This window comes from Taudactylus pleione, unplaced genomic scaffold (genome assembly GCF_031769625.1).
Source record: "Taudactylus pleione unplaced genomic scaffold, aTauple2 ptg000306l, whole genome shotgun sequence".
Lineage (NCBI taxonomy): Eukaryota > Metazoa > Chordata > Amphibia > Anura > Myobatrachidae > Taudactylus > Taudactylus pleione.
In genome coordinates this window covers 8,463-152,641 of record NW_028284707.1, presented here as the reverse complement: position 1 = coordinate 152,641, position 144,179 = coordinate 8,463, and the positions used below count along the sequence as shown (strand labels likewise).

At 45.6% G+C, this 144,179-nt stretch overlaps 1 protein-coding gene across 1 annotated transcript; it reads right to left on the bottom strand.

Moving 5' to 3' along the window:
• Nucleotides 1–47,859: 47,859 nt before the first annotated feature.
• On the bottom strand, nucleotides 47,860–119,996 carry LOC148511429 (syndetin-like). The gene is made up of 12 exons (XM_088442185.1): nucleotides 119,974–119,996; nucleotides 110,435–110,605; nucleotides 108,616–108,734; nucleotides 98,590–98,696; nucleotides 89,631–89,752; nucleotides 88,219–88,299; nucleotides 77,483–77,631; nucleotides 65,699–65,795; nucleotides 55,837–55,995; nucleotides 54,517–54,638; nucleotides 49,632–49,821; nucleotides 47,860–48,147 (listed from the first exon to the last, which is right to left on the bottom strand). The coding sequence occupies exons 2-12, from the start codon at nucleotides 110,567–110,569 to the stop codon at nucleotides 48,028–48,030; spliced, it is 1,401 nt and encodes a 466-aa protein (XP_088298311.1). The 5' UTR covers nucleotides 110,570–110,605; nucleotides 119,974–119,996; the 3' UTR covers nucleotides 47,860–48,027.
• Between the last annotated feature and the right edge of the window lie 24,183 nt (nucleotides 119,997–144,179).

The window sequence follows — 144,179 nt, the reverse complement described above, 5'->3', positions numbered from 1 at the left end:
TATAACAGGAAAAAAATGGAACAAAATGAGACAACAGTGAGAAAGAAAAATTCCCAATGAAAACGATATATAAATACAGTATATATAAAATTGGAAAATAAAGCAATCTTGTTTCAGAGAATAACTTGCTGTGCTTGATGAATATATTTCTTTTATTGAGAATATTGTATGGTATTTAGCCCAAGCCAACAAGTGAATGCTGGACATGAATGCATTGATTTTATTCTAAAGGCTTTAGATGAAAGCAGAAATGGAAAGTTGCCAAAGGCCAAAATAATTACTTACCAGGTCGTCAACATTTCTTTCTGAAAACTAAAAGGAGAAGCCGGTTCTGTTTTATCTGAAAGAGATTTTCGTTGTTGTTTTAAATGCTTACATGCACGATTCTGTGTATTAATGATACATCAATTGCTTAAATTGTCCGGAACATTCACAAAAAGATTTGTAGCTCAGCAATTTTCTTAATGGACTGATAGACAAAACATTACCATACGTAAAGTATGATGGTATACTATTGATCGGTCTTTCCAATTAAATACGTATCTAAAATGAGAAAGTGTGATGGAGCACTGTATTTCCTCTCCTTTTCATTGCAAACAGCATAAGACACTAATCATAATAGTTACTCAATGACAAAACAAACTCTTATTTATTTATTATTTAATTGCAGCTATTTTATCAACGACCTTCAATTCTTGTATATGCATATTTTGAGCTTTTCTGTTACCTAGGATCAGGGCCGGCAACAGAAATCTTGGGGCCCGGTACACTTATACCTCTGTGCACCCAGACCCCACCCGACCAAGCAACTTTTTCTCTGTCAAATACATTTATCCCCAAAAGACAATAAAGATATATACATATACTGTATAATCTATCAGCCACCAATATAAAACATTGTTACCTAGGAGACTGCAAGCCTGTTGTACGGGAGCCCATTTTGAATAATGGGTATATACTGTAAGAACTGGGAGTTAAATGCTTTCTAGTTATACAGCACAAGAAAGGTTATATATTTTTCATCAGTGCTGCTTACAGTGACATGATTATTGATCAATGACCATTGTACGTGTACCATCACAGCAGAAACACAGAGGACCGGAAATCCATACAAAGCCCTGTATATGTGATATATGACCTTCAGTATAGTGGCCAGAACAATATACCTGCTGAGTGAGGGGAGAGATCACACAGTAGAGGGGGTGCTTAAGGAGTGGGAGGGAGAGGGAGAGGGGGAGAGAGAGAGAGACTCTTGTACCTTGTTGAAGCTTGCCGGAGGTTCTGTAAGCAAATCAGACCTTCTGCTCTTCTTAGGTGGACCTCGGCTGCTCAGAGGAAGGTGGAAAAGGACCCAGCGGCAATGTAATGATGACATTACAACGCCATTAATATGCAACTGGACCATGTGATATGACAGGTGACCAGGAAGGGAGGACAGTGCCGGTCACCTCCCCCATCAGTTTATAAATTTCAATTAAACAACGCACACACAGTTTTCCCCTCAGAACTTCGGGGCCCTCTGAGCCTCGGGCCTGGGTCAAGTGTACCCTTAGTCCCCCCCCTGTCGCCGGGCCTGCCTAGGATATTGCAAGCCAGTCACTTACTCAGAGGTCTGGTAGCGTTACAGAATGAAGTAAGACAAGCAGCCATACAAGAGGTGCGATAAATATTCTATCGTGCTGGACAGATTTCATGAAGTTATTTCAGGTCTTTGGGCAGGATGTACTAAGCATTGCATCTACAGCCATGGCCAAAAGTTTGGAGAATGAAGAAGTAGTATTGGTTTTCACTAAGTTTGCGGCTTCAGTGTTTTTAGACCTTTTTGTCAGATGTTACTATGGTATACTGAAGTAAAATTACAAGCATTTCATAAGCATCAAAGGCTTTTATTGACAATTACATTAAGTTTATGCAAAGAGTCAATATTTGCAGTGTTGACCCTTCTTTTTCAAGACCTCTGCAATTCGCCCTGGCATGCGGTCAATCAACTTCTGGGCCACATTCTGACTGATGGCCGCCCATTCTTGCCTAATCAATGCTTGGAGTTTGTCAGAATTTGTGGGTTTTTGTTTGTCCACCTGCCTCTTGAGGATTGACCACAAGTTCTCAATGGGATTAAGGTCTGGGGAGTTTCCTGGCCATGGACCCAAATTTGCAATGTTTTATTCCCCGATGCCACTTAGTTATCACTTTTGCCTTATGGCAAGGTGCTCCATCATGCTGGAAAAGGCATTGTCTGTCACCAAACTGTTCTTGGATGGTTGGGAGAAGTTGCTCTTGGAGGATGTTTTGGTACCATTCCTTATTCATGGCTGTGTTCTTAGGCAAAATTATGTATGAGCCCACTCCCTTGGCTGAGAAGCATCCCCGCACATGAATGGTCTCAGGATGTTTTACTGTTTGCATTACACAGGACGGATGGTAGCGCTCACCTTTCCTTCTCTGGACAAGTATTTTTCCAGATGCCCCAAACAATCTGAAGGGGGATTCATCAGAGTAACTTAACCCCAGTCCTCAGCAGTCCAATCCCTCTACCATTTGCAGAATATCAGTCTGTCCCTGATGTTTTTCCTGGAGAGAAGTGGCTTCTTTGCTGCCCTTTTTGACACCAGGCCATCCTCCAAAAGTCTTCGCCTCACTGTGCATGAAGATGCACTCACACCTGCCTGCTGCCATTCCTAAGCAAGCTCTGCACTGGTGGTGCCCTGATCCCGCAGCTGAATCAACTTTAGGAGATGGTCCTGGTGCTTGCTGGACGTTCTGGGCGCCCTGAAGCCTTCTTCACAACTATTGAACCTCTCTCCTTGAAGTTCTTGATGATCCGATAAATGATTGATTTAGATGCAATCTTACTAGCAGCAATATCCCTGCATGTGAAGCCCTTTTTTGCAAAGCAATGAGGACTGCACGTGTTTCCTTGCAGGTAACCATGGATAACAGAGGAAGAACAATGATTTCAAGCTCCACCCTCCTTTTAAAGCTTACAGCCTGTTATTCTAACTTAGGGCCTGATTCAGAGCCGGACGCTATTTGCGCTCGCTCGTTTAGAAAAAGGGGCCGGCTATTTAAATTGAGCGCTCGCTCTTTGCGGTCTGTTGACACCTCTATGTCTGAGCAAGCGAACGAAATATGCGCTCGCTATTTTGTAAAGACGCCTCCTGGCCGCTCGCATCCTACGTTAATCTCCGCTATTTATTTGATTAATCGAGTACATCAAAAGGCATCTGAACTGCTCGCAGTGCTTGTGGTTGGATTTTCCTACCGCAATCATGCGACCAGTTCAGGCTAAGAAACAACCAAGTGACGTGGTCGATGACGCTGCTTTGTTAATTATGCACACCCTTAAAACGCCCGTTTTGACCTTTTGGCACGCCTGCGTTCGGATCTCCACTCCCCGTTTTCAAGCACCTTCCCCTGTTACCACCCACAAACGCCTCATTCTGTCACTCAAAATAGCAGGCATTCGCTATTTTGCGAGCACACAATTTCCGACCGCAATGACTGGTTCGCGCATGCGTATTACAACCCATACGCATGCGCAGTTGTGCGAACATCGCTCGGAGCGAACGAGCGGCCGCTTACGAGCTGCTCTGAATCAGGCCCTTAATCAGCATGACAGAGTGATCTCCAGCCTTGTCCTCATCAACACTCTCACCAGTGTTAACGAGAGAATCACTGACATGATGTCAGCTGATCCTTTTGAGGCAGGGCTGAAATGCAGTGTAAATGTTTTTCTTGGGATTAAGGGCCTGATTCAGACCCACTGGCATGCGCGAGACCCGGATAGCGACGGGCAAGCCTTAGCTATGGATCTCGCTATAAAGGGGGCGTGTTGTCGATGGTGAGTGACAGCACGTCCCCTTTGGTGGACGTGCCGTGGCCGTGGCTGCCCAAATGGAGGCATTCCCATGGGAACGCCTACCGTCTGGGTCCGGCCCCACTGACATCACAAGTGATGTCAGTGGGAGTGCTCTCGGCTCTGATAGAGCCGAAAGCACTCCAGGGCTAGCGGTAACGAGACCCTACCACAAGGGTCTCGTCGCAAGCCCGATGGTCGCGATGGTCTTGACCATCGCGACCATCTTCCTGGCCGCTCGCTATAGCTGTGGGTGGTCACACACAGCTATACGAGCGGCCAGGAGACCGCTCTAAAAATTCAGAAGGACGGCCCTGATTCAGAGCGAGCGCTCTGTCAGAGCGTCCGGCTCTGAATCAGGGCCTAAGTTCATTGTCATGGCAAAGAATTGCCATTCATCTGTTTGATCACTTTTCATGACATTATGGAGTATATGCAAATTGCCATCATAAAACCTGAAGCAGCAGACTTTGTGAAAACCAATACTTGTGTCATTCTCAAAACTATTGGCCATGGCTGTACAATGCTGCAACTGAGGTTTTCTGAGTTTTGACCGCATATATATACAGACTGAGGGCCTGACTCAGAGCCGCTCGTAAGCAGCCGCTCGTTCGCTCTGAGCGATGTTCGCACAACTGTGCATGCGTACGGGTCGTAATGCGCATGCACAAAACAGGCATTGAGGTTGGAAATCGTGCGCTCGCAAAACAGCGAGGGGCTGCTAATTTGATTGACAGAATGTACCATTTGTGGGTAGTAACAGGGGAAGGTGCTTGAAAATGGGGGAGTGGGGATCCGAACGCAGGCGTGCCTAACAGTAAAAAGGGCGTTTAATGGGAGTGCATAATTAGTAAAGAAGCGTCATCGACTACGTCACTTGGTTGTCTTTTAGCCTGAACTGCTCGCAGTGATTGCGGTAAGAAAATCCTACCACAACCACTGCGAGCAGTTCTGATGCCTTTTGATGTTCCAGATTAATCTAATAAATACCGGAGATGACGTGTGTTGTGAACGGCAAAGGGGCGTCTTTACAAAATAGCGAGCGCATTTTGCGTTCGCTCGCTCAGACTTACCGCAAAGAGCGAGCGCTCATTTTAAATAGCCGGCCCCTCTTTTGGAACGACCGTCCGCAAATAGCGTCCGGGTCTGAATCAGGCCCTGAACCCATGGGCCTGATTTTGAGTCGCACCAAATGCTCATGGCCAAGTAGTTGAGCAATTTTCTGCTACTGTGTGATAAACCCTTATAAACTCTTACACGGTGTGTGTGCACAGAGGCATAGAGACACACGCAGTATCACAAATGTATTGGAAATGTGCTGGGTGTTACTGAGCTGTGACTGGGAGGTGGTTTTTCTGACATACGGATGGTCCGTCTTATGGGCATGTTATGGAGCGTTGTGGGTGTGTCGCCGAAGTGGTCGCCCAGATTGGAGACCATGCCTCTGATGGGTGTCCCAGTCCTTGCACAGTCAGGCGCACGCCTGTACACCATGGGAAGGGCTGATGCTAGCATTAATATACAGTCGCAGATGTGATAACACAGCAAACGACACTAAAGCGGTCGCAGCAGCGTTCAACTCAGAATCAGCCTCCATATCTTTGGGGTACCTAACACATAATACTGTATTATAATGTCTATACTCCTGTATACAACATTTATAAAAAGTCTCACAATCTATAAACAGTAAATTCCATCAATACATGAATACAGTAATCATGGGCACATTGATAGTATATCACAGGAATCTCTACACATCACCACTAGAGTAATGTAAGGGGTCATTGAGTATTAGAGACCCCCAACACATGACATGATCACTTTACATGGAGAGTGGCAGGACATGCTTAGACTTCAGTTCGCTTAGTTTTAAAGTCTACCACAGCATTTTTCAACCACTGTGCCGTGGCACACTAGTGTGCCTCTAGCGTTTGTCAAGTCTGCCGCGGCGGTCAACTCAGAGCACTTGTACTGTAGTGTGTTTTATTCCTGTGGGGGCCAATGTAGTGTGTTTTATTGCTGAGGAGGTCAATGTAGTGTGTTTTATTCCTGTGGAGACCAATGTAGTGTGTTTTATTCCTGTGGAGGCCAATGTAGTGTGTTTTATTCCTGTGGAGGTCAATGTAGTGTGTTTTATTCCTGTGGAGGCCAATGTAGTGTGTTTTATTCCTGTGGAGGCCAATGTAGTGTGTTTTATTCCTGTGGAGGTCAATGTAGTGTGTTTTATTCCTGTGGAGGCCAATGTAGTGTTTTTTGTTCCTGTGGAGGCCAATGTAATGTGCTTTATTCCTGAGGTGACCAATTTAGTGTGTTTTATTCCTGAGGAGGCCAATTTAGTGTTTTATTCCTGAGGAGGCCAATGTAGTGTGTTTTATTCCTGAGGAGGCCAATGTAGTGTGTTTTATTCCTGTGGAGGCCAATGGGTGTGTTTTGTTCCAGTGGAGGCCAATATGTGTGTATAATTTTTATGTGGGAGCCAATGTTTATATTTTTTCATTATTCACGCACACCGCATTGCCTTGGCAATTTCAAAATCTTGTGTAGTGTGCCTCAAGTTGAAAAGGTTGAAAATCACTGGTCTACCATGTTCTGCCCTGTTATTAACTCTGAGCTAGTGTGTGCAGGAGAGCCATTCGCCACATTTTCCCAACTTACCCCCACCTCACTGCCATCATCGCCCCATTTTCTCTTTTGCCTCAATCTTACTCTGCAGCTCAGAGCCACTGGCAGCCGCAACATGTAGATGAATTTTCTTAATAAGGGAAGGAGAGAAGTAATGATGAATTACTCCATGTTATGTCTAAGATACTGTAGAATGCATCGGCTGAGTTGCAAAGGGGAAGCAGTCAGGAACCCGATGGATGGAATCCCAACTGTCGGCTTCCCAACTGTCTAATCCCAACAAGGGGTTAAATGACAGGTGTCGATATCCCGACGCCTGTCATTTTACCTACGCCGGGAGCCCGGCACACGGCTTACTGATTCAAGGTAAGCTTGGCGTCGGGCGCAGACAGCCGCGGGGGGGGAGGGTTAGGTGTAGGGTTCCCGGGGGTGACTTAGGGTTAGGCACCCCCCTGGGAGGTTGGGTTTAGGCTCGGGGAAGGGAGGATTAGGGTTAGGCACCCCCCCTGGGGATTTAGGTTTTTAAGCGGTGGGGAAGGGGGGTTTAGGTTTAGGCATTTAGAGGGGGGATTAGTGTTAGTCACTTGGGGGGAGGTTAGGGTTATGCACTCCTAAGGGAGGGTTAGGGGGTAGAATTAGGTTAGTAAATACCTTTGATGATCGGGATTTCCTCCTCTGCCAGATGCCGATGTCGGGATTAGAACCGCCGAGCATGTGGCCGGCGGTAAATCTTATGTATGCTGTTGCAAAGTTACTCTAGATATTGTATTGGTAAGGGAAATCAGCAATTTTATTAGTAGTAGTAGTAGTAGTAGTAGTATTAGTAGTATTATTAGTGGTAGTAGTAGTAGTATTATTAGTAGTAGTAGTAGTATTAGCAGTACTAGTAGTAGTAATAGTAGTATTATTAGTAGCAGTAATATTATTAGTAGTAGTATTAGCAGTAGTATTATTATTATTAGTAGTAGTAGTAGTAGTATTATTATTAGCAATAGTAGTAGTATTAGTAGCAGTAGTATTATTATTAGTAGTATTAGCAGTAGTATTATTATTAGTAGTATTAGTAGCAATAGTAGTAGTATTAGTAGTAGTATTAGTAGTATTATTAGTAGTAGTAGTATTATTAGCAGTAGTAGTAGTATTATTATAATTAGTAGTAGTAGTATTATTATTAGTAGTAGTAGTATTAGTATTATTAGCAATAGTAGTATTAGTAGTAGTAGTATTATTAGTAGTAGTATTATTATTAGTAGTAGTATTATTATTATTATTAAAATTAGTAGTAGTAGTAGTAGTAGTAGTAGTAGTAGTAGTATTAGTAGTAGTAGTAGTAGTAGTAGTAGTAGTAGTAGTAGTAGTAGTATTATTATTATTAGTAGTAGTAGTAGTAGTAGTATTATAAAAACTTACCTTTTCATTATAAAATATGCAAATTATTCTTAACTTTTTACTGTCTTCTGATCAAAAATGAGATATAAATGAAAGGTCTTTTGTAAACATAGCTACTTAATTTCCTGGCTGAACACAAAGCCGATCATCCACAGCTATCAGCCGACAAGTATGAATTTACATTGAAGAGATGACTGTCTGAGCTCTCATACCCCCCCCTTGTCTGCTGTAATCTCTACAACAGAAGGTGGCAGGAAGGCAGGCAGCTAATGCTGGGTACACACTGGCAGATATATTGGCCGATCAATAGATCGGCCAATATATCTTGTTCCCCGTCGGCCAGTGTGTACCAGCAAATGTCTGTGAACGACGTCGTTCACAGCCATATCGTGACGGCTGTGCTGCCCAGCCGATGCCCAATATATCTGCAGATATATTGGGCCATCGTGCTGTGTGTACGGGCGATCAGCCGACCGCCCATACACTTGCACCAAAAGCCGCAGAGAAGGGAGCCGCGAAACGCCCCCGGCCAGCGGGACCCCAGGCCAAAAGACAGATGATGGTTGTTCAGTTTGTATGAACAACCATCATCTGCAGATATATCTGTTAGGTGTGTACCCAGCATAAGATTGTTTTTTTTTTTTTTAATTTGTTTTAATTCTGGGCCCAGTTCAGAGATGGACGCTAGTGTGACTCAGATGCTTGCGCAGACCATCGATAATCGCTCAACTGAGTAAACATTGCCATTGTGCCCATCTCTGAACCGGATCCTCGGCTGAAACAAGGTTGCAGAATTTTTTAAACCAATTAAAACCTAAAGCTGCTAAGAAGATGATCATTTTTGCGAACAAAAATAGAGCAGACTTTTTTTTTCTTTTTGTTTGTTTTGTTTCTTGCAAATGACCTTATCCATTAAATCATATGCATTCAAAACGTATGGACATTTCCTTTCATCGATACTGTTTTTGTTTGCAAGACTCTGTAAGATTTATTCCTATTGTGCAGATCTTGTGCTGCAGTTTAGGACGCATTCTGTAAATAATTGAATGTACTCCTTAATTGCACGCCATGGCTTATTTTAGCGAGTAGCACAAATTTAATGGCAGCATAGTGCCGGCATATTCAGGCAAACTCCAGTGTAACAGTCATTTATTTTCCCATCTAAATGAAGAGCGCACCCACTGGAGAATGTTACATGCTGAATTGCTCTTCACCGGTATCTGTCCTCATGTAGCAGAACATGTACCGCTTTGATAGCAAGCCCACTGACATAATCATGTTAGACCTTGATGTATTATTTTATATAAAGTCATATTTTAAAGATTATTCCTGCTGGGAGCACAATCTTGTTTAACAGAGCAATTTGTTTTTTTACTGCAGACAATATTGCTTTAGGAAATATTTGAGTTCTATAGATATAGCCGGTACTGCCAAAGTGTACCTGTCATTGTCTCGCTGCCGAAATAATAAGTTGCTCCAAGTAGAATGTTATCAAGGAAATACATTGGGAGAAAGAATAGAATGATAGAAAAATAGAAAGCAGTTTTATATTCAGTTCAAGGATAGCTTACAAATTGGGCCAGCGAGATATCGGGCGGGCCTCGGGCGCTGGGGGAGCATGGCCACTGGACGCAGCGTTACTATGCCTCATCCTAGGGAATATTCCTTTGATACTACCCCTGACGTGGTGGCTTTGCCTGCTGGTGGGGTGGCTGTCGATATGTTAACCCTGCCGGAATGCCGAGCACCGGCATCCCGTACCCAACCCTGTCAAAATGAATCAAGATAACTACTATGTATTACTAGTATTGTTCATAATGGAATCTACTAATAATTAAACGCCTGTCTCTTTTTTCTTTTAATTATTATACATTTGCAGGGCCGATGCAAGATTTCCAGGTGCCCTAGGAAAAGCCCCTGTGCCCCCAAATACTCCTCACAGCTCCTCACATACACACTAGACTTTTTATAATATTATAAGATTTATTAACAACATAAATTCTAACAATAATAAAAGTATAATAATAATAGCAATAACATTAATACTCGCCCCCTTGCCATTCCTGCACACCCACTACAGTCCCAGCACCCTAATCATACATACACACTCCAAAGACAGACGTGTGGCTGCGAATAGACGCTCATGCTCGGAATAACGCCCTTAGGGTCTGACCTAGAGATGCCGCGCTATTGCACCTATTGCCGCAGCGTTTATGCTAATGCTGCAGCCAGTGTGCTCTCTGTACAGAGACGTAGGACGCACCATCGCACATTGCACCTGCCCTACGGAGGCACCGATTATTCGTCTGAATATGGCCGTCGCTGTCAGTGCAACTGTGGCGAAAGACGCGGTCGCTCACGGTGTAACGCCCGCATCTGATTAGCCGCTCCCTTTTACCACCCATGAAATGCCCACTGAAATCACCTCTCTGCATCCAAATTCGATCGGCGTCTTACGGCGGTAACCATGGGGATGTATGTGCAGACACTGCGCCCGCCTCTGAATCATGCCCTCCATGTTTAAAAATAATAATAACAATAAAACATGCACCACAATAAGCCCAGAGAAGGAATACTGTATATAAATGAATATACCCTGCTCTTATTATTAGGTCTGTCATTGTGGTATCACTGCAGAATAAAACACTCATACATGACAATGAAATATACATTGCTACAAATCATTTACTAAGTCATAGTAAATATTGGAAGCACTAATGATATGTGGACACCGATGTAACCAGTAGGATTACTGCTGGTAGTTGTTTTGTGGAGCTGATTCAGATCCGCTCACTAGGATGCGATCGCTCGTAGCTGGCCGATATTTGCAATCTGCACATGCGTATGCATCACAATGCGCGTGCACGACCCACCGCGAAAGATCGGGAAGCGCCCGCTCGCCCAGCATAGACAGTGCAGTTGAATGAGTGACAGGAGAGGCCGTTTGTGGGTGGTAATAGGGGCAGGCCACTGGAAAGGGAGTGGAGGTATAAACGCAGGCGTGCCTGAGCGACTCAACGCCGTGCATAATTAACAGGCAGCGTCATAGTTAGGGATGAGCGGGTTCGGTTCCCTGAGAACCGAACCCACCCGAACTTCGGGGATCCGGGGCGATCCGAGCCCAAGCTCGGATCTCCCTGTCTGCCCCGGATCCCTCTCCCGAGGCAAAACCTCGAGATCTGCTGTCGGATCTCGAGGTTTTGCCTCGAGCGGCCATTTAAAAAAAAATGCCTTTGCCTTTAATGGGCAAAGTGCTGATTGGCTGACAGAGCCGTCTGTCACGGCTCTCAGCCAATCAGCATTATGGTGCTCATTTGCATGTAGCACGGACTCGTGAGATCCGTGCTACATGCATCTGTGTGATTGACAGTGACACAGAGCACAGATGGGTCAGTGAGACCCGTCTGTGCTGCTGTGTATTTCAATGACACAGATGCACGCACGGACCAGGAGATCCGTGCTACTTGCATCTGTGTCATTGACACAGAGCACTAACGGGTCCGTGAGACCCGTCTGTGCTGCTGTGGTAAATAAAAAAAAAAAAACCTGTGTAAAAAGAGAAAAAAATGGCGTCCTCCCCCCCAAAAAAAGAGCAACCAGCCCCGGGCATTAGTGACCCTGTGCTGGGTGTGCTTAAATACAGGGGACAAACGACATAGGGGTCCCCTGTACTTAAACACAACCAGCACCGGGCTAGTCAGAACCAGAGCTGGTTGCCAAAATACGGGGGACAAACGACGTAGGGGTCCCCCGTATTCTGCGCAACCAGCTCTGGGCTCTGATCCGGTCCTGGTTCTGGAAATACAGGGGAAAAAAATGAGTAGGGTTCCCCTGTATGTTCCAGAACCAGCACTGGACTTTTTCTAGCGGGGGGCTGATGCCACAGCCAGGGGAGCCCTTTCACCGGGCCCCCCAGCCGCAGCATCAGCCCTGACCGCTAGTCAGCCCAGGCCGGGGATCCCTGGAGAGCTGGGGACCCCCCCAATAAAGGGGTCACCCTCTCCAGGGCACCCCAGGCCCAGGCTGATAGCCCGGGGCTATCCCCGCCACCCCTGGTGGCGGTGGGTGGCGGGTTGATTGTGTGGTGTGGTGTAAATAAAGAATATCAAACATTGTCTTTACAAGTAGAACTGCAAGTCCCAGCAAGCCTGCCCCGCATGCTGGTACTTGGAGAACCACAAGTACCAGCATGCAGGGCATTAAGGGCCCACTAGTACCTGTAGTTCACCTGTAAAAAAATGTTTAAAAAAAACACAGGACACACACACCGTGACAGTATAAGTTTATTAAACATACATACACACACACACACACACACACATGTACACATACTCACCTATGTAACCCTGTAGCATCGGTCCACTTGTCCGGTAAAGTATCCATAGGGGACCTGTGAAAAAAAACATACTCACCATCTCCTATGCGAGGTTCTGTCCTCTTCGTTCCAAAGTAGGCATCCCTGGACTTGGCAAAAAAAAAAAAACGAAAACGCGATCCACGAACTTAGTACCGTTCTATAGAACGGTACTTCCCGAATGAGAGCTTAGCGGCGGGGTATCACCATGGAAACCCCGCTGCTAAGCGTTCATTGGCTGAGAGAGGCCATCTCCCGTCTCTCTCAGCCAATGAACGGCTCCCTCCATTGTAGTCAATGCTGGGAGCCGCAAGGTTATTAAAGTTTACCCTGCGGTTCCCACCATTGACTACAATGGAGGGAGCCGTTCATTGGCTGAGAGACGGGAGATGACCTCTCTCAGCCAATGAACGCTTAGCAGCGGGGTTTCCATGGTGATACCCCGCCGCTAAGCTCTCATTCGGGAAGTACCGTTCTATAGAACGGTACTAAGTTCGTGGATCGCGTTTTCGTTTTTTTTTTTTGCCAAGTCCGGGGATGCCTACTTTGGAACGAAGAGGACAGAACCTCGCATAGGAGATGGTGAGTATGTTTTTTTTCACAGGTCCCCTAGGGATACTTTACCGGACAAGTGGACCGATGCTACAGGTTACATAGGTGAGTATGTGTACATGTGTGTGTGTGTATGTATGTTTAATAAACTTATACTGTCACGGTGTGTGTGTCCTGTGTTTTTTTAAACATTTTTTTTACAGGTGAACTACAGGTACTAGTGGGCCCTTAATGCCCTGCATGCTGGTACTTGTGGTTCTCCAAGTACCAGCATGCGGGGCAGGCTAGCTGGGACTTGCAGTTCTACTTGTAAAGACAATGTTTGATATTCTTTATTTACACCACACCACACAATCAACCCGCCACCCACCGCCACCAGGGGTGGCGGGGATAGCCCCGGGCTATCAGCCTGGGCCTGGGGTGCCCTGGAGAGGGTGACCCCTTTATTGGGGGGGTCCCCAGCTCTCCAGGGATCCCCGGCCTGGGCTGACTAGCGGTCAGGGTTGATGCTGCGGCTGGGGGGCCCGGTGAAAGGGCTCCCCTGGCTGTGGCATCAGCCCCCCGCTAGAAAAAGTCCAGTGCTGGTTCTGGAACATACAGGGGAACCCTACTCATTTTTTGTCCCCTATATTTCCAGAACCAGGACCGGATCAGAGCCCAGAGCTGGTTGCGCAGAATACAGGGGACCCCTACGTCGTTTGTCCCCCGTATTTTGGCAACCAGCGCTGGTTCTGACTAGCCCGGTGCTGGTTGTGCTTAAGTACAGGGGACCCCTACGTCGTTTGTCCCCTGTATTTAAGCACACCCAGCACTGGGTTACTAATGCCCGGGGCTGGTTGCTCTTTTTTGGGGGGGTGCACGCCATTTTTTTCTTTTTTTACACAGGTTTTTTTTTTTTTTTTTACCACAGCAGCACAGACGGGTCTCACGGACCTGTCATTGCTCTGTGCCAATCACACAGATGCATGTAGCACGGATCTCCCGGGTTCGTGCTACATGCAAATGGGCACCATAACGCTGATTGGCTTCCTGTCTGCCACTGCAGTGCCACTCCTAGATGGGCCACGTGTTTGTGCCGCCCCCTTGTGTCGCTTAGCATAGTCATCCAGCTTCCTCGGTACAACCTTTTGGCCTAAAAACAATATTGTGAGGTGTGAGGTGTTCAGAATAGAGTGGAAATGAGTGGAAATTAATGTTATTGGGGTTATTAATAGCGTAGGAACAAAAAAAGGCCCATTTATGTGATTTTAGCGGGTTTTTTTTATTTTTTAAGAAAAAATCCAGATCCAAAACACAAAACCCAGAACCCAAAACACGGAAGGGTGGTTTTGGCAAAACCAATCCAGATCCAAAACACGAAGAAAGATCCAGATCCAAAACCAAAACACAAAACACGAAAAGTGTCCGGTGCACACCCCTAGTCATAGTACACGTCGCCTGGTTGTATTTCACTCTGTAGTGATCGTAGTGCTTGCAGCAGGGTATGGTCAACCTCAAGCGCTGCGATCGCATCCGATGGTGCTCGATGTTCCAATGTTTTCATGTACTAGCAGGAGATGACGTGCGCAAGTGGACGTCTTATGAATGGCTGGTGGGCGTCTGCATACACTAAGTGATCACATGCCAAGACATAGTGGGTATGTTAATGCCTAGCCATACGATTGCCTGCCTTGCTGGGGGTGTTCTGGATTTGCATACACTGGGAGCAATAGAATGCATTTAGCAAGCGGGTCTGAATGAGCTCCTGTGACCCTTGTCCCACATTCATCTGCTGATGTACTGTAGGCTGTACCGATGGTTCTGTTATTAGAACACGGCTATCTTGTTTTAATATGTTGTTCAAATCTTTGCACAGCATTTAGTGACAGGCGCAGATCGTTTTTTGGGGGCAAAATGTCAATAGGGTGGTTCACTATACACCATGGCCTTGGTATATTTCAGTAAGGTAAATATCCCAATTAATATGTATTATTCATGATTGAGGCAATACTGCCCCCTATTGCTAATAAAAGTAGGGTACTAATGTAGACACCTGCCCTAATTTCAAGGGGATAGAAGGAATATTCATGAGACACATGTTAGCCCTTGTGACTAGAAGGCTGGAGACGATATGGATGAATAGTGTCCATGTCCACGTTCTTTAATCTGGGTGTCGTATTAAGACAAAGGGGGTTCACCAGGGATCATTGAAGTTGATGCATTTCTTATAAACCTTAAGTATATCTTTTATATATCTTCTGAGTATGTAAACCTTATCTGCATATACCTATATACAGTAACAATGTATAACAGATATATATGGTATATATTGTTTATCAATAAACTGTTGTTCCTTTATATAATCTTATAGACCTGATTCTGTGTGTCTTTACTTTATTTACGTCCCATTTTCAACGACAGAAGGTACAGTAGTAAGGAATCTATATTAGAACCTCTATACACTCCTTCCTATACCTTCTAATATCCTGCCTATACCTTCTAAGGATGACGCTAATTTGCGTACGCAGTCATACAGTAAATAAAGACTTCAGACCTGGAATCTGAGGTTCCAAAGCACAAGTATTATTCAAGTAAAAGTACAGACAGTTACATGCTATTGATCCAGACACAATTAGGCGCAAAGGAATTATACAGACCCAAGTACAGTATACATACGCAGTGCTTCCGGACCAGATGTTAGGCATCAGCAAGAAACCCCTTCGTAAATCAGCATTCAGCAAGAAGACCCAGTGTTGGAGCACACATATTTATACCCCCCAGGAATAGACAAAACAATAGAGAAGTTTGTTGCTGATGCCATTGGTTCCCAAAGGGGATACATCTGTTACAGAGCATTTAACTGGCTGATTCAAATAGACACAACCCAACCTCCAACAACTGAGGGTCTCTGGTTTCCCGCCTCATGTAACATCCTAACAGTTGTTCATATTATATACATTTTGTTGCTTGAAGTCTCTGCGGTCCATAAGTTGAGAATGCATGATGCGATCTCCACACCGATGATACCGGAATACTGTGGAAAGAGTGTGCATCAGTACAAAACCAAACACGGCTTACTTAGCATGTATAAAACCTTAGTTACCAAATACTCTTTATTTCACAGCATTTATACTAAATGAACAAACTTAAATCTTATCCCTTAAAGCTTATGGATCCTTGTATGTGGATATGTAATGTGTGAGTATGCAGGGTTTGATATAAAGACGCTAGTTAACTTGGAGCAGATGCGTGCACATAAAGCTAATGAACAGCGTTTTCATATAGGATCTTATGCATTCGCTAATATGCGATTAGTTACCAGCGCAATTGTGCGTATTAATGTGTGTATGAGAAATGGTGCACTTACATCTCATTTAAACTAAGTGAACACCTAGCAGTATGAAATGCTGATCCTTATAGTTCCACACGCCCCCCTCTCTCAGCAGCCCCCACCCTTCCCAAGCTCAAAATTAAAGTCCTTTGTTCTCACAGACTCTTGTGTAAAATGCAAATAAGCACAGCTACAAGACCCAAAACCTAAGATAACACTCTTGGCTTTGAAGGTATTTTTATTGCAGGAAGCTAATGTTAGGTGTGTATTTCGAGCAGGGCCACCTGGAGTGAGAGCAGACATTGTATCCAGGAAGCTTGTCTACACAGACTAGTTGTCACATGGCCATTTGCTCTGTTCAGCTAATGCAAATAATATACACTTTATCCAGAGCACCCAAACTACGTAAAGTCATGAAATGGACTTTTGGTGAATCGCCGTAACTTATGGCGATGGTCACAGATGCATGTACTAAAGAGTGAGTTTATCTAAAATGGCGCTTAGGCGGTCATTCGCAAAATGGCATCTTGCGGCCAGTCGCAAGTTGGTGTCGCTGCGATTCAATTTTAAACTGATCTTGTCTCAGCCAATAATCCAGCTTCGACAGTAGGGACTAGAGATGTGCATTTCAATTTTCCTGAAATATGAACACACCTGAGTTTAGGGGTTCTGAGTCGAATCGAGTACCAGTCCCCACTTTCGAGTTCTGAGTCCCAGCTCGGGTCGGCTGTCAGTTCGGAACTCAGATTTAAAAACCGAACTCGGATTTCGGATTGCATGCAAACAGATCCAAATTACATGGTTTTAGTTATTTGTATTGATATCGGTTTTTAAGGAATCCAAAATCGAATCCAAACCAAAACACAAGAGGGTGGTTTTGCCAAAACCAAAATACGATGATGAATTAGAACCAAAACATGGGGGTCCACGCACATCTCTAGCAGGAACCCAGTTAATGTAGGTTTTATTTAATATTTAGTAATACTAAATAATTCAAAATATGATCTAGTATAGCTATACAGGCAAATATGCAGCACAGGGGATACAGAACATAAAATCTCATTCGTTACTACAGTAATTAGAGGTTTAATGCAATAAATATTTCATCTTCTACCTGCGCATTACCTACTGATGGCTGCTGAGAAAGTGGATAAAAGATTTTTACCACAATCCTAAATAGTAACCTTGTAAATGCAGAAATACCACTAATAACCGGCGCTCAACGAGGTAACATCAACACAGAATACCATTGAATATCTGAAAATTACACCAAATAGTGCATAGTTCAATCAAATGGTGGAAAATCCCCAGTATACTCCAAGTGAGAAAGGTAATAATAATGTTTCTTACTCATAAATTCTCTCACAAAGTTCTACAAGTGCCAAAGGGCAGGCATGCTGAGACCTGTAGTCCCACTGTAAAAAACAATATTACACTATGATTATTATTACTATTACCCCTGCACCTACCGCCCAGGGGTGCAGGGAAGAGTCCCGGTCTGTAGCCCCCCCCCCCCCCGTATTTTTAATACCAGGACCGGCTCGCAGAGCCTAGTGCTGGTTCATTAAATACAGGGGACCTCAATGCATTTTGTCCCCCATATTTTTGAACCAGGACTGGCTCACAGAGCACAAGGCTGGTTATACTTTTGAGGGGGGACCTTATGTCTTTTTTTTTTTCTGTTTTTTACACTTTTCTTTAAACAATACACACATACAGTCTGCTCGTATCTCACTGATATATTCAGGCTACATGTTTGGGAGTGTTTGGCTTCGGGAAACATAGGGAATAAAATACGATCACGTACACCATCGCAAAACACGATTCAGCAAAACACGATTCTTGGTAAATTTGAGTGTTTCAGTTGTCAAAAGTCTCACGTGTATCAGTGATCCTGTGTAGTTTAAACTCCATCAATTTCAGACCAGACACGATTCTTAGCAAATTTGCCCCTTACCAGTGCTATTTTTGAAGAAAATAGGTTCTGGTACCCTTGGGGGAGCAGAGATGGGTGGAGCTACAGTGGGGGTGGGGCATCAAGTGGTGCGTAACCAATTAAAAAAAAATTGTCACATTTTGGGCTGTGGGGGTGAGTGTTATTATAACATGTCAAGCTATCATATAAGTGTATATAAATATGCAAATACATTTTAGTCTATCACCATGGATCAAATATTTAAAAGGAATTTATATACACCTTATACACAGTCTGTAGGTAATTTTATAGAATATTTTCTATAATTTTGTGGCTCAAGCAAAGTTTGTGTACAGAAATGAAATTAATTTATGTTTCATATACACCTTATACACACAGCCTGAAGGTAATTATATACAATATTTTTAATAATTTGTGCCTTAGACAAAGTTTGTGTACATTGAACCATCAAAAATCAAAGGTTTCATTATCTCAGTCATGCAAAATTATTCCGTATTTCGGAATATTTGGATATGGGAGACTCAACCTGTATATAACATACTTGAAACAAAATTTAAGTCTGTAAGAGTATGTAACAATTCTATACAAGTTTTAATAAAAAACATGCACAATTTGTATAAAATATTCACACATGCCAGGATACTTGTCCTGTATTATATAATGCAGATTACCTCCCTGATGTTATAGTCCCCTGGGATCAATGCTGTTCACCAGTTATTATTGCGGCCCACAGGGAAGATAAATCTATATGGTACATAAATGAAGATTTTCCTTTCCGCTTTCTCTACCAGTCGCTGTAACCAGGAGCGCAGTGTGAGCTGCAGGGGGTAATGGTGTATTGTCTGGGGCAAGGGGGGATTTTGTGCCCAAAACTCAGATGTTGTCCCTGTGATCTGCTCCGGATATAAGGCAGGCTAAACAGACACAGCCAGACCAATACTCCCCGCTCATCCGGGCCACCACCAGGAGCATAGTGCATGCTGCAGGGAGTCCTGTCTTACTGTCCAGGCACAGACGGTGTGAGCTCTCTAGTCTGATGGTGTGAGAGAGGGCTAGATGATGTAATATCCCCTTAGGTGGCTCTCAATGTGCGGCAGTTTGGTGGGGTAGATTGGGTCCGAATGGGGGTAAGCAGACCACTGAATATGTCAGTCAGTGCCATATTTGAAATGCCGCGGCTCTGCTGTCTCTTCATGCTCGTCACTGCTGGATGGATTCCGGTGACAGGTAGAGATGGACATCGATGGTCGATGTTTGCCGACCATCAATGTTTTTCTTTCGATGTTAGTGTTTTTACCATTCGATGGCAGCATTCCGATGTTTGCTGCCATCAAATGGTAACCATTCAATGGTGTTTAGATGGTGGCTTATTTTCTTTAAAAACTAAAAGCTCTGCCTCCCTGGCTGCTGTGTGCCGTGTCTCTGTCTCTGATAACCTTCCTGGATCATGCTGATGGGATCGTTGGAGGCTGTCTGGTTAGTTACCATCGCATCGAAAGACTCAATGGTGGAAGCACTGCCATCATATGATGGTGGGCTTCCGATGTCCATCCTTAGTGACAGGTGGGTTCCGCCGTTCCTGATGGTGTCATTTTTCAAAAAAGCTTTAGGAAAGGCATTCCGGTCTGTTCCGCCTGAAAAATAGCCCTGCCCCTTACAGTAAGAAACCCCCTCCGATGCTGGTAGGGAAACAATTTTTACTCAATTCGCAAGTGATGTACCCTTGGTTTGAAAAGTGTTTTAGAGAACTATTTGTCCTTGTATTGAACTCAGATTTCTAACTTCTCATTATAAATAAACTCTTCCTTCATATCTATTAATGTGGGTGCCTGCTCTGAATCCTCTGGAGTAGTATGTTCTGCTACAGTAAGGTGCCCCAAATGTTGCCTCAAATTCAAGATGTGGTCTAAGAACTGAGGGCCTGATTCAGAGCCGCTCGTAAGCGGCCGCTCGTTAGCTCCGAGCGATGTTCGCACATCTGCTCATGCATATGGGTTTTAGTACGCATGCGCGAACCAGTCAGTGCGGCCGAAAATCGTGTGCTTGCAAAATAGCGAATGCCTGCTAATTTGAGTGACAGGATGAGGAGTTTGTGGGTGGTAACAGGGGAAGGTGCTTGAAAACGGGGAGTGGTGATCCGAACGCAGGCGTGCCAAAAGGTCAAAACGGGCGTTTTAAGGGTGTGCATAATTAACAAAGCAGCATCATCGGCCACGTCACTTGGTTGTTTCTTAGCCTGAACTGTTTGCATGATTGCGGTAGGAAAATCCAACCACAAGCATTGCGAGCAGTTCAGACGCCTTTCGATGTACTCGATTAATCTAATAAATAGCGGAGATGACGTATGATGCGAGCGGCCAGGGGGCGTCTTTACAAAATAGCGAGCGCATGTTTTGTTCGCTCGTTCAGACATAGAGGCGTCAACAGACCGCAAAGAGCGAACGGTCAATTTAAATAGCCAGCCCCTTTTTCTGAACGAGCGAGCGCAAATAGCGTCCGGCTCTGAATCAGGCCCAGAGTTATACAATGACAATATATATTAAAGCCTGGAGTGAGAGATAAAGTACCAACCAATCAGCTCCTGACTGTCATGTTACAGGCTGTTTGAAAAGTGAGTTAGGAACTGATTGGTTGGCACTTTATCTCTCTCCACTGTATCTCTGTCCAAGCTTTGATAAATATCTCCTATACCATATTTGCATCACACGCCCATGTTAATCTTTGCAACCGTCCTGTGAGTTTATTTGCAGCGGCAGAATGGCAATGTGCTCGGCTTTCTCTCAGATAGCGTTCCAAGGTACTTTACCATCTCACTTTACCCCAGTTTTATCCAATTTGTGTGTAAGTAGCACAGATATTACCAGAGCCCAGACATACAGTATAAATCCTGCATTTATCTACATTCAGTGTAATCTGCTATTGTATGAACCAAATTGCCATCTTGTCTAAATCTTTCCGCAGTAAAGGACTCTGCAGTAATAACCCCCCATATAATAACCCCCCATAGCTCAGTGTCACCAGCAAATGGCGACAGCTCACTTTCTCAGCATTCTACAAGGTCATTAATAAAACAATTGAAAATGACACAACCCAATGCTGATCTCTGCAGTACATGGTGCATAGTAACCACACAATTTCTTCTCTCCTTCAGTCAGTTCTCTATCCAAGCACAATACATACTTTTATTTCCTAGACCTAGTCGTCATCTTATGTGCCAGACCGCTATGCAGAACAGATTAAATGCTTTTGCAACGCGCCTCCTCATTAAATATAATTATATACTGTATGTTAGGTATGGAACCATGACGACATTATGGGGCTGATTCTCAGTCACACGTAAAGCTGAGGGAGCCTGATTTACTACCTTATGCTAATGTGAGGTTCCATAATGCTAATCCGGGGTTTTGCGTGTCTGTAAGCGGGAAGCCGCGCAGCCCATTATTCTACGCCATCCACAGAAACCACCATCATTAGTATTGGTACCTGTACCGGCCCATTGCTAGGTGCAAGAGATCCGTCAGAATGAGGCTTCCGTGACTCAGAATCGCACAGAGCTTTCATACATGCCCACGACGCTCCCATGACAGTCCCACAAGTCGCGGCGGTTATGTGCGATCACATTGTCACTAGCCAAATCCCACACCGAAGCCCATGACCTAGGCTCAGCCATCTTTAAGAAACTCTCACTTGACCCCGACTTACTCTCTTGTTGCCGCTCTATCTCTCTTATCCCATTTGCCTCCAAGCTCCATGAGAGAATTGTCTCATCCATCTCACATCGTTCCTTTCCACCCATTCACTTCTCAACCCTCTTCAATCTGGTTTCTGTCCCCTCCACTTCACTGAGACTGCCCTCACCAAAGTCACCAATTACTTTCTCACGGTCAAATCCAAGAGTCACTACTCTCTCCTCCTTGATCTAACACCAATGTCACTGTTGACTACCCTCTACTCCTCCAGACCCTCCAATCCATTGACCCCCAAGATTCTATCCTATCAAGGTTCAACTCCTACATCTCCAACCATTCCTTTTTCATCTCTACCTGTCTCCACCTCACCCTCACTTCCTCTAGCTGTAGGCGTCCCCCAAGGATCTGTTCTATGGCCTCTTCTCTTCTCCCTCTATACTGTACCTGCTCCTTTGGAAATCTCATCAGCCTACAATACCATCTATATGCTGATAGCACATAAATCTTCCTCTCCTCCACTGACCTCTCTCTCTCTCTTCTCTCACACGATTAATCCTGCCCTGTCTGCCATCTCCAGCTCTTCCTGTCCGCTGTCTCACTGTTATACTTGTCTCTGCTCTCTCCTTTACTCACCACATTAAGGCCATCTCTCAATCTTGCCATTTCCAGCACCAGAATCGACCTTGCCTTAACTTAGAAGCTACTAATACTCTTATTCATGCTCTCATAATTTCCCCCTTACAGTAGATTACTGGAACCTCCTCCTCTCTGGTCTCCCTCTCTCTTGCCTCTCCCAACCTAAGGGGCATATCCAATTACCCGTGTGACTTCTCCCACGAGTAATTGAGGCTTGAAAGTCCAGGGGCGCGGGGTTAAACTATTCAATAAAATAGCTTTTTCCCAGCGCCGTTAAATCGGCTCTCGCGCGGGAACACACTGTTTCCACGAGAAATGCAGAAAGTGTTATTGCCTCTCGCGCGAGGCTGATTAGGATGGCTTCACGCAGATTTTTACCTCATACCTACATGAGGTGTGAGGTAAAGCCTGACAGCGGGAACTTGCGCGCGGGGTCTCGGGGACACCCGCGCATGCAATCCCCGCTAATTGAATTCCGACTAGCGCGATTATTAGCCACGGGGTAAACCCTGCGGCTAATTGGATATGTCCCTTAATCTGATTAAAAAACACATAAGGGCAGATGGAAGGGGTGCAAATACGAAACAGAAGGAGTCTCAGCCTTCAAGTGTACAATATATACACAAATAATGAGGAAAGGGGGAGGAGGCGTGAACTGCACACCCTAATGTTTTTAATCAGCACATGTTCCTACATTGCTGTCTACATATTAGAATGGGCACTATTAGAGGTAAGTCCTGGATACATTGACATTGGCCCTCATTCAGAGCCGTACGCTCTGAGCAGAGCGCACGCTCTGAATGAGGGCCGGGCTCCATGAAAATGGAGCGTCCTCCTGGACGCTCGTATAGCTGTGGGTCACCACCCACAGGCTATACGAGCGTGCATTGTGATGGCCGCGATGGTCGTGACCATCGCGACCATCGAAATTGCGAGCCGGAGCCTGCGGTTGAGGTTTTCAACCGCAAGCTCCGGAGTGATTTTGGCTCTATCAGAGCCAAAATCACTCCCACTGACATCACTAGTGATGTTAGTGGGCCGGCTTTTGACGGGAGGCGTTCCCGTGGGAACGCCCCCGCCAGGGAGGCACGCCCCCGGCACGCCCACCAAAGGGGGCGTGCTGTCAATCAACATTGACAGCACGCCCCCTTTGATCGGACACAACGAGCGAAGGACTTTCCTTCGCTCGTCGCGTCTGGCGCATGCGCACGACGGAGCTCCCTCCGTCGTGCGCATGCTCAGTCCATAACAACGACCCACTTGCGAGCGGACAGCCGCTCGCGAGTGGGTCTGAATCAGGCCCATAATGTGTTAGTATTAGGGATGTTAGGGACCCATCTGATGGGGTTCACCTTGATGTGGTAAATGGCCAAACATGTTTTAAGAACATCACTTATACTTCATGTTAATTTTAGAGTTATCAGGATAATTTTGACTATCATTGTTCTTAGTACTAAGAGTGTGCACCTGTATTCTTTGTTCCCTACATTGTACTACAAGTCTCAGCATGGTAGCATGGTATAATGTTTAAAACCCAGGTCCATTGCTGATGTCAGGACGACTTCTGGGGGATCTCGCGCAGTTGCTCTAACCCTCCCTCTAGTGCATATCCCTTCCCTCCCCCTAGTGCCTGACCCTAACCTTCCCTCCCCCTAGTGCCTGACCCTAACCTTCCCTCCCCCTAGTGCCTAACCCCAACCTCCCCCACTACTGCCTAACCCTCCCTCTCCCTAGTGCCTAACCTTCCCTCCCCCTAGTGCCTAACCTTCTTCCCCTAGTGCCTAATCCTAATCTCCCCCCTAGTGCCTAACCCTATCCTTCCCTCCCCCTAGTGCCTAACCCTAAACTTCCCTCCCGCAGCCTAACCCTAACCTTCCCCCTAGTGCCTAACCCTAACCTTCCCTTACCCTAGTTCCTGACCCTACCCTTCCCCCTAGTGCCTAACCCCTTCTCCCCCCTATTGCCTAACCCTAATCTTCCCTCCCCCTAGTGCCTAACCCTAACTTCCCCCAGTACTGCCTAACCCTCCTTCTCCCTAGTGCCTAACCTTCCCTCCCCCTAGTGCCTGACGCTAACCTTCTTCCCCTAGTACCTAATCCTAACCTCCCCCCTAATGCCTAACCCTAACTTTCCCTCCCCCTAGTAACTAACCCTAACCTCCCCCCTAGTGCCTAACCCTAACCTTCTCTTCCCCTAGTGCCTGACCCTAACCTTCCCCCTAGTAACGAACCCTAACCTTTCCCCCTAGTGCCTAACTCTAACCTTCCCTCTCCCTAATGCCTGACCCTAATCTGCCCCCCTAGTGCCTAACCCCCCCCACTACTGCCTAACCCTCCTTCTCCCTAGTGCCTAACCTTCTTCCCCTAGTACCTAATCCTATCCTTCCCACCCCCTAGTGCCTAACCCAAACCTTCGCTCCTGCAGCCTAACCCTAAACTTCCCTCTCACCAGGGGCCTGACCATAACCTTCCCCCTAGTGCCTAACCCAAACCTCCCCCCATAGTGCCTAAACCTAACCTCCCCCTAATGCCTGAGCCTATCCTTCCCCCTAGTGCCTAACCCTACCGTACCCTTCCCCATAGTGCCTAAACCTGACCCTCCCCCCTAGTGCCTAACCTTAATATTCCCTCCCCCTAGTGCCTAACCCCAACCCTTCCCTTCCCCTAGTGCCTAATCTTACCTCCCGCAGCTTAACCCTAACATTCCCTTCCCCTAGTGCCTGACCAGAACCTTCCATCCCCCTAGTGTCTAACCCTAACATTACCTCCCTGCCCTAGTGCCAAACCCTAACATTCCCTCTCCCTAGTGCCTAACCCTAACCTTCCCTCCCCTAGTGCCAAACCCTAACATTCCCTCTCCCTAGTGCCTAACCCTAACCTTCCCTCTCGCAGACATAGACCCTTTAAAGTGGAGAGATAAGGTACCACCCAATCAGCTCCTGTCATTTTTCAAACACAGCATGTAAATTAACAGTCAAGAGCTGATTGGTTAGCACTTTATCTTGCTCCACTTTCTCTCTCTACAAGCTTTGATAAATCTCCCGCTGTAACTGTACAATATTCCTCTTGTTTTCCTGCTCCCGGCTGAACGCACTTGATTGCATCAGGTAAACTGAGATTTATATACTTTTCTTTCTTCTTTGTTTTAGAGTGATTTTGTTTATATTTATTTTACAATTATTATTATTAGCCTTTATTTACAAGGCACCAAAAATGTACACAGCACTGTACAGCGCAAAGATACAAAACCAGGAAAACAGAGTAACAATAACAAATACATACAGTAGAAAAAAATTGGCTGAGAGAGTGGGCCTAGGGGTAGGGAAGAAACATTAGGAGGGAGGGCCCTGCTCACAAGAGATTTAGGGGCCTACTCATCATTACTTAATTTTGACAAAAGCAGGTGAAAAAGCACATTTTCACCTGCAATTGTTAAATTTAAGTATTCGGGCCATTCATTAAGAAGTGAAGCAGGAGATATCACAGATATATCCTACTTACCTTCTGTTTTCGGAATGGCCCGCTGTACCCATACACTAGTATCACAGATATCTCCTACTTACCTTCTGTTTTCGGAATGGCCCGCTGTCCCCATACACTAGTATCACAGATATCTCCTACTTACCTTCTGTTTTCGGAATGGCCCGCTGTCCCCATACACTAGTATCACAGATATCTCCTACTTACCTTCTGTTTTCGGAATGGCCCGCTGTCCCCATACACTAGTATCACAGATATCTCCTACTTACCTTCTGTTTTCGGAATGGCCCGCTGTCCCCATACACTAGTATCACAGATATCTCCTACTTATTTTCCTCTCCCGGAATGGCCCACTGTCCCCATACACTAGTATCACAGATATCTCCTACTTACCTTCCTCTCCCGGAATGGCCCGCTGTCCCCATACACTAGTATCACAGATATCTCCTACTTACCTTCCTCTCCCGGAATGGCCCGCTGTCCCCATACACTAGTATCACAGATATCTCCTACTTACCTTCCTCTCCCGGAATGGCCCGCTGTCCCCATACACTAGTATCACAGATATTTCCTACTTACCTTCTGTTTTCGGAATGGCCGCTGTCCCCATACACTAGTATCACAGATATCTCCTACTTACCTTCTGTTTTCGGAATGGCCCGCTGTCCCCATACACTAGTATCACAGATATCTCCTACTTACCTTCCTCTCCCGGAATGGCCCGCTGTCCCCATACACTAGTATCACAGATATCTCCTACTTACCTTGTTTTCGGAATGGCCGCTGTCCCCATACACTAGTATCATAGATATCTCCTACTTACCTTCTGTTTTCGGAATGGCCCGCTGTCCCCATACACTAGTATCACAGATATCTCCTACTTACCTTCTGTTTTCGGAATGGCCCGCTGTCCCCATACACTAGTATCACAGATATCTCCTTCTTACCTTCTGTTTTCGGAATGGCCCGCTGTCCCCATACACTAGTATCACAGATATCTCCTACTTACCTTCTGTTTTCGGAATTGGCGCTGTCCCCATACACTAGTATCACAGATATCTCCTACTTACCTTCTGTTTTCGGAATGGCCGCTGTCCCCATACACTAGTATCACAGATATCTCCTACTTACCTTCCTCTCCCGGAATGGCCCGCTGTACCCATACACTAGTATCACAGATATTTCCTACTTACCTTCTGTTTTCGGAATGGCCGCTGTCCCCATACACTAGTATCACAGATATCTCCTACTTACCTTCCTCTCCCGGAATGGCCCACTGTCCCCATACACTAGTATCACAGATATCTCCTACTTACCTTCTGTTTTCGGAATGGCCCACTGTCCCCATACACTAGTATCACAGATATCTCCTTCTTACCTTCTGTTTTCGGAATGGCCCGCTGTCCCCATACACTAGTATCACAGATATCTCCTACTTACACTAGTATCACAGATATCTCCTACTTACCTTCTGTTTTCGGAATGGCCCGCTGTCCCCATACACTAGTATCACAGATATCTCCTTCTTACCTTCTGTTTTCGGAATGGCCCGCTGTCCCCATACACTAGTATCACAGATATCTCCTACTTACACTAGTATCACAGATATCTCCTACTTACCTTCCTCTCCCGGAATGGCCCGCTGTCCCCATACACTAGTATCACAGATATCTCCTACTTACCTTCCTCTCCCGGAATGGCCCGCTGTCCCCATACACTAGTATCACAGATATCTCCTACTTACCTTCCTCTCCCGGAATGGCCCGATGTCCCCATACACTAGTATCACAGATATTTCCTACTTACCTTCTGTTTTCGGAATGGCCGCTGTCCCCATACACTAGTATCACAGATATCTCCTACTTACCTTCTGTTTTCGGAATGGCCCGCTGTCCCCATACACTAGTATCATAGATATCTCCTACTTACCTTCCTCTCCCGGAATGGCCCGCTGTCCCCATACACTAGTATCACAGATATCTCCTACTTACCTTGTTTTCGGAATGGCCGCTGTCCCCATACACTAGTATCATAGATATCTCCTACTTACCTTCTGTTTTCGGAATGGCCCGCTGTCCCCATACACTAGTATCACAGATATCTCCTACTTACCTTCTGTTTTCGGAATGGCCCGCTGTCCCCATACACTAGTATCACAGATATCTCCTTCTTACCTTCTGTTTTCGGAATGGCCCGCTGTCCCCATACACTAGTATCACAGATATCTCCTACTTACCTTCTGTTTTCGGAATTGGCGCTGTCCCCATACACTAGTATCACAGATATCTCCTACTTACCTTCTGTTTTCGGAATGGCCGCTGTCCCCATACACTAGTATCACAGATATCTCCTACTTACCTTCCTCTCCCGGAATGGCCCGCTGTACCCATACACTAGTATCACAGATATTTCCTACTTACCTTCTGTTTTCGGAATGGCCGCTGTCCCCATACACTAGTATCACAGATATCTCCTACTTACCTTCCTCTCCCGGAATGGCCCACTGTCCCCATACACTAGTATCACAGATATCTCCTACTTACCTTCTGTTTTCGGAATGGCCCGCTGTCCCCATACACTAGTATCACAGATATCTCCTTCTTACCTTCTGTTTTCGGAATGGCCCGCTGTCCCCATACACTAGTATCACAGATATCTCCTACTTACACTAGTATCACAGATATCTCCTACTTACCTTCTGTTTTCGGAATGGCCCGCTGTCCCCATACACTAGTATCACAGATATCTCCTTCTTACCATCTGTTTTCGGAATGGCCCGATGTCCCCATACACTAGTATCACAGATATCTCCTACTTACACTAGTATCACAGATATCTCCTACTTACCTTCCTCTCCCGGAATGGCCCGCTGTCCCCATACACTAGTATCACAGATATCTCTTACTTACCTTTTGTTTTCGGAATGGCCGCTGTCCCCATGCACTAGTATGCTCGCTCGTTCAGAAAAATGGGCCGGATATTTAAATTGAGCGCTCGCTCTTTGCGGTCTGTTGATGCCTCTATGTCTGAGCGAGCGTATGGAACATGCGCTCGCTATTTTGTAAAGATGCCCCCTGGCCGCTCGCATCCTACATCATCTCCGCTATTTATTTGATTAATCGAGTACATCGAAAGGCGTCTGAACTGCTCGCAGTGCTTGTGGTTGTATTTTCCTACCGCAATCATGCGAACAGTTCAGGCTAAGAAACAACCAAGTGACGTGGTCGATGACGCTGCTTTGTTAATTATGCACACCCTTAAAACGCCCGTTTTGACCATTAGGCACGCCTGCGTTCGGATCTCCACTCCCCGTTTTCAAGCACCTTCCCCTGTTACCACCCACAAACGCCTCATTCTGTAACTCAAATTAGCAGGCACTCGCAATTTTGCGAACACACGTTTTCCAACCGCAATGACTGGTTGGCGCATGCGCATTACGAGTTACGACCCATACGCATGCGCAGATGTGCGAACATCGCTCGGAGCGAACGAGCGGCCGCTTACGTGCGGCTCTGAATCAGGCCCTCTGTGTGATATCAGAGATTTATACTTGGTGAGATCTGAGGTTCCACAAATCCTTCTCACCTACTTCCAGCACAATTTGTTTTCCAGCAGTTGTTTTCCAAAGGGAGCAGCTTTATTATTACATTATTACGAATGCTTTGAGCGCTCGGATGGGGTGTTCTATAGCGATTGCTGCGGCTTCTTTCTTCCTCGTCGTCTGCATTTGTATATCTCGTGCTCCGGCATCATATGTAAAATAACTGTACAGAGGGAAGAACACAAATATGGGCACTATTCATAGATGGTTGGTAATACAGTTGCAGCCGCTCTCGCAACAGTGGTTGCGGGAATATGCAAATGCTAATCTCATTCTTCCCTTAGTGCGGAACGGTGCAATGGAGTGTGCAAACAGTCAGATGCCCACTTTCAGGCTACAAGGTCTGTGCATTTGCTGTGGAGATTGTAAACACATCAACATCGATGTTGCACCGCCAGCATGTGCAAAACGCCAGGAAAATAGCAGCGGCCATTTTCCAAGCGTTTCGCGCAGGGCTGCGGCACGCGACGCAGGATTTTGGAGTGGTAAGTATTAGAACATATGGGTGCAGGGTGTGCGGTGTGGGCCCCCATGGACCCATTATAGATACACCCCTGGCTCACACACACTTACCTTCCCAGTGTACCAGTGATGGCAACAAGTGTTCTGCTGTTGTAGGCGGTGACGAGTCTCGCTGGGACTCCCTGGCCAGGGTCCTTTTCTAGGAGTGTATTGATACTGCTGCTGCTGGTTGTGATGGCAGGTAACCAATTGGCAAGCTTAGCCCATAGTTACGGTCTTGGGTAGCTGTAACTGAGGGCCTGATTCAGACCCGGTCACAAGCACTGAGCGCTCGCAACCGGGTCGATGGTGGCCCAGAGCGCACACCTCCGTCTGGACAGCCACCCCCCCCGGCCCGCCCACCAAAGGGGGGCGTGCTGTCACTCAACATCGACAGCACGCCCCCTTTGGTGCGAGATCCGGAGCGACAGATGCCCATCGTTATCCGGGTCTCGCACAAAGGGGGGGTGCTGTTGATGTTGAGTGACAGCACTCCCCCTTTGGTGGGCGGGCCGGGGGGGTGGCTGCCCAGACAGAGGTGTTCCCATGAGAACGCCTACCGTTTAGGGGAGGCCCCACTGACATCACAGGTGATGTCAGTGGGAGAGCTTTCGGATCTGTTTGAGCCGAAAGCTCTCTGGGGCTTGCGGCCACGAGGCCCTACCACAAGTATCTCGTCGCAAGCCCGCAACCCACAGCAATGCGAGCGGCCGGGAGGCCGCTCCATAAAAAAAAAAAGACGCCCTGATTCAGAGCGAGCGCTCTGTCAGAGCGTCCGGCTCTGAATCAGGCCGAATCCCCTCCAAAGAAATCCCATCCCTATGTGGTATGTGCAGCATGTGGGGGGCAGTGCTGAGTACCGAGCCTCCCAGCGGCACACATGGCAGTCTGGAGCAGGATTGATGGCAGCAGTAATCAGTGCAGTTGTGTTTTTGGCTCAGTCCAAGCCTTTCTCAAGGAAAACATTGTTTTTTAACTAATCACAGATTTGTCACAAGATGGTAAATCTACTTCAGTTAACCCGTAGCTATGATGTCCCATTCACAGCAATAAATGACTCTACCTGTAAAACAGCACTGTTAGGGATTACTGTACTTACAGCCGGGAAATGCTAGAAATATGAGATTGTAGATGCTGAAGACTAAGCTTGATATATTACAGGAAAAAAAGCCATAACCTCTTTGCATTCTTGTTTATAAGAAAACTTCATCACGGCGTCAATATTTACTTCTGTTTCGCTTGTAAATGTGATGCACGATTTCTAGTTTGAAAGAAATCCATAACATGGTCTATCACATTAATCACGTTATAGTTGTGTGGAGAGAAATTAATGTATTAATTTATCAAACTTGTTTGGCTGGTGTTTGTGCATTTGCTTAGATGTTTAATAAATATTATCATTAACATAACTCTCGACGGTTAAACATGGCCGCAGTTACTCCCTGAACCTTGGCACTTAGTTTTCACACTGTCATTTATGGTCTGTGGATTTGATAAATCTGGATTATTTTCCTGCTGTGTGTGTGGATGGCACCTAAGAAGACGCCAAGATGTGCGGTTTCTGCTGGAATAGTGTGCTTTAAAAATAAAATTTATGTAAACCTCAGAAAATCATAAAACTAATGAAATGTTTGGCCATCTGCCATTATTTGTGTACATAGGGGTGTTTAGTATCAGCCTGCAAGTGCGTCAGAAGACAATGCATCAAAAGAAACTATATAAAACTGAGGAACTGTCAATAACGCCTCTCAAAAATGGGCACTCGCCCCCCCCTTCATATGTATTTCAATACTCTTCAAACTTTAACTTTGCTGTGGCACTTCTCCATAGAACCTATGGGTGCACCGGCTCCAAAAATGTGCACACTCCGGCCTGTAATTATGCACAGAAGCAGGGGGATTACTGTGGCTAATCCTCCATTAGCATAGTAAATCCTCGCTCCAACAGCTTTTCTCATTGGCTGGAGAGTGCACTCCAACAACTCCTCCCATTGGCTGGTGCAAATTGCCCCTTCACAAACCCACATTTTGTTCCACAAACCTATGATCTACAGTACTTGCTCAAATCAAGATTTTCAAAACTAATTTGTTCTGTCCCTTGCGTGTTTGGTGTTTCATCAATAACCTCCAGAGTGTCCACCCAAGACGGAATAAATCATAAAACATTACCAGGGCCTTAGCTAGGGTAGTGCAGCCGGTGCCATCGCACAGGGCACCACAGGTCAGGGGGCGCTGTTTGAGCCTGTCAAATTTTGGTTTATTATTATTCTCGCTTGTAGCTTCCTCTTATTTCATCCCCAGCATCTCCTGGCCTCTCCTATCTCTTCCCTGGCCCTTCCCCATGAAGCCATGGGCCATTTTTGGGTGCATTATGTCCCTTTGAAAAATGAGGGGGGCACCAATGCTCTTTCTGGCACAGGGCACCAAAAAGTCTAGTTACGGCTCTGAACATTACATACTGTAAACACACAATCTAAAGAGAAATAGACTGAACAGTTAGATGGCACTGTAATGCAATAACATTAAAATACACAATTATACAGCAGAATACAGCTGATTCCAAACCACCCAATATCAGACCCAGTATACAGCATGAATAGCGCTGGGACAATGACTGTTATATTTGTTATGCTGGGTGGTGTGGCTGTGGTAGGACTGGAAACACTTCAGGCAAATTCCACCAGGGAACAATACATCATGGGCGAATGTGAATATTTAATTGAAGGTCTGAAAATGTCACTATCGGTTAACATTAAAAATAGGCAAAATAATATCCCCCTCCAATTTGGCCATTAAATTTTGCAAGCTTGTGCAATTTGGCCTCAATTATTCCCAGTCCTACCCCAGTCGCACCACACAGCAGAATGAAACGATCTCCTAGATTTACTTTTGTTACGCCCCATATAGTGAAGGGACATTATCAGATAAGGTGCAGTCCCAGCCCCTTGTTGGGATCTAGAGGTGCCCTGGTTGACACTACATTGATAAATAATAAGTTTACCCAACCCGGTGCTAGAGAGAGACATGAGTTGTCTGTAGTGTAAGGGTTTGTGTATGGCTCTCACAATAGGAGTTCTAAGACACCGAATAGATGTTTGTAACGATGTTGTGCCTGGAGGCAAGGTGGTCTCCACACCAGCTGTGGTATTGCAAGCCAACTCTTCATCTACTTCAGCCTCTAGATTTCGGGTGTTTAATTGCACCATTACTTGTGGGTTCAGCTGGTTGCTAATACCTTGCGCTAAATGCCATCTTGGCTATACTGTACCAAGCATCATTTAAACATGGGATTACCGATGTCATCTATCTGTTTAGATGTATTTTCATCATAATAGATAGGAAAACAGGAAATAGATTTCACCGTAGTTTGAAGAGTTACATCTTTATACAAAAAGTAAATTAATTTTAAAATTAATCAGATCAAGTTTTACTTTGTCGTAGATTATTATGGTGCATTTACTGGGATTCATTTTCTACGGCATGCTTGCTGGGCGTAATTGGCTGTCCACCAGTTGACAGAAAGCCCATAATCTATACTCCAGTCTTTGATCTGTTCCTAGCTCATAGCAACGCGGGGCCCCCCCAGTGCTCAGTAATTACTCACATATGTCTGTCCCAGATACGTTATCACTCATAAATGGAGCAACTGGTAACAGAGGAAACCAATTCTATCACTCAAAGTAATTGGCTGATATAATCAGAGAGATGAACTGCAGGAATTACGACCAGTGATGGCTTTCTACCAGCAGAAAAAAAAATTACTCAGGGTCGTAATGGAAAAGCAATTGCAAGATGCTGGATACATTACCCGACATTGCCGATTACTGACAAAATGCAGAATCATAGTGGTCATCGAAAATGCAAGATAAAAACCCAAGTAAGTTCTACGGTACACTGGAGACCCACTAGGTAACGGTCACAGCTAAGTGAAAATGAAATCAAATTAATACAATAAGAGAGCTACAATACTTCGAACCGTGTTCTGTGCGTGTTCAAAGGGTATGACGGCAGATCTTGTGCCCTCCTTGTAATGCAAGAAGGATGAGGAAATGGGTTTTAAGATTAAGGTTAGCAACAGATTTTTTTTGTTTCTTTACAATGTCACCCAGAAGATTATAGACTTATCTACTGTACATCCAGCAAATCATGGGGTCACTTGTGTGAGCTGGGCCCCTTTTTTGGGGGGAGATTTTTCTTGAATTGGCCTTGCTGATTATTATTAAGACAGGCAAAAAAAACCCCCTAAACCTAGATTTTTGATGAGATGATTACAGTATATCAGCAGGTTCTTACTATTAAATGTCAAATTAATTTAAAAGCTGTATATATGAAGCTTTAATTACATATTTCAAATGAGTTTACGGATACTGTAGTTTGCTGGTTTTAAACACCTGAAAACATGTGACCAGCACATTTTCCTGTCTACGGTAATACGGATGTTGGGATAATTTGGTTGCTGTGATATATTGCTCCATTGGATTTGATGGATAATTTCATCTCTGAAAAGCTTAAACCACCTGTTATAAGACAGTACGTCGGTGTACTGAGACCAGTCCCCAGTGCTAGACATTCCATTTTCAGTACAATAGAGGGCACAAATTCTACATCCATCTGCTTATAAATCATTAACAGGACCGTCAGCTGAAAAGCACTGGGGCTCCTCACAACCCCAGTAGGCCATGGAGGCGGTTATTATTTATTAGGATAGGGACTCTTTTTGTGGTTCCAATATAATGGGCAAGCGTCCCTAAGACTCCTGCCACTATAGAAAAGGTATAAAATGCAAAAACAATGGGCCTGATTCAGACCCACTCGCGAGCGGCTGTCCGCTCGCAAGTGGGTCGATGTTATGCACTGAGCATGCGCACGACGGAGGGAGCTCCGTCGTGCGCATGCGCCAGACGCGACGAGCGAAGGAAAGTCCTTCGCTCGTTGTGTCCGATCAAAGGGGGCGTGCTGTCAATGTTGATTGACAGCACGCCCCCTTTGGTGGGCGTGCCTCCCTGACGGGGGCGTTCCCACGGGAAAGCCTCCCGTCAGAAGCCGGCCCACTGACATCACTAGTGATGTCAGTGGGAGTGATTTTGGCTCTGATAGAGCCAAAATCACTCCGGAGCTTGCGGTTGAAAACCTCAACCGCAGGCTCCGGCTCGCAAATTCGATGGTCGCGATGGTCTCGACCATCGCGGCCATCAAAAAGCACGCTCGTATAGCCTGTGGGTGGTGACCCACAGCTATACGAGCGTCCAGGAGGACGCTCCATGAAAATGGAGCCCGGCCCTCATTCAGAGCGTGCGCTCTGCTCAGAGCGTACGGCTCTGAATGAGGGCCAATGTCTACAAATTAAATATAAATCAATAGGTTTCCTCAAAACCTCATCTAGCACTTTATTGGATATAAAATATTATTTTCTCCTGTCTTAATAAATCACAGCCCAAATAGGATTGAGGAGGTGGATGAGCTCATTATACCGGGACACCAAACCTCTTCCAGGGGTCCCAATGTTAAAGCTTAACCGACAATCCAGAAGGGGTTCACAGTGTCGCATAGTGAATGCTGAAATGTCGGGAGGAGCCCAAGAACTTTATGGGTTGTTAGCTTTTGGGAGTGGGGGCAGTGGCGTAACAATGCCCCCTGCAGACCCTGATGGCTTGGGGGCACCAGTGGGCCGTAGCTACCTAACTGCAACTGTGAACGTTGGCCTCTGAAGTGATCAGAGGCCAGCGTTCCCAGTGATGCAGTGCGCGGGTGACGTCATGACACCCGCGTTGTGAGGAGCCTGCACGACCGCGCCTCCTGTATCAAGTTAGATCCAGTCAGCAAGGCAGCACGGACAGCGGCCGCGTGAAGTCAGCGATGCCCAGCGTGGACAGGTAAGTACTGGGGTCAGGTAAGTACTGGTGGGCACTACTTTAAGGGGCACAATAGGGGGCACTTAAGGGCCACATCTACAGGGGCACTGCATAAGGGGCCACAATTACAGGAGCACTGCATATAGGCTCAACTACAGGGGGCCCTGCATAAGGGGCACAACTACAGGGGCACTGCATATGGGCACAACTACAGGGGGGCCTGAATAAGGGGCACAGCTACAGGGGTACTGCATATGGGCACAATTAAAGGGTGCCCTGCATAAGGGCACTACTACATGGGGGATTGCATAAGGGGCACTACTACAGGGGGCATTGCATAATGGGCAAAACTACAGGGGGCATTGCATAAGGGGCACCATTACAGGGGGCATTGCATAAGGGGCACTACTACAGGAAGCACTGCATAAGGGACACAACTACAGGGGCACTAACTTGATACAAGCAGTTTACAGCTATGTTCCCAATAATCTGATTCTACACGGACATAAAAACTGTACCATGTCTTGAGCTGAGGTGATAGACTGGCAGGATCGGAGGGTTGGTGAGATAGATCTTTCAGGGTGGGTTGTAATGGGCATTACTGTGTGGCATAATGTGCTATTAGGGGTATTTGTGTAGCATAATGTGTTATAAAGGGCATTATTGTGTGGCATAATGTGTAAGGGGCATTACGGTGTGGCATAATGTGTTATAGGGGCATTATGGTGTGGTATAATTTGTAATAAGGGCATTACTGTGTGGCATAATCATTTTAGAAGAGGCATTACGGTGTGGCGTAATGTGCTGTAAGGGGCATTAATGTGTGGCATGTGTTATAAGGGGCATTATTGTGGATTAATATGTAAGGGGCATTACGGTGTGGCATAATGTGTTGTAAGGGGCATTAAGGTGTGGCATGTGTTATAAGAGGTGCACACAAAAAAACGGCATCTTTGGGGTGGCAGAAACTTTTTTTTTTTTTTTTTAGCGGGGGGGGGGGCTCTACTTTTCCCCATAGAGGCAACAACCTGCACCCGGAGACTGGTTTTGATAGACAAGGGAAACCTCACACTTGTGCTATCCTTGTTTTGTTGTAGACTAGCCAGAGCTGCCTAGTAATATGTCTGGTTGAGTATTTGGAGGTGTGTGTAGTACGCTATTTCTGTTTTCACAGAGCCCGTGCACGTGGAAGTGTTCTTGTTTTACAATTTATTTAATGGACTTTAAAACAAACATGGACTGGGCTGCCCGGTTCTCCAGTAGCTTTTATTTATCCGCTGGCTGTCTGGTAAATGGGGACTAATTCATGAATGAAATAGCTAGTGATAAAAAGCTGAAATGTGGAGGGAAAGAAAGGTTTGCAGACACGAGAGTCAAAAGCACCTTAAGAATGAAAGTAAGAATAAGGGATGGTGACCAAAATGTAGAATTTTCCATACAATAGACAGAGGGTGTACACAGCACCAGCAACATTACAATGTCTTCACGGACAGAAGATAAAGTACCATTGTTATCCAAGACGTCTGCTGCAGGTAATGCGCAGTCACAATGAGTAAACACTTTACAGGTAATTGTAATTCTGACCTTTCTCCTCTAATGTAGCTCATCCAACATACAGTGAAAATAACAAAAGGGCAGGAAACAGAATATATTTTGATTTATGCAACAAAATCCAGTTTATTTGTGGTTATTTCAGACAGGACTCATCAATTAAAAAAAAAACAAAACACTAGGTACTCCATCATGCTGGAAAAGGCATTGTTCGTCACCAAACTGTTCTTGAATGGTTGGAGAAGTTGCTCTTGGGAGGATGTTTTGGTACCATTCTTTATTCATGGCTGTGTTCTTAGGCAAAATTGTGAGTGAGCCCACTCCCTTGGCTGAGAATCAACCCCACACATGAATGGTCTCAGTATGCTTTACTGTTGGCATGACACAGGACTGATGGTAGCACTCACCTTTCCTTCTCCGGACAAGCGTTTTTCCAGATGCCCCAAACAATCTGAACGCGGATTCATCAAAGAAAATAACTTTCAATCCCTGTACTTTTTACAGAATATCAGTCTGTCCCTGATGGTTTTCCTGGAGAAGTGGCTCTTTTCCTGCCCTTGTTGACACCACACCATCCTCCAAAAGTCTTCGGCTGACCTGCCTGCTGCCATTCCTGAGCAAGCTCTGCACTGGTGGTGCCCCGATACCGCAGCTGAATCAACTTTAGGAGATGGTCCTGGTGCTTGCTGTATGTTCTTGGGCGCCCTGAAGCCTTCTTCACAACTATTGAACCTCTCTCCTTGAAGTTTTTGATGATCCGATAAATGGTTGATTTAGGTGCAATCTTACTAGCAGTAATATCCTTGCCTGTGAAGCCCTTTTTGTACAAAGCAATGATGACTGCACGCGTTTCCTTGCAGGTATCCATGGTTAATAGAGGAAGAACAATAATTTCAAGCTCCACCCTCCTTTTAAAGCTTCCAGTCTGTTATTCTAACTCAATCAGCATGACAGAGTGATCTCCAGCATTGTTTTTGTTAACACTCAAACCTGTGTTAACGAGAATCACTGACATGATGTCAGCTGGTCCTTTTGTGGCAGGGCTGAAATGCAGTGGAAATGTTTTTGGGATTAAGTTCATTGTCATGGCAAAGAGGGACTTTGCAATTATTTGCAATTCATCTGAACACTCATCATGACATTCTGCAGTATATGCAAATTGCCACAGAAAAAGTGAAGCAGCAGACTTTGCGAAAACCAATACATGTGTCATTCTCAAAACTTCTGGCCATGGCTATATATATATATATATATATATATACATACACACACACACACACACACACACACACACACACACAGAATATCTATATAATAAGTGAGAGAGCAAGTCTGTCTATCTGTCCGACTGTTTGTCCTTTATGCACAGTCAGAGATTTGGACCTAGCTCCATCAAATTTGGCATGATGGTGTAGCTTGACCAGTATTAGGTTTTTGCCTAGAGCCACATACTGGCACACAATTCCTAAAAATGGGGACAGTCAAATTACTGAGCAAACTTGAAGACTATGAGCAAACTCGATGACTCATGCAAGTTCATATTAACTCCAGAGCCTCTGTGTTTGCATGCAGGGGCGTAGCTTGAACTTTGTGGGCTACATAGCAAGATCTTAAAAGGCCCCCCCCATAGGTAAAAAAAACACATTTGCCCCCACACAGAGGTCATTCAGGTTATGCCACACAGTAGTACTCCTTATACACATTATGCCACGCAGTAGTAGTGCCCCTTACACATTATACCACACATTAATGCCCTTTACAGATTATGGCACATAGTAATAGTGTCCCATATAACACATTATTCCACACAATAGTGGTGCCCCTTACACATTATGCCCCTCCAGCAATTCACCTCCCAGTGTCCCTCCCTCCAGCAGCCTCTCGCCTCCCCCAATGTGCCATTAGCAGCCAGCAGATGTGGATTTGAGGCCGGGCCGCCAGCTAATTACAGCTGGCATACCGGCAGGTAGTGGTAGAAATGGACAGGCAGCGCCGGCGCAATTTGAAACTGGTGCCAGTCGCAAGCCAATCAGAAAGAATCAGGAGTCACCACTGCTGCTGATTGGCTGCCGGTCTGCGAGCTCTGATTGCCTCGCCACAACTGCCTGCCAGTGCACCAGCTGTAATCAGCTGGCGGGCAGGCACCAAATCAACATTGCTGACACCCGGGCCCCATCAATGGCCCTGACTGGACCGGCCCACCTTGTGTGTGTGACTTGGTGCAGGGGGAGCGGAGGCCCACAGAGGCAGCTCAGGCACCGTAGCAGCCGCACCCCTTGCACCCACAGTAGTTATGTCACTGTTTCCATGCAGGTTAGCAAACAGATGGATCCTTTTCAGGATCAATGGAACAGGGTTATAGATGCGGATAATGTAAACAAATAAAGGCTGCAGGTGTACTTTAGGGTCCAGTCTTCAACCCGGGCAATGCCAGGCATCCCAGCTAGTATATATACACACACAATACTGTGCAAAAGTTTTAGGCAGGTGTGGAAAAAATACTGCAAAGTAAGAATGCTTTCAAAAATAGAAGTATAAATAGTTTATTTTTATCAATCAACAAATTGTAAAGTGAATGAACAGAAGAGAATTGTAAATCAAATCAATATATGGTGTAACCACCCTTTGCCTTCTAAACAGCATCAACTCTTCTAGGTACACTTGCACAAATTCAGGGATTTTGTAGGATTATAGTCAGGTGTATGATTAACCAGTCATGCCAAGCAGGTGATAATGATCATCAATTTCATATGTAGGCTGAAACAGCTGTGTAGGAGGCTTAAAACTTGGTGAGCAACAGCCAAACTCTTCTACAAAGGTGAGGTTGTGGAAGACAGTTTCATGTCACAGGCCATATACCATGGCAAGACTGAGCACAGCAACAAGACACAAGGTAGATATACTGCATCAGCAAGGAATCCAAAGGCAAAGATTTCAAAGCAGACTGGGGTTTCAAGATGTGCTGTTCAAGCTCTTTTGAAGAAGCACAAAGAAATGGGCAACATTGAGGACTGTAGATGTAGTGGTCGGCCAATGAAACTTAGTGCATCATATGAAAGACACATCATGCTTATTTATCTTCGAAATCGGAAGATGTCCAGCAGTGCCATCAGCTCAGAAACCAGTGGGCCCCAGGTACACCTATTTACTGTTGCAGAAGTCTTGCCAGAAGTGGTCTTTATGAAAGAATTGCAGCCAAAAGGCCATACCTTCGTTGTGGAAACAAGGCCAAGCGACTCAACTATGCACGAAAATATACAGTAGGAACTGGGGTGCAGATAAATGGCAGCAGGTGCTCTGGACTGATGAGTCAAAATTTAAATATTTGGCTGTAACAGAAGACACCAAAGGGCTGGAGAGCGGTACAATAATGAGTGTCTGCAGGCAATAGTGAAGCATGGTGGAGGTTCCTTGCAAGTTTGCGGCTGCATTTCAACAAATGGAGTTGAGGATTTGGTCAGAATTAATGGTGTCCTGAATGCTGAGAAATAGAGGGAGGTATTTATCCATCATGCAATACCATCAGGGAGGTGTCTGATTGGCTCCAAATTTATTCTGCAGCAGGACAAAGGGTCTCATTCAGACCCGCTCGCAAGCGGGTCGATGTTTGGCTGTGCGCACACGCAGCGGCCACACTGCGCGTGCGCAAGCCCCGGAGCGAGAAATTCTCTCGCTCCGGGGCTCACTACAAAAGGGACGGCTGTTGATGTTGATCGACAGCTCGCCCCGTTTTGTAGGCGTGGCGGGGGGTGGTTTCACAAATGGAGGCGTTCCCAAGCAAACGCCTGCCATTTGTGGGCAGCCCCACTGACATCACCAGTGATGTTAGTGGGAGAGCTTCCGGCTCTATTAGAGCCGGAAGCTCTCTGGGGCTTGCGGAAGCCGAGACCCTACCTCAAGGGTCTCGTCGCAAGCCCCGATGGTCGCGATGGTCTTGACCATTGCGACCATCATCCTGGTCGCTTGTTAAGGCTAGCGAGCGGCCAGGAGGCCGGATCATTTTTTAGATGCAGCCTCCCTCATTCAGAGCGAGCGCTCGCATTTTGCGAGTGGCTCTGAATGAGGTCCAAAGAACCCAAACATACAGCCAATGTCATTCAGAACTGTCTTCAGCGTAAAGAAGAACAAGGAGTCATGGAAGTGATGATATGGCCCCCACAGAGCCCTGATCTCATGATCTCAACATCATCGAGTCTGTCTGGTATTACATGAAGAGACGGGAGGATTTGAGCAAGCCTCCATCCATAGAAGATCTGTGTCCCTCGGTCCAGATGGAGCAGATTATGCGATTCCGGAGGGAGCAGATGATACGATTCGTGAGGGTCCATGACTAGTACAGTACATTGTAGTTTCCAGGGGAGGGACCCTGCTTAGTACAGTACAAGGTGGTGTCCACAGGGAAGCGGACTGCTTAGTACAGTACATTGTAGTGTCCAAGGCAGGGGTGGCCAACCAGTCAAAGAGCCCAAAAATATCTATAGGTATGTCAAAGAGCCAAGATCATGCGCACGCCGAAGGCCAAACATGCAAAAAGAGGTGTGGCCTTGTGCCAGCTAGGCCACGCCCATGGTATGATGTTTGTAGGTGTATGCAAAAACGCATGCACACAATCACCGTGGAGGTAACTACTAAAGGGAAAGAAAAAGCCAGAACAATATAAAAAAAAAACTAAAAAAAACCAGATCCACATAAAATACACTGAAATAAGCCAGATCCACATAAAATACGCTGAAAAAGCCACATCCACATAAAATACATTGAAAAAAACAAAACAGAATCACATAATACAATCCAGTCCCTCCATGTGTCACTCCAGCAGCCCATCATGTGTAACAACAGCAGTCCCTCCATGTGTCACTAGCAACCCCTCATGTGTCACTTCAGCAGGCCCTCATATGTCACTCCAAGCCCTCATTTGTCACTCCAGTAGACCCTGATGTGTCACAACAGCAGACCCTCATGTGCCACTCAAGCCCCCCCCCTCTCTCCCCGGGCCGCTCCAGTTCGGCCACCTTCCACCACACTCCCTCCCACTCCACGGGCCCTTCCAGCCCCCCACATGTCACAAATAAAATAAGAAACCCTCACAGCTCTTACCTTGTTGTGGACTGTCTGTGTCACATAGGTAGGCTCTGGCGTCTGCGACTGCGTCCTCCTCGTGGCTACAGGTTCAATCACAAGTTGAGCTCTGCCTCCTGTTTGCTACATAACGTCACCACTTGCCCTTACATGCCTCCAGAGCAGAGCAGACTGCTTCAACAAAGGATGAGCTTCCCTCTGAACAGCTGCGTGCCCATCAGAGGAGCAGTCGGTGTCTGTCAGGGCAACCGGCAGGGGAGCCGCATCACCACAATGGAAGAGCCACATGTGGCTCAATGAGCCACAGGTTGGCCACGCTGGTCCAAGGGATGGGGACTGCTTAGTACAATACGTAGTGGTGTCCAGGGGAGGGGGACTGCTTAGTACAGTACATGATGGTATCCAGGGGAGGGGAACTGCTTAGTATAGTACATGGTGGTGTCCAGGGGAGGGGACTGCTTAGTACAGTACATGATGGTGTCCAGGGAAGAGACCATGCTTAGTACACTATGTGGTGGTGTCCAGGGGAGGGATCCTGCTTAGTACAGTACATGGTGGTGTCCAGGGGAGAGGACTGCTTAGTAAAGTACATGGTGGTGTCCAGGGGATTGAGACTGCTTAGTACAGTACATGGTTTATCCAGGGGAGGGGACTGCTTAGTACAGTACATGGTGGTGTCCAGGGAAGTGACCATGCTTAGTACACTATGTGGTGGTGTCCAGGGGCGGGATGGGATCCTGCTTAGTACAGTACACGGTTGTGTCCAGGGGAGAGGACTGCTTAAATTACATGGTGGTGTCCAGGGGATTGAGACTGCTTAGTACAGTACATTGTGTATCCAGGGGAGGGGACTGCTTAGTACAGTACATGGTGGTGTCCAGGGAAGAGACCATGCTTAGTACACTATGTGATGGTGTCCAGGGGAGGGATGGGATCCTGCTTACTACAGTACACGGTGGTGTCCAGGGGAGAGGACTGCTTAGTACAGTGCATGGTGGTGTCCAGGGGATGAAGACTGCTTAGTACAGTACATGGTGGTGTCCAGGGGAGGGGAACTGATAAGATGAAAAAAAAAACCTCTTCTGTGTACAAAAGTGAGCTTGGTGAAATTCAATATGGAAGTGGAAATCCTCTTTGGTAGGAGATAATAGTCAGAGTTCTCATGATATGGTGATGAAGCAGTGGGAGACAAGCTTACATGCGTTGGCGAAGTTGGGCTACTGTGTGAATACTTATGTTTTGTTATTTTATCAATCACATTCAGAATTGTATAGGTCACAATAAGCATAGTCAATACTACTAACATCTGGTTTGGGATGTTGCACGTAAAGTTCCCTTTTTTAATAATTAGTATTGTAGTTTATTATTAATGGCAGCATAGTTTACTTTTGGAAGTGTCACCTATTATTTGTAGTGTAGTTTATCTTGTTTATTGATGAACATGCTGAAATAGCCACAAATGGCTCAAGGAATAACCATAACCTTGTTGGCTTTTGTCTGCTGAGACGTGTTACACTTTTGCCCTTCATACATTGCAGTGACCTTTCACATTTAATTACTGGAAGTGTCAGGGCCGTAACTAGGGGTGTGGGAAAGGTGCCACACACTGTCCGGGGCCCTGGGGGTGGCACAATCACTGCCCCACGCCATCTGTATTTGTCTTGCAGGGTGCTGGGAACAGCAACCTGTACAGGTGCCCGGAGCGTTCCAAAGGATATACCGGGCGGTGCTGTACCTCCTGGTGACAACAGCCCCGCCCTGACGTGTTTGGGGGGCAGGGCCAGCACAGGGAGCAATATCAGCCTGTACCGGCACTGAGGAGTGTGTCCCTGTCAGTGAGCTTGTGTGGTAAAATCATAAATTACAGTATAGCAAAAGCCAGAAGATGACCCTAAAAGATGTAATCTCTCTATGCCACATGCTGAGTCTTATTTACCAATATCGCTTTAAGCAGTGCAGTAACCCTTGGCAACCAATCAGCTTTTTTTTAAACTATGTAGTACAAGGTTTATTTGCCATGTATACTGCATGGTAACCTCAGGAGCCATAGCCGGTGACGATCCCTACAGCCACGGCTCCCACCACCTCGTAGTATTTACACACAGACTTTAGCTTCATCATTAGTGTTTTATTCCACAGCCTTCTTTTCAATCAACAGTTTAAATTAGATTTGACAGCTTCATTTCATTTGAAAGCGAGGTAACACAAAGGCAGCCATTGTACATACCAGAAGCAGAGCATGAGGTGATGAAGGACAAAGAAAGAATCATCAGACAAGTCAAAACAATGGTGACACATTTATATAATATATTCCAAACTATGCAGTCTCCTATATGATTAATATGGAAGCCAGCCACCCTCAGAACACTGAACATGATATACAGATTACTGAGCACACAGCGGTACAGACAGACCATAGGGGAGCCATTGTACAGAACACGCAGTGCTCCCATTCCAACCAGTTTCTGACATTGGGCAATTTTTATAGGAGATCATTTGTACAAGAAGCCACCAGGGAGTTCTGTGACCATATGAGAGCAGAAGAAAAGAAATTTAATGTTCCTTTCTGATATCTGTAATAGTTCCCAGCTGTGAGCACCTTGTTCCTAACAAGACACAAGTTTTACTACAGATCACTGCAGTGATGTCATCACAATATGTGACAGTCTTGTGGTCGGAATCATCGTTATTAGGAAATCCCACTGTGCGTCAGTATAACAAGCCATTCACCATGGATAAGTATTCAGTCATAGGAACCTATTGATCCCTAATCATTTTATATTGTCTGTATTCACTTTTTGCCTTAATTTGGCAAAAACCAATTATGTTTAATCATAAAAAATAATGGAGGTGTGTTACAGGTCAAAGGTTGAGATAACCGTAACGGCATTATTCATCATGTAGTCACATATACGCACTGCCAATATTGCAGGTTACTGTCTGATTGCTGCAGGAAGATCCAGTGCTCACACTTGCTGCTCTGAATCGTAGGGAAAGGGATTACAGAGGGAACGCTATGACAGTAGACCCGCCACTGACCCATCACTGTCACATTATTACTGTACCCTCAGCAAAATGAACAGGACTATCCAGCACACAGGGCCTGATATATCAAGTGACGCTTTTTAAAAATGGTTGATTTTCAGCAATTTTCTCCTTGGCTGGTTATGAAATGGCAATTTTATTAAAAAGGTAAAACACACCAAGGTTTTGGCTTTAATAAAATTGCTGTTTTAAACACCAGCTGGGAAAAACATCTACAGTATATCACAAACCCACCAATTAAACAGGTCAGCATCATGTAGCTTCCACGGACTTAGAATGACTTTGTATTCAGATCTACAGTGTCTGTACCAGTGACTAACGCTGCATACACACGTAAAGGTTTTCTGTCCAATCATCCAACTAGTTCACAGGTTCTCAAACTCGGTCCTCAGGACCCCAAACAGTGCATGTTTTCCATGTCTCCATACTGAATCAAGTGAAATAATTAGCTCCACCTGTGGACCTTTTAAAACATGTCAGTGAGTAATGATTACACCTGTGCACCTGCTGGATGACCTGCAAAACTTGACCTATGTGGGGTCCTGAGGACTGAGTTTGAGAACCACTGAACTAGTTGATTGGTTGGAATGAAAATCTGGTAATGGATGGGAGTAAATGATGATCAGCAATTTGCTCCTAAATGCCAGAAAACAGATGAAAATGGTTGTTAGACAAGTTCGAACAAATTGTTTAGATCAAACATTTAACAAACAACAGTTTATGTTCCATTTTCTGGCGTTTGATAGTAAATTGCTGATTGTCATTTGCTTTCATTCCTTACCAGATTTTCATTCCAACTAAACAATTAATAGGATGGTTGGACAGAAAACCTTTACGTGTGTATGCACCTTAAGGTGTATTTTTGTAGATTTTGCAGCTGCATTTAAAGCAGGGGTGGGGAACCTTTTTTCTGTTGAGGACCATTTTGATATATAGAACATTATTAGCGGGCCTGGTGCAGGCCACGCCCCCTTCGTGTGACATCACACGGGGTGGGGCCACAATCGCCAGTGATTACAGCAATGCTGTAATGGCAGCAGTGTGACTGTCTGAAGCATCCTAAGACCGCTCCAGGCGGCACTGGTGCATAGATTCTGGCGGCAGTGTGCGATTCTAGGCACCCTGCTAGCCATATGAGGCTATCAGAAAAAAGCTCAGAAGGCCAGACCAAATGATTCCGAGAGCTTACACGGCCCCCGGAAAGGAGGTTCCCCAACCCTGATTTAAAGGGGCAATATTTGTTTTTGACCGTGCATTGTTTATTTAAAAAAAAAAAAAAAAATGTTGCTTGAACCCCCTAAATCTTCCCAGGCGACGTATCCTGCTGTATTACATACTGTATAAAGATCTGCAACACACTCTATAGAGCTGCAGGCACATTATCAGACAAGTAATGGCAACACTAATCGCCCATCAGCACAGTGAGTGTTCCAATGTGGCTAAACGTGGTACAGAGACAGTACACGCAACTGTACAGTGCAGGGGCAGTTACCCCAATAGTTAAATGTATTGTACATATCTATAAAATAACCCATCACAGCAATCCTAAGGTTTCTATTGATGTTAGTATCCATTAACTACTAGATGATTAACCTGGCTCCTAATGCTACTTCACCGAAGCCGGTCTGCAAAGTATGGAGAAAATAGGGCCACTAATAAGCCTCAGAGGGCCACACTTAGCCATTATCGGCTCGCCTTGTCTTAAGGTGATGTTCTTCTACTGCAGCATTCTGGATGTTTGTGGACACTGAAATCTCGCACAGTATGTAAATTATTCTGTTCTTATGTGGTTACAGTCTGCAATACTCCCTTCGACGTCTCTATCTTGGACGTTGTCTGATTTCGTATTTGAAAAAATTGCTCATGTAATTGGAGGCTTACAAGGGATGCCCATTTCATGTTGTACTCCTGTCTCCTCCTATCAGATTGGGGGGTTCCCTCTCCTGTGGCCCCTAATGCTCACACGTTACAACTCCCCTGTCAGCAGACTTGCTAGGAAGCGGTACCTGGGGCTTATATGGAAACCCCATCCACCGTATCGAACAGTGACCTGCACTTTACTGGATGGTCATAGCGATGCAACCAATCGGGTGCAGCCTTTTATAATAGATCATCTCAATACCAAGCTTGGGCAGTGTCAGCACTTATTTCAAGGGACGTTAGGGAAACTTGGATATTGCGGATGGTAGGGTCCCTGGAAGGGGGAACATACCATTTTGACAGGTGAAAAACTGTTTAATATTACTTCCCAGCTTTACACATCTAATACGAACATATCAAAAAGTTTCCACATTGAAAACAGGAACTTAATGAAAGAAAATACTAATATAGATATATATATATATATAGATATATATATAGATATATATATATATATATATATATAGATATATATATATATATATATATATATTATTTTATTTTTTTTAACAATGAGGTGCAACTCTTTATCCAGATGGGAGGGAACATTTATGCCCGTTACCACTAATTTATTTAGTTGTTCAATCAGTGCATCAACAACCCCTGTAGATTGTACTTATATCAGGCTAGCGAAGACATGAGCGTGTCCTGGTGAATTATCTTTTAGTGCGGTCCAGGTCATCAATAGCTGCCAGTAGCTTCTGTCTGGCCTTCTTATTTATGTGAGACCCCAGACAAACGTTCACCAGATTTGATAATTGCTTGGTTGAGTATTCCTAGGACAGAGAAAAACAGACACACGATAAGACCAAATGAAACTCTGAACTGGGGAAGTTGTAAAATAATGAATTTGGTTTACTCCATAGCTGTGGGTCATCGTTCAGCCGGAACCCAGATTACTGCACATCTAACTTAGCCGTGTTCAAGCTTTCATCAATGATGTGCTCAAAATGACTGTGTGTTATGTTATTTTGGGATGTAGTCACTTCAGATGCCGGCGCTTAGAATACCGGCACCAGAAACCCGACACCTGTCAGAATACTGGTGCCGACATTCGACTGCCGACATCTCGAAGGTAAGTAGTGGGGGGGACAGGGAGGGTTAGGCACTAGGGGGAAGGGTAGGGTTAGACACTAGACAGGGAGGGTTAGGGGTTAGGCATTAGGGGGAAGGTTAGGGTTAGACACTAGACAGGGAGGGTTAGACACTAGACAGGGAGGGTTAGGGGTTAGGCACTAGGTGGGAAGTTAGGGTTAGACACTAGGCAGGGAGGGTTAGGCATTAGGGGGAAGGTTAGGGTTAGACACTAGACAGGGAGGGTTAGGGGTTAGGCACTAGGTGGGAAGTTAGGGTTAGACACTAGGCAGGGAGGGTTAGGCATTAGGGGGAAGGTTAGGGTTAGACACTAGACAGGGAGGGTTAGGGGTTAGGCACTAGGGGGAAGGTTAGGGTTAGACACTAGACAGGGAGGGTTAGGCACTAGGGGGAAGGTTAGGGTTAGACACTAGACAGGGAGGGTTAGGGGTTAGGCACTAGGGGGGAAGTTAGGGTTAGACACTAGGCAGGGGGGGTTAGGCACTAGAGGGAAGGTTAGGGTTAGACACTAGGCAGGGGGGGTTAGGCACTAGAGGGAAGGTTAGGGTTAGACACTAGGCAGGGAGGGTTAGGCACTAGGGGGGAGGTTAGGGTTAGACACTAGGCAGGGAGGGTTAGGTACTAGGGGGGAGGTTAGGTTCAGGGTGCGGGGAAGGTTAGGAGAAGGGTCGGTGTCAGTATCCTAACCCTGTCGGGATGCCGGTGTAAGGATTTTGACCGCTGGCATCCCGTAACCAGCCTGTTATTTTAATGCCCGAGCCATAGGATGACAAGGTGACTAAGACCACGCCAAGAAAGTGACAACAGTAGTCCCATCACTGAATCCTCAACACCCGCTTTTAGGAGGGGGTGACAAGCTCTTAATGTGGGGTCTGCAGTGTTTGGGTAAATATGATGTTTCAGGGGTGTTACAGGTGAAGTGCAATGCAGGGGCCATTACACGACAATCTTACTGTGGCACGGCTGGAGGTGCGGTGGATGAGGAAAGAGACAGATGACCAGTCTCACTGTTTATCTAATGGACACATCTTGTAGAAGAGGAGGTTACATGTGGTGCATGGGTTGTCTGTGCCCATGACATTTAGGCTGCTACTACACGTTTCCAAACCATAGCTATACACCCAGAACAAGACTGTCATTCCGGATCCTATGAGGACGAACTCACCCTGTGCTCCTTGATCCAGCGTTCCATGTCATTCTCTGTCAGGTAGTAGGCCTTGATGTACGTCTCCACAAATTCCTTGTCGGGAATCGGCCGGATGTCAGTCAGCTTCTCCAGCTTCATGAGAAACTGCTGGAAGTCCAGCTGCATCAGCGCCCGGCCCTCGTTGCTGCACTTCTTTACATTGGCGTAACTAAACGAGATGAAGGAACAATAATGTGCTGAAAAGCATAAAACCAAACGCAACCCACTGCGCGAAAGCGACCGGATAACTGGTCTGCGTGTGAGAAATGAGACCTTCAGTACTGCCCAGCGTCTCCGGGTCTATCAGTACGCTGTGTAGAGTGTGTTATACCACACTTGGACAGGCTGAGGCTCTACGGCAACTTTGGGATCTTAGTTACCCCGCCACTCACAAAGGCATTCTGGGACTACTAGTTCCACACGTGTCTATCGCTCAGCTACCATGAATTTTTTTCTACCCAAAACAGGATACACATTTAGCTCCACAAAGTCTAAATGAAAATATAATGATTTTATTTTCTTGTACATCAGTTTACCAGCGATCCTGATTGTACCTTAGGAAGTCATCACAATATTCCAGAGGTTCTTTTTACCTATTGAGAACAGAATCTTTAGACATTACTCCCTCATAGATTTACAGAACTATCAGTCATTAATATATTCACTCATAGGCGTTTAGAGCTTGTAACGAACACCTCGCTTTTAACAGAGTATTAGATGCGTGTTCTTAAGGCCTCTATATAGTATAGTGCACTACGTGCGTGTTATCTTATAGAACTCCATTATATTATACCGACTGCTGGTCATAGTGGACGCTGCAAGTAGCTATGAAATTGACGTGAGGTGAACACTTGTCAGAGAGTGAGTGTGCGGCCACACTGGCTATTAACCAACCAGCCCTGTTCCAGCCACGTAACACCCATTCTCTACTCCCTTCACTGGCCGCCTGTAAAATTGAGAATCTGTTTCAAGATGGGCTTACTCACTTTCATAGCTCTACATAACCAGGGCCCAAGGTACCTGACCAGCTTCTGATCCCTTACTGCCCCACTTGCTTACTGCGATCTGTAGATGAAGGACTATTAGCAGTACCTAGAATCTCCCTGAATTCATCTGGGGGGTCATGCTTTTAGCTTTGAGTCTCAATCCCTATTGAACTCGCTTCCTCGCACAGTTCTTGAGACCCCCACTCTAGAGTCCTTCAAAAACAGACTGAAGACCTATCGGTTTATTCACGCGTTTCACTAATGTCCCTTCACTAATGTCTCTCTGTGCTATTAAGCTTATGTTTTATTTTGTGTTTTAAGTGCACATGTAAAGCACTTTGAGTTCTATTAGGATAAAAGAGTTACATAAATAACATCATAATTATTATTAAGCTTTAAGAACGCACAACTGAACACATACCATTAGAGTTTGGGAATGAGCCCTTAGCCTCAGACACCTGTAGCAGGTGGGCTGTGTTACGGAGACTGTGCGGGTCAGTGTACTTAATGTAATCTGCTGACACCCGACTAATCTCTGATATAGGATTCCCTCCCTTCCATGTATTGGTATAATACATGACATCTGTTTAGTTTAAAGTTAACAATATGCCCTAAAAAAAGGACTTATGAAGCGAAATATAAAAAAGACTAATATAAAAATACAGAGTGATGAGAAAACAAAGAATTTGTAAAGAGGTAAAGTCTGTTTCTTCACAAATTATTTGTTTTCTCATCACTCTGTATTTCTATATTATTAGTCTTTTTTTATATTTTGCTTCATAAGGTCCTTTTTTAGGGCATATTGTTAATGATGTGCAAGCAATGAATATACAGTAAGTGAGCAATAAATAGCACTAATATTGATATTTAAAAAGCCTGAATAATTTGAAAGCATATTTAATAAAGGTTAAAGTATTTTAATCCTTTAGGAGGGACTGAGTGCACCCGTACTAAAATTGATTCCTTTCTTTTTGTATATAAAAGCGTATTATCAGTAGGTGGCACATATATAGCATCTATTGTTTAATTAAACATTGGAATCTATAGGGATAGCTATAGGATTACTCCTCGTTCATTTATTTTCAGTAACCTGGTGAGGGTTTCCTTATATTCTCTGGTAGTTTAAAGTTTACCCTGTATTATTGGATAGTTATAATTATTCAATCTGGTGTTTACAGAACTATGTTATATATGTAGAAGGTGTCCAGACTAAATCTGCCAGCATGCTGCCTGTCACACCCAGGTGCGAGGTAGAAGAGGTACTGAGAGTTAGCGCCTCACCAATCTTCATACACAACCAACTTTATTCATATCGGTGTATTTGCAGGACGACAAGTTTATAATACTATGAAATAACTGTTAATGTGATAATAAAACACAGCTGTAGACACTTCTCATGGTTGTAGGATAACGTTTGCACATTTTCTGATGGAGAGGAAATGATTACATAAACTTTACCAAAGTTGGAATAAAAATATTACAATTATTCTTATGCTTATTTGTCCTTTGACTTAAATGAAACATGAGGTTTAGAGGGGAATTCCACTGTACATTCTATGATTTATCCACATGGGTTTATTTCACGGTCATAATATCACTGAAGTGCAAAAAGCCATGGGATAGCAGTATGTAAAGCTAATGGTACTGTGGACCTTATTCAGAGGCGGCCGTACAGTCCACGAGCGCACGGCCGCCTCAATGTTTTGCCAGTGCGCATGCGCACGAGGGAGCCGGCTCCCTCGTGCGCATGCATGAGACCCACTACGACCGACAGCGCCGGTCGTAGCGGGTCTCTTACCAAAGGGGGCGAGCTGTCGATGTTGATTGACAGCTCGCCCCGTTTGGAAGGCGGGCCGGGGGGGTGGCAGCCCAAACGCCTGGCGTTTGGGGGAGGCCCCACTGACATCACTAGTGATGTCAGTGGAGAGCTTCCGGCTCTGACAGAGCCAGAAGCTCTCCGGGGCTTACGACAAGTGAGACCCTATCCTAGGGTCTCGTCGTAAGCCCCAATGGTCGCTGACCATCGCGACCATCACCCGAGCGGTCATTAGAGCTGTGGGTGTTAACCCACAGCCTAACGACCGCAACAGAGGCGGGCGGTCAGGATGCAAGTGGCCGCCCAGTTTCTGAGCGACCGCTTGCATCCTCCGACTGCCTCTGAATGAGGCCCTGTATGTGGCGTCACTGTTGTGTGTCGTCTTGGAAAAACCCAGACCTGCATCAGTAGTAATATGACATCTTGTGAGTCAGTTTAAACACTGGCTAGGCTGCTCACGGCAAGGCAATGTGAATTATCAGAGTTCCAACGGGGTATGATAGTGGGAGCCCGATGGATGGGACATTTCCGAAGTTGTGCGAACATTCAACATTCCTTGATCTAAGGAGTCACGGGTGTCTCGGGAATACCTCACAGAAGACATTACAACCAACCGTGTACAGCGCAGTGGCCGACTATGGGTGCTTAATAATCATGACCAGCGGTGCATGGCCAGAATCGTCTGTGGGAACATACTAGCAACACTGGCTCAGATCATATCCACATTCAATGCAGGAGGCACCAGACGCATGTCTAGCAGGTCAGTGCCGCATTTTTTTTCTTACATGAGATAAGGGAACATAAGACCCACCTGAGTGCCCCTATTAACACTTCGTACCAGATACATCACCTGACCTGGATCCTCTAGGACTGGCAACATGTGGCATGGTCAGATGAGACGGTTCCAGTTGTTTCGGGATGATGGTAGGGTTCAGGTGTGGCACAGACCCCATGAGGCCATGGATTCAGTTGTCAACAGGGCACCGTGCAGTAGTGTATATTCTAGCATTCTGCACCTGTCACAACCCATGTCACTCTCTGCTCTGGTGCGTCTAGCACACTGTGGTGTGTATCTTGGCATTTTGTTGCATCAGCTGAGTGTGCTAGAAGCACCAGAGCAGAGAGCGACACCCCAGGCAGGAAAGAGGAACTGCACGGGTTGTGACAGGTGCAGGGTGCTAGAATGACTAGTGCAGGCTGGTCCGTCTGAACATGTCATTGACCGGTAACCGTTACGTTGCATTGCCTGATGACCATTTGCATGTATGGATTCAGTATGATTTATCGCCGGCCGCAGGATGAAAATCCCAATCATCCCAAGGTATTCACTAACCTATTCTACCCCTTAACCCTAACCCTCCCTTAGGAGTGCCTAACCCTAACCTCCCCCCAAGTGCCTAACCCTAATGGTCTCCCGGCGTAGGGAAAATGACAGGCGACGGGATTTCTACGACTGTCATTTAACCCTTGCCGGGATTATACAGTCGGGAAGCCGTCGGTCGGAATTCCGTCCATCGGCTTCCCGACTGTTTCCCGCATGTACCCCCACAGCAATGAAATATTCCGGCAGGATAATGCACCGTGTCATCAGGCCCAAGTTGTCCAGAATTGGTTTGAGTGTACTCTGGAGAGTTCTGACGAATGGTGTGACCACCACGTTCGCCCGACAGGAACCCAATCGAACATTTATGGGACGTAGTGGAGAGATCAATTCGCACCCAAGATCCTGCACTAGTGGAATCGATGCCATGTGGAGTTGCTGCACGTCGCTGGGCTAGAGGAGGTCCTACATGATACTAAGCATCTATCCCATGACTTTTGCCACTTCAGTGTATGGGCTCTGATGCTCTGCAGATGCAACACTATCCAACGTACAGGCAGGAGCTAATAATCATAGTTTCCAAGGGCAACAACGTAAAAGAAAATCTGCTGGTCATTCCTCCATTAAGCATAATTATAAAATACAGTATGGTGTATATTTAACGTCAGCACCAGGCAATAAGCAAGAAGACATCTAGGCTGCAACTTTGGTGCTCCGTAAAAATATATATTTCTAACGTACCCCTCCACCAGCGTCCTGTTGGCGAGTCGGATACAGTGCTCCCACAATATATTGGAGACGGGCAGCGGAATACGGACATGCTTCGATAGGTCTGATAACTTCTTATTAAACTGCTCAAATTCCTGTAACACAAATCCATCATTACATTCATATTACACAAAATGCAAAACAAAAAGACGTGTTCGGCCTCCATATCCCCTCCCTTTATAATACATCACTACCAGGTTTTTGTTTGGTACAACAGTACATAGAAATGGTTTGAACTTAATAACTTTCCTGTGCCTGGGGAACTAGTTAACCATAGTCATAGGCTGCATTCTAGGGCCCAGTGGGCACTGAGAGGCAAAGATTACCATAAAAAAGTGTTTATTTTTTTAACAAATGGAGGAAGTAAAGGGGCTCAATGTATGTTTCCTAGGACCCCATGAGATCTTAGTCCGGCTCTGAGTTGAGGTCACACTTCCCTATATTTTGTACATTCACTCAAGGGGAACCTAAAGAGGAGATCCAAGGGGCAAGTTCGGGAGCCCAGACTATACAGTTTCCGTCACCTCAGTCCCTCTCATCCACCCCCCCGCCCCTCGAACATTGCAGTGAATCATACCCTCAAGACCGGTAAAGTAAGCCATGTACAGTATATTACTGATCTAAGTAATATACCTTTAATGAATGCAACATTATATTTAGAATATAGTTGAACCATCCATTTCTCTTCCTAATTCATTACACCAACAAGTGAGGGTAAGATAATTTGCTAAATATTTATTTTCTGCTGCCTGGTTCTGTAATTAGCACACGCCAAGGCTGGTTTGTCCTCTCTAGATGTTCTGGAAAATGGAGGTAATTATTTTAGCCTTGGGTGCGTCATCCTCAACGAACTTACAGAGAGTCAGCGGATATCTCAAGACCATCAAACTTTGTATCTGCTGTCCAAAATCTACTGGGAAATCATTAACCCTTAGGGTTCCGCACAGAGCAAAAGGCTCACGGAAGGAAAGCCCAGGGACCATCTTCTATTGGTAGGACCAGCAGTGAAAATCGTCAGTAGTTTTAACACGTCCGAGGAAAAAGCTGCAACAGGAACAAACTTTCCCGATTCCTGCTACAATAAACAAGAATATTATACTGTGGGGGACGGCTACGTTTGTGGAGAGGACTAGTACAGCACCGGGGACCCGTGTATGCTGATGTAAGCAGGATTTGCAACAGTCTCTAATGCAATAAATAGATATACGGTGTAGCACAATATGTGGAAATCAACACTTTTCACTTCAGTATAAAATGACCTTCAAAAAAAAACAAACAAAAAAAAAAAAATACCTTCAATAAAGCATCCACATAAATATTGTGTTGAGACATTATTTCTTTTACATCCCATTTCACATTGGCCATAAGCAGCAATAGCTGTTCATAATCAATGGCCTTTGCCGCTACAATCCAGTAAATTGGCTTGCGGAGTTCACTGGCTGTTGACACGGTCTATAAAACAGATAATAAATACATGAACGTTAGGGCGAAAGTAAAGTTGATGATTTTGTTTTTTTTTAGTTTACATAAGAGAGATGCAGGAGGCAGTGGTATAGCCTACGACAGAAAACAACAGGTCATTGAGCCGCTGAAGGCGGGGAGAGAAGATGCGATTCAAGGTTCAGTGTCTGTCAATTAGAGGAGTAGAAATGGTGGTCAGGGACCTTCCCGGTCTCATCGCGTACCACCGGTTATTACAGTATAAAGGAATCCGCAGAAGAGCAGTCACTGTGTTCAGCAGCAGCTTACAGAGAATGCTCCATAAAACGTCTTATTGGACACAATAATGTGCATTTATATGAAAATATTTGCTTTACAGGCTTATTACACTGTACAACAAATGCTTTTAATTTGTTTCCTTTCTAAAAATAGTCATACATTACTAATCTGAGGTCGAGAAAAACAAATGATTTCAGAATGTTTTTACTAGCTCTATTGTTTGAGCTACACTACTTGCACTATACTGTATGTACATTAGTAATAGTCATAGTGAAAAGCTATTTTAAAATAATATGATATTTTCTTGATAGAAAATAAATAACAGTTTAATTCAATCAATCACAAATAACACAAAACGAAACAAACATACAGCATACGAAACAAACACACAGCATACGGAAGTACTATGTAATATAGTGGCCTATTCATGGGGGTGCTTTCCTTTGCTTGTCGCTTGTACTCCTCTTCTGGGGCATCTCTTGTCACTGTCCAACAGTAGTGATCACCTACCCTGATATCTTTGTTCCATTGCTGAGATGTCTTGGTGGAATCGCTCCCTATGCTTGTTACTCAGTGCACCACAGTTATCTTGTGTGGGTAATCCTGAGAATCGCATATATTTGAATAGGGGAGGGGACAAATAACTGATTCATTTAATTGGGTCATTAGGCCCCGCCCCCTCTGCGTGGAACTCAGATTGCTGGTAAGATTCTCTCCATTCTGCCCACGTCACTAGGAATACCCCTACATCGTCATAAATGGGATATATCTCGGAAATCAGAGCTGAGAGTTGTAAATGTCATATTCATTCTTTGCATGCTGACATCAATTAGAAGTAACTATTTTCACATCGGAAACATTTTCAATGTTGTGCAGTGTTATCAATACGCAGTCAATGGCAGAGCATGGTTTTATAGGCTATGGAAATATCATATGTAAATAAATATAATAAATAATAATAATAATACTAAACAGATTAGAAAAAAAAATAAAACAAATCAAAACGTTCTCTGCTTTGATTTGTTATAGGCGATCTTTAATAGAGTACATCGATTGGCTCCTACAACCAAGGAAGGTGCTATAAGTTTTTTGACAATGGGTGTTTGAACCCCTCAGTAATTTCCCCCCAAAAAATGATGCCTGAGACACTATTTTCTAGTGTGTTCTTACAACTTGTTACCACCCATAGGATGCAGCGGGAATCACTTCTCGTTTTACCTAATTAATGATGCAAAATGATGTCCTGCGCCAATAGCGCTAGAAGCCTATCTCCGTTCCCCTCCACTATCTCATGCACTGTTTTTACACCCCTCATATTAGAGGTGTCCATCCATATTTTCATTAGCATTATTATCCTCCTTTATTTATATGGCGCCACAAAGGTTCCGCAGCGCCATACACAGTACATAAATGAGCACACAAGAAAAACAGTTAATGGTAATATAAAACAATGCAGGACAAGGACATGGTTTATAGACATAGCTGCATAACACAAGCAGCAGGGCCTCAGGAACTAGGTGTTAGGTGCCGTTGTTGGGAGTTAGGAATAAATTATACTATTAGTAGGGGGAGGAGAAGCACGTGAGGGATGAGGGCCCTGCTCGTGAGAGCTTACATTCTAAAGGGGAGGGGCAGACAGACAGGTGTGACACAGATGGGGTAGATAGTGAGGAAGGAGCATGGAGCAGGTTGTTAGGATATGTGCTGCGGAATGTGTGTGTATAAGATGACCTGATGTTATGTCAAAATTAAGTCCTTCATTCATCTATCTCTATGACAGAAAATAGATTTTGATTATGTGTTATTTACATGAGAGATGTTCAAAATATAGTTGTAGCACTTTAATTATTGTGTGTTACATTTTAGCATCTAAATACATCCTGATAAAAATGGATATATTATGGGACTGTCCTGCCATCCTAATACAGTAGTGACTACTTTCATCCCAGCTACCGGGTGCTATGCCATGCTCCAGTGAGTGGGTGCATCAATGCTATTCCGTAGTCCTTGCTGTTACATATATTCTATCATATAACAGAATTAACAGGTTATGCTTCATCCATGGCTGTCTCTCTCTGTCACTGAGCACACAGGGATTTAGCTCCTGTAAATAAATATAGATTAGCCCTTAAAACGTTACAGAAACCCAGCAGACATACACGTCCTCCATGAAATGCTTCTACGGCTACTTTTATTTATTGATGTCAGTACATCCACAATTACAGTCAGCAAGTAGCTTGAAATTGTGTTCTTGTAAACTTACAGAAATCAATCAGAGCTTTTTGAAAGGAAGTCTTGATAGCCAGAGAGCGTTCCAGCATCGGCAACAGCGAGCGACCACCTAGTTTTGCAATCCCTCATTGGTGACAATTCTTGGCCTTGCTCACCTTTTACAGATTTTTTTTTTTTGTAGAATTACAGAATTTTTTTGTGGGAGACTTTTTGAACATAAGAGCAATTTTTTTTGACAAGTTAATTTAGGTTTTGCTCATCTGACCGAGACATTATATTATTTTAATTTCATGCTTAAAGTACGGTTAATCCCATGTCCATATCTTCAGCTACGATATCACCTGCTGGTTCCGATGTGCCCGTGTCAGACTCCTCATCTTCATCTTCTACATTAGGTAGAGTTACACGATGATTATCATCATCATTGCTGACGTTGTCTATACAAGAGGAGGATGGATCAGCCATTGTTATGGATGAAGAGGGCTTTGTAGATTTGGGAATGTTCAGCAGTTGAACATGACCCGGGGTCCCGTTCACTGCATAGGGAGAGCCGACGCTTGGAAATGATCTCATCTCCAAGCGCCAGCTCATCACGTGACGCCGATGGCGTCATCGACCCGGAATTAGTGCCAGTCTGAAAGGGGTCTCAGGCGGATCGCACCCGGGGTTGACGCATGCACAAGTCCCGGGAGCGTCTCGCAGTTAGCGATGTGAAAGGGGTATTACACTACTCGTTGGTAAGGTTTGTAGAAATGACATTGGGGCTTTCTTCGATCCTCCATTTAAAATGGTGATATGCTGTATTTTCCTGACCATGGATTGTGGACAGCCACATCTAATTATATGTTTTTAGTATTCTCTGTGGCCTCTGTGCCCCCGCCCCCCCCTTTCTTTCTTCTTTTTGTGCCCCTTATTCCCCCAGATATTCATAATGAGACCGATGAGAAGTTGCTCTGATGTCTAAAAATATGTATAACGCGGGATGTAGTCAGCATTCCGGTGTGCTGGATGCCGACGATTAAAATACTGGCGCCGGCATCCCAAAGGTAAGTATTGGGGGTTAGGGGAGGGTTAGGTGTAGGGGTTAGGCACCAGGGAGTGGGTTAGTGTTAGGCACTAAGGGGGAGGGTTAGGTTCTGGAGTAGGATACTTAGCTAATGGTGTCAAGATTCAGACTGTCGAGATGATGCTGTCGGTATTCTGACCAAGATCTCAAACCCAACCCGTATAACACGCCCCTTCCCCCCCCCCCCCCCTTCAGTATAATCTTACAGTCCACCACAGCTCGATAATAAATGCAATGTATTGTATTTCTTACCTCTCCGTTACAACCAGCTGAAGTCCCTCATAAAATGTACAGGACAGTGCTAATGGGATTTGATAGAGTGAAAATGATGAGAATGCAGTGATTTAAGCTTCTGTGACATCACTGGCGCCTTCCCAGTTTACGATCAACCAATCCACAGAACATTTCCGCAAACAAGGCTATCAAGCTGTCAATCACTCTGTGTCTGCCCTACCACAGAAGCCCTTCCGTCCTAACGCTGCAACCTTCAGCCGATGAGTATATAAAAAAATTATTTATGTATAATCACCCCACGGATTTAATATAAATGATTCAGTTAAGTAACTGTAATAGCATTTATACACATTGATGTCAAATAATGACACTATAATTTTTTAAAAAGTGCTGCCTTCCCCTGTAAGAAACCATTATCATACAGGTCACAGCAATCAATGGGGACTTAGAATATCTACAGTAATGACAGTGGCCAATGGTTTGGTACAAGACTGATTATGAAACAGTTTGTATTTTGTTACAGTATGTGTCAGCTTATACTGTACCTACAAATAGTTGCTGAATGGGATCCGCACAAGCCAGGCTAAAATTTAATTAAGGTATTCATTGCAAACGGTCTGCCGCTGAGCATGGAACGTCTAATAGATTTTGGTTCAGTAAAATCATTATAAATGGGATTTCTTGCTGCAGGAACTGTACAATGTATTTAGCCTGCTTAGACTTTATTACAGCAATTCCTTCTGTACAAATTGTTCCAGAACTAGAGCATACTGTACTGTGCGGTATTCTGTACCAAATGTACTCAGACTGTAAATCTATATTATGACGTCAACGCTGAAATATAGCCGTCTAATCTCAGTATTCCAAAAACAGGAATGGCCACCAAAATACTTTTTCACATTTTGTGTGTTTGGAACTTGTTTTAGTCTAAATTAATATTATATTATGTCTATTCTTCCTAGAGGATAACAAAACAGCTTTTTTTAAAAGAGCATATTACAATTAATATAAAGTTCTTGAAATTGGGCAGCACGGTGGCACAGTGATCAGCATTGCTGTCTCACAGAACTGAGGTCATGGGTTCGAATCCGTGCGTGTGTGTCCATGTGGGAGGTGATATAGATTGTAAGCTCCTATGGGGCAAGGACTGATGTAAATGGCTACACTGCGGGATGTGTGTGCGCTATATACATAACTACTAATACATTTTAAATGTTTATAGTGTTGCTAAATATGTGTCATTTTTAAGATCTTGGCTTATTTAATGTGCCGATACATTATATAAATGGCATAAGGGCCCTGTTACATGTACAGTCTACTGTACAGCAGTGGCGTCACAAGGGGGGTGCGGGCAGCATCGGGTGTCACCTTCCAAGGAGGTGACACCAACAGCCGCACACTCCAGCCCGCACACCCCTGCAAGCGCAGCCTGCCGCTACAACAATAAAGCGGCTCCCTGCATCCGCCAGTCTGCTCCCCGATACTGGGCACGAATAGAGACAGAGAGGGGGCCCGCGGAGTAATGGGCCAGCAGTGGCCGGGATCCCAGTGCATGCCATCCGTGAGGATCTGCAGAGCCGGGCAGCAGCTGTCTGTCAATGCCACTGACTTTAGCTATACTTCCTGGTGGCTGGCCTCTCCCCCGGACCAGCCACCTTACCATGAGCTCACAGCAGCCAAAAGCAGTACATGCCTGATTTCAGCTCTGTTCTTCCATTCCAGCGACTCCACTGCTTTGACTCAGGTCTTTACCGTTGCTGCAACAGTCTTCAGTAAGGGCACCACAGAGCACTTAGAGAGAAGGAGGGAGGAGGGGATAATGTGTGTGAGGAGGGGGGCTCACTCACAGAGGGGAGTGTGTGTGTGTGTGTGGAGAGGGGGGCTCATTGACAGAGGGGATTGAGTATTAGGGAGGGGCCTCACTGAGGGAAATGTGTCTGTTTGTGGGGAGGGGGGCTCACTGGCTGAGGGGAATGTGTGTGTGTGGAGGTGCTTACTGACTGAGGGAAATGTATGTGCGTGGGGAGGTGCTTACTGACTGAGGGGAATGTGTGTATGTGGGGACAGGGGTTCCTCACGGAGGGGAATGTGTGTGTGGAGAGGGGGGCTCATTGGCAGAGGAGAATGAGTGTGGGGATGGGGGCTCACTGACTGAGAGAAATGTGTGTGTGTGTGGGGAGGGGGGCTCACTGACAGAGGAATGTGTGTGTGAAGAGGGGGGCTCACTCACGGAGGGGAATGTGTGTATGTGGGGACGGGGGCTCACTCACAGAGGGGAATGTGTGTGTGTGTGGGGACAGGGACTCATTGACAGAGAGGGATGGGTGGGGGAGCTCACTGACTGAGGGGAATGTGTGTGGGGTGGGGGCTTACTGACAGAGGGGAATGTGTGTGTGGAGAGGGGAGCTCACTCACGAAGGGGAATGAGTGTGGGGAGGGGGCTCACTGACTGAGGGAAATGTGTGTGTGGGGGGTAGGTGCTTACTGACTGAGGGAAATGTGTGTGCATGGGGAGGTGCTTACTGACTGAGGGGAAATGTGTGTATGTGGGGACAGGGGTTCCACACAGAGGGGAATGTGTGTGTGGAGAGGGGGGCTCTTTGACAGAGGGGAATTAGTGTGAGGAGGGGGGCTCACTGGCTGAGGGAAATGTGTATGTGTGTGTGTGGGGAGGGGGGCTCACTAAGGGGAATGTGTGTGTGTGTGTGTGTGTGTGTGTGTGTGTGTGTGTGTGTGTGTGTGTGTGTGTGTGTGTGTGTGTGTGTGTGTGTGTGTGTGTGTGTGTGTGTGTAAAAATGGGGGCTCACTCACAGAGGGGAATGTGTGTATGTGGGGACGGGGGCTCACTCACAGAGGGGAATGTGTGTATGTGGGAACGGGGGCTCACTCACGGAGGGGAATGTGTGTGTTCGGGGAGGGGGCTTACTGACAGAGGGGAATGTATGTGTGGAGAGGGGGGCTTATTCACGGAGGGGAATGTGTGTGTGTGTAGATGGGGGATCACTGACAGAGGGGAATGAGTTTGGGGAGTGCGGCTCACTGACTGACTGAGGGGAATGTGTGTATGTGGGGATGGGGCTCACTCACGGAGGGGAATGTGTGTATGTGGGGACGGGGGCTCACTCACGGAGGGGAATGTATGTGTGTGTGTGTGTCTGGGGTTTACTGACAGAGGGGAATTTGTAGGGAGGGGTGCTCACTGACTGAGGGGAATAAGTGTGTGGGGAGGTGCTTACTGACAGAGGGGAATGTGTGTGTGTGGGGAGGGTGGGCTCACTGACAGAGGGGAATGAGTGTGGGGAGGGGGCTCACTCCCGGAGGTGAATTTGTGTGTGTGGGGAGGGGGGCTCACTGATAGAGGGGAATGAGTTTGGGGAGGGGTCTCACTCCCGGAGGGGAATTTGTGTGTGTGAGGAGGGGGGTTTACTGACAGAGGAATGTGTGTGAAGATCACAGAGAGAAAGCGGGGAATGTGTGTGCGTGTGTATGGGGGAGAACAGTGACACACAAAGGGCACAAAAGAGAACGTGGGGAGATTGCTGAGAGAGGGTAATGTGGGGGGATCACTGAGAGAGAGAGAAGTGTGGGTGGGGGATTGCGACTGCCTGATACAATAAAGTTTTTTCTTTATTGAGCTTAGGTGCACAAGACGTCACGCACGCTGCACCACTGACAGAGGAACCAGCCATAGCGGGAAGAGGAGCAGCCATAAAACATAGGAGAAGGTAAGTGTCTGTGGGCTGTAACAGGCTGGTTGCGAGTGCTGCCTAGAGAGACAGAAGGGGTGCTGGCTGGGGAGACGCTGCAGAGCTGGAGTTGCAGAAACATGGGTGAGTGGGGGGCCCTGCCTATATTGTCAGTCCTGGGCCCCATGATTTCTGATGGCAGCCCTGCAGTTTGGTCCCGATTTTTATTTATTTTTTTGATGGAGGAAAGGAGAGGGGGGTTACCGTGCGTTACAGCACCGGGTGACACCAACCCTGGAGACGCCTCTGCTGTACAGCGATTTTCCCAAGCTCCGCCATTACAGTCCAGGTTTTAAGGATATCCATGCTTGAGTCCAACAGTTAAATCAAATTGACTGACAAACTTTTTAAATCACCTGTGCTCAAGCATGGATAGCCTTAAAACCTAGACTGTAATGGCGGCGTTTGGGAACCTCTACTGTACAGAATACATTAGACCAGTGGTTCTCAAACTCGGTCCTCAGGACCCCACACAGGTCACGTTTTGCAGGTCACCCAGCAGGTGCACAGGTGTATTAATTACTCACTGACACATTTTAAAAGGTCCACAGGTGAAGCTAATTATTTCACTTGATTCAGTGTGGAGACATGGAAAACATGCACCGATTGGGGGTCCTGAGGACCGAGTTTGAGAACCTGTGCATTAAACTGATCATTCCCCATTGGTGTGCTGTATAATTCTTTTATTACTTTACAATCCCTAACAGGACTACAGAGCTCCCCTGAAAAACAGTATTTTATAGAAATTGCGTTCATTTATTAGATGTGTATACGGTAAATTTGAACCAATCTATTAAAAAATAGAAGTAAAGCAGCGCACACACTCATCCAATAGTTTGACGCGATTAGCATAACTGCGAGGTGTAGAAAATCTCTGTGTTATAGCGTTAGCTGAAAACTAAATGAGTTTTATATAGTGAATTTATATAGGTTACTGCACTTTAATAGGAGCTTCACATTTGTATGCTACAGAAATAAAGGTGGAATAATATATATAACATTTTATTATAACTGCAGTCATAGCAGCTATCACTAAGGCATCAAACTATTCATTAACCACAATACTGCCGCAAAACCTCTCTGTGAATGACGTTGTAACCAGCTGTACAAGTACAGTCACAAAAGTAGGCAAGAGCAGGAACACATATTTGGGGCATATTGTTTTCGCTGGCAGCTGGTAGTGCCAGTTGCCCAACGGAGCAAATCAATTGTTGCGCCGTGAGGGTGCGAAAAGCCGCCAGCATGTCTGTTCGCCCCCCCTCCTGAGGAAGAGTGCAGAAATGTGCGATAAATCCTGGTTTGGGGCGGCCAAACGGGAGTTTGGGAGCCCTAACCTGGACTTTAGACTGATTTAGCCGTTTTACGCGGCTAAACTCGATCTAATTGGCTGCGAAGAGCGCAATAATTAATGGGCGTCCAAAACAAATTAATTGCAACATTGGGTGCCCACTGAATACTGTGATGTAAAAAACAATTGAATCGCCCCCATTATACAGAACATGAACAAGAGGGTGTAGCTGAGCCCACTCCTGTGTCCAAGCCCCCAGCATCTGTGCCTGCTGGAAATCTCATGCATGAAACCCACTGCAGACTGCCCTAGGGGTAAAGCATGGCAGAGCCATAGGGGCTCATGTAGGGGAAATATATTTTAAGTAATGCTAACAAATGTCTGCAACTTAATCTAATGCTAGTGTATGGAGGATACATTAGCGACGGATTGTCGCGATTCTGCGATCCATAGATGCTGGGTTGGAGGATCGGTGAAATCAGATTAGTTTCCGATCCATTCCCAATATCAGACAAGACCTCGGTAATTGTATGGGGGTCTTAATACTGCAGCAGAATTAATCATATAGTACTATCAGCTGGAGGGGTTAATCTGCAGTCAGATAATCAGACGCAGTCAAATAGATGATCGTCTATGTGCTAAGTTTCCCTAGCGGACACAAGCATACTTATTGTATGGACACACGTGCAATAAGTAAGAGATTGTATTTTCGGTAAATAAAACAGACGTACAATTCTGCACAAACCTCTAGCGTCTGGCCCAGGGACTCAAAATGCCAGTACGGGGAGTTCACACCAATCCAATAAATAAAATATATTTAATTCTGAGAGACACAGACGAGCTCATTTGCGGGTTACTTGGAACACTGACCTGTGAATAGAACTGCTGGAGGAAAGGCTTCTTAGCTGCTGGCATCACAGAGTCCAGGTGAGTCTGGAGGAACTCGAATTGCTCTGCCAGGAAAACCCTGAAAAGGAACAAAGCTCAGTATTACAAGTGGCTGGCAGGAGGAAGCCCAAGTGATGGATGAATTCTGCTGGTGGTGCGGTACCTCTGACTATAATCCCAGGCTCTGAAAGCTACACAGCATAGATGTCATTATCACTGTCGAAGCCGGATAATTGGCTTAGACAGAGGGCCTGATTCAGACCTGCTAGCGAGCGCTGAGCGCTCGCAAGCGGGTTGATGTTGGCCAAGTGCACATGCACACGAGGGAGCCGGCTCCGTCCTGCGCATGCGCAAGACCCGCATAGCGACAGGCAAGCCGTAGAAATGGATCTCGCTACAAAGGGGGCGTGCTGTCGATGTTGAGTGACAGTACGCCCCATTTGGTGGGCGTGCCGGGGGCGTTGCTGCCCAGACGGAGGCGTTCCCATGGGAACACCTACCGTCTGGGGCCGGCCCCACTGACATCACAAATGATGTCAGTGGGAGTGCTTTTGGCTCTGATAGAGCCAAAAGCACTCCAGGGCTTGCGGAAGACGAGACCCTACCACAAGGGTCTCGCCGCAAGCCCGATGGTCGTGATGGTCTTCACCATCGCGACCATCTTTTTGGCCGCTCGCTATAACTGTGGGTGGTCACCCACAGCTATGCGAGTGGCCAGGAGGCCGCTCTAAAAAAGAGAGGTAGGGCACTGATTCAGAGCGAGCGCTCTGAAAGAGTGTCCGGCTCTGAATCAGGCCCAGAATCTGTTAAAATTTAAATCTGCACGGCTCCATTTTGCGACTGGCCGCTCAGCGCCATTTTAGCGAATCTCACACATTATAAGTACATACAGCGATGCTATTATTTAGCTTCGTGAGATTCCCACGCAATAGAACAATGTTAAAAGTCCTCATTATATAAATACATACATTTACTAAAACATATAATATGACCAATACTGCAAAACACGTACCACTGTGTACTTCACAAACACGTAGTCGCACAACGCTAACTAGTGTCTTTTCTTAAAACCCTTACACTTACACTTTGCACACTTACATAGGAAGGTTCCCTAGCATTAAGGTTTAAATTCAAGGTTTTATTCATTATTAAGTAAGTAATAAAGCGACTGTATTTGAGATCTCAGGTTTAGTACATGATAAGCAGACCGGGTTTGGTGCTATTCTAATCAACTGTTTATTTGCAGACTTCCGGTTCCATCAGTGAGGAAATCGCAACATGCGTCTGCAAATTATGGATCATAGAGAGTTAAGCTGGCCACACATCTAAAGATTATCTGTCCAACCAGCCAACTAGTTGATTGGTTGGAATGAAAATCTGGTAAGGAATCCAATCAGCAATTTGCTCCCAAACGCTGGAAAATGGACCAAAACTGTTGTTTGAACAATAGTTTAGATCAAACATTTAACAAACTTGTCTGACGACCATTTTCATCTTTTCTGGCATTTAGGAGCAAATTGCTGATCATCATTTACTCCCATATGTTTCCAGATTTTCATTCCAACCAATCAACAAGTTGGCTGGTTGGATGTAAGTTGGTCTAGTGTGTGGCCAGCTTTAGGCATTAAAATGTATCCTGTAATGCAGCCAGTTTAGACTTGCTCTTCAGCTGGAAAATGGACACAAAGAGCTGTTGGAGGCTGGACGGTGATCATACAAACTGACCTATGAACTGTACTGTAACAGAAGAACCAGGAAGAAGAACCAATGGGATTATGCCAACTTGTTCTATTGTATTGCCTATCTCTGTAAGGGTACATACTGTATACGGATGCTCTATTTCCAGTAGTTAGTCTGCTTGTTCTTTCTTCTGACGGAGGCTTCACCTTTGATGCCGGAAATCTGGATCCAGAGCGCCTGCGTATGTATCGACTGTACCTTGTGATTGTATAATTTGTTTGCGCTAATTGTATTTAGATCACAGCGTGTAACTATTTGCTTTTTGTGCTTTGGAAACACAATCAAAGTCTGAAGAGCAATTATTTCTTGTGCAACTTATTACGCTAAATAGCGACATTTTAGAGTGTATAGATAGGTAGGAATCGATATCACTCACACAGAAAGCTGGGATGCGGCTCTAAAAGTGCAAGCCATGAATGATGAGGTGATATCCCAACGCCATTTCTACAGAGGAATAGCAGTTTTATACTAACAGACATAGTAATAACAACTTCTTATAAACTAACTCACTCCTTCATATTTGCTGCATTCCAGTTCAATAGATCTACAGTAAAAAGGTTGACAATGTCTAGATAGAAACCACATGGTAAACAGTCAATAGGTCGACGGGGACAAAAGGTTGACACTGAAATGGTCGACACATTGTTTCTTTGTTGTTTTTTTTTAGGGATAGGCACTTACCCGACGATTAACGTTAGGCACTAGGAGGGACAGTTAGGGTGTGTCAACCATTTTTGTGTCGACCCTATGATCCTGTCGACCTTTTGTACCTGTCTATCTTCATCTATATCGACCTTTTGTCTTTGTCGACCAACTGACTGTCTACCATGTGGTATCTTTTATACCAAATCCATATTTGCTACAGATAAAGGTGCTGCAAGAACGTGGCTGAACAGACTGTAGATAAAGTGGTCAGCATAATGGTGATACAATATCAGTTAGACCAATTTAATAATTATTCTAAGGAAATAATAAAAAAAAAATGTGGTTTAGTCCAAAGAGAAGAATTGAAATGAATAGTTGCCTAATTTCAGAATTTATTTGCTTGTTCCTCTGCATTTTTCATCTAATACATCCTTTAGTCATTCATCCTAATGGTAAGCACTGGGGCATAGAGTGTGTATCCACCAGGAGTGTGGGCTTTTTAAGTCTTAAAAGGAAAGAAAACCTTTGGCGCTAATTTGATTAAAATAAATATGGATACATATATAGCTTAACCTTGAATAGGTGTATTTAATAAATATAGCAGCAGAATACTTAATATGAGCTAGTGATTGCTCCTAAAGCCTTAAAAAACGAAAATAAAATTAGAAAAAAACTCTGCGCTTATCTTAATTATATTGTGAGATGCAGAATTCTGTGTCAAAAACATATGTTATTTAATGAAAATAGCACATGTAAAAAGTATTTGTACATCAGTTACATACATTTAAATCTCTATAAAAACCAGTTTATAAACCATCTCCTAGATTAATGAGTATTCCAATAGTAAGTGTTCACGGACTTCCAGAAATCAATTATGTTCCATGTAAATAATACTGGTACTTAATTTGTGTCCATAACCTTTCCACTTAATGGCCAAATGTAATGGTCTTGCTTGAACAGTCTATTTACTCACTAAAACGCTGTTAGTACAGAAATAATGATACTTTTAAGCACTTTGCTGGACAGTGTAGTAGATAATTACCCAGTCACTTTTGCACGAGACTTCTCATACAGGGGGGTGGTCTTTGCGGATCCTATGCTTGGGACCTCTAGCCCCTAAGGCAGGAAGTCTGTGAACACTTACTATTGGAACACTCATTAACCCAGGATTTTATAAACTTTTTTTTATAGAGTATTAAATGTAACTGATGTACAAATACTTTTTATATGTGCCATTTTCATTAAATAACATATGTTTTTGACACAATGAGTCCTGACAAATAACTTCTTCAATCTCACATTATAATTAAAATAAGCACAGAGTTTTTTCTAATTTTATTTTACGTTTAAGTCTTAACTATGTCTGTAGCGCAGAGGGTATTCAACGTGCAGCCCTCCAGCTGTTGGGGTACTGCACATCCCAGCATGCCCTACCAGTCTTGCTATTAGGGCATGCATGTTGAATACCTCTGCTACCGACTCCTACTCTATACTTTAGTGCCTGAAGGAGCCTCCGTTAACTATATTGCCCTGGTATTGCTGGGGCTCTTTTATGCTGCCAGCTGCATTACTTCTGTTTCCAGGAGCAGTCAGAAGATTCCTACATGGAAACCTTGCACAGAGCTGGCAGCTGTATAAGTCTAGGAGAAGGCAGTGGATGTGCCACATCAGTTCTTGCGATGTTGGGCCCCCACTATCTATGAGGGAAACCTTTGGGGGAAGCAGTCTAGGTCACTAAAAATAGCAACTGGAGCTGCACCACCGCGCTCCAAAAGATGGCATCACAACAGGCACATTCTGAGAGACAACATTCTGAGCAATGCCACAGTTGGGCTCCAGAACAAAGGGTCTGTATCCTTAGGTGTACAGACTCCTGGGTGCTCTATGGTTACTGTGAACAATAAGTCCCGGCTAGGGACTAAACAAAGCTGAGGGGGCCGTCCTTAAGGTTTGGCTGCCATTTTAGGGCTGGACAATGGAGGTGTTTCCACCCTCCTCATGCAACTCCTTCCTGGTGGGCTCTCACACTCTGCAGAGGCACCAAACATTATAGAAAAGGAAAGGCATTCAAGTCATCATAGAAGCTCTAAAACGGCCACAGAGGACGTGATAAACAGACATTCCTGACAGCTGTCACCAAGATGGGACCTTTTAACCTAAGGTCCTTTTCTTCACCAGAGTTTACAGTGTCTGGCTTTAGCAGCATGGTCGCGGAAGCAACAAATCTGAGAGGGTGAATAAGACCACGCTTAGGGCTAGGACACCAGTTTTGTCCAAGAGTCACCATAAAGTATGGAAGGTACATGTATCATGGTGTGAGAGGCAGGGGTACCCCAAATTGTCCTTCAGCTTGTTCAACTTGTGGCTGTTCGTACAGGAGAGACTGGACTGCGGGTTGTATTTTTAATTTTCCATGAGGAAAATGAGTCCTTTAAACTAAGTTGGGAGATGTATCAAGCAGTGTAAAGAGAGGAGGTGTAGACCAGTGTGAAGTTGCCAATAGCAACCAATCAGCTTCTACCTATCACTTTATAAATAGTACTTAATAAATGCTTCCTCGAGACTGACTAGTTGCTATGGGCAACTTCTCCACTGGTCCACTTCTCCACTGCTCGATACATCTCCCGCTAAGTCTTTTTTCAACCAAAAGATTTCACATTAATCAGGATATTGTCATTCTGGTTTTAGACTGCTATAGGTCTCCAGTAGAAGAGGTCTCTCATTCACTGGATGTGGTCAGGGCCTTGAGAACTTATATTCAGAACATGTGTGGTCCAGAAGACCAAGTTCCTCTTGGGTGTGTACGGTGACAGAAAAGGAGTTGTCCAGCCTCCAAGCAGTCTATTGCAAGATGGATGACTTTGGCCATTCAGGCTTACGTTAGGGCAGGACAACCTGTCCCCGAGTACCTGAAGAAGCATTGTACCAGATATGTGAGTGGCTCCTAGGCAGTGTCCCGGGGCCCAGACTGAGCAGCTGTGCAGTGCCGCCATCTGGTCATATATGAACCATATTGTACAGGCTTCATCATGTGTCTGCATCGACGTTTGCCAGTTTTGGAAGACTTTTGGAAGAAGGCATCACTTCAAAGAGTGTACCCACCCATAGAAAATACATAGGTATGCGTGGTGCCATAGGTTACCCTATAACTGCCCCCTAAAGAGAAAACAGGGCTACCCAGACACTTAAGGGAAGATAGGAAGGATTCTCCGGCGATGGAAAAGGGTAAGATGCAAATTATTTTTCTTCTATGACACTATACTGTGATTAGTCCGACCCTTCCTCGCATACATCGGGAGAGCTTATGTGTAGATTGGGAGAGGTCTCCAAAGCAATTACAGAAAACCACATTTTCCTTTTTACTTTTTTTTTTTAAGAATGTCTTTATATCACACAGAGGTAATTACTGCTGTTGCCTTAAGACATGGCACAAAGCTGATCTATGGATACAATCGTACGTTTAGAGAGTAGAGCAGTGTCTACATCCAAGGCAACACAATAAGGAGCTCTGTATGGGGCAGGATATAAATGCTTGCATATTCTTTGTACACTGCTGCGAAACAGGACCGCCGCTATATAAATAAACCCTAATATTAACAAAGGTGGACACCTCCAAGGACAACGTAAAAAGCCAAAGCACGTGTGTGTGGCGTCCCTCCTCTGTGATTGACAAATCTCATATACTTTTAGGTTTGGATGTACTGTAGCTGCAATTGAATGTTACGCAGTAATTCTTTTTTATTTAACCTGTACATTCAGTATGTGAATGAAACTGTGCTCATTCAATGACAGCTGTCACATTGTGCAATTTGAACGAATTAGGAGAGTACATTCTGACACAATGTAAGGTAAAGCAATGCCAAAGTGCTATCTAGAAGGCAGTAAAAGAAGCACATAGTATAACTAAAAGCTTTACCAATTAAACAAAAAACAAGCTTTGAAGTATTTTAAAAGCTTTTAGCAAATCATCAAGGAACAGTAGCTGCTCCTTAAAGAGCATATTTTATACTGTTTCCGAATTTAATGGACGGGCTAATAGGAAGTGATCAGAGACAAATGCATTAAACTACTTTTCTTTTCATTATATTAAGCCAAAAGAGGTCAGGGCTGAAAAAACATTTATTGATAATATAAAAGATCCCTGCACTACAGTCAAGTAAATGTATTCCAATAATTTGTGCATAAATATAGATTAAATAAAACTTTTTCCAGCTTAATTTGCACATTATAACTCTCAACATGAAAGTGAAAATAACATTTGCTCAATAGCTTAACAATTACTATCAGTTAATTACTAAAATGGCCATTTTGTATAAGTGATCATACTCTTAGAATAGCGTTTCCCAACCTCGGTCCTCAAGACACATTAATAGTGCAGGTATTCAGGATACCCGTGTTTGAACACAGATGGGTAAATAATAACTGAGGCACCAATTGAGTCACTTGTGGTCAAGTATGACTATCTTTCAAATATGAACTGTTAGTGTGCACTGAGGACTAATGGCGGCTCCAGAGGTGGGGCTGCAGCGTAGTACAAAGTGCCAATAGGGGAGTCACACCAACTGCCACTCAGTTCCGGCAGGTGATGTTTGGCAGCAGTTGGGGTGGCAGTTGGTGTGGCTAACCTATTTGAATTTTGGACTGTGCTGCAACCGGGAACCCAAACTCTGTAGCCACCACTGCCGAGGACCAAGTATGGGAAATGCTGTCTCAGAGCAACCGTTCTAAAATTGCTCAGATACAACCAATGAAAAAAAACACTTGGAAGATTCTGATGCCACGTGGGAAATGGCTGCATGATTAGATGAGACCAAGATAGAACTTTTTGGATAATTGCCAAGCTCTATGTATGGCAAAAACCAAAATACAGCACACCACCCAAAACGCACCATACCTACGGTGAAGCGTGCTGGTGGCAACATTATGTTGTGGGGGTGTGTCTCTTCAGTAGGGACTGGGCAATTGATCAGGGTTGAAGGGAACATGGATGCTACCAAGTGCACCCAAATTCATTAGGAAAAGCTGCGTCCCTCTGCTAGATAGCTTCACTCTTCTAGCACGACAACGGCCCTAAACATACTGCCAATAAAAAATTTGCAGTGGCTTAAGGATATTTTAAAGGTAAATGTCCAGGAGTGTCCAAGTCAGTGCCCTGACCTGAATCTGATAGAAAATCTGTGGATAGACTTGCAGAGAAGCCCATCGCTGCTCACCGCAAAATCTGACTGAACAATTCCACAATTTTGGTGCTCAAAGCTGGTAGAGACATATCCAAACATAGTGGTGATTGCAGCATATGGTGGCTCTACAAAGTAGTAAATAAGATGCAGGTTAATGGGGGCTTGGACTGCACACAATCATTTTAAACACAGTAAGAGGTGCTACCATACTGAGACTTGTAGTGCTATGCCGGAAAGTGAAAATGCAGGTGCATTTAAATATTGGCATTGTCAACATTATCTGTAGTCTCCTTGTACCTAGAACTAGGAAGGGGATTCCTGGAGTGTCCAGTGCCATCTGGGTGGTCCTCAGGAATCAGGTTGCGTCACTGTGGGCGTCTATTCCGTTATGTGGCAGTTGCAGATTTCGGGTACCTACACCTGGCTACCTGCTAACCCTTAGGGGTCATTTCTACAAACTATATTTATGCAAAAAACAAACAAACACCAAAACCACCCTATACTTTGTCCTCACTGTTTCCTATCTCTGACTAATTAGACCTCCCCCCAGTAGCTGTCAGTCACTGTAGCTATAATAAAACTTTCTTCCTTTCTTTTATTGTATTCTATCTGCAGTACGTATCTACAATACGGTAGCATTTTTCTGTCCTCACTATACTGACAGCTTCTTCTTATCTGATGATCACTATCACTGTGTAACTCGCTCCATCATCTCCGCTGTCTCCTCTCTCTCCCCCATCAGCCTGGTCTCCTCTCACTACCTGTCATTGTTTGCAGTCAACTTTCCCTCCTGCTCCCCAAATCCTTATGAATAGACTACACTTGTTCTATGTGTCTCTCTTTCAGTCTGACTTCCTAATTACCCAAATGTCATGACGGATATCACTCTTACCCACTCCTCTATTCGTGCTGCTTTTAGCTTTCTCTCTTCTGCTTTCTCTCTCCTATTTATTATCGTTTATGGTCCTAACCAGTCTCTTCTTTGTTGTTGTCGTTGTGTCTCACGCGTCGGTCTCACTCGCCTCCTGTATATGGCTGCTCAAAGATTATTTTAAAGGTGATATATGGGGGGAATGCGATAATTGTTTGCGCACTGCGCTTTGGCACTATTTACGAGCAAATTTTGCTCATCCGATCTGTGCGCGCTCCCGTTTTTCACGCAATTCAATTCCAAAAGTCGCGATGAGGCATTCGCGCAAAAATTATTCCTGGTTTTACCCTCAACAAGTAAAGGTGAAAATGGGAAAATCTGCCTGTACCCCCAAAAAAGGCAAAGTGATATAGGATAACAGTATAGAAGTGTATTAGTGGCCCTAATAAAAGTATATGGTGTTCTCAAATTGTGGGAAATAGCTGCTATATGAATATTTCTAAATATTAGAAATACAGCACCTCCATATACATCATACAGCACCTCCATATACATGTCCCATCATACAGTACTCCCATATACCTGTCCCATCATACAGCACTCCCATATACCTGTCCCATCATACAGCACCCATATACCTGTCCCATCATACACCATATGGAGGTGCTGTATGATGGGACAGGTATATGAGGGTGCTGTACGATAGGACAGGTATATGGGAGTACTGTATGATGGGACAGGTATATGGGGGTGCTGTATGATGGGACAGGTATATGGAGGTGCTGTATGACGGGACAGGCATATGGAGGTGCTGTATGACGGGACAGGTATATGGGGTGCTGTATGATGGGACAGGTATATGGAGGTGCTGTATGATGGGACAGGTATATGGAGGTGCTGTATGATGGGACAGGTATATGGGAGTACTGTATGATGGGACATGTATATGGGGGAGCTGTATGATGGGACAGGTACTGTATATGGAGGTGCTGTATGACGGGACAGGTATATGGAGGTGCTGTATGACGGGACAGGTATATGGGGGTGCTGTATGATGAGACAGGTATATGGGGGTGCTGTATGATGGGACAGGTATATGGGGGTGCTGTATGATGGGACAGGTATATAGGGGTGCTGTATGATGGGACAGGTATATGGGAGTGCTGTATGATGGGACAGGTATATGGGGGTGCTGTATGATGGGACAGGTATATGGGGGTGCTGTATGACGGGACAGGTATATGGGAGTACTGTATGATGGGACATGTATATGGGGGTGCTGTATGATGGGACAGGTACTGTATATGGAGGTGCTGTCTGACGGGACAGGTATATGGAGGTGCTGTATGACGGGACAGGTATATGGGGGTGCTGTATGATGGGACAGGTATATGGGGTTGCTGTATGATGGGACAGGTATATGGGGGTGCTGTATGATGGGACAGGTATATGGAGGTGCTGTATGACGGGACAGGTATATGGAGGTGCTGTATGATGGGACAGGTATATGGAGGTGCTGTATGACGGGACAGGTATATGGGGGTGCTGTATGATGGGACAGGTATATGGGGGTGCTGTATGATGGGACAGGTATATGGAGGTGCTGTATGACGGGACAGGTATATGGAGGTGCTGTATGATGGGACAGGTATATGGAGGTGCTGTATGACGGGACAGGTATATGGGGGTGCTGTATGATGGGACAGGTATATGGGGGTGCTGTATGATGGGACAGGTATATGGAGGTGCTGTATGACCGGAACAGGTATATGGGGGTGCTGTATGATGGGACAGGTATATGGAGGTGCTGTATGACGGGACAGGTATATGGAGGTGCTGTATGATGGGACAGGTATATGGGGGTGCTGTATGAAATGGCTAGAACTGATGGGCCTGCCGATGTTTGAGTTTCTAAATATTTAACACAAACTAACTACATCACCAAGGGAATTGTGTGCAGGTTTATCGTCGTTTATAATATATTGTTTCTCTCTCTTAACATTATGGGGTTTTTTCGTTGATTCACCAGATGTACTGGTAGTAGCACCTGTCAGTATATCTAAATATTGTTTCATTTTCACCACTCAATCTTGATGGAAGCTACAGATGTGTCATCATACACCTAAACCTTTTTGTGCCATATGGTGCGAGACTCCTGGTGCTACTTAGATGCTCAGAAACAGGTAGTGATTCCTCTTTCCCAAATTTGTTTTAGTGTACTAAGTACTGTACTTAGTAAGAGTATTTTTTTTTTGTTGCAAAGGAATTGGCATAAAGTAGCACATTAAAGGCCGCACCCAAGATTTTGCTGTATATTATAGCACCCGCGATTTCGCTGTAAATTATTGAGAGCAGGTGAAAAAAAAATGCTAAATCTCAATTTTTGCCTAAAAATGTGGGGATTTCTTTCTGAACCCTTTGGACAACCCCCAATGATATATTACCCGAATGCTTTATGTAATTTGCATAATTTGGCCAAAAACGACTGTTCAAGTTTTGGGTGAAAAAAAAAAAATTTTGAAAATGGTTTTAACGTATTTTTGCCTTTTTTTCACCTTGTCTGAGACAGTGAAAACTTTTCGCCTGTTTTACACGGATTATCACGGGTGCGATCATTTGGTGCAAAAATCGCGGGTGCGATAACAAAATTATCAGGGATGCTATGTTACAGCGAAATCGTGGGTGCGATAACTATATTATCGCGGGTCCGATAATTTACCGAGATTTCAGCACTTATCGCACCTAATTGAATACGGCCCTAAGATATATTTTAAAAAAAATGCTGCATGGCGTGGAAACTGTTGCAGAGTCTGTGGCAGGCCAAACAGGCTATCTGGTTGGATTTGAGGATTGGTGTAGGTACAGTAGACACATCTGTATGCCTAGATAAATGTGTATTAGTACAACAAGCAGCATTGTAACCTAAGGGGAGATGTACAGTATGAAGCCTCGGAGAGAGATAATGTGGAAAAGTTGCCCAAAACAACCAATCAGCTTCTTTCACTTCACAATCACAGAAGATAAGAATCAGGTGCTTATAAATCTAGTTGTGTCAATTAGTTACTCTCTATATAAAGCTGCTCCTACAGAGTATATCGGCTATACCCCAGCTTAAAACAATACTTAAAAGCTATTTTTACATAACAAAGAGCGCATTTAAATTTAATGTTATGTAAAAATAAATTTTAATTATTCTTTCATTCCACAGACTGTGTTAAATGACAGAAGCTGATTGGTTGCGCAATTTCTCCACCTTACCTCTCCAAAGCTTGATACATCTCCCCCTAGACTGGACAACACTCGCAGGAGGACGAGCAATAACATACTCACAAGGATTCAGTGGCTACTACCCTCTCGGAGAGCCCGTACAATGTACCACTTGCCGTCAGCACTACGAGGTGGCTGAGGTGCGGGCTTGGTACTTTCTCTTTCCTTTCTTCGGATGATGCCAGGGATCCCACATTTTCACTGGACACTTCCTAAAAACAAACCAGGACAATTACGACTGAAAATAATCTCTGTAACCTGCAACAAAATCAAAGTCATTTTTTGAATCATTGGGCAGAATGTAGCATCTATTGTGTGGGACACTATATCAAGAATGGTCCCAATACTCCATTAGATAAACTACACAGGGAGTGGACAGTCATCTATTAACAATGAAACCTTTGCCGGTTGAGTGGATTGGGGAAGAATGCCACCTCTGGGAGACTTCTGATGAAGAGATGTAGGAGAATGGTGGAAGACCAAGATCTGACCCACGGACTGGAATGAAAAGAAACCTTTAAGGAGGAGAAGTTCCCTCAGGAACCAACCAGCTTCTACAGATGTGTCCACATACATCTATCCTTCATGCGCTACAAATCGCGTTTCGCATGACGTGCGAGTGCCGTGTGACTCAGTAGCACGAGCGTCTTTTCATGCAACTCTTTCCCTACAAATGCCTCTTATTCACACAGCAATGTGAATAGGAGGCACGAGCAGCTTCTGCTGATTAAAATGAAATGCGCATGAATATGGTCTGTGTGCGACTGCGGGTGCATGCGAAATGCTACGTTACACTGTCACAGCCGCTGACCCTGTAACATAGCATTTCACATGCCGATACACCCGCAGTCACACACAGCAAATAGGCATGCCACATATCATTTTAATCTTGTGCGTCCTTATTCGCATTGCTGTGCACATAAGACACATTTTAGGGGAAAAAGTCGCACAAAAAGACTCAGCGTTACCGATGGCGCATGGCATGGCGCGACTAGAAGAGCTGTTTAACATGCACAGAGGCTAGATGTGTGTGGTACATCTGTATCTATCATTTTGCAAAATCTGATTGGCTGCTATGGACAATTTGTCCTCTTATTCGCTTTAGAAGGGTTTATACATCTTTCAGTGTGCCAGTTGTCTAATGCCCTCTGGCTCTCCAGCCAAAGTTTACAGTACAAGTAATTACAGGGATCAGTTATATTCCAGAGACAGCTGCATTTCAAAAAGGAGGATACAATCTTCAAGTAACACTTTGCAAAAACAAAATACTGCATGCAAGGCAGAAAATATGATCAATTGCAGGGTAGGAACGGAGATGACAAAATCTCAAATCAACCTCGGGAACTAATCTTTTTATGCAGAAGTTTATTTTCTAGCGTCAGAGTATATGGATTGAAAAACAAAGGAGTGGGTGAGAAGGGTTTTGAAATGATTTATTAGATTAGTACAGTAGCAGTACTAGGAATTCCAGAGATGAGGTATGACCATAGAGAACGATTTAGGAATGAGTCAGGTGTAGAGGTGATAGCCTAAAGATTACACTGATCTAAATGACATGACTGAAGCGGATAATACTAGACAGGCTACACTGTAAAGTTCATATGTCAGGAGGACAAGAAGCAGTCTGTGTTCCACATGACACTTGAAGACAAGTCAGGGCAGCAATTAAAACAGAGGAGAGGGTCCAAGAAGAAAGTGATGAGGTGTCTGCTGTGACTATAGAGAGACTAGCGGGTACAACACAATTGTCCGGTCTGGGGAGAAGTAGGTATTGTATTAAGTTCTGAGTAATAGACTAAAAACCAAGGAGGAAAATAAAAAGCTTAAAAATGTCACATCGCAGAGGAACCATTTATATAGCCTATGGCAAATTTCCCATGAAGGGTAGTTTTATATTCAGCACATGTTTTTCCTAAACACAGAAATACAAATTGTAATCACTGAGTTTAAATTGATTGCAGCGAGAGGTGGGAGATTCGTAGGAGAGGCACTTCTTTACCGAGCAGACGAGGCACAGAGCTGTAAGTATTTCATCAGCTTCTTGCCTAAGTACACTTCATCTGTGAAAAATGATTGTGTTTATCGACTGTGACCTGTAACTAACTCGCTTTCTCGAGGACCAATACAAGGCACAAGTACTCTGATCTGCAATATTACCAAATAGAATAACAATACACATATCAGCAGACAATAGATATTAGCCAGCCTGCTGCAGAATTTCTTAAAGGAGATCATGTATAAAAAATAGATTACATAAATACATTAATTAAATAAATTATATATTGTGATAGAAGCACTGGAGAAGTTAGGGATGGCGTGTATTTGTGTCCAGATTCCTGTAATATGTGTTTTAAACCCCCAGGAAAAGTCTTGTTTTACCAAGCAGATTTGAGTGTCGGCTTTTGGTAAAAGCCGGATAATGGGTCCTGGGGGTGTGGGTGTGAGAGAGAAGGGAGGGCTCCATCCACAGGGCCGTTTCAGGTGTTAGGCCTTCCAGCCTGTGAGCAGGCTAATTAAGGGTTGCACCTGGAAGTGGCTCATAAGAGCTGTGTAGAGTTTTGATGCAGTGTCTCATACCTGGGAGAGCTAGCACGCTGGCTGGCTCAGAGAGACTTGGTGAAACTACCTGTAAGTCTTGTGCACACGCTTGTGTTGATGGTGGAGGCAGTAGGCCCCACTATTTCTTTAAAGAGGGAACCTCTTGTCTAGTTAGCGCCCAGACGGGCTAGCGTTTACTTTTATGTTTTGTTTTCCTTTTACGTTGCGCAACAAAGACTGGTGCCGACCAGCTAGTACGAGACCCCAGGCTGGTGTACTATTTCTCCGGCTGCTGTGTGTGTGAAGAGGGATTCCCATCTACACCAGGAGAGGGACCCCTAATCCGGTCGTGTTACAATATATATATATACACACACACATACACAATGTAAGCAGATGGACAGCACTTAGAGTCTACACAGCCCAAATAATAATCAGCAGACGCAGTCTTATTGATGATATAAAATCCTTTTTATTGCATAAAATTGGTGTGCTGGTCGTCTGGTGTTCTGGTCATACCGGGCTATCTATCTATCTATCTATCTATCTATCTATCTATCTATCTATCTATCTCACATACAAAGCAATGCACTTCAACGCAGATAATCCTATAGATCTCCAGATAAACTTTCAAGATGTATTTGCTGCTTAATCCTTAAATTTCCTCTTACCAGGAGGATCCCAGATTCCCTAGAAGATGCAGACAGTAGGAATAGCGCACTTGTGAGAATAGTATAAAAAGTATAATTTTACTTGTAATAACAATTACTTGTACTTGTAATAACATACATCAAGGTTAAGAACTTTGTACATGGCCCAGTAATCATCTCTTCTCAGCTGGCAAATCTCTTAGTCGCCATCTCTACAGGAGCCTCCGGATCAGCGCTGCTTCTGGAGATAGCAGATGACTTCAACGTCTCACATCAGTGTAGACCACGTCCAACCGGTTTCGCCGATGACTTCGTCAGGGGGGTGGTAATGCATTCAGTGAGGTATTCCCGGCACATACGTAACGCGGTAGATCAAGGAATGCTGAATGCCTACACAACTTGAGAAATGGAATGTCCCATCCGCCAGGCACCCACTATCATGCCCCGTTCGAACTCTGATCTTTCACGTCGCCTTGCCATGAGCGGCCTAGTCGGTGTTCAAAGTGACTCGCAAGATGTCAGATTACAACTGATGCAGGTCTGGGCATTTCCATAATGTCACAGCAGGGAGACGCCACCTATTACCTCTATATACTGCCATCTCATGACTTTTGGCACTTCAGTGTGTGTCACCTCAGTCTTCCGCCTGTTCCGTCCCCACGCCAGCCTGTTCCGTCCCCATGCCATGGGTACCTGCTCCCTCTTCCTCTACTTCACCCATCTGCCAGATTCTGATGCAGCACCACAGGTAGCGTTCTTAGTCTGATAGCACAGTGTATGCCGACATTCCAAAATATGTTCCAGTGACATCATTGGAGGGGCTGCGGTGTTACATAGTGGTTGTGGGGACGTAACATTGGGAACGAGGCATGCACCCCCCCATCCTCACTTCTGTAGTAACATATCCCCTACATCTTCTGCCAATACTGATGTTCCCCAGTAACACCATTGTAACAACATCACCCCCTACACGGTCTATGTAACACCCCCTACATCTATACTAACACATTAGTACCCCCAGTATCTTGTTTGCCACATCTCTACATAAGTCTGGTCAAATGTCAATGTCAACATTCAAAATATCAACACCATAATGCTGACAGGTAAATATGTTGACACCAGACTCACCCTAACAACATTTTGACTGTATCGACATTTTGCCTGTTGACAAGCGGTGGTCACAGGTGGGGGAGGTGGTTCAGCATGCGATGAGCCTGTGCACCAGGTAACGGTGGGCGTACAGTAGCAGAGTCACTGAACGGACTTGGAGATCAGCAGCACAGGTGCATGGATAGTGCAAGAGGGAGGAGGGCCCTGCCTGTGAGGGATTACATATAGTATGAAGGGGAAACGGTGAACAGTTGGAGGGTGGAAACTATGTGATATGAAATCCATATATGTGCTTCTGCCTAATCAGAAAGTGGACTAAGTTGTGCTCAGCTGTAACAAAGCAAATACTAACCTCTCCGGCTGAACGCAACATTGCAAAATTACAGCTGCATACACCCCGCTTACATTAAATACATGCTACAGTGAAAGCATATGTTAGCATTTGTCATAGATATTATGCAACACTTTCTCAAACCTTGTGGGCTTTAACTGAGATAATCCTGCAGTATTCATTTAATCCAGTATAAGGAAATAAAAGGCATTTAAACTGACCACTTCATTGCAAAGCTGTAGATAAACATGCAGAGCACAGCCGCAGAACCTAATGCGCTGAGCATTATTACTGAAGGGTGCTTTAACTTCAAGAGCTTCTCCTACTGGAGGCCACCCAAGATCTACAGATGTTTGTAATTCAAACTCATGTATGTAAAATGAAAACCACCATCAACGATGACTGCATATAAAAGAACATTTCTATATAAATAACAATTTATATTAGGAAAACAGATGCACGTAAAAGAGGATCTGTCCCATCAGTGACACCTTTTGTTAAGTACAGGTCGGACTGTTCAAAGAAGATAACTAAATGCCCCTTCCTCCCAGTAGTTTGCCAGGAGAGGGACAGACAGAAAGCATGCACATGTAGACCAGTGCGCTATACCTCCTCTGCCAACCCAACTATGCTAGCGCGTAGTTAATGAGATAGATCCAATCTTCATTTGGAGACAGTAGGCCTCCCAGCGATGGTTTCCCCTCTATCCTGCTCTCAAGACTCTGATAAGGAAGACACCTTACCAATACACTCCTGCTGACATCCGGGAAGTTTACTATTGCTACTATACAATGGCAAAATCGGATCCCTTCTTCCCCAAGAAACTGACCTCTGAAATCAACATGAACTCACTCTGGTGGACTCCATGGCAGATACACTGTAATAAAAAGTAGGCGAAATCTGCTGATTTCCACAGTTAGTGTTATCTGCTGTTCGCACTTCTCTTGATCGAATGAAGGAACAAATGCAGGAGGGACTTTACTTTTTGTTTCTACAACTATAAAGTCAAGCAGACCTCATTGCAATTTGTCACACGGTCAGGACAATCTTCAAGTCTTCCATTATCATGCCCCCCTGGCAACTCTACACCAAGAACGATATCTTCTTCAGATTACCAAAGCCCTGCCAGACTCATTGTACTAGGGGTGGTAGCATTAGTGCCATCTTATGCCTGTCATTTGTCCGATCTCTACCTTTAGATCAAACATGGCTCCTACGGATAGCCACAAATGGCTGGAATGAATTAGACTTCACAACTCATGCTGAGCCTTACGCTCTAATGCTAAAATGACTACATTCCCCCAATGTTCATTACCAAATTGACATGGTCTCACCACCAGAACTCTAACCTCTGTCACAGTCTCTCTAGAGTTCTGCTTTAACCACGCAGCGGGCTCAGTGACTCTCCATATTCCTCTGGCTCAAATATCACATAAGCGTTTGAGACTTAACAACCATTTATTTCTGGGGCTAAATATCTCACGGAATCCCATGGGATGGCCATAAAGACACGATATGAGGCATTCACATTAGTTTGGCAACTCCAGATGAAAAAAAAAATCATTCTTGACACACGTCTCAGACTTGGAGGAGCAGGACAATAACCTTACACTATAAAAGTTACGGTACCCACAGGGCAAAACCTATTACCAAGTTCCTGTTGCTTAAGTGCCAACTAACAATTAGCGACCGAGGCTACCAAAACTCTTCAATGGCTGCAACAGCAATATTATAGAACACACTTCTGGTGCAAAAGTTAAAGGCCATACCCGCAATAGAATAATTAATGGTAACCATTATATTAGTAAATAGATTTTGTGATTGCAATAACTCTTTATACTCCAGCTCTGATACATCAGGCCCATAATCACAGAGGTCTAAAAGAATTTGCCTGCCCCTGGCGCAGATGGCGTTATGGTTTCCTATTCTAAAAAATACACTGCAACCCTGATGCCAATGCTCCATGTAATTTTTAATGGAATAATGCAAGGGAAAAATCTTCTGATGCGATCTCTAGACCCTAAAAAGGTCTTCAATAGGGTTTCCTGGCTTTTTATGCAAAGTACCTTGCAGGTGATGTGCCTCACTAGACACTATAGGCATCAGGGAACTATAGGTTTAGGAACTTAAAGGGGGGATTAGGGTTAGGCTTAGGTACTCCTAAGGGAGGGTTAGGGTTACTTACCTTAATCACCGTTCTGGATTTTCACCCATATCGGGTTGCCGCTGTCGGGGTAAATCATACCGATCCCGCAAGAATGGCTAGGTCTCCCCAATATGTAGGAATACTGCCTAGTAGTCTACCACTACTCTCAACATTGAGTTGACACAGAAAGCTGAACTCATTGGAATACACTCTCCATACTCCTAACTTTGAATAGTTCCAGACCTTTGCAGCTAACACTGACCACTGGGTTTTCTCAGACTATTTGGGATTACAGCACATGTACAGTATACAGTACATATCACTTACTAAATGATCCTACGCTCTGAGACAGTTCTGGAACAAATTATACAGATGTGTCCACATACATCTATCCTCCATGCGCTACTTGTCGCGTTACACAACGCGTGAGCGCCCTGTGACAAGGTAGTGCCGAGCGTCTTTTTGTGTGACTTTTTATCTTCCAATGCATAATTTTCGCACATGCAAATAGGACAGGATGTAGTCCGGAAGCCGACGGTCTAAATGCCGACCGCCGGCTTCCAGACACTCTAATCCCGGCGTGGTACTAACGACAGGCGTAGAAAACTCGACGCCTGTCATTAGCCAGACGCCGGAAGACCGACGCCCGGCATACTGAATGAAGGTAAGCCAGGCGCGGGCAGCCGCGGGGGGGAGGGGTTCAGGTTTTGGGCTCCCGGGGGGGATTTAGGGTTAGGCACCCCCCCCCCGGGAGGGTTAGGGTAGGGGAAGGGGGTTAGCGTTAGGCACCTCCCCGAGTTTAGGTTTATGCACTTAGAGGGGGGAATAGGGTTAGGCACTTGGGGGGGAGGTTAGGGTTAGGCACCCCTAAGGGAGGGTTAGAGTCGGGAATTAGGTTAGCGATACTTACCTTAGGACGATCGGGATTTTCACCCTTGCCGGGCAGCCGCTGTCGGGATTTGAACCGCAGGACATGCGGCTGGCTTGCCACACCCAATAGGAGGCACAAGCAGCTTCTGCTGATTAAAATGATATGCAGCATGCCTATGTTCTGTGTGTAACTGCGGGGGTATCTGCATGCGAAACTCTACGTTACAGTGTCACAGCTGCTGCACACAGCACATAGGCATGCTGCATATCATTTTAATCAGCAGAAGCTACTTGTGCGTTCTATTTGCACCGCTGTGCGAATAGGACTCATTGAAAGGTAAAAAGTCGTAAGAAAAGACGCTCAGTGCTACCGAATCACGCCACGGCATGTCGCAACTACAAGGGCTTTTTTAATGCGCAAGGAAGCTAGATGTATGGGGACACATCTGGACCTGATGTAGACCTCTTTCAGATCCTTTGCAGAATTTACTGCAATCCAAGAGTGCTACAATCTTCCAAAAAATTCCTTTCACTGGTTCCTACAAGTTTTGAGAACACTGCTACAGCCAACCACCTATGCCATACCAAATCCAGCGCTAAGGGCCTTATATCCAATTTATATTGCAACTTTATTAAGAATAATCAAGCTGCAAATGAACCTCATGAGCTGAAATGGGAGAGACCTTGGAGACAAAGGGGCATATGTATCAAAGCTTGATGTGAGATAAACCAATCAGCTCCAAACTATCATTTCTTAAACACAGCCTGGAAAATGTAAGTTAGAAGCTGATTGGTTGGTGATATATATCTCACATCAAACTTTGATACATATGCTCCCCAGAGTTGGTTCAAAATCAGAGAGAGAACTGCCAGGAGCTCTATGTGTGTCAGAATAAGAGAAAATGCTTATAAGATTTTCTATCAATGGCATTTAGGGCCAGATTCAGACCTGCTCGCTAGGATGCGTTCGCACACAGCCTGCCGTTGTTTGCAATCTGCGCATGTGTAGGCATCGCAGTGCGCGTACTAGTTCATGCGATTGGAAAGCGTTCGGGCACTGCTCATAGACAGCTCACTAGAATGAGTGACAGGAGGTTTGTGGGAGGTGACAGGGGTTGGTCGATGGAAACGGGGGAGTGGAGGTGCAAACGCAGGTGTGTCTGAGCGTTTTAACGCCGTTTCAGAGGCGTACATAATTAAGAGGCAGCATCATAGTACACGTCACTTGGTTAAAATTCACACTGAAGCACTCGCAGTGCTTGCGGTAGGGTATGGTCAGCCACAAGTGCTGCAATCGCTTCCAATGTTACCGATGGTTGTATACACATCATGGAGATGACGTGCATAAGTGGGCGTCTTAAGGCAGGCTGGTGGACGTCTGCATACACACCGCGATCGCACGCCAAGACATAGTGGGCATACTAATGCCTTGCTGTGCGATAGTCTGCCTTGCTGGGGGTTTGCCGGATTTGCATACGCTGGCTGCGTGCGAACGCATCTATCGAGCGGGTCTGAAATGAGCCCTTAGTTCCTACTGGCACTGATTGTTTTTGTTGTAACATCCATGCACTCATCACACTGGTGTTACTCTTGGCCTGTCCATCTTATCCCATCTGTCCCAACCTGTTCCAGGTACACTTTGGCGTCTCTAATTGGCCATACCCTAAATGCCACAAAAAGCCCCACAGCAGTATATATCACAAGTATTTTGGAAGTATATTGTATGTAAAATTTAGAACCATACGGTCGTCCTGGCTTTCCCATTATGGGACTTCTACACAACTTAGGGGCCCCATTTATCAACGAGTTTTATCATCCGCAATGAGTTTAAAGCTCGGTGCTCCAGCCAATCAGCTCCTAACTGTCATCTGTTTGAAAAATGATACTGTAGTTAAGAGCTGATTGACTGGAGCACCATTTTTTAGGCAACAAGTTTTAAAACCCGTTGCATATGATAAAACTCATTGATAAATGGGCCCCTTAATGCTTTACTAGTGCAGTGTAGATTTTATCTCTATGTTCCCATGTCATCTAGTATTGAGGGTCCAATCCCCTCTGCCCCTCCCTTTGTTCCCCAACTAACCTCCTTTACTTTTCTTTTCTCTACCTAGTTTGTAACCCCCATGTTATGTTTGATATCTGTTTTCTTGGTATAACAAAGCATTTATTTTGGAAATGCTTATGTTACAATGATGTGCGTTTGATCATGTGCATTGTTCCCTTCCCTCCCTTTTTGTTTTATTCTGCGACCCCCTGTACCCCACAACTGTTGTTAAACTTCAAAAAAAAAAAAAATCTTTAACCAAATATAACTTTTTAAAAGAAGCAGTTAAAACATATTCGGAGTTGAACCCACACATTGTAAAACTGTGAAATGTTATCTGCTTACGAATCACAGTCACAAAGGTTTTAATTGCAGGAAAAATGTTTTAATTGGTGTTTACAGAAACATCTGCATTATGGCGGAGATGAGTTTGGGGGTTTGAAAAAAGTCAAAGTTTTAGATTTCAGCTCCACGTTGTAAGTGAAATGCAATTGTCCTTCTGGAGACAACCTGACCTTTTAGCCATCATGCCTTTAGCTGCTGGGTGCAGGTCCCTCCTCACTTAGAACCTGAAGTTACCAGATAAAAGCTGCTAAGGAGATTCAACCTGCTAGAACGGGGAGAATACAGTGAATGAGGCTCCTCATTGTCCCACCAAGAGTTGATGTCCTCAGTACACCTATTTCTCTTTATAGAACAATGCCATTCAGAAGTTCTTCTCAGTCAACAGTGGGCATCTCACAAGATGAACTCCCACTAAAATATTACACTGAAATGGCAGAGAGCCTGCTATGGGGTGGGGTGGGGTCTTACAATATCTAAAACCCCTTGATATAATTAATAATAATTGTAGTCAAAGCCATAACCAGTCACGGTCATGAAATGAATATTCTCAAACGTCAACAGTGTTAGACAACATAAATGTTTAGCTATTCAGCAGTACAGTGCGCCAAGCAGAGAGGGTACCAGCTTTGGTCATAGTGGCACAGACACAACCAGGGAAATGTTCACATTAATCACAGAAGTGACAGTAAACTCTCACTTTTCGTCTACAGTAATTTGTGTCTTAACGAACGTATGAAAATCCTGTGACAGTGATTGTGCACTTACCAGGTCGATGAGGCTTTCCTGAATTCTGTTCAATGTTGTCCTGAGTCTACTGCTACTCAGACCAAGCCCGGTGGATTCGTACTGTATGACAATGAGATAATGATCTTGTTCAGTAGTTGTAGAATAGACAACAGCACTGACAAAAGTACGACGGTGGCCTGTCAGGCTATGCGCTGACAGCACTGGGTGGTCTAATTAATTGGGGGGACATATAATTTTTTTGTTTTAAGTGTTTTGCGCAAAGTGCAACAAACACTGTTACTAACTGCACAGTTTGCTTAGTGGTCCAAACCATTCATTTACATGTGCGTAATACATACAGAATTTCCTAGATGTCCTACAACGCTTTCTCTAATCTGTTATAAATAATATTCTACATTAGTGTTTAATTACTGACATTGCATATAGGTGCATCATTCTCACTGAGACGCAGCAACCAATCAGCAATCCAATATTATATAAAAGGTGTTTGATTCGTCAGCGACGGTTTTGAGACCTCCCCCTCCCTCCCTCCGTTCATAGCGATTGTCATTGATATTTATGATCACAGCTACTGGCTGTTACACAGGTGCTGGGTGGCCTAGGACGGCAGCAACTGTCTATGGGCAGCAAATACTTTATATATGAAATAGAATAAAGCCTGAACAAGCCCAAAGCATTAACTGTACCTACAAAACCTGCACTCTACTGCAGTAGTATTTTAGGCGCTGGCCAGACATATTGTTGCTAAAGGCGATGCCATGGGGTGCTTTAGTGGTAGCGCCCTAATAGAAGAGGGGTAGCAGCAAGTATGAAAGCGTAGTTTAAATATGTGCATAAGAAACACAATAAATGTACAGAAGTCTTTATAAATGAGGCGTAGGCCATGAGAGGGGGCAGTTGTCAACCTTTCAAGACTGCTGCAGGATCCATTTACAAGGTGTACTGGTTCTTTAGCCAGTTATATGGGCTATTTGCTGACACGGTCTCATCCCATGCGACTGTGCATCCCCCGGCTGTTAATGAGAAAACCTGTTCTGCACGGATTCCATTAGCTTTCCCGTGCCACAGTGGGGACCTAGGGACACAGGTGAGTGGGGACTGTGCCTCTGAGGATCTATCACAAGGGGGTGTAAGGCCGCTTTGGGATCTATTGCTGCCTACAGTAGAGTGGTGGTGGGTAATGTTACATGGGGGTCTGTGGACACTGGGGGTGGAGGATGGGGTGAGTGACACCCCACAGCTTTTTTTTTTTTTCATATTTGAAATTCGTTTTTTAAAAATACGTTCAATACTACATTTAAATGAATTTAAAAACAATTACAATTTGTGACCGCGGTGTTTTTTTTTTCTTAGCGGAAAAACTTGCCTGCTAAGTGGTTAGAGATATAAAAGTCATCTGAAGAAATGATCATGCAAGCCCGACTACTCACCCCCTCATTTCTCCCGAAGAATGTGTACACGGCGTACAGGTAGTAATCAAAGAGCTGCGACATGCAGTGAATGACATCAAAGGCGATAGGTTTCAGTATGGTCATCATCTGCAGGTATTTTCCTTTACAGAATGAAAAATCACAATATTAAGAACTGTGTCAACTATACAAGAGGCGGACTGTCACCCTGCACAGGCCAATATTATCTATGCACTTCAAGGCAGAGGAGAGGGACATTTAAGCAACTATAATCTCCTGTGCAAGAGAAACAGCATTACTGAGATACTGAATGCAAACAAGAGGTCACATAAGAGGCTTCTACAGTAGCTTTTTATGTGCTAGTAAACAATGTACTCTGCACAGGCTGTGCTACAGGCAACATTGTTAGTCTGGGAACGTCATATTTTAGCTAAAATAAACCATTAAAAAGAAACACAGTTCATTTTAAATGTCTGGCCAAAAATAATGCACATAAAAAAGACCAAATGATACGGAAGTCTTATTTTTCTCTTCTATCCCAAAGTTGGGGATGTGTAATAAAAATGTCTTAAAAGTAAAATGGTTAGAAATGGAAAATTATTAACTACAGATATATTCCTGGTGCCTCTCGTCCCATTCTATCACATACGGCAACTAGAAAGTCGGCTGAAACTCTACAGTTTTTCAAAATCAGAGGTTGTTACATTTTACAGTTTGTCATTTAAATATTATTTTCTTTAACAATCGAGAACATACTGCACACGTCAGACATACAGCACAGTATAACCACAACACTATTGTTGCCAATGTAACTTTAGGTATGTAAATGATTTTGGTTAGGATTTGGCAGGTCGCACAATTTCTCATCAGCCAATGTGAGTGGGTATTAAATAAAATGTACCCGGGTGGAGGATAGTAGTACAGGTTGAGTCTCCCATATCCAAATATTCCGAAATACGGAATAATTTTAACATGACTGAGATAATGAAACCTTTGCTTTTTAATAGTTCAATTTACACGAACTTTGTCTAAGGCACAAATTATTAAAAATATTGTATAAAATTACCTGCAGGCTGCCTGTATAAGGTGTATATGAAACATAAATGAATTTCATTTCTGTACACAAACTTTGCTTGAGCCACAAAATTATTGAAAATATTGTATAAAATGACCTGCAGGCTGTGTGTATAAGGTGTATATAACACATAAATGTATTCTGTGTGTATATTGGGGTCCTATTCCCAAGATATTTCATTATGGTATGTAATTATTCCAAAATACGGAATATTCCGTTATCCAAAATACCCCTGGTCCCAAGTATTTTGGATATGGGAGACTCAACCTGTATATGAATAAAAAGGCACATAAGTAACAGCATACATTAGTAATAATGATCAGGTGAGCTTTAAAAACCCATAGCAACCTAGGAATTGTAAGCGCAACTTTTTTGGGGGAAGGATAAAGGGCTAAAAGTTAATCTGCGCTAAAGTTTGGCTGTAATCACAGGGCCTGATTCAGCATGGATCGCAATTGTAACTGCGTAGGCGGAACGGCCGATTGTTGCGCACTGAGCACGCGTATACGGACGCACTGTGGAATCCACTGCAAAGTGAGTGACAGGCCATGAGTGTTTGGGGGTGGTGACGGGGGAGTGGTTGCAGAATGCAGGCGTGTCTGTCCGTTTGAACGCTGCTGCATGGGCGTGCATAAATTAGCCACTGCGATTGCCTCCACAGCCTGAGTACTCACTGCGTAGGACGAGACCTGTAATTTCTGAGACAGGTTAGAGCTGCTGCAATTGTGCGTGAGGGGCCGATGTTCTCCGATGTTATCGATGTATACACAGGACTGCGAGGTATTACGGATGTGAGAAGGCAGTAGTGGGCGTGTCTATGCTGGATGAGCGGTGGCAGACATTAGCATATTATCGCAGATTCATTGCGTGCGATATTGCAGCTGCGATCCGTGATGGATCAGGCCCACAGTCCATTACACATAGTGCTTATTATATCACTGATTTATAGCTTCCGATAATCAATGATAACCTGTGCTGAGAGAAAGATAAGAGGGGGGGATAATGGGTGCCTGGCACTCATAATATGGTTTATGTAAATTGATCTGCCAGAGCCCCAATGAGGCTCACCTGTGACCAAGTGCAATTTTAAGGGTGTTTTGAGGACATGTTCTAAAAGTAGCCACAAAATCAATATATAGATTTTTTTTTTATATTATTAGTTCTGGAGGAGACAGTAACCACATGAATGTCCATCCTGATGCCACTTCATGACTTCTCCGTTTAACTTAATTTATGACTTAAATGAACCATGAGAGACAACATGGGGACACGCATTACATGAGGCAATTTCATGTGTGAAGCATTTTATTACATTGCTTGAATTGCACTTAGAAAAAAACACTTTAAAAGACAAAATGGCTGTCGCAAAGTGCATCCTATTATAAGAAGCATCCTGACCTGATTCCCCGCAACAACAGGAGCGTGACGTCATGGCATTAATGGTAGACTACTCTTAAGAACATTTGGAAAAAATTGCATCTCTAACAATCCTGACATTTTTCAACAGAAGGAGCCTCATAAAGGAAACAGTGACGCCTGTAATAGATTTTGAATTCAAATATTCTTTGAGAAAATATATATTGTGCTGAACATTTGTTTTCTGAAGAGACTCATTCACCAACAATAGATGCCTAGATGCTGAAATTGGATGTAATGCGGGGTGCACACACACAGCAGTCAGGCGACCGTCCTGCTGACCGAGAAACCGATTTGGTGAGCATACAACTTTATCAATCGGCCACTCGCTGGGTCTGGCCAGTCATCACTGGACGGTGGGTGGGCATTTAAATTGGCCTGCCCAGCTGTGACGTCATTGTCTCTGGTTCCTTTGGCCAGCACAACGGGTCGGTCGCCCATAAACCCAAGCAGATGTGCCTAATAAATCTGTCAGATACATTACATCTGCTGTGCTGTGATATATCTGTAAACTACATTGTTACCAGATATCTTGTGTACACACGGCCAGGAGCACTGAACAATATACAGATGTGCCCAGCTAGTTTGTTGCTCCATACAGCCATGTAGCGCGCCATGCATCTCGTGTCACACAGTAGCCTTGAGTCGCGCCGCACAGAATGTTTCGTAACGGAACGTAGCGTAGCACTGGAAAAAAGTCATATCGTGTAATACAACTTTTGTCCACCAGGTGTCACTTTTCCTAAACTACACAGCGTATGCGTCAGATTTCCAATGCATTTTCTGTATCACCGCCCGCCCGATGATTGACTGACAGAAGCTGTGATTGGGTACACTATAGTATAGCATTTTGGTCATGGAATCAGTGCTGTAGAAGAATGTGTAATAAAGTATTAAATAACAGTATGTGTGTGAGTCCTGTACTGTTAAAAAAAATAATATATATATATATATTTGTCTCATGGGCTCAGACCCATATATTTTTGTCTCATGGGGTCACAGGCACGCACAGCTTTCACATGATGAATGTGTTTACATGTACTGTACTAATAAGGCATGACTCGGTAGAGCGTGCATCTTTTATGCGGCTTTTTACCTTCAAATGCGTCTGAATCACACAGTGATGCAAATTAATAGCACAAGCAGCTAATGCTGATTAAAATGATATGCAGCATGCCTATGTTCTGTGAGCCAGTGCGGGTGTATCTGCACGCAAAACGCTACGTTACAGCATCAACGACTATAACACTGCCTGCTAATGGCATTTTACACATTGCCTGGTTTAATTCGTACACTTCATATCATACACTACAAGTGCAGGTCTCAACATGGGTAGTGTGTGTGGGCTAGTGGATAAAGTCTGCACCTTGCACCTTGGGTTTCCTGGGTTCGAATCATGGAAGGGGAGGTTATTTTTTTTTTTCTTTAGGTTTTAAATCTTCACTACTGGATTAAAAATAAATCATTTGGTATTGTGTGAATTCTGTTATTTATACAAACACATATACAGATGGGTTCTCATACATCCAGCCTCCTTGCACATTAAACAGGCCTTCTAGTCGCGCCATGCCATGGCAGGACTCGGTAGCGCAAGCATCTTTTAGCCTACTTGTGCACGTCATGTCCAAGGAGTGTATGCAACCATCGGTACATCGGGTAACATCGGATGCTATCGCAGCGCTTGAGGTTGACCATACGCTTCCGCATGCACTGCGATCACTTCAGTGTAAAAACAAGCCAGGTTGACGTGTACTATGATGCTGTCTTTTAATCAGCTTCTGCTGATTAAAATGATATGCAGCATGCCAATGTTCTGTGAGCCAGTGCGGCTTGTTTCTTCAGAGGGGTGTGTTCAGCAGGTAATGCTGGTTCCTGTTTTATGCTGGACATGATTATTTCATAGTCAACACCTGATTTATTTCTCCGTAGAAATTTTGAGTACTTAAAAGAATACCTCCTCCAGCTTGGTATCCCAGGCAGGGGTGAGTGATAATATATCCCCGTAAGAGGACAAAGCTATAATAAATGTGTTGTGCACACACAGACAAATTAATAGCATAAAATAAGCAATACTGAACGAGACATTTATTTCTGCTCACTATCTTTTTACAAGCATTGCAAACAAGGTGGATACTGGCAATCAATAATCTCATATTGAGAATCGCTACTACATAATAGCATTTGGTGAATTACCTTATAAAAACAACCCATTTAGCCGGACGCGGCTAATTGGTTAAAATATTGTGGATCCTCATGCTTATAAATGTTTAACAACCAGCTGATATTACAAAATCGGATGTGACTAATATCAATATATTATTTTATTCGTCATTAGTTTTCAAATTGTACTAAATGTGTATTTTTTCTTATGTTTACTTATACCTGTATTAAATATTTATATAATTTTCACACGGTGCTGCTGATTTGACCATAATAGAGTGCGGTTAAAACGTTTTTTTGCAGGTCTCATCATGGCTAGTGAGTGTGGGCTAGTGGTTAAGGTCTGCACCTTGCACTTTGGGGGTCTGTGGTTCGAATCATGGAAGGGGAGTTTTTTTTTTATTTCTTCGTTTTTAAATCTTCACTACTAGATTAAAAATAAATCACTTGGTCGTGTGTGAATTCTGTTATTTATACAAATACATATACAGATGGGTCCTCATACATCCAGCCTCCTTGCACGTTAAACAGGCCTTCTAGTCGCACCATTCCATGGCGTGACCCGGTAGTGCGAGCGTCTTTTATGCGACTTTTTATCTCCAAATACGTCTAAATCATACAGTGAATCTAACTGATAGCACAAGCAGCTCCTGCTGATTAAAATGATATGCAGCTTGCCTATGTTCTGTGAGCCAGTGCGGGTGTATCTGCATACGAAACGCTATGTTACACTAACAGCCACTGTAACATAGTGATTTGCTTGCAGATACACCCGCACTCGCTCACAGAACATAGGCATGCTGCATATCATTTTAATCAGCAGAAGCTGTTTGTGCTAATAAGACGCATTTAGGGTAAAAAGACGCATACAAGACGCTCGGCGCTACCGAGTTACACAGCACTCCTGTGACCTTAGGCTCAAAACATTTCTCTGGACATCCCACCTCTTGGCATTTCTGCTATACAGTAGACATTGTATTGTACACATAACAGAGGGCATGTTTTTCATAAAGAGAGATCATGTCAGGTTCAATACTTTTAAAACTTTTAAGAACTCTACTGAACTCAAAGCATTTCTCTCAACATCCCATCGCAGTACAAATTTTATCAGTGGAGCACTCGCCACCCAGAGGTTAAGCAGTGTATTACATGCTATGGCTTTTCTTTCGTTGTAGAATACCACGGTACGCCACAGTACAGCCATCATGTAATGTTCCATGGCATGACACAGGAGGCCAGAATGGCGCGCTATGAGCAACAAACTAGCTGGGCACATCTGTATTATGCAGTGTGTACCCAGCCTAACAAATTCTTGTCAGCCACCAGCTTTAAGGTGAGACCCTCACTATCAGCAATTTAGACAAACGTTAAATCAACCTCCTAGCACCTCCTGCTCTAAAAGTGATATAAAGCAAAACATGCAAATGTTTGACACAAGCTTTAAAAATCCATGCAGATGCATCACTCGGTGGATAAACGCACATCTTGAAAACGGTGCACAATTTTAGGCACGTCACTGTTAAGCTGGGTGCACACTTGTCAATATATCGTTCGTACTTCCAAACGATATACTGTATATCACTAGTGCATGTGTACACCTGATATGTCTGTGAACAAAGTTGTTAACTGACATATCAGGTCGGCCTTGAAGCTCAAACGCTGCCAATATATTATCCAGCTATATCGGTATGTCTGGCTGTGTGTACGGGCGACCCACAGCTCACTTGTGATGCCTGGTCAGACACGTCAAGCAGCCGATTGGTAAGTGTGTATAGCTTACCAAATCAGGCTGATATATGTCAGTTGGCCGTTGAGTTGCTCAGGTGTCTACCTAGCACATAAAGAACTCAGGGTTCAAAAATGGACACTCTCATCAATGACGGGGATGGAGGGGTTAAATTATAAAGTGATAAGAAAAACAAAGTTCTTTTTTGTAGAAAACAGGCGTTTTAGAAGTGTCCTTATTCTATGTATAACTAACTTTAAGATCAATACAAAGATTTGCCTAATTAACTTTTCAAACAGAGGGCCTGATTCATCACGGAACGCAACTGCAACAGCGCATGCAGACGGTCGATGGTGCGTACAGCGTATACATCGCAGTGCGTGCGTTAGCATTGCGATCGCTCTGCAATCACTCACGCAGAAGGAAAGCCATCGCAGAGTGAGTGACGGGAGGTCGATGTTTGGTGGTAGTGACGGGGGAGTGGTCAGAGAAATGCAGGTGTGCCTGTCCATTTGAACGCCGTTGCATGGGTGTGCATAAATTAGCCACTGCGACGGCATATGCGCAACAAGGTTAGCTGTAATTCTGCTGTAATTCTGCGTGAGGGGCCGATGTTACCGCTGTATACACAGGACTGTAAAAAAATTACAGATAGCAGATGTGGGCGTCTCTATGCTGGCTGTGCGATGGCATTCATTAACGTATCAGGCCCACAGAACCGTACAGAGGGCAGTGGGTCATCAGTTGCGAATAGAAGAAACAAGGTTTCAATGGAAGTATAGGAAGGATTTTCTACTGTAAGAGTGATACATTTGTGAGACTCCTTTCCACATAATGTGGTGGAGGCAAATTCCCAAGAATTTAAATTGGATTTTCTTACAAGAATGATATCTCTAGCTATAATTAGTATAAGATATTATTGGGGAATGTACACAATGGCTATTTTTGGGGTCATGAAGGAATATTTATGCCCCGTTTAGACTATAATAATGGAGTCTTGTAGTAAATGCTAAACAGCTCAGCAATATAGCGTCAATTAGTTGACTAGAAATGAAAACTAATCAGCTGGTTAAGCGCTGTGGCCTCATACACCTATTCTATTTACGCCATATGGCGCAATTCCTGCGCTGTGTATTTTTCCCTTGCTTTGGCTACTTTTTCCTTAATTTTGTATTTTAGTTTGCATATAGTGCACTATGGGCCTGATTCAGCTGCGGACGGATTGCTATCGCAGCTGCTAACATGGTAGCAGCTGCGATAGCTGTAATATGGTAACGCAGCAGGAGGCGTCACGCCTCCTTCATGCATTACCGATCCGAGCTGCGTCTCATCTGCGCCACCATCATCCGCCTGAGTGACCATGGGGTCACGCAAGCCGGCCGCTGCAGATGTACAAAAGAGGCCAGGAATCCCCGTCAGCGAAGGAGATCCTAGAGTCTACACTCCCCTTTAACGGTGGCGACACGCCGCCATTTTGGGAAAGGGAGGCCGTTGCCGCCCCCTCCCCGCCCAGAAACGGCAGCAGACTTCCAATCACTGACAGTCTTCTGCCGGACTGCGTGCAGGATCGCAGAGCCATTTTGTGCATGTGCAGATTGCCGATAACCAGGAATCAGTGCACGCTGAATCAGGCCCTAAGTGTTTAGAATTATTTATTTAGTTGCAATGGTAAAAAACATTGCATCTTGTTTGCATTACAGACGCAGCAAAACACCACACAAACTCTACTACAGACGCCGGGATGCGACTTTAACCGCACAGTAATTAGGGGGAGATTGAATAAGGCTTGGAGAGAGATAAAGTACCAACCAATCAGCACCTGACTGTCATATTTCAAACACAGCCTGTAAAGTGACAGTTAGGAGCTGATTGGTTGGTGCTTTGTCTCTCACAATTTTCTCTCTCTCCAAGTTCTATTAAGTCTCCCCTTTAGTTTTAAACACATACAAAGACGCACGTGAAGCAGAATGGAACTTTACATACAGATTCAGACTCATACGCTGTCACAAATAAAATGGGTATGTGCAGTCTAGCTCAGTAGTTTTGTAGTTTCCAGTTGTTTGATTTGTGTGAATAAGACCTGAGTCGGCCGGGCTGAGTCGGCCGGGATCTAGCGCGCAGAGAGGAGCGGTGTGTACAGTATGAGGACACTTCTGTAGGTGCATTAACATACTGTAATATTTAAAGAAACCACAAAACGTCTTTTCATTTGCTCGGATTAAGATGTCCTTTAGTGTGAATGACCCCATGAGTATTGACAAGAAATTGAGGCCCAAGAGTGAAACAACGCATGATGTACAGTACGCTCTAGGAATCTAATTATGCTACTTTGTGAGGAAAAAAACCATCAAAATATGATAAATCAATTCAGTCAGCAAACAGGGCTTCAGATAAAATGACAGCAGCCCCCATGATTATACTGCTTGCTCTGAATTATAACAAAATGGAACAGTAATTTACATTTTCTAATTCAATTATAAAAGTGACATATTGTGTTTGCATTACCTGCCTGTCGCTTCTGTATGAGAACATTTCAGAAGCACGTGGCATAAATTAACGGGAAGGGTTGCAGGAGATAATTCATATGGAGCTGGCCTACTTACCCACAAGCCTTATTACGTTCAGTGTGGTGTTTGTCAGGATTGGAGCGTTCACCTTGTTCAGGCTGTAATCTGACCGCTTCCGGCTCCTCAGGGTCTCTCTTGAAACACTTCATTACGGCATGATTGCAAAAGAGAAAGATAATGAGCAAAAGTGTAAAATGGCAGCACTAAATAACAATATATGTACGTAAGTGAGTGAGTGTTCAGCTCTAGGAGTGGGAACTTTCTGCGCTTGCTAATAAATAATCATTTATCAATATATTTTTAAAGTGGACGGACGTGGTCTGTGGTGGAAAGTGAGTGCGAATTGAGAAATAGACTGTAACTATATAGACAATCAACAGATAGACAGCAAGGTAGAAAGTGAATGATCGACAGGGTCAAAAGGTAAATTGTCGACATGGACTTAGGTCAACGGGTCGAAATGCAAATAGTCGACACAGAAAAGGTCGCCGCTGTTTTTTATTATTATTTTAACCAAATCCTAACCCTCCGCCAAAAGCCTAACCATCATGAAAAGCAATGTGTTGACCTTTGCTGTGTGGACCATTTGCATGTCGGCCTTTGGTACTGTCGACCATTTACCTGTCAACCTTTTGACCCTGTCAGCTTATTGACCATGTTGACCTAAATCCCTGTCAGCCTATTCACTGTCTACCTTCTGGTGTCGATCTACTGACTGTCTATCTACTGTAGTTAATGTCTATCTACCATCTGGATACCGTTTAAAGCAGCTATGCCCAGTGATGGGACTAATCAACAATTCGGGGATTGGGCCTAATGCACATTATTCTATTCAACCACTGTCTGCAAATGACTGACAGTCACCTCCGGTCAGGCAACACATGTATAATTAATAAATTCAAAGAGGAAGACACAAAAATAGTAATTTGATCCACACAGCACTGTATGCTCATTCTGACTACTAGTCATTCATCTGACACATTCAGTATGACTTTCTCTAAATATGCTGCAGGAGATTTCAAATGTTACTTTTTAGGAAATGCACAGAATATAAAAATAAACGCTAGTATTAGGCACAAACAGATAAAAACACTTTTAAAAACATCATATGTAACTTCCTCCCATCTCGTAACAAAAAGGTTTGTGTAGCTAGGTGCAAATGGGCAAATCATTAGCACCCAGCTACGTGAGGGAGATGGAAGGACGAGAATATCTGGGAGAATAACATCTACAGAAAATAATCTCATCTGCTGGCACAGATATATCGACGATCTCTTCTTTATATGGGACAGCTCACAAGAAGATCTAAATGAATGTAGAAATTTAGAATTCACAACAACCACAGAAATGGTCATCTTTTTGGATTTGGAGATTTTCATTAAGAAAACACAACCCACACAAGAAAGAAAAAAAAAAAAAAGAAGCGAATGGCAACAATATGTTCCTAACTAGTAGCAACCATCACCAAGCATTGATACAAAAACATTCCAGGAGGCCAGGATAAAAAGGAACTGCACAGAAGAGGAGACTTTTTGCAATCAAAGTGAAGAAATGAAAGAGACATTTTTACAAAAAAGATACAAAGAACCTTTTTTTACAGGAGCAGATGAATAAGGTGCCACAAATAGAAAGAAAATAATTCATATAGTATAAAGCAAAGAAAAATAATAAAGAATTTCAAACAACTTTTCATCACAGAATACAACGGAAACTATAAACAAATAGAAGAAATAATGGAACAACACTGTCATATCTTATCATTAGATGAAGAACTAAGATTGGCAATTCCTCAAAAGCTTAAAATGATCTGCAGGAAGGCAAACAACCTGAAACAAGAATTAAACACAAGCTTCATCCTCATAGAGGACCAACGTAAAGAAAAAAACAAAATGGAGGATACCATTTTAGTCTCAGTCGTGCAGGTTAAATCCAGCCAAACAAATAAAGTATATAAATAAAGTATAAAAAATATAGGAACACACTATGGGCCAAATTCAATTAGGTGAGATAAATGCCAATTTGCAGTAAATTATCGCAAACGTGATAAGATCGTTTTCGCTCCCGCGATTCTGTGGTAAATTATCAAACCCGCGATAATCGGATAGTGTAAAAAAAGCTTTCACTATCTCAGACCAGGTGAAAAAAACTGCAAAATCCCTATTATTGCCTAAAAATGTGGGAATTTCTTGCAGAACCCAGATACCCCGACCTCCCCCACCCCCGAAATGATAAAATTACCCAAAAGTTTTTCACAATTTGCATAGTTTGGCAAAAAACAACCGGTAAAGTTTTAGGTGGAAAAAAAACAAATCATTGCAAATGGGTATGGTATTTCGGGGGGCTATTTGGATGCGACAGGTGTTTTAAACATTGCACGTGGCTGCAGCAGCTGTTTTTTTTTAACTGTTTTTAAAATTGCGCTTTTATGACACGAAAATATACTTTCACCCAATGTACCCCCATGTGCAACAGTAATTTCCAGTAAAAAAAAATACGGTTTCTGTAAATTATTTTCTTTCTCAAATATGCAAATTACAGTCAACCGACGCACTTTAAGTACCCTAAATACTTTTATTACGGTGAATAATACATTTCTATATTGATTTCTGATGTACGTTACCCATTTTTAGGTGTACAGACGCATTTTCCTTTATTTTGTGACATTTTCACACCCACCCATTTTCGCTAGTTTTTTTGGGAGTGCACATGCAATAATATAGTGCAAAAATCGGCGATTTTATCGCACCTATCGTTTTCATTAGGTATCCAAAAAATAACCCCACTCCCCTTGTTGGAGAGGAGGTGATGTAACCACAGATCTTAAGAAAAATGAACCAAAATTAATCTACAACTTAAGACCACAGGACTTAAATAGAGACTTGGAACAAAACGCTTTCTTATGGTGCGTACACACGGGACGATTAAAATGCACGATATGAACTATAACGATAGAGCATATTGTTATCGCTCATATCATGCATATTTTGGTCCCTTCTAACCCACCAACGACCTGCGATGCGCGGGCATGTATGGACAATAAAGATATCGTCCATCAACCGTGCATGCAGGCCAACCCTTGTCGATATCGACCAGGTTACTATTCGTTGATCGCGGGTCGTTGGTGGGTTGGTGGTGTGCTGGATGATCAATATCGATCATCCAGGACTCTGGGAAGATGCAGAACGATCAGTCAGCGATATCGTTATTGCTGATTGATCGTACTGTGTGTATGCACCATTACACTGAAGATTTTAAAAGTAAAATTTAAAACATATATTTACTCTTTCTTGATAAATGAAACCGATTTCTGAACGTCTTCCATTTTTTTAGACTTTCTGGGTTTTTGGTTTTTTTAGCATAAAAGAACATACACACTGAGGTGAATTTATCCTTGACAAATCACCCTAGTGGTATGAAACGCATTGGAAATCAAGCGTGCAGCAGCAGGGGATAACTGGGACCATCTGATGTTTAGTGCGCATAGCGTCCAGTACTAGTGAGGTCATCACTGGCCACCACGGCAAGACGCTCCGGCAGGGGCATTTTAAGAGAGGAGGGGGCCCGTGTGCACTCCTCGTGCGGGGCCCCCCTCCTCTCTCCCTGGTGGCTGGCAGCCGACTGATGTAGGGATGGACATCGATGGTCGATGTTTGCCAACCATCAATGTTTTTCTTCCGATGTTAGTGTTTTTACCATTTGATGGCAGCATGCCGATGTTTGCTGCCATCGAATGGTAACCATTCAATGGTGTTGCGATGGTGGCTTGTTTTCTTTAAAAACTAAAAGCTTTGCCTCCCCTGGCTGCTGTGTGCTGTTTCTCTGCCTCTGATTACCTTTCTGGATCATGTTGCTGGGATCGTTGGAGGATCGTCTCTCACTGCTTCAGACTTGGCCCTCCCATCCCTCTCTGCTAGCTCTGATTGGCTCTCTGAGACAGTGAGAGCCAATCAGTGTGCAGCCCTGGCCCTACAGCTGCTGTCACTCACAGACACACACAGAGGGACAGCTAACAACGTTTTCACAGCAGAGATGGGAAGTGATTTCTCTGCTGGTGCTGTAAGAGGTTCCTTTTCTGTGTGTTATTAGTATATTTTATACATGTTTTTTACACTTCACTTTCTTGTTGCTTTAAGTGCCCCCAGCAGCAGCAGCAGTATGGCAGTGCCAGTGTTTCTAATTCACCTCCTCATCCTAAATCAGCTCTGCCTGCCTGTGCCTTGCCTGGGGTTTTTTTTTTTGTACTTTGTGTCTGAGCCCCTCCCCTAACCCCGCCCCTTTACTATTCATATGAATAGTTTTCACCATTAAATGCTTTTGAGGCGATGGTTAGTTACCATCGCATCGAAAGATTCAATGGTGGAAGCACACACTGCACCCATTATAGATGCGCCACTGTGCTCCGGCTACAGAAGTTGCAGACCAGAGCTGAGGGACTGGAGACCCCCGACTCACCGGAGGATCAGGTAGGGACAGTGAGGGCAAGCCAGCGATCTGTGGACCCATGTCCTTGATACGGTAACTGTAAATATTATCTGCTATTCAAACAAGAACCACCTCGCACCTGCTAATTTGTCTTAAAAAGAAAAACTATAAACTTTGAAGTTACAGAAAATGTTTTGAAAAGGGTTTTAATCTATTTGTGCCTTATACTAGCGCTCGTCTTTAATAATGTATTCATTATCTAAGACAAGTAGCACAATCTACAATACGAGATTTAATGGTCTTACAGTTTTAATTAGAAACAAAAAAGGAAACGATATGAACCTTCTGGATGGAGGACACATGGAGAATGATGGCAATTTAACCTTAAAATAAGTATTTTCTGGTCCCCTCACCTCATCAGCTGATGTTATGCTGATTAATTGTGTGTAAAAACCAGGTAAATCCCCATCTGATATGAATATTTATGAAAGCCGGCTTATTATGGATACAAATAATGTACCTGAGATATCTGATGTGTTTATTCTTAAAGGCACATAACCCCCACTTCTGCCTATGTCATTTTAATGCGCCCATCTACAGTATGTACCATATGGGCAGAAATCTTATCTGTGTATTCTGTGACTGTGGCCACTAGCCTATTGGCAACCCATCTGAGACACCACCACTGTCCTTCTATTTATAATGGGGCAGATTTACTAACGAGACAGCTTTGATCAGCAGCTTTGATCAACAGCTTTGACTGATGGATTTAAAATGGCAACTGTAATTAATAACCTCCAAACAACCCTTATTTAGCATTCATTACAGTTGCCACTTTAAATCCATCGGTTAAAGCCGTAGAACATTGGCGGCTTTGATAAACTGACTGTTAGTACACCTAAAGCCGGGTACACACTGGAGCGCTGTTGGCACAATATGTAGTTTCCAATTGAATCGCAACGATATATCGGCCGCATCACTCAGTGTGTACGACAAATATGCGCGTTTCCGCGGACGATTGCAATATCGTCCAGTCGCTTTGCTGAACGAGGTGTCGTTCCGTCGTTTATTACCTCTTTCTGATTTGTACCCAGGATCCGATATGCTGGCCCGTCAGGACGATGTATCGGCTGAGTACACATAGGTCAGTGTGTACGTCGCTTAACCCTATGTGCGTTAATCCCATCCATATTTTATCTGGACTAGTCTCATCTTCCCCACTAGCTAAGGAAGTGCTTCTTCTAATCAGGCTTTTGTTTAGAGAGGAAGAGGATGGAACAATGTATAAGAAACCATCTATGGCTGGCTGCTGGGTATATACAAACCCTATGGCTGGCTATATATACACACTCTATGGCTGGCTGCTGGGTATATACAAACTCTATGGCTGGCTGCTGAGCACATACACACTCTAAGGCTGGCTACTGGGTATATACAAACTCTGTGGCTGGCTGCTGTGTATATACAAACTCTATGGCTGGCTGCTGGGTATATACACACTCTATGGCTGGCTGCTGTGTATATACAAACTCTATGGCTGGCTGCTGGGTATATACACACTCTATGGCTGGCTGCTGGGTATATACACACTCTATGGCTGGCTGCTGGGTATATACAAACTCTATGGCTGGCTGCTGAGCACATACACACTCTAAGGCTGGCTACTGGGTATATACAAACTCTATGGCTGGCTGCTGTGTATATACAAACTCTAAGGCTGGCTACTGGGTATATACAAACTCTATGGCTGGCTGCTGTGTATATACAAACTCTATGGCTGGCTGCTGGGTATATACACACTCTATGGCTGGCTGCTGGGTATATACACACTCTATGGCTGGCTGCTGGGTATATACACACACTCTATGGCTGGCTGCTGGGCATATACACACTCTATGGCTGGCTGCTGGGTATATACAAACTCTATGGCTGGCTGCTGGGTATATACACACTCTATGGCTGGCTGCTGGGTATATACACACTCTATGGCTGGCTGCTGGGTATATACACACTCTATGGCTGGCTGCTGGGTATATACACACTCTATGGCTGGCTGCTGGGTATATACACACTCTATGGCTGGCTGCTGGGCATATACACACTCTATGGCTGGCTGCTGGGCACATACACACTCTATGGCTGGCTGCTGGGCACATACACACTCTATGGCTGGCTGCTGGGTATATACAAACTCTATGGCTGGCTGCTGGGTATATACACACTCTATGGCTGGCTGCTGGGTATATACACACTCTATGGCTGGCTGCTGGGTATATACAAACTCTATGGCTGGCTGCTGGGTATATACAAACCCTATGGCTGGCTGCTGGGTATATACACACTCTATGGCTGGCTGCTGGGTATATACAAACTCTATGGCTGGCTGCTGGGTATATACAAACTCTATGGCTGGCTGCTGGGTATATACAAACTCTATGGCTGGCTGCTGGGTATATACAAACTCCCTTTCTTCCACTTATCCAACCATAACAATATAAACATGGGGATGTGGTCATAATATTGACATTTACAATATCGACAAATTTAATGTTGACACCACAATGTCAACATTTATGTCGTCTAAACTGTTGAAATGTCGACATGGAACATGTCAACATCAGCAGTATGCTGACATGTTCACAATGATAACATGTGAAATGTCAACAGTCTCAAAATGCCGATAGGTTCAGGCTGCGGGAGGGGAGGGTCAGGCTGCAGGAAGGGAGGGTCAGGCTGCAGGAAGGGAGGGTCAGGCTGCAGGAAGGGAGGGTCAGGCTGCAGGAGGGGAGGGTCAGGTTGCAGAAGGGACGGGTCAGGTTGCAGAAGGGACGGGTCAGGTTGCGAGAGGGGGAGGGTCAGGTTGCGAGAGGGGGAGGGTCAGGTTGCGAGAGGGTCAGGCTGCGAGAGGGGAAGGGTCAGGTTGCGAGAGGGGGAGGGTCAGGTTGCGAGAGGGGGAGGGTCAGGTTGCGAGAGGGGGAGGGTCAGGTTGCGAGAGGGGGAGGGTCAGGTTGCGAGAGGGGAAGGGTCAGGTTGCGAGAGGGGAAGGGTCAGGTTGCGAGAGGGGAAGGGTCAGGTTGCGAGAGGGGAAGGGTCAGGTTGCGAGAGGGGAAGGGTCAGGTTGCGGGAGGGAAGGGTCAGGCTTCCGGAGGGGAGCGTCAGGCTTCCGGAGGGGAGCGTCAGGCTTCCGGAGGGGAGCGTCAGGCTTCCGGAGGGGAGCGTCAGGCTTCCGGAGGGGAGCGTCAGGCTTCCGGAGGGGAGCGTCAGGCTTCCGGAGGGGAGCGTCAGGCTTCCGGAGGGGAGCGTCAGGCTTCCGGAGGGGAGCGTCAGGCTTCCGGAGGGGAGCGTCAGGCTTCCGGAGGGGAGCGTCAGGCTTCCGGAGGGGAGCGTCAGGCTTCCGGAGGGGAGCGTCAGGCTTCCGGAGGGGAGCGTCAGGCTGCGGGAGGGGACGGGCAGGCTGCGGGAGGGGACGGGCAGGCTGCGGGAGGGGACGGGCAGGCTGCGGGAGGGGAGCGGCAGGCTGCGGGAGGGGAGCGGCAGGCTGCGGGAGGGGAGCGGCAGGCTGCGGGAGGGGAGCGGCAGGGGAGGCTTAGGGGTTAGCATTACTCACTGCGACAGGATCAGTCAGAGCTCACTCAGCTGACCGCCGGCTCGGTAGACACCCCGGCAGCAGCCTTCCACCCCAGCCCAGGACACGCTGTTGTGTGCTGGATTATGGAGGGTCCGTAAGGTTGATGCCTGTCAGCAGCAGCTGTCTACTTATCCTGCATGATGTGCTGCTGCGCTACTATACAGTGGTCAGTGGTAGTGGGCAGGTGGGAAGTGTTACAGGTGGGGAAAATCGCACTTATTGCCCAGCCCTTCCCTGAATCTGCTCCTGGAGAAGCCAAACAAGGTAGGTCATTTTGTTGACATTATAATGTCGACAATTAATCAGGGTTGACTTGATGTATGTAGGTGTGGTCAATGCCAACTTTCCAAGCGTGTCGACATGATGAATGTCGACAAAATAAACCCATCGCATACAAAAAGACGGTATTGTCACTTTTCTTTTCCTGCAAGCAACATACAGTACAGTATGTAAAGAAAACAAATGCTGAAGTTACGGTCTATTTAAAGAGAACTACAGTCTGTAATTTAGGAGACAACTCGCCAGCCCACTAAAAACAGCAAGAATCCCTGGCGATACTCATCACTGGGGCATCCGAGCATGATCTATGGGCTAGCGCATGGCGAAATCAGAGGAAAGAGGGCTTTTACTGGTTGATGCAACACATAAAGACTGCGCTACAGCATTATCTGGCTCTAAGCAGGTGAGTTCAATAACTGGACGGAATCCTGGTCACATCATTTACCAGGTATTGCCGCACTTAGACTCAACCAAGCGAGTGATTGGAGGATGACAGTCTCCAGTCCTGCGGGGAGGAACCTCTGTGGTTGTTGGGGTGGTTACTAGACACCATAAGGTGATTTATATTTTCCTTTAAACACATGTTTAAAGCATAACGTTGTACTCAGAGAAGGCAGCCATTAAATAAATGGGCTGTGCATCCCTATTTTACATTATATAGGATAGCCAACCTCATATTCCTGGCTACATCGATTCCTTGATACCAAAATTGTTCTGTACAGTCTGCAGGTTGGTGGACTCATTTACCTGGTGCAGGGTCAGTAACGTCATAGTGAGAGAATGTGTTGGTCCAGCCCTGTGAGTATTCATATGCTCTGAATGGTTTATAGGATGGCAGTACCCTATGAAAGCAGTAACGCCCCCCAGTGGCCTCTGTTTAGACTAGCCCTGTGATCATTCTAATGCTCTGATTGACAAAAGATTGCACTAGTCCCGTGAATGGTCTGGTGCTCTGTTTGGCAACAGGCTGGTTTAGACCAGGGGCGGGCAACGTGTGGCACTCCAGAAGCTTTGACACTAAACATCCCAGCATGCCCAGTCACAGTTTTAGCATGCCATAACAGCAAACCAGTGGTAGGGCATGCTGGGATGTGTAGCTCCACACCAGCTGGAGGGCCACACATTGCCTAGTCCTGGTCTAGGCCTATATCAATGCAGGGGTTCCCAAACGCGGTCCTCAAGGCACCCCAACAGCCCAGGTTTTAAGGCTATGTATGCTTGTGCATAGATGGTATAATAAAACTTACTGAGGTACTAATGTATTTAAGTATGGGTATCCTAAAAACCTGGACTGTTAGGGTGCCTTGAGGACTGTATTTGGGAATCACTAATCTATTGTAGCAATTATAAATGTCTGACAGCTGCTTACTATTATTTACAAAACGTTCTCTCTTTTTCCCACTGGCCACTGGGGGAGCTGTTCTGTTGCACTTTATGGATGAGATTTAATTTTCTCATGCACATTAATAAGAACAGGGGAATAAGGATATTTGTGCAGGATGAGAACAGCCATGAGCTCCAGTGAAAATGTATTGAAGAACATAATTCAATTAAACCCTGCTTAGAAATACAACACATCCTCCCAATGCCAGTGATACACAATATGCAAAGCAAGAAGAGGGTGATATTCACTCAGGGACCTACTAAAATACGTATTAAAGTGTCTCCTGTCTTTGTGCCGCCTGCGGAGAAGCAGATATAGGCAAAATGCCAGCAGCGCTACGCACATTCACCTTTTAGATGGTGCGTCCCCAGTCTGCTCATCGACATAATCCTTCTTTAGCTCCTCGGGAACGTCGCTGTCACTGTCGTATTCCTGATAAGCACTTTTCTCCAGCTCATCGGATTCATACTGTGATAAAAGATCAGACAGAAGTTTCATTCATTTCCCCCATCCATCGTCTATGAGGCTTATTTATCACACACAGCGGGGGGTTTCAGCTGTGCATTGGGGGGAAAAAATAGTGATCTTACATACGTCCCCCCACCAATCTATCAATATAAAAAGTACAGCTGTGCCCACATATATCTAGCCTCTTTACGCATTAAACAGCCCTTCTATTCGTGTCATGCCAGTGAAGCGACACGGTGGCGCCAAATATTTTTTAGTTTTACTTTTCTTACCTTCAAATGCGTCTTATTCTCACAGCGATGCGGATAAGCAGCTTCTGCTGATTAAAATGATATGCGGCATGCCTATGTTCTGTGGCCCTGATTCAGACCCGCTCGCTGCTGGAGGCAGCTTGCAGGTCTGAAGGGCGGTTTTTTTTGTTTCTCTGTCTGGCCTCCTGGCCGCTCGCTAAGCTATGGGTGACCACTCATAGCTTTAGCGAGCGGCCAGGTGATGGTCGCGATGATCGCGACCATCGGGGCTTGCGACGAGACCCTTGTGGTAGGGTCTCGTCTGCCGCAAGCCCCAGTGAGCTTCCGCCCCCAAATGCCAGCCACCCCCCTGTCCCCCGACCAGCCTACCAAACGGGGCGAGCTGCCGATCAATATCGACAGCCGCCTCTTTTGGATGCGTGCGCTGGAGCGAGTGATTTCTCGCTCGCTCCGGGGCTCGCACGTGCGCACTGCCAGGCCATCGACCAGCTTGCGAGCGGGTCTGAATCAGGCCCAGTGTGCGTCTGCGAGTGTATCTGCATGCGAAATGCTACTTTAAAGTGTCGGCAGCGTTTGTGTATTTATTTATATTGCTATACTTGTGGGGACAAAACTGAGTATCCCAGAAAAATGACTATGCTAGATAGCTCCCAAACTCCGCCATTACAGATCAGGTTTTAAGGATATCCATGCTTGAGTACAGATGGTTAAAATAACTGACTGAGGTACTAATAAGTCACCTGTGCTCAAGCATGGATATCTTTAAAACATGGACTGTAATGGCAGAGTTTGGGAACCTATGGACTATGCTAATCAAAGCAGGAAGCCTGTCTAATATACATAGCATAAAAATTTAGCATGACCCCAATGTATGAGACATAAGTGTTTGTGCACGTGTGCCAAAGAGGGGAAAGTGCGTGTACGCCACCACTGGCTGTTAGTGGAACTGCAAGCTTATACACACACGCTTCTGGTCATGAGCTGCACATCGCTGACTGAAACACATGGCAAATAAAAATTCTCATGTGGTATTTGTGGCATTATGCCTAAAGCAAAGTGCTGTAAGAAAGTACTAGGGGCGAGAGTGAGGAGTGTTGGCTTTGTGCAGGGTCTCTTGAATGGTATACAAGTGTTACATTAAGCTACTGCACTGGATATTCAAGAATGTCCAGTTCTGCATGACCGATCAGTACATATGACTATCGCATGGTGCAGCAAGACAGAAAGTTACAGCTTTATAGGGGAGATCTGTAAAACAGCTGTAGAGCTACTTTAGACGAGCGCAACCCACAGCCCCACTGCGTATATGGGACTGGGCCGCTGCAGAAGATTACTGCCGGACTGCGACTTTAACAAACACAAGAAAAGTGCTCATTAGTATGTAGGTAACACGGCTTGTGTTAGACTGACAGAATGTATCGATGACCACGGGTATATACACACTCTTACCCCATTGGCAGCCAGTACGTCCTCTGTTTCGTCATCCTTCATGGCAGATAGTATCTCAAATGGATTGCCTTCATTGGTGTACTGCTCAAACAAGGACACGGCGACGGAATCAGCCGCTTGCTTACTAGGTGACATTGATGGGGAGCGTGACTGCCCCAAACACTTGAATTCCTGTGGGTGGGAAGAAAAGTGCATTAGCTCAGCGTACAAACAAAAGCTTAAACATTTTTTTCCCAACAAGGAGCATTTATGTTATTTAGCAAACTCAGCGATGTCCGTGGGAAACCGACCGTGAAGCGGAATCCAATCTGAAGCCAGTTATCGTGTGCCGTAGATGTTCAGATATTTTATCTGACAACTGCAATGCATTTGTTAGGAGGATGTGTGCCCATGGCACATACTAAGAACCCTTCCAACACAAACCTTTGTCATTCTTCCTTAAAAAAGACAATTTATAAACAATATAACAACGTCATTACATAAACATTTATGGGTTATTTTCTTTTCTCTGCATATGAAACTTACTTGGCTGATTTCTTTTAAAGGAGCCTATCATCCTGCTTTCACCCACCCCTACGTATACTATGTAGACAAAAGTGATTGGACACTGACCACAAATAGATCAACCAGATGTTATTGATGTCAGTACTGTGTAAGTCCATCACGTGCAGTGAAACCTACAGACACCCTTCTTGGCAAACTGTCCACAAGTTCCTGGACAGCAGCAGGCGGTATGTTTTGCCATTCTGCCTTACGTACAGTGACCAATTGTGACACTTAAGGGCGAGTTGGCCTAGAACGCACCAGTCGCTCCAATTTGCCCCAGAGGTTCTGAATGGAGCTAAGATCTGCTCCATACGGGTTACCAAATTTTCTGTATACCAGTCCAGCGTCGTCCTGGAAACATGACTATTGGCAGAGTCGTAGCTAGACATTTTGGTGCACTGTGCAAGAAAGTTCATTGGTGCCCCCTCCCCCCCTCCTCCATCTGCCTATATAGCAAAAATCACTTCAGCAGCACAGGAGTTGTAATGGATGGGGTCTGGGGCAGGCTGCTGAGCTGACCACTACTTTTGATCTTGCCGCACGTGTCTCTATCTGGACCAGTCAGACCTCACCTGGCACTGGCAGGTCCTCGGTCCTGTGTCATCCAGAACCAGTCCTGTGTCCACCGCGCCACTCCTTGCCAACCAGCCCCACCACAGCAGCCAGCAGCTCCTCACTGAACTCTGTGAGCCTTGGGCGGGGAGACGTCATGACGTCTCCGTCTCTCCTGTCCCAATAGGTTGGCGGAAGTCGGGACGACAAAAGGAGGCGGGGAGGCTGCGGCTGTCTGCCTCCTCTGTGCTGGGCGTTGCGGACACGCAGCAGCGGCCGCTCAACGCTAGATTAAAGAGCACTGAACAGACAGGATACTATTATATATGAGATGGTGGGTGGTTGGTGTTCCGTGCTCAGCAATGTTGCGCTCTGTGCGGAGGCATCGACCGCACCACCCTAGCTACAGCCCTGACAGACGGCATTGTCGTCCTGATAATAACATTCGTTGTTTGCGTAGAACTGTAAGTGCATTGGCCTCCCTACGAAGTGTTCTCGTCGAGATCGCAACATTAGTGGCCATTTGGAACTCGTGTGCAATGGTATGCATGACATGCATTTCGCTTGCGCTGGGGTGCTCAATCCACTTTTGTCTACAAAGTATAGTAGAAATGCAGGGGGTGGGGGTTCTGAGCATGGGATCACCCATACAAGTTTGTGCCTCAACTCCCATGATCCTTCAGGCTCATAGAAACAGACCAGACTGTGCAGGGTTATTGGCAGATGTGATTCATGGAGATACTTTCAGGGAACTACATAATATTCTGCATAGGTAGCTCCATTGCATGTATGCACTTGATCACTAGCATATTTCCATATCAAGTCTCCCAAAAACTTTAAAACAAAGGGCCCGATTCAGGCCCGCTCGCTAGGATGCATTCGCACGCAGCCTGCCGATGTTTGCATTCTGTATGCATTGCAATGCGCGTGTGAACTAGTCCATGCGATTGGGAAGCGTTCGCTCGCTGCGCATAGCCAGCTCGGCAGAATGAGTGACAGGACATGCCGTTTGTGGATGGTGATATTGATTGGCCGATGGAAACGGGGGTGTGGTGTTGTGAACGCAGGCGTGTCTGAGCAGCTTAACGTAGTTTCAAAGGCGTGCATAATTAAGACGCAGCGTCATAGTAAACGTCACATGGTTGTTTTACACACTGAAGCACACGCAGTGCTTGCGGTAGGGTATGGTTGACCACAAGTACTGCGTTCGCTTATGATGGTACTCGATGGACATTTCCTGGAGATGACACGTATAAGTGGGCGTCTTAAGACAGGCTGGTGGGCGTCTAAATACACACCGCGATCGCACGCCAAGACATACTGGGCGTGCTAATGCCTTGCCGTGCGATCGACAGATTTGCATACTTTGGCAACTGACGGCTGTGTGCGAACGCATCTAGCGAGCGGATCTGAAACGAGCCCAAAGTGCATTGTGTTTTTCCCACACTGTGCACTCTAAGCTTATTATACAACTCATTCTGTTTCTTTTTTCCATTTACAAATTTAAAATAATCCCAATCCACATGGTATAATATTGGGTATGCAGTCGGGAAGCCGGTGGACCTAATTTCGACACCCGGCTTCCCGACTGTCATATCCCGGCAAGGGTCTAAAGACAAGCGTCGAAATGCCGACGCCTGTTATTAGACATACGCCGGAAGCCCGGCATCCTGATCGAAGGGACGCCGGGCGCCGATAGCTGCGGGGGGAAGGGGGGTTAGGTTTAGGGTTCCCGGAGGGGACTTAGGGTTAGGCACCCCCCCCGGAGGTTGGGTTTAGGCTAGGGGAAGGTGGGGGTTAGCGTTAGGCACCCCCGGGGGGGACTAGGTTTAGGCACTTAGAGGGGGGATTAGGGTTAGGCACTGGGGGGAAGGTTAGGGTTAGGGACCCCTAAGGGAGGGTTAGGGGGTAGAAATAGGTTAGTATATACTTACCTTTGACGATCGGGATTTCCTCCTCTGCCGGGATGCCGCTGTCGGGATTCCAACCACCGGGCATGTGTCCGGCGGTTAGTTATACCAATTCCTAATACTGTATTAGTATCTTGAGAGATTGCGAGTCACTATGTTATACTCTGTTGAGGACGAAGTAATATATATCGATATATATATATATATATATATATATATATACACACACACTGTATATACTCGAGTATAAGTCGACCCGAATATAAGCCGAGGTACCTAATTTTACCACAAAAAACTGGGAAAACTTATTGACTCGAGTATAAGCCTAGGGTGGGAAATGCAGCAGCTGGTAGTGCCCCCAGAAGTAATTCCCCCTGGTAGTGCCCCCAGAAGTAATTCCCCCTGGTAGTGCCCCCAGAAGTAATTCCCCCTGGTAGTGCCCCCAGTAGTAATCCCCCCCTGGTAGTGCCCCCAGTAGTAATCCCCCCCTGGTAGTGCCCCCAGTAGTAATCCCCCCCTGGTAGTGCCCGCCGAAGTAATCCCCCCCTGGGAGTGCCCCCACAAGTAATCCCCCCCTGGTAGTGCCCCCAGAAGTAATCCCCCCTGGTAGTGCCCCCAGAAGTAATCCTCCCCCGGTTGTGCCCCCAGAAGTAATCCCCCCTGGTAGTGCCCCCAGTAGTCCTAATAAAAATAAAAAAAAACACTTACCTGAAACCCCACTCCTGGTCCCGCCGCTGCTATCAGCTCCTCCGACCGCTTTGCATTATGGGAGAGACGTCGTCATGACGTCTCTCCCATTACCCACTACGGGAGCCGGAAGATGGCTCCGCAGTGGGAGCAGCAGGAGCCGGAGAGAGTCTGACAGACTCTCATCGGCTGCTGATTACAACAAACACATAGCTGCTGGCTCCGGCGGCTGTGTGTTTGGCACTGTGTAGAGCTGACTGAACTCCGTCCGGTCAGAGCTACACACGCGGTGCAGCTGTCTCACAGAGACACAGTCTGCACCGCGCCCCGCATGGTACGCTACTCAGCTGCGTACCATGCGGGCATCACTCGAGTATAAGCAGAGGGGGTGCTTTTCAGCCAAAAAATGTGCTGAAAAACTCGGCTTATACTCGAGTATATATATACACACACACATACACACACACAGGAAACCAGAAACACATACTGGTAGCACAGATCATATTATTCTATACGGTGAGAGCAAGGGGTGTTAGAACCCGCACCTACGTTCGGTATGCCAAGTGTCAGGCTCCCTGCGTAGAGATAATGATAGGCGTCGGGATTTCAACGCCTATCATTAGTCCCCTGTCGGGATTACACAGTTGGGAAGCCGGCGTTCGGCATTTAGACCGTCGGCTTCCTGGCTGCATACCGTTAGGGGTCAGGTTACAACACAATGATCTACATTGGCTGTGTTATGAGCGACACGGAGAGCTCTGTAGAATACTGTAGCCTAGAGATGGAACAGATATATTGTCACTTCATTCTAAAGAGTCTAATAGAAATATAACTGGCACACAGAGATCAATAAGCATTGGCAGTATGAATGAGCGGTATATATTAAAACATAACTAAAAGATACAATACAAAGATACATGTGTGATGTGCATGTGGACAATCTCCTTGGGAGAATTCCTCTCTGGTAATCTAGACAGGAGGTAGTTGAAATGCCAGCATGTCGGGATACCGGCGTTCAGACTGCCAGCGCCGGATCCCGACACGTCAGAATACCGACGGTAAGTAGTGGGGCTAAGGGGAGGGTTAGGGTTAGGCACTAGGGTGAGAGGTTAAGGTTAGGGTGCAGTGAGGGAGGGTTAGGTGTTTAGGGGTTGGGGTACTTACTGGCCGTTGACAGTGTTTTAACCCTGTTGGGATTCCAGGATTCTGACTGCCGGGATACTGTACCCAACCCATCTAGACAATTGCTTGCTGGGCAACAGACAACTGCTCCACTGGGAAAGCTCCCTCACTGCAACCTCAAATGCTGCCACTAACATGTAGACGGGACTGTAATCCCCAACTGAATCTGACCAGGAGGCACGAGGGAGAGGTCACGCTGCAGCTGCTCAGTCTAGGAGGCATGATCTCACAGGCCAGCCTCGTCTCTTTCAAGCAATTGTACTGTATGCAGAGTAATTAACAGCCATGATCAAATACTAACAAGCCTTTATCTGTAAAGCCAGCGCATTGCATGTCAGTTTACACCTATAAGTATACTTTATATGCAGATGTCACTAGATATACAGTACATTGGTAGAACACAAGTAAAAGCACATGCATTCACAGTAATATCAGTCCCTCCAACATGACCCCTACCGGCTCTGCCTGGGCTTCCCTCTGTAATGTACAATTATAGTCACCTGTGTTGAACTAATTGGTAAAAAAAAAGTTTTTTCAACACAGGTGACTGCAATCATACATTAATGAGGGAAGCCCAGGGGCAGAGCATTTTGTGCCTGGTGGATGGGGTCATGCTGGAGGGTTGGTAATATTACATCATGTGCTTTCAAACGTTGCTTGTTGTGTTCCTCTGGGATCTCAGACACGTTTGAGAAAACACTACCAAACTACACTATCACCTTATACTGCTCAAAGTAAATGTATCCCATTGAGGAGGGGCAACTATTAGACACAGGATCCCCACCCAAAGCACAGGAGAACATGGTTGTTCACTACAAGAATAATATATACATTTATCTTTTAACCATCATTTTGGAAACTGAAGATAACCTCCATAAGAGTAAGGTAGGAACACTGGCTTACTCTCTCGTAACCACCGAGAGATTCCCAAATTAGCAGGGAGTTCCTTGGAGTAACAGCCGGATCTACGACATCCTGCAAGCATACTAGTGAAGTGGGCAGGATGGGGGCATAATGCCAGGAATCGGGGTTCACTGGGGAGGGGGTGGGGCCAAAATGTGTTCCTATGAAAATACATCATTATTGGCCGCCCCCTCCTCATAGAGCCACATACCACATGGCCCTGCCCCTCCCACCAGTCAGCTGCAGATCCAATCCGGGATTCTCAAAGAACTCAAAAGAAGGCAAGTATGCATTACTCCCAACCACCGCCAACTTCCCCTTCAACAGAAGCCTCCGATGCACCATGGTACTGTACTTCAAATCAGCTCAAACCAATGACCAGAAAGCCACAGCTTGGCAGCAGCACACCTCCAATTCCCGATATCCCATGCGCAGATGGTCTACCAACAAACAAGCTGAACACATGAGCTTGAATTTGACATCAAAGTCTACCTGCACGACTCTGGCTCCCACTTCAAACTTGCCTACACATGGACAAGCTTGGGCTAGCTGAGCTGAAATAACTTTGTAATGCTCTGATTGTCTACAAGTAGCGTTCACACTTCACAGTTCATTTCTTGCACATGTGTGTGTGTGATCGGATATGGTGACTGAATACAGTAGGTGCCTTCATCCTAGCGATATGCACCTAAACATAGTACTCACTATTGATATGGATAGAGTTCCACAGTTTTATAGCTTTCTGCAATCATCGTACCCCATATTATCCTCCACTCACAATAAAAGAAAAAGATTAATCGGGAAGGTGCGGGAGTGCAGGATCCGTTCTGCGAACAGCCCCTGCTATGCCTCTGCTTGATTGATAGGCAGAGGCATTACGGGGCGGTGCAGGGGCAAGGACAGGATCTGCGCCAATGGATGCAGTTTCCGAGCCTCGCAAGCCGGCCAGCTTGTGTAAACTCTGGATTACTCAGCTGGCCGGCGCCATCCATCCCAACCTGCAACGCTGGTCTCAGTGCTGAGATTGCATATGCGGGAAGGGGTCTCGGACGGTATGTAGGTATGTGACCAGCCTAACTTAAGGTTAGGCTAGGGGAAGAGGGGGTTAGGCGCCACTGGTGGGGAGGTTAGGTATAGGCACCCCCCCCTGGGAGGGTTAGGGGAAGGTTTAGGCACCCCTGGGGGGTGGTTAGGGTTAGGCATTAGGGGGGAGGTTAGGGTTAGGCACCACTAAGAGAGGGTTAGGTTACTTACGTGCCGCTGTCGGGATTTCTCGCCGGCATTTTAATTCCATTCCATATCAGACACCTCCTGCTGTATTTGTATATTTGCAAGGACTGAATTGCTAAGCTGCTTGTGTGCAAGTTTTGCAGTTTTACTTTTCACGGCTTCACTTTTGTATATTAACTTTTGTGCACTTTTATCTTCAGAACATAAATTATAACAGTTAAAGACAACTTCTCATGTTATAGATTCTCATTTTAATCCGAGCATATAATCTTCCAGCATGTACAGGACGGAGAATAAAAACACCTGTCTTTCCACTGTCTCATCTTCTAATTGACTTATTATTGAATCAGCAGGACATGCACATTATGATGTAGGAATCATTAGAGAAAACTTCACTGTCAGAAGTCCAATTTATGTATTAAGTTTCAATATTATGCGAAAGCAAGAAAACAATCTGGTAAACAGGAATAAAGGAGGTGAGGGGAGGTGATCCGATTATTCATGTGTAAGACCACGTTCTAACTGCTGATGTTTTTCCTGCATCACTAAGTCCACTAATGATCCGACTATTTGCCATCTGGCCAGCAGGCAATGATACGCTGTATGTTACAGGAGACTAGAAGCCAGGGTTCTTGGCGGAAAGAATAATATACATTTCTTTTCTTTACCCATTAAATGCTAAATATATTCTGGGTAATGGAGCAAAATAAACCCTGAAAAAACACGTGTAAAGTTTCTACATTCATTTAGGAGGCAGTTAATATGTATTTCTCTTTAACTCTCTTTTTATCACAATTGTACCTTTAGGGGCAGATGTACTAATCTCTTGAAAGTGAAAAATTGGAAAGTGATAAACTACCAACCAATCAGCCCCTAACTGTCATTTTTCAAACACAGCCTGTAACATGGCAGTTAGGAGCTGAGTGGCTGTTAGTTTATCACTTTCCAATGTATCACTTTCCAGAACTTAGTACATCTCCCCCATAGGGTTGTTTTTTTTTTTGTTTTTTTTTAACATAAGTGCTGCAGGCGCTCCCAGGGGAGATTCTTCAATGTAGGAATATATATGATTTACAGCGCATGTTTCATGCTGTAGGTATAATGTACAGTTTTAGATTTTTTTGGAACATACGTCCAAAAAAAAAAAAACAACCGCGTTTTTGCATAATGGATATAGTATTTAACAGTCTACTCAATTGGGTGACATCTTGCAGCGACAGCTGTGCCAGTCATTCCTTTCCCATATAGACCTCATACTGCTTTATAATGTACTGTACTTTATTGCAGTAAGGTGGTAAAGTCCCAGTGTTGACTTCCACGAATTCTAAATCACTCTAGTACCATTTCATGCTTGGCAAACACACATCCAAACATGTATGGTTCCTCTTATTATCTCCCCCATCTACCTGCTCCCTACTACCACCGTGCACCAATTCACAGTACAGCATCCCCCCTCCTTTCTCCCCTAATGTAAATTGATATGTGGTGCGGTCAGGGGTGTCAGGCTTTGAGAAGGTTTAGCACGTGGGACAAGCCTTTCTTGATAACTTGTTTAATAATGTGTGTGCTATTCTTGTTGTAAGACCAAAGGGTGTGTGTTTGTGAATATACTGTAATATGTTGTATGTATTCTTGTCGCCAGATGGGGTAGTACAACTTTCCTGCATTCTCCGTCCATTTGCATCACGCAGGTGTCACACTGGATCACATTTAGTCTGGGCAAATAGGCTGGAGCCAAACTGCACGTGGCGACTGTGACGAGGTAAAGACTAGGGAGGTCCCAGGACCAAACCAGATTAAACCAGTCACTGCGAGGCTAGGATTTCAACGGCGCAGTTGCAACGCAGAAGGCAGTTCGTGGTGTTGGATGTAACCTGGTCAGTGCCAATGCAGGGATAAGGTTCCAGTTGGACTGGACACAGGCAGGTACACATTGGCCACAAGGAAGTTGCAGACCAGAAACTGAAGAGAATGTCTTACAAGTCAGAAATGAGATTCAAAGTGATAGCCGCTGCCACTGGTCAATGTGATTTTCAGCCTGGTTAAACTCCCCGTAGGTATGATCACATTAAAACTCTCGTTTTGTGTTCTATGTTTCTTTACAATAGGGTGTTTGTGCAGGAGATTTAGTAATCCATGTCTAGGCGGGATGTAGTCAGCATCCCGGCGAGCAGGATGCCGATGGTCTAAATACCGGCACCAAAATCCCAACAGGTCAAGATCCCGGCACCAGTATCCCGACCGTTGGCATCCCGAAGGTAAGTATCGGTGTTAGGGGGAGGTTAGGGTGCAGGTTTAGGCACTAGGAGAAGGGTTAGCTACAGGGGTGCTAGGATTAGGGTGCGGGGAGGTTAGGTTTAGGCACTAGGGAGGGGAGGTTAAGTTTAAACCAGGGAGGGAGTGTTAGGTTTATGGTGCGGGGAGGGGGAGATTAGGTTTAGGCACTAGGGAGGGGAGGTTAGGGTTAGGCACTGGGGAGGGAGGGTTAGGCACTGGGGAGGGAGGGTTAGGGGTTAGGAAAATACTTACTGTTACTTCCTATGTGTGTCGGGATTCCGCTGTCGGTATTCTGTCCAGCGGCATCCTGACAGCCAGGATTTCATACCCAACCCGTCTAGGCAGCAGGAACACAATAAGCGTCTCATAGCGTGCGACATGCTGGTTGATCAGTCAGCTGGCAAGTACCTCTGGGTCCTAACACCATGGAAAAGAGTTTGGCTCTTATAACTGATGAGGGCTGCCCAAAAAGCCCATACATACAGACTTTATGAAAACACTGCGGTTAGCTTATTATTTACTAACATTTATTTACATAGTGCCAACATTCTCTGCAGCTCTTTACAACTGGGAACAAAGAGAGTGATAAAACAAGACAGGGTGCATTAAACTGACAAGGAGATAGGAGGGATCTCGCAAGCTCACAATCTATAGGCACAAATATAAGTGGGAAAGCGGCTGTCATAATACAGTACAGTCATTCTTTCATTCATTGGCAAAGTGTTCTAAAATGATTATTTTATTTGTTGATGTTCAATGAAAAAGCATTATAATTTATTCTTGCAAGATATGTGTTGGTTACTGAAAATACAGGGGGCCCCTACTCATTTTGTCCTCTATTTCCAGAACCAGGACTGGGTCAACAGAGCCTGGGGCTGGTCATGCTTGTTGGTGGGGGGGGGGTACACACACTTTTTTTTTTTTTAATTTTTACAGTTTACAATTATTAAAAAAAAACAGAAGCCTTCACAGATCTCACTGATCTGTGAAGGCTTCTATATAACTCGCACCTTGTAATGCAATTAGCACTACAGGGTAAGAGTTTTCATAGGAGAAAATTCACCCGGATTCGCATTATGTAACTCACAAGTTTGCAGGCTATTACATTTGGCGAGTTGTGGGACAAACTCAGACCTTTAAATGTGCGAGAAGGTCAGAGTTTGTCTCGCAAAGAAAACTCGGACTCTTACATTTTCCCCATGGTATTTAAAAACTTATATATATATATATATATATATACACACATATACACATATACACACACCAAAAGATTACAGCACTCAATCTAAAAAATACATGCGACAAAGTAAAAAATAAAAACATATTAAATAAACCTATGGGGTAAAAAATAACATAGAAATTATACTAAAAATGCAAATTGGAACAAAATAAGATAGCAATGATCAAAATATATTGATTACATTAAAATTCCAGATTGGAGTCCCAAATATGATTCTGCAATGCAAGCGACTAGTTTCTCCATACAGGAGGCGTCTTGAAGCTGTCATTACCAACAAATGCTATTGTACGAAGTATTAAATCAATTTCTGTAAGCGTGTTCAATACTTCTTCCCTGTGTCATTTCCCATTATTACACATAACTTAATTTATGGACATCTATGGTTTGATTTCTTTGCATGTGTGGATTGCATGGGTCATTTGGTGACAATTTCATTACAATAGCCTCATTACAAATATATTTACTGAGAAAAATGTTGGTGTCCAACACTTATTTTACCCGCTATATACGTTATATATATATATATATATATATATATTATATATATATATATACATACATACATACAATATATATATATATATATATATATATATATATATATATATAAATAATTTCAAGATTGTTTCAACAACAAGACAAAATAATTGGCTAAAATAATTTGGTTATTGCCTAAATAGTGATTACAAAAAATAATCCTTTTGTAAATCATTTGGATAGATATTTACATTGTTGTATATTAATAATGTAAGTTCAATGTTTAATAGATATCCATCTGTATCTACTGTTCTACACCAGAAGTTGCATATCTATCCTGTGGTTCCCAATAAAAGGTAGCGAGTACATTACATCAGTTAACAAGCGGATTTTTTTTATGTCCGTGTAGTTTGGGATATGTCCATATTACAATACCAGGTGTGTTCAATGATCAATGTAATTGTTACTGTTGTATATAAGGATGGTTACCTCTTTATTCACACTGGTAACAATTTGTATTGAGAGTGTAAAATAATGTTCATGGTCACTGAATCAAATCCTCTATCCCACGGAGATTAATCAGGGGTGGATTAATAGAGGAGGGGGCCCCCTCCTCTCTCCCCGGTGCAGATGCAAGCAGACTCTGGCACGTGCGGGTTACCAGGTTACGTGGGTCGGACCACAAGGATGTTTAAAGAACGTATCGCAATTCATCGCTCATCCATCAGATTGGCGTTACAAGGAAGAGATTCAGATCAACCTGTAGCTAGACACTTTAAATAAGCTAATCACCAATTGTCTTATCTTCGTTACAGAATTATAGACCATGTACCCCCATTGATATTAGGGGGAGATAGAGCCAATAGATTATTACGTTTAGAGTCCAAATGGATTTCCAACTTAGATACCATACACCCTAGGGGCTAAAATAAAAAAATAATATGGTCTGCATTCCTGTAACCTATATTCAGGATATTTACAACTTTTGGAGAATAAGACTTCTACGACTGTTACCCTATTTTTATGTATTTATGAGTAGAGTGATATAGATCATGGTTGTCAGTATTATTATTATCGTCACTGGTGCCTCTTTGCGATAGATTTAGTATTTCTGTATTGATAGTACAAGTATCAGTACCATTATTTTGGTTAATCTTCAGTCTAAGATGTTCTAAATATAGATTTTTTTTATATCTAATTTTTTTCTCAGTGGTGTATATGTATATATATATATATATATAAATATATATATATATATATATATATATATATATATACATACAGTCAGGTGCATGAATATTGGGACATTGACAGAATTTTCATATTTTGGCCTCTATTCACCTTGAAATGAAACAAACAAGATGTGCTTTAACTGCAGACTTTCAGATTTAATTTGAGGGTAATTACATCCAAATCAGGTGAACGGTGTAGGAATTACAACGGTTTCTATATGTGCCTCCCACTTTTTAAGGGGCCAAAAGTAATGGGACAAACTAAACAATCCTAAATCTAACTTTCACTTTTTAATACTTTGTTGCAAATCCTTTGCAGGCAATTACAGCCTGAAGTTTGGAACGCATAGACCTCACCAGACGCTGGGTTTCATCCCTGGTGATGCTCTGCCAGGCCTCTACTGCAAATGTCTTCAGTTCCTGCTTGTTCTTGAGGCATTTTCCCTTCAGTTTTGTCTTCATCGAGTGAAATGCATGCTCAATCGGATTCAGGTCAGGGGATTGACTTGGCCATTGCATAACATTCCACTTTTTAACCTTAAAAAACTCTTTGGTTGCTTTTGCAGTATGCTTCGGGTCATTGTCCATCTGCACTGTGAAGCGCCGTCCAATGAGTTCTGAAGCATTTGACTGAATATGAGCATATAATATTGCCCGAAACACTTCAGAATTCATTCTGCTGCTTTTGTCAGCAGTCACATCATCAATAAATACAAGGGAACCAGTTCCATTGGCAGCCATACATGCCCACGCCATGACACTACCACCACCATGCGTCACTGATAAGGTGGTATGTTTTGGATCATGAGCAGTTCCTTTCTTTCTCCATACTCTTCTCTTCCCATCACTCTGGTACAAGTTGATCTTTGTCACATCTGTCCATAGGATGTTGTTCCAGAACTGTAATGGCTTTTTTAGGTGTTGTTTGGCAAACTCTAATCTGGTCTTCCTGTTTCTGAGGCTCACCAATGGTTTACATCTTGTGGTGAACCCTCTATATGCACTCTTGTGAAGTCGTCTCTTGATTGTTGACTTTGACACATATACCCCTACCTCCTGGAGAGTGTTCTTGATTTGGCCAACTGTTGTGAAGGGGTTTTTCTTCACCAGGGAAATAATTCTTCTATCATCCACCACAGTTGTTTTCCGTGGTCTTCTGGGTCTTTTGGTGTTGCTGAGCTCTCCGGTGCGTTCTTTCTTTTTAAGAATGTTCCAAACAGTTGATTTGGCCACACATAATGTTTTTGCTATCTCTCTGATGGGTTTGTTTTGATTTTTCAGCCTAATGATAGCTTGCTTCACTGATAGTGACAGCTCTTTGGATCTCATATTGAGAGTCGACAGCAACTGATTCCAAATGCAAATGTCACACCTAGAATCAACTCCAGACCTTTTACCTGCTTAATTGATAATGAAATAACGAGGGAATAGCCCACACCTGGCCATGAAATAGCTTTTGAGTTGATAGTCCCATTACTTTTGGCCCCTTAACAAGTGGGAGGCACATATAGAAACCGTTGTAATTCCTACACCGTTCACCTGATTTGGATGTAATTACCCTCAAATTAAATCTGAAAGTCTGCAATTAAAGCAAATCTTGTTTGCTTCATTTCAAAGCCATTGTGGTGGTGAATAGAGGCCAAAATATGAAAATCCTGTCAATGTCCCAATATTTATGCACCTGACTGTGTGTGTGTGTGTGTGTGTGTATATATATATATATACACACATATATATATATATAAATACATAATTTTGTAACCCTGTTGTGAACTTCGTGCGCTATGAACACTAGGACACGAGTATATAAGTTGCACCTGGTATTTTACTGTATTTTATTGTAATTTATTAGATGTTTGCACTGAATGTTATAGAAAATGAACTTATTACTTCTTCTCTATTATTCACACAGTGTTTGTAATATAATAGTCTCTTCTTCCCCTCCTAGCGGGCGCCGGGACCTGTTGCTTGCAATCACGTTGTAGACGGGACCCGATGGCATCCCTAGTTACCGTCCCACAATGATTTTGCTGGTATCACGTTACTGTGTGACATCATTCACCAGCGGCACCCGGCACCCAGAGGGGGAGGAATGGACGCTGAATGTGCATGGTTATCGATTGTATATAAGGTAAGCACTTGCACTATTATTCTTTCTTCACACCCTGATGACAAAGCCGTTCAGGCTTTGAAATGTCAGCCTAATAAATGATGTATTATTAATTTATAAAAGACCGAGGGAGTGCCGTCTGCTTCTTATGGGAGAAACTGGACAAGTCCATACTGATTTTTAGAAAGGCACCCCCGGCAATTGCATAATTTTTCCTGGAGTGCCCTAACACGTGTGTATATATAATATATATATATATATATATATATATATATACACATACACACACATATATATATAACACTATAATAACAGCAAAGTTGGAGTGAATATCTCTTTGTGGCCAATTTCAAGTATAGAAAACCTAACTAGAGTTTGCAAATGACCTATAATCAGTAACATAGATGGAGGTTACTATAAATGACAACAGTACTGCTTTTGATCTTTCACAGAGGGAGACTCTACATCTCTTAACGTTAATTACCACTGACGTAAACATAATAAAGATATACATTTCAGCTCATTAATTTCAATACACCACCCACATGGTCGATGTTTCAGAGCGTAATGTGAAGCTAGTTTGTGATGAATATATATTTATTTATTTTGGCAAAAAAACATGTTTTGTACTCATCCACATGGTTTACAAATAAATTGAGTTTTGATTTCCTTAAATTTTTCTCTCCTCCGAGTATCCACTCTCAGCAGCGATCACAAGACTGCAAACGCGGGGCATTCTGTCGGTCAGCTCCAATTGCAGCCCACTTGTCTTGTAGCAACTCCCAAAGGTGATTTTGGCTTGTTACTTGCATATCTCAAACACACCTGTGCAGACAACCCCAAAGGAGTTCCATTGGATTGCAATCCTGACCCTGGGATGGCCAAACCATGTTCTTCAGCAGCTGCTGTCGTTAACAGTCAGCTGACAAGATGTTGTGGTAGCATTTGGAGTCCATGATACCTTTGATAATTACGAAGTCACCACCCGCACCACCTCCGAAACATCCCCAGATCATAATGGAACCTCCTCCATGCTTGACTGTGCGCTCTCCTGTGGCACGAAGAACAAACCTGCACCTCTTGGACCCAAATACTTCAATTCATCTGTGAAAAGAACCTTCTTTCACTGACTAGTGGTCCAGGTCCTGTGCTTTTTTGCCCACAATAGCGTCTTCTTTTTTATTTATGGGCATAAGCAATGGTTTTCGGGCTGCAACACATCCCTTCAATCTACAAGGCGACGTTTGACGGTCGTGATTGACACGCTTTTCTTCCTTGTTTGAATCGGAGCAGCTTGGAATCTGTCCCATTTGGAACACACATTGATAAATTTCTCCTCCTGTTTTGTGGTCACTCGAGGTTGTCCAGGTCGTGGGCGATCACTGTTGTTTACGATGCATCTCTTCAGGGTACACTGCACGCCAGAGAGAGAAACCTTCTACAGGCGAGCAATTTCACGCAAACTATGTCCTGCATTTCTCAAAGTGACTATGGCAGATCGCTTTTTGATTGATAACTCCTTCCTGGGAGCTATTTACGAGACCACTTTACACGTTTTCACAAGTGTTCACAGTATCACAACACAAGGCGAACACTGGGTTCTGTGTATGTGTTGACGACTTTCAAAACAGTGGGCCAGATTCAGACCCGCTCGCGAGCGCTCGCAAGCGCTCGCAAGCGGGTCGATGTTGCCCAAGTGCGCATGCGCACGACGGATGCTGCTCCGTCGTGCGCATGCGCGAGACCCGGGTCTCGAACCAAAGGGGGCGTGCTGTCGATGGTGAGTGACAGCACGCCCCCTTTGGTGGGCGTGCCTGGCCAGACGGAGGCATTCCCATGGGAATGCCTACCATCTGGGTCCGGCCCCACTGACATCACTAGTGATGTCAGTGGGAGTGTTTTTGGCTCTGACAGAGCCAAAAGCACTCCGGGCTTGTGGCCAACGAGACCATACCGCAAGGGTCTCGTCGCAAGCCCGATGGTCGCGATGGTCTTGACCATCGCGACCATCTTTTTGGCCGCTCGCATAAGCTGTGGGTGGCCACCCACAGCTATGCGAGCGGCCAAGAGGCCGCTCCAATAATAGGTAGGACGGCCCTGATTCAGAGCGAGCGCTCTTGTCAAAGCGTCCGTCTCTGAGTCAGGCCCAGTATTGGGCACGTATTTGTTATCACTACGAGCAGCTCATGACTAATTTATTTTCAGGGATCAGACATTATACAGCTGCTCTCATACCTCCCAACTTCTTTACCTCAGGAAGAGGGACCTTTACTCAAGGAGCAGCTGCGTGCCCAAAATTTAGGGGGTGAGGCCTTATGGTTATGCGGCGTGGTCTCGTGGCTAGGGGCGTGGCTTTACAGGGAATGCCACACTCGCGAGCCACAGCAGGTGGCCTAATTTCTATGCAAAACACATGTATCACGTTCATCCTTTACAGAGAAACTGATCAATCTGGGGGTGTATTGAAATGAATGAGCTGTAGTGTAGTATATTAGAAAATACATTTTCTGTAGGAAGTAACTTCCATACAAAGACCAATGTATCCTCTAAAGTTAATTATTATTGGTACGAGGTATCTGTGTAAATAATCTACAGGTAATTATTATTATAAACAACACTTATATTGATGTTTGAAAACTCTGGAAATTATATGAATGTATTGTGGGATACATTCAAAACTGCATGGACATAAATAAATCTGCTTTTTTATCGATGTACTCGTTAACTCTAAAGGTACAGGTTGAGTCTTCAATATCAGTTAATCGGAAAACCGTATTATTCCCAAAACCGTAGGTTTTCAGGAGCCATGTGACTGGGGGCATGGCTCTGCCACCGATTATTATTATTATCCTTTATTTATATGGCGCCACAAGTGTTCCGCAGCGCCTTATATAGTACATAGAACTAATAAGTGAACAAGAAACAAGTAACTTACAGTACATAACAGTGCAGGACAAGGACACGATTTATATACATTACTGCAATAGCGATTAAAGCACTCACAATAAGCAGCCGGGAGTTGGCAGTCACATGTTAGGTGCCCTAATGGGGAGTAAGGAGTAGAAGAAAATGTAAAGAAGCATATGAGGAGGAAGAGGTCCCTGCCCGTGAGAGCTTACATTCTAAAGGTGACTACCATCTTCTCCGGTTACCGTGTGTCTCCTCTGTAGGAAGCCATTCCTGCCTGCTCTCCTCCCCATCGGGCCATCCCTGCAACAGTGCTTGACTCAGCATCCTGGCGGACACTACTCACTGCTGTGTGGTTCCTGGGTCCCTCTCCTGCTGTTGTGGCCTGTACTCCTCCCACCAAGCTGTCACCTACCACCAGCGGCTCCAGCACTGACCCCGCAGCTAACGTGACTGCCTGCCTTCAGGTTGTTACACGCTCCTGTGAAGCGCCTTGACGCTGCACCCATCTCCCCGTCTGGATCTGTACTGACGCTGATTTGGGGAAGCTGCCCCCTTGCACCGCAGATTGCCTCCTCTGTGGCGAATCTGGGCGTTTTCCAAAATCCTGAAAAATCCGAAATCCAAAATGCTTCTGGTCCCAAGCACTTTGGATATGGGAGAAGAGATTCACCCTGTTTTAACAAGATCTATCAACTATTTATATAGTTGTAGAATGGTAAAGCTACAGATCTGAATTCATAAAGGAGCCAAGGAGAGGGGAATCGGGAAAGTTTTTTGAGCACAGGATCGTATGAATATTCAATTGAGTGCTTTGATTAAGTGATCCACAATAATATAGATAATACCTTGAAAAAGGAAATATTGAAGTGTGGAGGTGCTCCCCCTGAGAGTATAAATATATAGAGAACAAGGAGAAAAAAGAAGAACTCTCTTGTTGGGAGGCACTCAGCTATATAGAGTTCATCTTATTTCTCCTTGAGATCTAAATTCATTACAGATCGCAACTGCAAATGCAATAGTGATTACACATGCAGTTCAGCTGCGATAGTATACTAATACAATGCAATCGCTATGCCATCGCAGCATTGCACAGGGACGCCCACTTTACCTTACACACATCCATAATGTTTAGCAAGACTCCGAAACCATAGAGTACCATCGCAGCCTCACACACACTTGCACAAGCTCTGACCTTACTCAGAATTGCTAACTTCATCGCACACTGTGAGTACTCAGACTGCGTACGGCATCGCAGAGGCTAATTTATTCACGCCCATGCAGTGAAGTGAGTTGTAACGCACTGGAACCCCTGTGTTTCGCCGACCACCCTCCATCACTTTCACAATTGGCACGTCCTGTCAATCACTCTGCGATGGGTCTGCGTAGTCTCTGCGATCCCGATCGCAGTGGCTAGTTGGCGCAGATTGCAACAATCGGCCGCTTGCGTGCCTAATCGGAGTTGCGTAATGAATCAGGCACAATGGCCCTCATTCAGAGCCACTCGCTAGCGGCAGTACGCTCGCTCCGAGCGATGTTCGCACATCTGCGCATGCGTACGGATCGTTATACGCATGCGCGAACCAGTCAGTGCGGCCGAAATTCATGTGCTCGCAATATAGCGAATGCCTGCTATTTTGAGTGACAGAATGAGGCGTATGTGGGTGGTAACAGGGGAAGGTGCTTGAAAACGGGGAGTGGAGATCAGAACGCAGGCGTGCTTAAAGGTCAAAACGGGCGTTTTATGGGTGTGCATAATTAATACAGCAGCGTCATTGACCACGTCACTGGTTTATTTTATAGTCAGAACTGCTCGCAAGATTGTGGTAGCAAAAACCAACCACAAGAATAGCGAGCAGTTCATACGCTGGTCGATGTACTCGATTAATCTAATAAATAGCGGACATGACGTATGGTGCGAGCGGCCAGGGGGCGTTTTTAACACATAAACGAGCGTATGTTTTGCTCGCTCGTTCAGACTTAGAGGTGTGAACAGACTGCAATTTGCGAACGGATCATTTGAATAGCCACCCCTTGTTTTTGAACGAACGAACGACCGCAAATAGCGAACGGCTCTGAATCAGGCCCAATGTCTGTTAGACTATGATCTTTCATTATTAATATTATACTAATACAGTATAAGGTAATATAGATCTATCCCATTAATCTACAAAGGGGTCATTTTTGGTTATCACTAATTAAAAAAAAAAAGGACATGATTATAAATGTGACTTTATTCACTTTCCCTTTTTGTTAACACAATCTAGAGACTTTTCATATTATATACTCTACCAGTCATGGTTTCTAAGTTTATTGAAATGAGAGCAATCAAGTCCAGTGAATAACCGGATGTGGGGCACAAAGGTAAGCGGTCAGCTGCTAGAGGTTAAATCAGGGCTCTACAAATCCCAGGGGCCAGGTCGCTATGGCTACCAGATTTTGCTGCCTGGCTACTAGATTTTGCAGTGAGGGAGGCAGCAGATCCTCATCAGCTCCGGCAGAGATTCGTGCCTATAGTATTGCGGTGTTCATATCATACATAGGAGTGCATGTGCTGAGTGTCGCCTGCGGTGACTGCTGTGTCTCTGTCCGTCCCAGCCTGCACTGACGACTCCTCTCCATCCTGGCTTGCTCTGACCCATGCTGTCTGTCCCAGTCTACGCTGATTCTCCTGTACGTCCCGGCTGTCTACTGTCTCCTATCGCCGGCTGCATAGAGCTCTCCAGTTGTAGGGTCTAGGTGTGGCCAGGGATTTGCGGAGCGGCTTCAGAGGGATAGTGGTGTGACCACGAGGGGAGTTTTGTTATACTTTCTGGCACCATTATTTTATGTGAAAAGTAGTCCGTTATTACTGGAGGGTGGAGCAGGGGAGCTGTGCAGAGCAGTGAGGGAGCCTCCATTTTACTGTATCCATTCAACTATGACCATTTTGTGGACTAGTATAGTGTGTATAACACACAGAGCTGTGCTCCTCACTCACTCCTGTAATTTTTTTGGGGGGGGGACGGTGGTCTGGCTCCTACACTTTCATCCTGGCTCCTAGATTTTAGAAAAATTTGCCAACCCCTGGGTTAATTATAAATCTAAAAAAGTTGTTAGCAAAAGATGAAAATTGATGCGGTTACGAGTTATAAAAAAAAACAAAAAAAAAGGCCTTTTTCAGGGAACCAGTAACATTATAAGAACTTACAGTTGATCTGAGGCCATGAAGCACCACCAGTGGGCTACTAAAGACTGGAAGATGATCTTATAGGCCTATATATCAAAATTGGAAACCCTTGGATCATCACGCAGGATGTTGTACGTCACTGACTAGGCGATAGAATAATCATGTGTAGGGTTTATTTAATAGCAAAACTGCCCGTGTGAAAAGTATTGTCCTTTGTAATTTTGGGTATAATCACCACAAAGTAAATAAACCTCTGTGACACCAACTGTCAAACATGGGGGAGGAAGCGAGATGGTCCGAGGCTCTTTTGCCGAATTTCAAGTTGGCGACTTGCACCCTGAACCAAAAGCGCTACCAAATCATTTTGCAGTGGCACGCAACACCCTCTGGTCTACGACTACAGTACTTGATCAAGGGTTCGTCCTACAGCAAGATAGTGACCCAAACTGTACCCTCCAAGCTATATCAAATTTAAAAGAAAAGAACAAGACTGTAGGCTTCAAATCATGGAATGGAGTCTCCATAGTTATACCCCCACAGAGTTGATTTGGGATGAACTGGACAGTAGCATCCTACAGAGTGCAACACATTTGTGGGAACTTCTGCGACCATGATGGGAAGAACTTCCCGAGCAATACTTGGTTTCCATTGTAGAAAGATTACCACGAGCGCGTTCTGCGGTCATACTTCGCTGCAAAAGGCGGCCACTTTGAAAATCAAAAATTTAGGTTGAATGTATCTATGATTACTTTTTTTTTAATCTCCAATTGTTTTTGTTTTATGCTGTCATACAGTACATTGAGACATTACACTGCGTGAATTTCAATAGTTTTCAGAGCTTAAGATGACGTTCAGCAACTTAATTGAAGTGCACTTGTCATAGCAAATTAACATTGTTATAAAAAGAAAGGCATTGAATGTGGGAAATCAGACCGGCACTACTTGCTGAGAGAAGCAATAAAATAAATGTATATGACCCCTGTTTCCCAATTTGACTTTTGTGGTCCAGTTTGATATATGATCTACTATCGGTTTTCCATAAACCTGATTAAGCTTCCTGGTACAAGGACAGTCTCCAGTCTCTACAATGCCTGTCAATGCATTTATATTTATTCCCCTGTAGTGAGTTCCTGAACATTTGTAAAGGCCACATAAATCTAAATACCCGATGGTGATTTCAGCATCTCCTAATAGAATCATTTACTTATAACAGCTAAACAGACATCCAAGAATGTAACTCCTGATACCAACAAAAGCAAAGCTTAGCCTGCCTACATGGGTACAGCACACTTATTAAATAACTCGCAATGATTCATAAAAAGGTTTTGATAAATATTAATGGAAATTAATTTGCTATTTTAAGGGTCACATTTACTGTCAGTCGGGTTTACAAATGCTGCAGACTTTGACTGATAGATTTCAAAGAGCAATAGCAATTAATACTAAACAAGCCTGATTTAGCATTAATCACCATTGCCCTTTGAAATCAGACAGTTAAAACCAACGATCAACGGCAGCTTTGTAAACCTGACTGATCGTAAATCTGCCCCCAAGTCTCTATTTGTGCAATAAAATCTGTTTTCCAGCCCATTCCTACTGTAGACAATCTAATGTTATAATAAATGTTGAGGTTTACGTATCAAGCAGTGAAAAGACTATAGCAACCAATCAGCTTTGAAGTAGTATTTATCAAGTACAGAGCCGTATTCAATTTGAGCCTAGCCGCTATACTTTTTCGCGGCCCAGACTTTTCGCCTATTTCACCTGTTTTGCAGGTGGAAAAGTATCTCGCGCGGGCCCGCTTTACCCTGTATTCAATTTGAAAGTACGCGAAAACGGGACTCGGCGAAACTTGAACAGGCGGAAAGTACTGTCAGAATTGGGGAAATCAGCTTGACACCCCCCAAATGATGCTCTGACATGGGGGTTAGCTATGGTACCCCCCGATTTGGCTTGCTGAAGGTATTTGGTGTTTTTAAACGGGCTCAATAGCTGCTAAACAGCGTTTTTCTATACGTGGTGTAGAATAGTATTCAGGAGTATTTATTTCTGGTAACTTATCCCAGCAAATTTGGGGTACTTGAAAATGGGGGTCAGCATATTTAAAAGTTGCTAAAGTGACGTTTAAAAAATCGTGAAAAATCCACCTGCCGCAAGCACCTGCAATCAAAAAAACACTTCGGGCATACTTGGGGACTCCCTCCAGAGTCAAGTTCGCTAGTTTTTAACTTCGTACTCCAACTTTTTTTTTGCCCCCTTTTTCAAAGTCATTTTTTTTGGGTGTCCTTAAGTTTGTTTTTACATTTTTGACACAGATTACCTTTGGGGGACTGTCTGAAGGCTACAGGGGGGTTCCCGCAACGTTGCACCCCAAAACCCCAATTCGGCACTTTTTTCCACCTGCTATTCATAGGCAATACTTTACCGCCTATTACATTGCATTGACTTTCCGCCTAAAACCAAAACAGGCGATAATGACATCATCGGCGAAAAAGTATCGGAGATCCGGACTTTTCGCCTCAAATTGAATACGGGCCACAGTCTATAAAATAATAGGTTGGAGCTGATTGGTTACTATGGGCAACTGGTCCACTTCTCCACTGCTTGATACCTAAACCCCTTAATTGTTCCCAGACTTACTTAATTTATTGATTTATGATGTATTTTACCTGTAAGAAATACAGTGAAAATCACTGTAATTAAGTATTAATAGTTGTGACCTGGTTACAGATTGAAGGCATTAAGCTTCACAATTACAAACATGGTTTATAGAACTGACTGATATAAATATATTTTAAAATATATTTAAAATATATTAGACAAGATTGGCAGATTTAAGTGGCTCAGGTAGGTTATTACAGATATGGGGAACTCGATATGAGAAGGCAGAATGAACAGATTCCTTATTGAATCTGGGAACAAGTAGGTGCCTTCTGGAAGTAGATCTTAGGTGATAAGTGCTATAAACCTGTTCTGGTATTTGGCTAAATTATCCAGAAAGTTTTTGAGGGATCCTGATTCAATAACATGTAACCATAGTGGCTATTGTAGCTACAGAGTAAAGAAAAAACAGCATACAGTTGTAAAGTGTATTAAGTTTGCCAAGGCGAAATTAGGGGGTTCTACCATAAACCACCTCCCCAAAGTCTGTAACAGCATCACTGTTTGGCCATAGGAATGGCATATGATTTGTTTCTAGAAAACATGCTCAGCTTTAGCATTAGAGTTTGCTCTAATCTGTAGAACTGTGCAGGTCTAGTCTTTGTCCCAATAACGTGGACACGCATGTTTCATCAGTGTTCAAAAATAGTGTGTAATGAAATCAGATTTCCGTACATTTTAAGGTCAGAGACTGAATGAACATAAAAACACAGCATCATCTGCATTTACGTATGCATAGGAGCTGATCTACAGTACAGACTAATGCTGCCCATCCACTAGCAGACCTCAAAACGACTGCACGATTACGACATTGTAATTGTGCAGTCGTATCAAAGTCTGTGATGAGCCTGCACTGACCGAGCAGTCGTTCAGTGCAGGCACATCAATCATCTGCTAAAATGCTCAACCAGAATTATCGTCAGGTTGTCCAGCATGTTTGCCCGATGATAGATGTCTAAACGACCAGCGGGGGCGCGCAACGCTGGTCGTTTTAGACATTTTTCTTAACGATTTGCAAACTATTTATGAACTATATCGTTCAATTTAATCATCTAGTGTATGGGCAGCTTTATGGAACTGTTATAAATGCATAAAACAGAAGCATACCCAGGACAGAACCTTGAGGACTTCACAAGTATCATCTAGCAGGCTAGAGCTTGCGCCTGAGATTGACACAAACTGAGCATATGTGGGTTGGGTGCGGGATGCCGGCGGTCAGAATTCTTTGTGCCTAACCTCTACCCCAGCCACGTGCCTAACCCCAGAGTTGCCTACCCTCCCGGTTCGGCCGGGAGCCTCCCGAAAATCGAGTGCCGCTCCCGAACCCCTGAAAAGGCAGGCTAGTTTCCCGGCGTCCACCAATCCCCCGCGGTAACAAAAGAAACCCCTCGCAGTGGGAGGGTGATGATGTAATTCGCGCTGAATTGCGTCATCGTGGCCCCGTCCTCTGCTTCACAATTCCGTTAATTTCGGATTTGTGAAGAGGGGCGGGGCCACATAGATGCAATCACGTCCCATGCCCCCCCGCATCACGCCCCCTTTCAGCCGCGACACGTTCCCCCGCCGCGGAAATCTGACAACTCCCTCCCGGTAAGGAGGGAGCTGAAAGTAGGCAAGAATACCTAACCCTCCCCCAGTGCCTAACCCCTAACCCTCCCCCTAGTGCCTATCCCTAACCCTCCCCCTAGTGTCTAACCCCTAACCCTCCCCCTAGTGCCTAACCCCTAACCCTCCCCCTAGTGCCTATCCCTAACTCTCCCCCTAGTGCCTAACCCCTAAGCCTCCCCCTAGTGCCTAACCCCTAACCCTCCCCCTAGTGCCTAACCCATAACCCTCCCCCTAGTGCCTAACCCTCCCCCTAGTGTCTAACCCCTAACCCTCCCCCTAGTGCCTAACCCCTAACCCTCCCCCTAGTGCCTATCCCTAACCCTCCCCCTAGTACCTAAGCCCTAAGCCTCCCCCTAGTGCCTAACCCCTAACCCTCCCCCTAGTGCCTAACCCTCCCCCTAGTGTCTAACCCCTAACCCTCCCCCTAGTGCCTATCCCTAACCCTCCCCCTAGTGCCTAACCCCTAAGCCTCCCCCTAGTGCCTAACCCCTAACCCTCCCCCTAGTGCCTAACCCTCCCCCTAGTGTCTAACCCCTAACCCTCCCCCTAGTGCCTATCCCTAACCCTCCCCCTAGTGTCTAACCCCTAACCCTCCCCCTAGTGCCTAACCCCTAACCCTCCCCCTAGTGCCTATCCCTAACCCTCCCCCTAGTGCCTAACCCCTAACCCTCCCCCTAGTGCCTAACCCCTAACCCTCCCCCTAGTGCCTAACCCTCCCCCTAGTGTCTAACCTCTAACCCTCCCCCTAGTGCCTAAGCCCTAACCCTCCCCCTAGTGCCTATCCCTAACCCTCCCCCTAGTGCCTAACCCCTAAGCCTCCCCCTAGTGCCTAACCCCTAACCCTCCCCCTAGTGCCTAACCCATAACCCTCCCCCTAGTGCCTAACCCTCCCCCTAGTGTCTAACCCCTAACCCTCCCCCTAGTGCCTAACCCTCCCCCTAGTGCCTATCCCTAACCCTCCCCCTAGTGCCTAACCCCTAAGCCTCCCCCTAGTGCCTAACCCCTAACCCTCCCCCTAGTGCCTAACCCTCCCCCTAGTGTCTAACCCCTAACCCTCCCCCTAGTGCCTAACCCCTAACCCTCCCCCTAGTGCCTATCCCTAACCCTCCCCCTAGTGCCTAACCCCTAAGCCTCCCCCTAGTGCCTAACCCCTAACCCTCCCCCTAGTGCCTAACCCTCCCCCTAGTGTCTAACCTCTAACCGTCCACCTAGTGCCTAACCCCTAACCCTCCCCCTAGTGCCTATCCCTAACCCTCCCCCTAGAGCCTAACCCCTAACCCTCCCCCTAGTGTCTAACCTCTAACCCTCCCCCTAGTGCCTAACCCTCCCCCTAGTGCCTATCCCTAACCCTCCCCCTAGTGCCTAACCCCTAAGCCTCCCCCTAGTGCCTAACCCTCCCCCTAGTGTCTAACCCCTAACCCTCCCCCTAGTGCCTATCCCTAACCCTCCCCCTAGTGTCTAACCCCTAACCCTCCCCCTAGTGCCTATCCCTAACCCTCCCCCTAGTGCCTAACCCCTAACCCTCCCCCTAGTGCCTAACCCTCCCCCTAATGTCTAACCTCTAACCCTCCCCCTAGTGTCTAACCCCTAAGCCTCCCCCTAGTGCCTAACCCTCCCCCTAGTGTCTAACCCCTAACCCTCCCCCTAGTGCCTATCCCTAACCCTCCCCCTAGTGTCTAACCCCTAACCCTCCCCCTAGTGCCTAACCCCTAACCCTCCCCCTAGTGCCTATCCCTAACCCTCCCCCTAGTGCCTAACCCCTAAGCCTCCCCCTAGTGCCTAACCCCTAACCCTCCCCCTAGTGCCTAACCCTCCCCCTAGTGTCTAACCTCTAACCCTCCCCCTAGTGCCTAACCCCTAACCCTCCCCCTAGTGCCTATCCCGAACCCTCCCCCTAGTGCCTAACCCCTAACCCTCCCCCTAGTGCCTAACCCTCCCCCTAGTGTCTAACCTCTAACCCACCCCCTAGTGTCCAACCCCTAACCCTCCCCCTAGTGCCTATCCCTAACCCTCCCCCTAGTGCCTAACCCATAACCCTCCCCCTAGTGCCTATCCCTAACCCTCCCCCTAGTGCCTAACCCCTAAGCCTCCCCCTAGTGCCTAACCCCTAACCCTCCCCCTAGTGCCTAACCCTCCCCCTAGTGTCTAACCCCTAACCCTCCCCCTAGTGCCTATCCCTAACCCTCCCCCTAGTGTCTAACCCCTAACCCTCCCCCTAGTGCCTAACCCCTAACCCTCCCCCTAGTGCCTAACCCTCCCCCTAGTGTCTAACCTCTAACCCTCCCCCTAGTGTCTAACCCCTAACCCTCCCCCTAGTGCCTATCCCTAACCCTCCCCCTAGTGCCTAACCCATAACCCTCCCCCTAGTGCCTATCCCTAACCCTCCCCCTAGTGCCTAACCCCTAAGCCTCCCCCTAGTGCCTAACCCCTAACCCTCCCCCTAGTGCCTAACCCTCCCCCTAGTGTCTAACCCCTAACCCTCCCCCTAGTGCCTAACCCCTAAGCCTCCCCCTAGTGCCTAACCCCTAACCCTCCCCCTAGTGCCTAACCCCTAACCCTCCCCCTAGTGTCTAACCCCTAACCCTCCCCCTAGTGCCTATCCCTAACCCTCCCCCTAGTGTCTAACCCCTAACCCTCCCCCTAGTGCCTAACCCCTAACCCTCCCCCTAGTGCCTAACCCCTAAGCCTCCCCCTAGTGCCTAACCCCTAACCCTCCCCCTAGTGCCTAACCCTCCTCCTAGTGTCTAACCTCTAACCCTCCCCCTAGTGTCTAACCTCTAACCCTCCCCCTAGTGTCTAACCCCTAACCCTCCCCCTAGTGCCTAACCCCTAACCCTCCCCCTAGTGCCTAACCCTCCCCCTAGTGTCTAACCTCTAACCCTCCCCCTAGTGTCTAACCCCTAACCCTCCCCCTGGTGCCTATCCCTAACCCTCCCCCTAGAGCCTAACCCATAACCCTCCCCCTAGTGCCTATCCCTAACCCTCCCCCTAGTGCCTAACCCCTAAGCCTCCCCCTAGTGCCTAACCCCTAACCCTCCCCCTAGTGCCTAAACCCTAACCCTCCCCCTAGTGCCTATCCCTAACCCTCCCCCTAGTGCCTAACCCCTAAGCCTCCCCCTAGTGCCTAACCCCTAACCCTCCCCCTAGTGCCTAACCCTCCCCCTAGTGTCTAACCCCTAACCCTCCCCCTAGTGCCTATCCCTAACCCTCCCCCTAGTGTCTAACCCCTAACCCTCCCCCTAGTGCCTAACCCTCCCCCTAGTGCCTAACCCTCCCCCTAGTGTCTAACCTCTAACCCTCCCCCTAGTGTCTAACCCCTAACCCTCCCCCTAGTGCCTATCCCTAACCCTCCCCCTAGAGCCTAACCCATAACCCTCCCCCTAGTGCCTATCCCTAACCCTCCCCCTAGTGCCTAACCCCTAAGCCTCCCCCTAGTGCCTAACCCCTAACCCTCCCCCTAGTGCCTAACCCTCCCCCTAGTGTCTAACCCCTAACCCTCCCCCTAGTGCCTATCCCTAACCCTCCCCCTAGTGCCTAACCCCTAACCCTCCCCCTAGTGCCTAACCCTCCCCCTAGTGTCTAACCTCTAACCCTCCCCCTAGTGTCTAACCCCTAACCCTCCCCCTAGTGCCTAACCCCTAACCCTCCCCCTAGTGCCTAACCCTCCCCCTAGTGTCTAACCTCTATCCCTCCCCCTAGTGCCTAACCCCTAAGCCTCCCCCTAGTGCCTAACCCCTAACCCTCCCCCTAGTGCCTAAAACCTAACCCTCCCCCTAGTGTCTAACCCCTAACCCTCCCCCTAGTGCCTATCCCTAACCCTCCCCCTAGTGTCTAACCCCTAACCCTCCCCCTAGTGCCTAACCCCTAACCCTCCCCCTAGTGCCTATCCCTAACCCTCCCCCTAGTGCCTAACCCCTAAGCCTCCCCCTAGTGCCTAACCCCTAACCCTCCCCCTAGTGCCTAACCCTCCCCCTAGTGTCTAACCCCTAACCCTCCCCCTAGTGCCTATCCCTAACCCTCCCCCTAGTGTCTAACCCCTAACCCTCCCCCTAGTGCCTAACCCCTAACCCTCCCCCTAGTGCCTAACCCTCCCCCTAGTGTCTAACCTCTAACCCTCCCCCTAGTGTCTAACCCCTAACCCTCCCCCTAGTGCCTATCACTAACCCTCCCCCTAGAGCCTAACCCATAACCCTCCCCCTAGTGCCTATCCCTAACCCTCCCCCTAGTGCCTAACCCCTAAGCCTCCCCCTAGTGCCTAACCCCTAACCCTCCCCCTAGTGCCTAACCCTCCCCCTAGTGTCTAACCCCTAACCCTCCCCCTAGTGCCTATCCCTAACCCTCCCCCTAGTGCCTAACCCCTAACCCTCCCCCTAGTGCCTAACCCTCCCCCTAGTGTCTAACCTCTAACCCTCCCCCTAGTGTCTAACCTCTAACCCTCCCCCTAGTGTCTAACCCCTAACCCTCCCCCTAGTGCCTAACCCCTAACCCTCCCCCTAGTGCCTAACCCTCCCCCTAGTGTCTAACCTCTAACCCTCCCCCTAGTGCCTAACCCCTAAGCCTCCCCCTAGTGCCTAACCCCTAACCCTCCCCCTAGTGCCTAAACCCTAACCCTCCCCCTAGTGCCTAAACCCTAACCCTCCCCCTAGTGTCTAACCCCTAACCCTCCCCCTAGTGTCTAACCCCTAACCCTCCCCCTAGTGCCTAACCCCTAACCCTCCCCCTAGTGCCTAACCCCTAACCCTCCCCCTAGTGCCTATCCCTAACCCTCCCCCTAGTGCCTAACCCCTAAGCCTCCCATTAGTGCCTAACCCCTAACCCTCCCCCTAGTGCCTAACCCTCCCCCTAGTGTCTAACCTCTAACCCTCCCCCTAGTGCCTAACCCCTAACCCTCCGCCTAGTGCCTATCCCTAACCCTCCCCCTAGTGCCTAACCCCTAACCCTCCCCCTAGTGCCTAACCCTCCCCCTAGTGTCTAACCCCTAACCCTCCCCCTAGTGCCTATCCCTAACCCTCCCCCTAGTGCCTAACCCATAACCCTCCCCCTAGTGCCTATCCCTAACCCTCCCCCTAGTGCCTAACCCCTAAGCCTCCCCTAGTGCCTAACCCCTAAGCCTCCCCCTAGTGCCTAACCCCTAACCCTCCCCCTAGTGCCTAACCCTCCCCCTAGTGTCTAACCCCTAACCCTCCCCCTAGTGCCTATCCCTAACCCTCCCCCTAGTGTCTAACCCCTAACCCTCCCCCTAGTGCCTAACCCTCCCCCTAGTGTCTAACCTCTAACCCTCCCCCTAGTGTCTAACCGCTAACCCTCCCCCTAGTGCCTATCCCTAACCTCCCCCTAGTGTCTAACCCCTAACCCTCCCCCTAGTGCCTAACCCCTAACCCTCCCCCTAGTGCCTATCCCTAACCCTCCCCCTAGTGCCTAACCCCTAAGCCTCCCCCTAGTGCCTAACCCCTAACCCTCCCATTAGTGCCTAACCCTCCCCCTAGTGTCTAACCTCTAACCCTCTCCCTAGTGCCTAACCCCTAACCCTCCGCTAGTGCCTATCCCTAACCCTCCCCCTAGTGCCTAACCCCTAACCCTCCCCTAGTGCCTAACCCTCCCCCTAGTGTCTAACCTCTAACCCTCCCCCTAGTGTCTAACCCCTAACCCTCCCCTAGTGCCTATCCCTAACCCTCCCCCTAGTGCCTAACCCATAACCCTCCCCCTAGTGCCTATCCCTAACCCTCCCCTAGTGCCTAACCCCTAAGCCTCCCCCTAGTGCCTAACCCCTAACCCTCCCCCTAATGCCTAACCCTCCCCCTAGTGTCTAACCTCTAACCCTCCCCCTAGTGTCTAACCCCTAACCCTCCCCTAGTGCCTAACCCCTAACCCTCCCCCTAGTGCCTAACCCTCCCCCTAGTGTCTAACCTCTAACCCTCCCCCTAGTGTCTAACCCCTAACCCTCCCCCTAGTGCCTATCCCTAACCCTCCCCCTAGAGCCTAACCCATAACCCTCCCCCTAGTGCCTATCCCTAACCCTCCCCCTAGTGCCTAACCCCTAAGCCTCCCCCTAGTGCCTAACCCCTAACCCTCCCCCTAGTGCCTAAACCCTAACCCTCCCCCTAGTGCCTATCCCTAACCCTCCCCCTAGTGCCTAACCGCTAAGCCTCCCCCTAGTGCCTAACCCCTAACCCTCCCCCTAGTGCCTAACCCTCCCCCTAGTGTCTAACCCCTAACCCTCCCCCTAGTGCCTATCCCTAACCCTCCCCCTAGTGTCTAACCCCTAACCCTCCCCCTAGTGCCTAACCCCTAACCCTCCCCCTAGTGCCTAACCCTCCCCCTAGTGTCTAACCTCTAACCCTCCCCCTAGTGTCTAACCCCTAACCCTCCCCCTAGTGCCTATCCCTAACCCTCCCCCTAGAGCCTAACCCATAACCCTCCCCCTAGTGCCTATCCCTAACCCTCCCCCTAGTGCCTAACCCCTAAGCCTCCCCCTAGTGCCTAACCCCTAACCCTCCCCCTAGTGCCTAACCCTCCCCCTAGTGTCTAACCCCTAACCCTCCCCCTAGTGCCTATCCCTAACCCTCCCCCTAGTGCCTAACCCCTAACCCTCCCCCTAGTGCCTAACCCTCCCCCTAGTGTCTAACCTCTAACCCTCCCCCTAGTGTCTAACCTCTAACCCTCCCCCTAGTGTCTAACCCCTAACCCTCCCCCTAGTGCCTAACCCCTAACCCTCCCCTAGTGCCTAACCCTCCCCCTAGTGTCTAACCTCTAACCCTCCCCCTAGTGCCTAACCCCTAAGCCTCCCCCTAGTGCCTAACCCCTAACCCTCCCCCTAGTGCCTAAACCCTAACCCTCCCCCTAGTGTCTAACCCCTAACCCTCCCCCTAGTGCCTATCCCTAACCCTCCCCCTAGTGTCTAACCCCTAACCCTCCCCCTAGTGCCTAACCCCTAACCCTCCCCCTAGTGCCTATCCCTAACCCTCCCCCTAGTGCCTAACCCCTAAGCCTCCCCCTAGTGCCTAACCCCTAACCCTCCCCCTAGTGCCTAACCCTCCCTAGTGTCTAACCTCTAACCCTCCCCCTAGTGTCTAACCCCTAACCCTCCCCCTAGTGCCTATCCCTAACCCTCCCCCTAGTGCCTAACCCCTAACCCTCCCCCTAGTGCCTAACCCTCCCCCTAGTGTCTAACCCCTAACCCTCCCCCTAGTGCCTATCCCTAACCCTCCCCCTAGTGCCTAACCCATAACCCTCCCCCTAGTGCCTATCCCTAACCCTCCCCCTAGTGCCTAACCCCTAAGCCTCCCCCTAGTGCCTAACCCCTAAGCCTCCCCCTAGTGCCTAACCCCTAACCCTCCCCCTAGTGCCTAACCCTCCCCCTAGTGTCTAACCCCTAACCCTCCCCCTAGTGCCTATCCCTAACCCTCCCCCTAGTGTCTAACCCCTAACCCTCCCCCTAGTGCCTAACCCCTAACCCTCCCCCTAGTGCCTAACCCTCCCCCTAGTGTCTAACCTCTAACCCTCCCCCTAGTGTCTAATCCCTAACCCTCCCCCTAGTGCCTATCCCTAACCCTCCCCCTAGAGCCTAACCAATAACCCTCCCCCTAGTGCCTATCCCTAACCCTCCCCCTAGTGCCTAACCCCTAAGCCTCCCCCTAGTGCCTAACCCCTAACCCTCCCCCTAGTGCCTAACCCTCCCCCTAGTGTCTAACCCCTAACTCTCCCCCTAGTGCCTATCCCTAACCCTCCCACTAGTGTCTAACCCCTAACCCTCCCCCTAGTGCCTAACCCCTAACCCTCCCCCTAGTGCCTAACCCTCCCCCTAGTGTCTAACCTCTAACCCTCCCCCTAGTGTCTAACCCCTAACCCTCCCCCTAGTGCCTATCCCTAACCCTCCCCCTAGTGCCTAACCCATAACCCTCCCCCTAGTGCCTATCCCTAACCCTCCCCCTAGTGCCTAACCCATAACCCTCCCCCTAGTGCTTATCCCTAACCCTCCCCCTAGTGCCTAACCCCTAAGCCTCCCCCTAGTGCCTAACCCCTAACCCTCCCCCTAGTGCATAACCCTCCCCCTAGTGTCTAACCCCTAACCCTCCCCCTAGTGCCTATCCCTAACCCTCCCCCTAGTGTCTAACCCCTAACCCTCCCCCTAGTGCCTAACCCCTAACCCTCCCCCTAGTGCCTATCCCTAACCCTCCCCCTAGTGCCTATCCCCTAAGCCTCCCCCTAGTGCCTAACCCCTAACCCTCCCCCTAGTGCCAAACCCTCCCCCCAGTGTCTAACCTCTAACCCTCCCCCTAGTGCCTAACCCCTAACCCTCCCTAGTGCCTATCCCTAACCCTCCCCCTAGTGCCTAACCCCTAACCCTCCCCCTAGTGTCTAACCTCTAACCCTCCCCCTAGTGCCTAACCCTTAACCCTCCCCCTAGTGCCTATCCCTAACCCTCCCCCTAGTGCCTAACCCCTAAGCCTCCCCCTAGTGCCTAACCCCTAACCCTCCCCCTAGTGCCTAACCCCTAACCCTCCCCCTAGTGCCTAACCCTCCTCCTAGTGTCTAACCCCTAACCCTCCCCCTAGTGCCTATCCCTAACCCTCCCCCTAGTGTCTAACCCCTAACCCTCCCCCTAGTGCCTAACCCCTAACCCTCCCCCTAGTGCCTAACCCTCCCCCTAGTGTCTAACCTCTAACCCTCCCCCTAGTGTCTAACCCCTAACCCTCCCCCTAGTGCCTATCCCTAACCCTCCCCCTAGAGCCTAACCCATAACCCTCCCCCTAGTGCCTATCCCTAACCCTCCCCCTAGTGCCTAACCCCTAAGCCTCCCCCTAGTGCCTAACCCCTAACCCTCCCCCTAGTGCCTAACCCTCCCCCTAGTGTCTAACCCCTAACCCTCCCCCTAGTGCCTATCCCTAACCCTCCCACTAGTGTCTAACCCCTAACCCTCCCCCTAGTGCCTAACCCCTAACCCTCCCCCTAGTGCCTAACCCTCCCCCTAGTGTCTAACCTCTAACCCTCCCCCTAGTGTCTAACCCCTAACCTTCCCCCTAGTGCCTATCCCTAACCCTCCCCCTAGTGCCT

Excerpts from the sequence above, each read along its gene's own strand:
- LOC148511429 (XM_088442185.1), bottom strand. The coding sequence starts at position 110,569 with ATGTCACCTAGTAAGCAAGCGGCTGATTCCGTCGCCGTGTCCTTGTTT. Across the intron at positions 54,639-55,836 it reads ATGTGGATGCTTTATTGAAG|GAATTTGAGCAGTTTAATAA; the intron begins GTATTTTTTTTT and ends TTTGTGTTACAG. Across the intron at positions 49,822-54,516 it reads AACAGGACGCTGGTGGAGGG|TTACGCCAATGTAAAGAAGT; the intron begins GTACGTTAGAAA and ends CATCTCGTTTAG.